Source organism: Lethenteron reissneri, chromosome 9, assembly GCF_015708825.2.
Source record: "Lethenteron reissneri isolate LAM-NWPU_2019-01 chromosome 9, ASM1570882v1, whole genome shotgun sequence".
Taxonomy (NCBI): domain Eukaryota; kingdom Metazoa; phylum Chordata; class Hyperoartia; order Petromyzontiformes; family Petromyzontidae; genus Lethenteron; species Lethenteron reissneri.
Window position 1 is genome coordinate 4,336,299 of NC_083787.1, and position 144,179 is coordinate 4,480,477.

Sequence of the window (144,179 nt, forward strand, 5' to 3'; positions counted from 1 at the left end):
AATCAAACAGGAGGAATTAACGGTGGAACGCGACTCATCTACTAAATATCTGCAGGCAATAGGATTGTCATCGATTGATCCTGGTCATAACTAACAATGAAGATGAGAGAGCAGTTTCACTCTATTATGCAAACCGTGATGACAAATACAGGACATAAGTCGTCGTGTAGGCAGTTTGAGCAGCTTTGGATACGACGTATGATCCTGCCCATACGCGAGCATAGAGTGCAGCATTCGCTTGTTCAGCTCTTCTGCGCATTCGTCCTCGCTGCTGCTGCGCTGGGACACCACGTGACAACAGAACGATCCGCACCACGTGGGTCGCGGCGTTTATGTGCGCGGTGGGACAGAGTCGTCAAAAATAAATAAGCTAATTACGATGTTGACTTCCGTTTACTCGGGACTCCGGAGTGTCCCGCCATAAGGTTCATTTGTTAATTGCGTGCACCTCCCATTCGCACGGTTGGCTGTCTACGGTGCGAAGGAGGTTCAACATACATACTTTAATCTCAGAATCAGAATATGTAGTTATACTGGAGGATGTCCAGTAGGGGCGGGGAAAGAACGTTACAACTAGAAACAGCACAAAAACATCTTGACTTAAAGCTTTCGTGACTGCAGGAATTCATATTCTTTGTGTCTTTCGGTAAAGTCACGTGACTTCACGACACAAAGAACACGATAGCAGTGCAACGTACAAGAAACGTTAACACATCACTCACACACATCACAAATACAACTACACTTCCAAGTCACGCTATTCTAGCTCCATGGCCCACGCATTTCCAAAGCGTATGGTATCTGTTTACATTGTTTGTGTGTTCAGGGCGTGGAGAGCAGTTGCCACACCGTTCTACAAAGCCAGCAGCTAGAGTTCGATTCCTGGCCATGGATAACAACAGCGGCCAAGTCTATTAGGACTTTTCTGTAGGTCACCAAGAGCCTTAAATGAGTACCTGGTGTGGTGGGTTTACATCAGCTGCGGTGTGAGTAAAACCACCTGTTCGTGTGCCGTGTCAGTCTTCACAGGAACCAACCAACTGCACTTGGACCCAACCGTCTACAAGGCTATACTGGGGGATCTTCATCTTACGATTTTCACAGTGTATAGAGTATATATATAAAAAAACCTTGCAGAAAAATATATCTAAATTGTTTCGTGCGAGAGAAAAAAAAATGCCACTGGGATTCAGAGAGAGACCGTGTTTACACGGTCTCCATAGACGAACGGCGATAAATCATCGAATGCAGTTCATGGGCTGGCGAAAAATGGAATGCAATTCCAAAAGATCAAAGGCACAACACGCCAAGAGCCACTCGATACATAACGGCTTTCAAGGCAAGCGGGTCAAACGTCGTCGTTGTTGTTGTTGCCTGTTGTAAATAAGACTGCTTAATCTTTTACATGGCAGTGCATTCCGGGGGAGATGGTGCTCTGTATGCAAATTATGGGGAGCCCTCGCTTCACTCAATTCTGCACCTTGGGGGATTCGTGTTTAATTTCCGAGCGGGCTTGTCAGCTGCGGGGGTAAGCGCAAGTGGTCAGTGCTTTCGCAGCCGGTCCTATTTGCCTTGAATCAAGAGGTTGAATTCGCGTAGCCGCTCAGTAAGTTTAAAGGATCTTTAAATCACGGCTGAGTGTGGGTGCTTCACGTTGCTTATGAAATTCCTGGTTCGTGTAAAAGAGTAGAGCAAACGCCTTTCTAGAGGAGCTGTTTAGAGACAGCAGTGGCATGAACCTTTGATTTATGGTGCTTTTTGACCCTACAAATGACCATAGTTTACAATGAAACTGTGGAATTTAAATAAAAAAAATAATGCATTTTCCTTCCGTAGTTAGCCAGGTCTTCACTGCAACAATACTAATCTGTCTAATGTCCAATATGTATAACATCCAATAGCGTTGGGCCTTCAAGGTAAGGTTCAGAGGTCATCCGTTTATGCTGTTCATGCCACCACAAGATATCGTGACCACTCCCTTCATTTTTTTGCTGGACTCCGTAATTGTGAAGTCAACAATCAGCCACCATGGAGAATGGTCTTCGCCTGATTAAAATGAATTATTTAACTAATTTTGTGATTGATTAGTTGATATATTTCCCTCCCCAAAGGGTTAGCAGCAAACATTAAATATCTGATATGAGCGCAATTAATCCAGGCAATGAAAGTAAACTGATGATATATTATTTTAAGTGAAAGATTTGGCTTGGAATGAGGGACACAGGTGTGAGCTTTACTAACCTATCCGTGCAATTCTTTCTGCAAACCAATTACTTTAACCGTAGTCTGGCCAAGAGGAAACTGTTCTCACTTGGTGCAACGGGCTTCTTGCAATCCGGAAAGCCATAAGGTGGCAGAGAAAAAAGGATCGTGACTTTTTTTTTCAACGCGTGGTTAACATCCCATATTGTAATAAAAGATAACCAAGATCTATTAGGCACTCGAGAAGGCTTTCTACGGAAAGTTGGGCCAGGGTGCAGACTTGACAATTCGTTGGCTGTGTTCAGTTGTAAACACTGCACCTCGAGGAACATTGAATGGCTTTTGAGTACAAAAGGGCCCCAGCTCCGTATTAATCTTAGAGGTGAGTTTGTTCATGCTAGCAGTAAAGTTGTATTGACTACAGCAAAAGCAGCTGGGCAATGCTTAAAGCTAACACTTTCAAGCACATAAAAAGCAGAAATGGGAGGTAGTTTTCCGTTGAAGTTTTACACCAAATGACAGAGTAGTGGTTTTGTTACACAACACAATGCGCCCAGCAAATCACACATTTACAAAAAAAAATCAAATCAAAAGCTTATTTGAAGGAAGCTCAAAAAGCCGTGCTTTCAACATCGAGGCAGGTTTGTCGCCGGAATAGGAAGTGGTAATGTTGTATCCACCTACACATTTTTCTAAGCCTCGAGCATTATACCGCATCATTAGCAAACACGGGCAACAGGGCAGAGTAAAGTAAGGAGTGAAGCATTAAAGTGACACACTCTAACTGAATAAGAACAGCACCGTAGCATTCTAAGCCCGGGTAAACAACACTGGCAGCACACAATGGAAACGCTTTAATGGTGTGTTTTGCCTGCGTTGAATTTTTGTTGTTGAATATTTTTTGTCAGTAGCCGTTGCCATCATTTTCATCGCAGTTTTTGGCCCATGTGTGTCCAATCTTGTATTTCAAGTCCCCGCTCCACATCATAACTTCACAAGAAACCACATCCAAACACTCTCAGATCCAATGGGCTTTCTCCGTAACGGAGAGATTACTCTACAATACAATTCCTTTGTTGAGGAGCAGGGCCAAACCCCTATGAGACCAAAAGGTTATTTGTCAATGAAGACCTCGGTCAAGATAACGACATCATAACGGCGAACGGGTTCGAATGCTGCACACTTAAATCACAATAGTAAACATTGTGACCGTAAGAGGTTCTAAAGTGCAACATAATTAGCGAGATTAATACGCGTGCCAGGCACTCCACTAAGTCTGCTCAGAGAGCCCTTTCACAGATATTTAACCTCAACTTGTTCTGGCCAAAATGTTCCTTGTCGCCTTTTCTCTCGCTCTCTCTTTATACCTCTCCCGGTCTGGCGTCTCGGCAACAGTGCATGCTTCTTACCATCACACGAGAAGGTGGACATTACCAAATATAACACTCATTGCTTCACTTAATGAAAGTAAAAATTGTGCTGCATTAGGAATGCATCGATTTGTCAATTAAACTCAGATAGGTGTCTAACAATGCTGCCATCGATTTATTGACGAAAATGTATGCAAATGTTGCCTTCACGTTGAATAAAGCAAGCGAGACAAAATTAGCAACAGAGAGAATATACGACAAAGGCAACACTAGACGTTCAAACAGGTGAAAATAAATCAATTCCTCAATGAAAGGGTGACCCCTCTCCAAAAAAAATATAATGAAAATGCAATGAATGGCACGTGGAGGATGAGTTTTTCAATTGCCTGTCCATCATCTCACCATCAGAAAACCTCTGTTTTAATCACTGTCATGAAAACCACTGTGCCACTCAAACACCAAACTGGCTACCTCCTCAGTGCATACAACGTCTCTGTGAACTCACTCGAGACATGGACACTGCATCTTAAATTCCTTTTACACAATAACCCCATGACCAGAGTTGACCCTTCCCAGAACTTAACCGCAGTCTTTAAACAAACGTATTCCATTGGGACGTGATATTTGTGAGTACAGTATTATACAGTTTTCAAATCTGCATTCAACTTTATTTGTTCGAGTATGTGTGTGTGTTTATATTCCTGTAAATATGTGTATCATTTTCTTGGTTCTTTCGGTAAAGTCACGTAGAAGGGAAATAGTAATATTTTTATTATTGTATTATTTCCTTTTTACGTGACTTTACCGAAAGAACCAAGAAGATGAATCCCTGCAGGCACGAAAGCTTTAAATCGAAATGTGTATCATTATTATGGTGAATTTGCTACAAAAGTCAAGTCAAATCAGCTTTATTGATCACATACCCATGCATACATGAGGTATATGGCAGTGAGATTCTTTGTTTCTGTGTCGCTCTATCTCAGCTTGTGCAATACAGGTTGAGTAAGAATTTAGACAAACGGCGTTAATATTGTCAATGAGTGCTTCCGTTCAAAAGGATGGGGTCCAATTTTTTACGAAACGTCAAAAAAAACTATATATATATTCCTTATTGTACTTGTTCTTTTGTAGGTCGGAGCATCTACTGCGTTGCATGTGAATCATTTCCTGGCAGGCTCGAATGCTCTCCCTACACGGCAATACATGAATATGTTTGGATGAAAAGGGCTTCCAAATAAGGAGGTAAAGGGCACGTAGATTGGGGAAAATGGCCCTTAACTGGGGAGAAGGGGTTGGGGAAAGGGCACCCTATGTGGGCCCAAAGGGCTCTGGGCACGTCATGTGTAGGTTGTTCACGGTTGTGCTGTATATCTCCGTGATATATGTTTTTAGGGTTTTTGCGTACGTTTTCGGCACGATGTCCGACATTTCGCCCAGCGTGCCTGAAGGCGACTGTGCTATGCCCATGGCAAGCTGCTCCATATGGACACCCCGTAATATGTACACAAGTTACCAAGGCTATTTGCCTGCTGTGTATTTCAACTAATTTCTCCTGGAATCATAGCAGAAATGTTTATATTTTAGTTATTTCTGTAAAGTCACGTAGAAGGGAAAAATGTAAAATAATAAAAATAAAACAATAACATTCTCACAACGTTTCGATTGCAACACAAGCAATCGTCATCGGGTGTGAAAACCACAGCAAGAAAATGTTTATGCCTCTGCATATCCACAATTCGAAAGCAAAGTGAAACGGTTAGATCGCACTAAAATTTTTTTTTTACTCCGTCATGTATTTGCTTGTAAAAATAATTAGTTACAATGAGGCACCTTCGGAGTTGACAAGTCGTAAGGACAACGCTCGCACGCACGAGCGAGCGTGCATGCGTGCTCGCGAGGGTTCATGCGTGTTCGCGAGAGTGCACTAAAAACATTTTTAACTCCGTCATGTATTTGTTTGTAAAAATAATTAACTACAATGAGGCACCTTCGGAGTTGACAAGTCGTAAGGACAACGCTCGCACGCCCGAGCGAGCGTGCGTGCGTGTTCACGAAGGTGCATGCGTGCTCGCGAGGGTGCACGCGTGCTCGCGAGGGTGCATGCGTGTTCGCGAGGGTGCACTGTTCGGGGTTTGTTAGCGCGATAACAAGACGGACAACTAAATGCAGCACACCCAACACGTTGTGGCCTAGGAGGGTATTGACAGACGCAGTGTGTCCCACGTTACTTGTGCTTTTTTTAGGTTTGCTCCGCTCGTTGAGCACGTCCCCGTTGTCAACGGCGTTGTCTGGCTTTTTGTGGCGCAGGCAACGACAGCCCCACTCATTTTAATTCGGTGAAGGGGGGGGACGTCTTATACACTGCAGATGTTACGGGAAACTCACTTGTGGGATTTCCCATCTTTTTTCGTGATAAAAAAAATACATGTAATAATGGTAATGAATGCTTTTAGAGAGGCAGAGGACAAGTAAAAACAAAAATCCTATTGCAGAAAACCTACAAAATGTTTTCCTGTGAGGCATAAGCGATGTGACATGTCTCATTTTCTAATGCTGTCTTCGCTGTGATGTAAGGTCACACAGTTTAAGCAAGGACTAAACAATACATATTCAGTGCATATTAAATCACCTATATTCAAATGAAATTGCACAGTAAATACCTTCTTTTTCTCGGGCAACAATACGTAACTCATTACGGATGCAGGGGCATTTTCGGCTCACGAATGACAAAGCCTTGGCAGCACAAAATGATTTCTAATGAAGAAATTGCAATTCTGTCGGCTAAATCTCCACATGTGTTGTTTAGCAGCACGTCATGCCGCAATGGGCAGTCACGGCAAATAGCTGCTTCCCTTTCCAAATGAGAGCACTTTTCGAAAATCTTGCCCGAGGTGAAAGAAGAAGAAGCGGCAGAAGAAGAAAGATTGGGGCCCTCACTATGAGACATCTCCTTTACCAGTGGCAAAATATAGTAGTTGGTTTTTACCCTTTAAACTGGTACAAAACTGACACATTTATACAAGGCATCATGTTTGCAATAACCACAACACAAGCAGTCAAAATGCAAACAAGCAGAAACAACTCTGATGATGATAATGATGATAAAGGACAGTGCATATCATTATCATCTGGTCCATCTGGTCCAACCCATGTGAGGCTAGGCTCTAAGGAAAGCTGTCTCGGGTGTGGACCAATCAACTTCAAGGACAGTGCACATACATTATCAGAGTTATGTTTTTTGTTTGCATTATGGCTGCAGGTATTGTGGTCTATGCAAACATGACTCCTCGTAAAAAAGGTGTCAGTTTTGTTACCAGATAAAAGGGTAAAAAAAAACAATTATCATCTTATTTCTTTTTGTTTGCATTTTGACTGCTCGTGTTGTGGTTATTGCAAACATGATGCCTTGTATAAAGGTGTCAGTTTGGGCCCTCGTTCGGGCTCCAATCCGCCGTTCCGCGCACGAGGCTGTGGCAATGCGCAGACTCAGGTCAGGCCTCTGCTGCGACGCGGTGAACAGGCGGCGAGTCCTCTGATTGTAATTGCAAGGCACTTGCTCGTCGTGCAATCACACGCGGCTCGCTCGTAGCCAGCCGACTTGCGCTGCGGCTTTGGGCACGGGTGCCAGAAATCGCGTTGCCATCACACGCGGGGAGAGTGGACAGGCTGGGGGTGGCGGCGGCGGGGTGGGTATCTGCATTGTTGGGTGTCTTTTTTTGTGAAGAGGTCCCCGCGCTGAGGATTTCCAGCGCCTGCTTTTCGCCGCAAGTGTAAGCAAATTGGCCGCTTGCAAGTGCGGTCGTCCGGGTTAGGCTGCTGTGCATTGAGCGTTGCTTCTATCATAGCGGATACAAACCCGAAGAACACGATGTGCATTCATGAGTGGCTGCGAAAACATACGTGCCGAATTTTGTTGTGTGTGTTGGCTTGGAAATTTATATTTTAAAAAAATGTCACGGATATTTCTGCTGAAAGTTGTGTAGATAAAGCGCAAGGTGCCTGTTTATGGCGACGCCAGATTTTATGGTGCTTTATCTCCTCAGGTTCGAACGTATAAAGGTATAAAGAGCTAAAGGGCCAATTGCACTGCAGGAATTACCCATATGCGCACACAGCTGCGTGCAAGCTTAGTATAGTGTTGAAGTTATTAAATGTCTCTGAAATATATGCGTGCAGAATTCCATAACAGATGACATTTCCCCAATATTTTTTGAGTTGTTGTTCACGGGCAAGACTGATCCCAAATATAAATCTGAAAGGCACCTAATAATGTGCAAACAAACAGAATATATAATACGTATAAATGAAAGGAGAATAATAAAACATTTAAATAAATGCCCTCCGTGAAAATAAAGCGAAGCTTGTAAACGGACGAGCCAGATGCCATCTCAGTTTTTGATGAGTTTATCCTGCAGAAAATGAGACCCTGTGAAAAACCGACGATGATGGCAGATGCGACAGCTATGAAATGGTGATTCATTGCGGCAGTGAATTACTTCATTGGTTCACAGCTTTTCCGTTTTAATTAAAGTTAAATCGAGCTTTCGCAAATTTACGTACAGAAAAAAAACAACACGCAGTACGTGTACACACAAGGAAACATCACAGTATACGCATACAATCCACGTACAAATCATTTTCTTGTAATTGTTTGGCCAATGGCATAGCATTTGCATGTCGGCAGCATAGGGCTCCCTGCTTTGCCAAATGAATAATGAAGCCAAGATTAATATCTTTTTTCTCATTTAATGGAGGCAATTTTTTCATCTGGAACTTGCAGCACAGTATCAGGAGCAAGGGCTGTTAGCGAGCACCTATGAAGGCCGGCACGGCACACGAGGGGGTGGATGGCCAGCACCACGCCCGACCGCCTTTGTCTCCGTAGTGGCGATGTTTGCACACTGCACCAGGTACTCATTTGAGGCTGAGTCGACCTAGGGGAGGCCCAAGACCCTTTTGGTTAAGGCACCCTTAATTCTTGGGCCGTACCCATCACTAATCTGGCCTGGAAGACTCATAGGTTTACTCAACCTAAAATGAGCATATGCTAAGGGGTATTAACATCCAACACTGGAAAGACAAAGGTGGTTAGGTGTTGATCATACTCGTCTGCTTGTTTGTTATTCTAACCTCAATAGGTGCTCACTAATGCTTATTTGTTTCAACAGTTTATACAGATTTATGTGTGTTTTTGGTTTTTGCCGTACAGTAGATATAAATATATGAACAATACTGTCCTAATACAGCAAACTAAAAAAGTTCGCAGATTTTGGGTGCATTACAAACTATGTAACTCTTTTTGGTACAATCTCTTGAAAAAAGAGATGAAATGATAAAACAGCCGTGTCTAAAAAATATTAATATAAACAAATAAGCACATTTAATTGTAAAGCAATAAACCTGTTGGCTCGGTATTTATGAGCCGCGTATTTGATTTCATGCATTTTGTTACGAGTTTTGTAACCTCATTAGCGGGCCAATTGTATTTTTTTTTATGATTTATCTATTTTGAGTGTCTTCTTGGTTCTTTCGGTAAAGTCACGTAGAAGGGAAGTAATAAAATAATAAAAATAAAACATAATAAAACAATTCTCACGACGTTTCGGCCACAACGCAAGCAGCCGTCCTCAGGTGAAAACCAGGTCCGTCGAGGCGACAGAGTCTGAATGAAACAGCACACGAGCTTGGAGCATATATATAAGCTGGGCGCATTGACAAAGGAATTTGCATATCAAAAGGAATTTAGCATATTTATGGGAAATGCAGGAATGTGATTAGTACTGCATATGCATGTGTTAATCCTGCATAATGCACATGCATATGCAGTACTAATCACATTCCTGCATTTCCCATAAATATGCTAAATTCCTTTTGATATGCAAATTCCTTTGTCAATGCGCCCAGCTTATATATATGCTCCAAGCTCGTGTGCTGTTTCATTCAGACTCTGTCGCCTCGACGGACCTGGTTTTCACCTGAGGACGGCTGCTTGCGTTGTGGCCGAAACGTCGTGAGAATTGTTTTATTATGTTTTATTTTTATTATTTTATTACTTCCCTTCTACGTGACTTTACCGAAAGAACCAAGAAGATGAATCCCTGCAGTCACGAAAGCTTTAAATCGAAATATTTTGAGTGTGTTTTGTTTATTTACAGCACGCAACAAAGCTGAGATGTGTGTCAAACATCCAGCTCTGTTAATGGGACAAGAACACATTTCCACACGGACGGGGTTAGGGTTGAGTGTGCCCCATGAATGAAGACGTCCTCGTAATGACACTGAAAGTGAATGTTCACAGAGCCGCAGGGGGGCGCGCCCTCTAAGGAGACGCTGTCAGTGAATCCGATCATGCAAAACATTTGCTGCCACCGCCGCACAAAACGCCCTCATCTTTCATGCGCGCCAATCCACTCTGACTTTCACGAAAGTTTCACAAAAAGGGGTGCTCCGGTGACAGGCCACGGCTAAACGGGGATGCTGATACGCAACGGCCAACAGGGGTTTGTCGCGTAAGCAACACACGCAGTCTCTTCTCTTGGAGCGGTGAAAACTCGTTACCTCGGTTTTGAAATCACAGAATTCGTGCGATAATTCCGCAAATTTGATGTTAAAACTGTGGGCATCAGAGCAACCGTGAAAATAATTGTTTTTTTGTGGGACGTGTTATTAACGGCATGGGTGGAAAAACCCCGATTTTTACAGCGGCAGGCATCGGGTTTTTTCTTTAATACAATTAAACCCGATTTCGGGGAATTAAAACCTGGTTTAATGAATACGAAGCTCTGATCCAAGGCTTAGGCTGCTTCCTCGTCGGTGCTGCTATCGTACTCGGGGGAGGGGCGTGGGGCACGGGGTAGTCGTAGAATGCGGCGGGCAGGTTGGTCTTGATGAACACGAGCTTCTCCTCCACAATCGTGGGCGCCAGTGAGTTCCTTCGCTTGGAATGGATGAAGCCCATCGTTGAGAAGTTGTCGAAGTGCGGTTCTGCAATTAGAACCAATTAAACCGGATTTCTCCCAATCTCAGATGATCGGGTTAAATATAAAAAGACAATTAAACCCGATTGTAAAAAAACCCGATTGTGCCACCCTTGATTAACGGCGGTGTCAAACGTTGCTGAAGAAAGAAATGTTGCAGTCTTGTGTTTTTTTTCTCTCTCTCTCTCTCACATATTAAAGAGGTAATGGAAACATGATTTTTGAGATGAGAAGATACGTGATTAAAGGTGAGATTGTGAGCGCCGAGCGAGCCTGTGTGTACAAACGTTGACATTTTGTAGCTCGGGAAAATTGGTAAAGATGTTAGTTGTGGTATCTGTCTTGTGGCTGCCTTTAGAGATTAAAATGTATTTTAAAAAAGCCTCCTTGGAAATCCCTACACCTGCGGTCAAATGGAGATGTGTCACGTGACATCGACTAAAGTAAAAGCATCTTTCTTCTTGGTTCTTTCGGTAAAGTCACGTAGAAGGGAAGTAATAAAATAATAATAATAATAAAACATAATAAAATAATTCTCACGACGTTTCGGCCACAACGCAAGCAGCCGTCCTCAGGTGAAAACCAGGTCTGTCGGGGAGACAGCGTCTCATTCAGACGCTGTCTCCCCGACAGACCTGGTCTTCTGCTTGCGTTGTGGCCGAAACGTCGTGAGAATTATTTTATTATGTTTTATTTTTAGTATTTTATTATTTCCCTTCTACGTGACTTTACCGAAAGAACCAAGAAGATAAAATGTATTATTTTATTTATACCCACGTGACTTTACCGAAAGAAACCAAAGAGTATGGATTCCTGCAGTCACGAAAGCTTCAAATGAAGAATGTATGAAATGAATTTATATATTTTTTTCTAATTCTGGTAAAACATTATTTCATTTAAATATATATTTTTTACTTGGCTCCACAAGTGGGGGGGGGGGGGGGCGGGACCCTCTAGCTCCTCTGCAGGTCTTCTTGACCTGGCAAGAGAGTAAAACTGGAGCACTGACATGCAATTACCGCAATTGGAGAAATGTTTTGGTGTCTCGAGATTTAATAACCAGCGCGAAGGTTATTTCTCTCTCTCGGATGGATTCACGCAAGGCCTTTGACGAGCTCTTTAACATCCAGTTTAAACGTGGACAGTGTTTTTTTTGGACTGCCACACAGCGGTATTCGCGAGCTGGGGTGGTCTTTGAAGCGCTGAGACCTGTCGATCTGCTGCCTCGGCGGGGAAACGCCCTTGCCGCGAACTTAGCAGCAACTTAAGCGCGCCAACCTTGCGATGGGAAGCCGCCGTTGAGATGTTAGCCTGGGGGCTGTTTCAGAGATGCTGTTGCTTAAATACCATTCGACCTCCCTTCCCAACGCATTTGCATCGGCGGAGAACGGTACTGATCAATCTTGGGGTTCAAAGTAATGCGTTGATGCTGAATTTCAATGCGTGGTCTTAAGACCTTTTCAACCAAGCTCCCGTGAGAACCATGAGTGTCCTGCGGCGAGGTCTGGAAATGTCCTCTTTGTTATAAAAGGTGATATGGTTCATGGTGAATCGCGTGACCTTTACCCCACCGAAAATAAATATATAATGCACGTGTTTCATCATCATATAATCACTCACTCCAAATTGCCTCGCTAGAATTTCCCCCAGGATTGTATGTATTTATTGCTATTACAGGCACTTAAGGAAATAACAAATTGCTCTGGGTGAAGATTTTAACGGCGCAGTGTTTTAAAGCCACCGGGCCCAAAAGCCTGAACTCTGATCCAGACCACAGCACGACAAGACAGGCTTTAATAGAAATAAACACAATCTTTACTTCGCCCCTTATTGCCGTGCAATAACGAAAGTTTAGCCGCAAAGTTTTGCTCAGGGGAATTTGTTTCTTTCTCAAATTATTTCTTTTCCCGCAAAATATATATTTTTTGTACCCAATTTCAGATTTTTTTACTCCTGGCCAGTTGAGCTTTAAGCATGCCATTAATGCGGAACCTATAACTTTAACGGTCAACCCTACTGAGGCCAGCTATCTCCTCGAGTGCTGGCAAGTGACTCAGAGACATTTCGCGAAAGAGCTGTGCCCACCAAAGCCCTGGCTCTGGACCGCACCATTTCGGTACAGTAAATCCCTTAATTTATTACATCTTTTGCCCCCTTGACATATACCACTCATTGATTTTTCGACCCCGCCGGCCCTGTGAAAACTAAAATTTACTGCCGCTATCCAAGTCCTGCGTTAATCCGGGATACATAAAGAGACTTCACAGTCCCTGCCTATTTTTCAATTTTCAACAGCATCGATATTACAGTATTAACTTGTCCCTTCCCGGGCATCCGAGGCTTCATCCCCCCCAATTCTGGCTACCAGCCGCCCCCTGTACCTCCCTGAGCTGCAGCCTCTCTCTCTCTGCCAGAATCAACCCTGGCTGGAAAGATTCGCTGGAGCGTTGCCGACGCAAGATAAAAAAATATATATACTTCCCTCCGACGTCCAAGTTTGAACTGGAGTCTAAATAATGGCATGCATAAATATAATTGTTTTCCAAGCGTAATTTTATGCATTGATTTATCGATCGAGTGTTTGCGAAGTTCACCCATTTGCCGATGCTGCTGCTGCCGCTACGAAGATTGGCATGCTGAAGGATGTTAACTATCGCCCATGTTGGGTGCGTTTGATATCTTCTGCATATTCAAATGGAACATGCGTGGAATTTAATTTTGAAACGGGAATAATTTCAAGTTGATGTTGAAACAGCAGCGTTGCAGTCGTTAGCATACGCTCACTATGAACGTGCCGGCCTGAGTTCAATTCCCCGGCGATGGCTGAGAGCAGTGGGAAGTGCTGTCTGAAACGGTCCTAGCCACCTGCTCACACACTGGCCCTAACCAGCGTGGTGAAGTATGGTCAAACGAACCTCAGCATCGGGAGGCCTTAATCCAGCAGTGGATTGACAAAGGGCTGTACGGTGTTATTACTTTTTATTAATATTGTGTCCGAATCATTTCCTGCCCACCTGGACATAAGCACTGATCTTCTCTTAACACATCCATCCTGAACACATGGACATCATACCTAACGCCGTGATCCAACTGTGGTGGTCATCTGTATTCGTGGTCACGACTCGGTGCTGGTAATTCCACATCGCTATGGTCGTGATTATCTTTTTTTTTGGATGTTTGTTGTTGTTGCTGCACAAATGATGTTTATTTCCCACCAAGTGCAAAGCCTCAGGGAGGCAGTGCTCATTTTGCCAGCAAAGCCCTGGCCAGGATTCAAACTTGAACGTCGAGAGGTTAGCTGGCCGTTAACTCACCTGGGCTGAGTATTGGCCCGTGTATAATTACGTTTCAGGACTATGCCCAAATCACTCGGATTGCGCCCGATCTCATCAGATCTCGAGAGCTAAGCCTGGATAGTACTTTGATGGGTAACCGCCATGTATAGAACAGGTGCTATAGGCTGCTGCTGCTGTTACTGCTGTACTACATTTAAAGCAGAGGCCAGCACAGAATTGTTGATTGTTGTACAGCAATGAACTCCAGCATATGTGATCTCTGCCTTTGCCGACCCAGCCTGAACAGAATGGTGAAGTATGGTCATCAACCCCCATGACCCTCACATAATGGGGAGGCTCTCATCCAGTAGTGAATTGCAAAAAAGGGGCCGTATATGTACATAAATATGTTGCTGTTTGATATATAGATGTCCTGCATTTTTTTAATGAGGCGGTAATAATCATTATGCTGAAAGACATGTATGCACGAATCTCCATCTCATATATGAACGCTACACGGTCTTTCCTGCTGGATAACATTTGCACAGTACTGTATATCAAGAAAATGAAATCATTGATTATTTCAATGCCATGTTTTTAATCAGGTGGGCTATATTACACGTAATTTAATGTTGTACACGATGGTATATGTCACGTATATAGTCAATTATATGTTTTATTACCACTATTTTTTTCCCAGCATACGTAGGTCACAGTAGGTTACAAACATGGAAACCGCGTTTGTAAAAACAAGAGTGACAAATACTTAGGTGCGGTGGTAACCCGTCCGCATGTTAAACAGAAGCTCATTGCAAATTGAGAAGCATTACATGGGAGGTCGCAAGACAAACAACACAGTTAAAAGGGAATGCAATTTGCATCTGCTTGTTGTTTTAAAGGTGACGGAGCATTTGCTGCTGTGTGTGTGTGTCTATAGCTGGACGACTATGGTGTCTTTTCTTTCTTCTTTAATTTCCTCCCAAATTTGATTACGGATCGCTATGGGCATCATGCCCGTTGGATGAGGTATTGGAGCGCTCGCAGGGCAGTGCAACCTTTCGTTGTTAGAGAACGGAGCCCACAGAGCTACCTCTGAGAAGCCTTCAATTGACCTCTGACCTGCAACACGGAAGAGGGCAGCACTCTCAATGAGAGCGAAGTTCGTCGCGTAACCTCGGCGGATTTCATTCAGCCAAATCGGGTGCGGGACCAAATGCGATTTGAGCTAATTTTCTTTTCAGTGCACTCATCGGTGACCGATCTGAGAACATCAACTCCCTACACTTTGAGGACCCCGATTTAATCACAGGCAGTTGCCTGCAAATCGAACACATGACCTCAGCGGTGCCAGCGTAGCACTCTGGTGCCTAAATAGGTCAATCAACTGCCCTCATCACGGACACATTCGTGTGGACTTCAGCCATCAACTACCTCGTCCAAACCAGCACTCACCCCTCGGCGTGGCAGCAATGTTCTACGCCACCCGCTGCGACGAGCATCCTCTTTCGGTGGAGCCGTACCGCGTGGCCGCAGTCGTCTTCGATGCGTGCGACCGTTCCCGTGACGTTTGTGTGTGTATGGCGCGCTGCCTAAACACTCCTTAATGGAGGCGCAATGGATCGTGCGGCAGTGACCGCTGGGGAAATTCGCGGTGACCTGGCGACGGTAAACGGCAATCTGTATCACGCCTTCCTGGGGCGTGTGTGAGAGAGCGCGTGGCAGCGAGACCGCCCCACCGATGATTGCGCGTGGGCTCGACGTGACGCTCCGTCTTGACATATCGACTCAGAAGGGCGACCGAACAATTCTGCCGAGCGTCTTCATTTCTCTTATCTCGGTTGCGTTGTCGGCTGCTTTTTTGGGGGCTTTTTTTATTCGTGATCCTTGCCGTTGATATTTTTGCTGCATGCAGCGTTTTTTTGTTTTGTGGATGGCCGCGGCATGCAGCTGAGCATTGCGTAGGTAATGCAATGATGATAATAATAATAATTTAGGGGTGGGCAAAGACATGCAGGAGACATAAGGGTGGGTTGGTGTAATTGATTTGGATGCTCATTCCCGAGGTTGGCTATTCACTTGAGCACATGTTAAGGTTAATCTGTGCACTGAGCCAGGATATGTTGAGCGAGCCAGCCTTGGCCATGCTACGAAGACCCGAATCCATCCACTAGACCAGATGGGCACATAGGTAGCTGTCCGCTCACTTGAAGGTCACTTCGCCGGGCTCGGAAAGGTGCGATTCACGAGGGTCTCTGTCTGGTTTCATCGCAAGCAAGCGGTGCCGTGCGGTGCCGTGCGGTACCGTGCGGTACCGTGCGGCGACGCTTGCAGTTGTGCCGCTACGCCTCCGCTGTAGAGCACCATCTAGATTTGAAGCTTTCGTGACTGCAAGTATTCATATTCTTAGGTTCTTTCGGTAAAGTCACGTAGGCTAGCCGTAGTGTCAAGCCGCACCTTACCATAATAAAGGCTCAGTCCTTTGTTATGTAGACTAGCCGTAGTCTCAAGCCGCACCTTACCATAATAATAAAAGTGAGCCGGTCTTGGCCCATCCCCCTCCCCTCAACCAGTATATATACGGGGTAGTATCCCTTGGAATCTTTCATTTACTTGATTACAGCAAGCGTGCTGTGACGGTTCCACCTGAAGACGGAAGCTTGTGTTGCCTCCGAAACGTCGTGATTTTTATTTTATTTTTATTTTACTTTTATTAATTTAGATTTTTTACCTACGTGACTTTACCGAAAAAACCTAAGAATATAGAGCACCATCGTTCAGCGTAAAGCAGGCGGGTTGTTTGTTGATCCGGTACTCACCGATTCTCTATAGTCATTCTAGATTTGAAGTTTTCGTGACTGCAAGGATCCATACTTTTTGGGGGTTTTTCGGTAAAGTTACGTAGGTAAAAAATTAAATACATTAAAATGAAAACAACTAAATTAAATTCATTCACTAAAGTAATTTTGCTGTGGCGGTTCCACCTGAAGATGTCGGCTTGTGTTGCTTCTGAAACGTCGTGATTTAATTTAGTTGTTTTAATTTTAATTTATACTCTTAGGTTTTTTTCGGTAAAGTCACGTAGGTAAAAATAAATAAAAATAAATAATAACAATAATAAAATAATAAATCACGACGTTTTATTATTATTTATTTTTACCTACGTGACTTTACCGAAAAAACCTAAGAGTATGAATCCTTGCAGTCACGAAAGCTTCAAATCTAGAATTCATTTTAATTTATTTTATGTTTTACCTACGTGACTTTACCGAAAAAACCAAAAAGAATCTCTATAGTCACTCACTCATCGGCGGTCAGTCACCTCCTCATTGAATGTCTTATTATTTCGATTTAAAGCTTTCGTGACTGCAGGGATTCATCTTCTTGGTTCTTTCGGTAAAGTCACGTAGAAGGGAAATAATAAAATAATAAAAAATAAAACATAATAAAATTATATTTTACCGAAAAAACCAAGAAGATGTCTTATTATTGCTACCACCACGGTGGTTTATTGTCTCCAAAGAACTTCACTAGTTGATATTCTTAGGTTTTTTCGGTAAAGTCACGTAGGTAAAAACATTAAAAAGTAAAATAAAATAAAAATCACGACGTTTCGGAGGCAACACAAGCTTCCGTCTTCAGGTGGTACCGTCACAGCCACGACAGCTGCATCAAGTAAATGAGAGATTGCAGGAGCTACTTTACTTGATGCAGTTGTCGTGGCTGTGACGGTACCACCTGAAGACGGAAGCTTGTGTTGCCTCCGAAACGTCGTAATTTTTATTTTATTTTACTTTTTAATGTTTTTACCTACGTGACTTTACCGAAAAAACCTAAGAATATGAATCATTGCAGTCACGAAAGCTTCAAATCTAGAATTCACTAGTTGATTCATTCATCCTGCCCGTGTTGATGGCTCGGTCGACCAGACTGGCCGTTCCGTCCCGTTCGCACTGCGTGGTCAATCGCCAACACACCACAGGTCACGGCGAGACGTCTCGTTCCGCATCATTCCTCGCACAGCTGGATCGTGCAATTCCCTCCCATCCTCTCCTCCGCCGAGTTTTTGAAACCTCGATTCAAAACGTTTCAGAACGTGGTAACCCCCGATCTATTTGCACATTCACGAGTGCTGTTTTTTGCTGGCCCTCTGGCGTTTTGGGCCTCTGAGCCTGTGGCTCGGCAACAGTGGAGTACGAAAAAAAACCCTAAAGATTGTCTGCAGCAGAGGCCAATAGAGAGCTGTCTGTGTGTGAGAACACAGGCGTTGCCACGGGCAGTGCAGGCAATGCCTTCACTCAGCCACCCCCTAACAGAGATTTCGATTAAATGTAACAATTTGGCGTCACGATTTAATTCAACCATCGGTTGTATTAGAATTTTTTGCGGTTGCATAACATATAAATAATAGATTCCCACGTGTGATCTTGGATGCATGTACCACGAGCATGCATATTTATCTTCATATTTCCATTATTATTAATATCTTAATGATCTTAATATCACCATTTTTACATCTCTGCCCTCATTTAAACTGACTATTAAAATCAGTAAAGTGCAAGCGTGAATGTGATTTTACAACATAATTGCTATTATTAAGCTTTTTTGTTTAATCTGTAATTGTGAAATGCCTTGATAATGTCTGCCGGCCGAGAAGCCTTTGATAAAGATCTTCTTAGCCCAGCAGGACTTTACTCGGTGGGAAATACTCGGGATTCTGAATTGAAATTATCCATCGTTGCTCGCCGAGTGAGCAAATCAACAAATAGGGCCGCCAATAAGTGAGGGCTTCTATATCCAGGATGGAATTTCCTTCAGGTGGCCGAGTGGCTCAAACGGTCAGAGAACTGTTCTGACACCACTGAGGTCCTGGGGTCCGAATCCTGACAGCCACTCATCATTAAACGGTGTTCTCAAGTCTCATGAGCAGATGAGATTCGGGCCAATCGCCCAAAACAAAATAACTTTTCACGTAAAATCTGATTTTGTACTAAATTGATTAAATTCTAGCTCTGAGAATTTAAATTGTTGGCTTGGCTCTCATGAGACATCAACTTTATAGCAGAGCACACAGGAAAATGTGAACCCCTACTGAGAAAAAAATAACTTGAAGGATGTCTCAGAAGTCCTTTGAAATAACTCTTCTGCAGACATCCCCTGATACACGACTGTTCTGTGAGATTTCCAAATGGATTACTCATCTCATTACATGATGCCAATAGCACACATTGAACACATATTCTTTGGGTTTTTCAGTAAACTCACGTAGATGGTTCAAAGAAAATAACAAAAAAAACTACGACGTTTCGATCACAACACAGTGATGACGACTGTTGGTGTTGTGATCGAAACGTCGTAGTTTTTTTTGTTATTTTCTTTGAACCATCTACGTGGCTTTACCAAAAAAACCCAAAGAATATGAATTCCTGCAGTCACGAAAGCTTTAAGTCGATATTTTCAAATTGAACAGATTGGTATAAAACACCAACATGTTCAAATATTTACATTCATTTTGTCAGAGACAAACAACCGTTTCACACAATCATTGGCTACATTTACACGTAGGCTCTCACAACCAATATGATTTATAATTAGTTTTTATTTGGAGGTGGGTGGGGGGGGGGTATAATGCCAATTCTAAGTTATATCCCTTGACATCTTACAGGCAAATATGCCAAGAGATTTAGATCAATAAACCGGGATGTTGAAAAGCAATGCAAAACATTGAGAATGTTGTGCTGGAGATTACAACCAGCATCATCAGGCGTTCACAAAGCTCAGCTCTTATGCTGGAGGTGAGCTGTTGCCCACGTGACGACTTGATTTAATCGGCTGCATCCGGTGGTGGAGGGTTCAAGTCAAACATATTTATGACATAATCATATCATGATATAACCCAAAAGAAACGAATTGTGAATCGTCATCATTGGCTATCCCACACGTCTCTCACGCACATCTAACACGTTTCACCGATATTCTGTTGCTGCTGTATCTTCACGCAGTTCAGCATGACTCGTCGGAGAGCTATACAGCAACACTGCCCAAAGTTACGCAGTGGTGTGTCTGTAATGACTATTTATAGTCTTGGGTTTTTTCGGTAAAGTCACGTAGGTAAAAATAAATAATAATAAAAATAAATATTAAAATAATTGAAAAAATTATATAAATAAAATAATAAATCACGACGTTTCGGGCGCAACTCAAGCGTCCGTCATCAGGTGGGACAACCACAGCAAGAAACAATTGCTGAAGTGGGCAAAAGAGCTGCTGTAACAAAGGGCTATTATATTTCTAGATTTGAAGCTTTCGTGACTGCAAGGATTCATATTCTTAGGTTTTTTCGGTAAAGTCACGTAGGTAAAACATTACAATTAATAAAAGTAAAATAAAATAAAAATCACGACGTTTCGGAGGCAACACAAGCTTCCGTCTTCAGGTGGAACCGTCACAGCCACGACAGCTGTATCAAGTAAATGAGAGATTGCAGGAGCTACCACTCCGTTTATTTATTTTATTGTACTTTTATTAATTTTACGTGACTTTACCGAAAAAACCTAAGAACAGGGCTATTATAGGTAAGAGGGGGGGAGGAGCCAGGGAGGAGAGGTAGAGGAGGTGGGGGGGGAGTGGGCGGGACTGGGAGTGACTTTACCGAAAAAACCTCAGAGTATGAATCCTTGCAGTCACGAAAGCTTCAAATCTAGAACTATTTATAGGTTGTGGTTGGTGGAGCACCGATTGATGGGGAGACTACACTGGCGCCAATGGATCTACTCTGGTTACCCCCCTGTGAAAGTGAAATAATTGGCAGTGCGTTGCGCTTTGCTGAGACACGCGGTTGTGTGGATTCAGCAAATCTGTCGAATTACAAGAAGGGGGGGGGGGGGTAAAGGCGAAATGAGTTACGTAATATATGTTTCTTGGTTTTTAATTCGGCTTCAAAGATTACATCAAACGTAAGTGTTGCGTTCAAATGCATTTTAATGGCACGCATTAGGGCATGGCAATGCGATTCTGCACAAATCTCTCTTTACCCTCCACGAATAATGAATGTGACAGCTTATCTGTACTCTGCTGGCTTTATTAATTGTGTACATGACAGCAAATAATCAAATAATGTAAGCCCTGCGCTTTGTAAATCAGATGCAGAGTTCAGTGAATGGAAGTTGACTGCATAGCGCTTTGTGAATTAGAATAATAATTGGGTTTTTTATTTCAACATTGATTTCTCAGAGGACACGCAACGTTTTTTTTGCGTTAAAAGCCATCAATGGACCGATTATGGATCAAAGAGATGGTAAAAAGAACTACAAATATTTTTCCGAGTGGAAACCTGTCTTTACCCTGATGTGTTCCAACACGTGTATTTTGGGGCGCCACGGTGGCGAGATGTTAATTACCTCGCCTTACATGCAGGAGGTCGTGGATTCGATCGCGACCCTGACGCCTGCTGTATATTTGGAGTTTGAGTGTCTCTCTCCCCGTGATTGCGTGGATGTTTTGCTGGGTCCTCCGATTTTTTTTCCCCTCCACATTTTGTAACTTGCGTTTAGAGTTATTTTACTGCTAGAAAATGTCACGTGATAAGCCACTTTTGTTGAGCTATCATTTGTGACCATGTCGCTTATGAAGAAGAGCTATATATTGCTCAGTGGGCCTTACCTGGTAAAATAAAAAATGTGTCGTTTTCCAAATTAATGAAAAGTTGACTTTAATGGTTTATAATTTACATGAGCTCTCTTTCTTTCTCCCTGCCTATTGACATCGTATCGACTCTCAAGCAAAGTGTGCTTGGGAAGGGCAAGCGTTTCGAAACTAACCGTGGAAGAGAGGCAATGCGCCCGGCAGGCACGTCCACCGAGGAGATGGAGCGATGAGATCGGCAAGATAGATTGTGACACCCCTAGACCGTAGCAGGTGGTGACGGCTTTCGGGAGGCCTTCATCAAAGAAGTGTGGCTAGATCGTGGATGATGATGATGATGATGAATCTGTACAATATTGTAACAAAATAATTCCCATCTGCTGCTAGATGTTGCTACTAATGTTATTTACGAGGTGCCAAAGAGGTTTAGAGGTCAGAGGACTGTGCTGGCAAAACTGAGATCTGGATTCGAATCCTGTTAACCGCCGTCATTGACCGTCCTCTGACGAGCGTGACTTAATTATCACTTTGGATTTCGTGACAACGGAACTTGATAATGGAAGCGATTTGTGTGTGTGTCTCCCACCGCACGGTTGTGCCTGCTGAGTTACGGCCTGCTCCGAGTGTTCCAGTGACCGTGGCTGTTTGTCAACGCGACTGGTTAGCAAGGGTCTTAAGAGAGCCAAACGCCGCAGCGAGCGAGGTTTGGTAGGGGGGGGGGGGCTTTATTCGCTTCATACACGCACACTCGGGTACTGCACGTCTGTGATCGTTAAACATTTGGAAGTGTGAAGTGTTCAGTTGTGCCGTGGCGTATGGAGAGAAATAAAAGTTTAGACTGGAACGACGATCAGATGTTTTGTCTCTTCGCCGTCTTCTTAGAAGTCCTTTGATTCGTTTGAAAAAAAAATGAGCGTGTGATCAGGACCACCGATGCATGATTGCACAAACCTTTGGATTGGGCTCTAAAGGAACCGACTGACAGTGTTTCATGTCTAAAGATTTGGCTTGGAACAGTCGACGGAATTTTTTTTTAATGTTGATTTTTTTTCACCCTCTTTTTTAATTGATTTCAAATGAAACTCAAGGTGTGATGCGCTGCAGAGCAGAGAATGTAGGAAGGGAATAGTGTTGAACAACTTCTGAGTTCTCCTCAAATAGCCCTTTCTTTTCCATCCACTCAGAGAAACATTCATTGCATTGGCAAGCGATAAACAAAGTTTTATTCGAGTATATGTTTGCGTGTACTTATTGGTGACCGGGCTGACATCGTCAAATCGGACTTCAACTCAGGGGTCTAAGCGGTGCCAAGCTCGGTGCTGTGACCCCTGAGTCATCTGAACATCTTAGACGTCACGTAACTTTACCGTTACATTTCAATTGAAGGCAACGTTTACTATGCGAAGCAAAATAACTCTTTTGGCGAGATTTAGATCTGCTTGACTTTCAGTGAAGGCCATGGTGGTTCACGATGATTGCTCGAGCAATTAAAATGTTTATCAACCGTTGTGACTTATTCCTGCCCAATATGTGATATTACGTACCAAATCCCACATATACAACAATATGTATCTTTGCCAAATGCTTTGTAAATGCGTAATACTGTATGAGCATGTGGATATGACAGGTCTAACAGATTCGATCAGGGCTTTATTTATCACTAAATGTTCTCTGAGTGGAGTAGGCACATGTCTCGGAACAACGGCCTTCGCAAATGTGGTGTGCTGGGGTGCGGCTACGTACCGTGCGAAAGACGTTCAACACGCTTACATACAGACTGGGGTAGGCACATGACTAAGAGCCATAGTCGTGGCAAGACGTATACTGGATGTGGTGCGCTGGGAGAGGAAATATGTCCTGGCTTTCCGACCGAGACATTCCCAGCTGAACTCAAACCCTGGCTTTCAAGTAACGAGCTCTTATTCTTGGTTCTTTCGGTAAAGTCACGTAGAAAGAAAATAATAAAATAATAATAATATTGTTTTATATAAATATAAAAAATATGTTTATTATTTTATTATTTCCCTTCTACGTAGAAGGGAAATAATAAAATAATAAAATAATGTATATAAATATAATGAAAAATGTTGTTTTATATAAATATAAAACAATATTTATATTATTTTATTATTTCCCTTCTACGTGACTTTACCGAAAGAACCAAGAATATGAATCCCTGCAGTCACGAAAGCTTTAAATCAAAATTTAACGAGCTCTTGTTCCGTAACGCATTCAGCTGATTTGCTAAGTGACCCCGTTGCCTATGTCCAGAGAGGCTGTTAGCCACCATCTTGTCGGCTCAGGGTAATAACCTCCTCATTTCACAAATGCCGTTTACAATCTCTTTTAGATTATCTAAATTGTGGGTGGTTTGTGAACCAACATTTGCTGACCGATCTATCCACAGTGCGCTAGGAATGAGTGTCGAAGCAAGGCCCCTCTGTTATTTATTTTACCTTTGCAGCTCCATCTCGTGCGCCTCTTGATTGTAACAGAGAGGACGATTTAGGCAGCACGCTTCGAATGCCATAAAGAGCAGTTGTTGATTGTTCTGGGCTGCTTTTATTCGAGTTTCATTGGGTGTGCTTGCAATAAAGCGTGTTCGATGATCAAAACAGCCAATACGCAACTTGCCGCTGACTGCTGATGAGAAGGCACGCCTTGCACACCATGCTCCGATGTGCGATAGCTTTTGCAACGTCTCTGGGCGGTAATCATTAACAAGTGGGTTCTACATATGTATGCGATTTTAACCAACTTGTAGCTTGATGCTTTGCACCTCCGATTAACGCGGATGGCTACGTACGGTGCTAAAGAAGCTCAACATGCAGACATTACAGCGTGTCGTTGACTTACTGCTGTACGAAGGCCTCCGTCATGTCCACGGGGATTGTTGACCATACTTCACCACGCAGTGGTCAGTGTGTTGCTGTGTGGAGTAAGCTCAGGACTGGTTTAGATATCGCTCGCCAGCGATTTTGGTCGAGGCCAGTGCATCGGGGTTCAATGTTCACAGGTGCCATACTCCGCTACTGCGCCACCGCATCTGCAACAGGCGATAATTTATTTTTTGAGTGAAGTGAAATGCTAATAAAATTGGAATGGAATTTTTAAAGGATTTTTTTTGGGCCCTGCATAATTACATTACTTTGCACATTAAAAATGCACAATGTTTGCATGGCACATGTGTTCGCGCACACAATATTTGATGTGTGGCATGCGCCGCAGCACACGTGGACAATTTATCTTCATACGACGGAGAGCGGAGTGGCTCGTAAGGTCACCTTAGGCATTCTGCACCTCTGTCAGTGCGTCACAGCTGCTCGTATCCACGCACGAAACAAATTCCTCTCCACCCCCGGCATCCACGACAGGGCTGTGAGCTCTCTAACCGAGCCGGCTCTCATCACTTCGCGCTTTACACCTCCTGGATAAAACTCGCAGTCCATAATAGAGGGGTTTTTTTGGGGGGTTAGATCGCGTAAATATATATAAATGTGTCGTTAAAACCCGCCACCACCCGACGAGCCAACTAGTAAGGTTTGTCACGTAAACGGAACGTGCCAATTCGTCACTAGTACAGCTGCATTATTGAGCATTGTGGGGAGGGGGGGGATTAATGACCCATTAATCCCCCCGCAGAAGTGTGGTCACCACATCTACGCCTCTATATAAGGAACGAAGCAGGTGGACTTCTCCACAAATCTGGCTGTCGCCTGATGAAGCTAGTTGTAATTACTGGTGAAACGTCGTACTCAAGATTGTAAATGTTGTGGCTTGGCTCTCCAACACACCGGTGTGCTGTACTAGTACACGACACTTTACACTACACTATACACTACACTACTATACACTACACTATACACTACACACTAGTGCTATACTAGTGACGAATTGGCCACGTTCTCTTTACGTGACAACCCTTACTAGTTAGCTGTGTCGGGTGGTGGCGGGTTTTAACGACACATTTATATATTTACGCGACCTAACCCTCTATTATACCTCTGGATTGCAAGTCCAGTGCCGGCAACCATTACAACCACGGCAGCGGCCATGAACGCGTAAATTAATTGTTCCTTTCCCTATTTTATATTCGGCTTCATAATTATTTCTCGCTGTCTTTCTCTGCTTTGGGCTCTCGTTATTTCTCTCTGTCTCTTTCTCTCCAGCTGCCTCCACCAATGTAGCCTCAGCTCCCCCCCACACACACACTCGCTTGCCGCTCAAGTCAAATCCAAGATTGGTCGCTGTCGGTAAATGTCAGCCCCAAAGCGCCGGGGGCTCGCAGAGAGCCTCTCAGATCGTTTTCGAAAGTTGGGCTGGCCTTTCCGCCTCGCTCCGAAAGGCCATGACAAAACTGCAGATAAATAAATGATGCGCGCGCACAGGACTCGGGTTCGAAATCTGACGGGGCCCAAAAACCGGCACCTCTCATCTCTCGAGCGATTGGGGTTTATAGGAATTGCAACGTTCAATTGGGGACCGAGAAGATTAACTTGGCCCTCCTACCCCCCCCCCCCCTCTCGTCCCCACCGAATCTTCAGACCTGCCGCGGGCTCAACAATTTGTTCCATTATTTGTGGTTACAACAGGGCGGTGTTTTTTGTTTGTTTTGTTTCAGCCTTTGTGTCTGATATTTCAAGATAATTTGGTCGCAGATTCGCCGATTAAACATCAAATAGCAGTCTTGGTGTGTCTGAGGTCTGAGCAGGACTTACAAACGCTGGAGTGAACATGAACACATTAAAAAGCAACGCAACGCCTATGGAACACTTTCATATACATTTTAATATTTTGTAGACACTATAATGTTACCTTTGTATCTTACTGTTATTTCTCATGCTGTTGTTTGCTTTATTGTTCACCGTAGTTTAAATTGAGCTGTCCATGCAACTTCCCAACAGGAATACAAACTGACCAATCAGTAGAACCCACATGCCTGGATGGTGAGTGGTCAGCTTTACCCTGTTGGGAGGAGCTTAATGATCAATTTAGGTTGCTTCAGTGTGTTCTGTGGTCGTGGGTTGGCGTTGATCTGGGATAGAATTATGGAACCTTCCTTGCTTTTTCCACGATGTAGTTAATCGCATGGTCTTTTTTGCCGTGTGCAACCCTCTGCTACATCCCCACCCAATCTCTCATGTGAAACAGGGTTTCTGTCTCGCGTCATTCACGGTGGCATCATAAGATCATTTTATAATTTCTTATGAAAATCATATCTGTGTGCGGCGTCCTCTGTCCAAATTACAACACATCTTTTTAACCACTCTGATGACGCTAAATTAATCTCACGTCTCTTCTTGCGAAATATGTTGCAAAGAGCGTTTAATTCAACCGCCGTACAGCAGGTTCTGGAAATGTGTTCACGTAACAAAACACATCAAACTTGAAACTCTTGTATATAGCGCATGTGCTCAAAATGGTTTCGAGGATCGTGTTGTGAATATTTCAATTTGGAGGAATGTTCCACGGATTTGAAAACAAATATTTAAAAAATATATACAAAGCGCCAGGAAGTCCTGTGTTAAATCACTTTGGAGGCGGCACGCATTCATAAACGTGTCGTGGATTGGCGAGAAGTGAATGTTTTTGTTTAAGGTTACGCACACATGGCGTGTGTCGTGTTGGCGACGTGGGAGTGCGCGGGTGGCAATAAGCAAGGGAAAATGTCAATAATAACAAAATTACAGAAGTGAAATTTTTAATGAAAAATTGAAAATGCACTTCAGGGCAGTGCATGAAAAATTCAATTATTCTTTTAATTGTGACAAATTAGTTTGCTAAGAACACTGTCTAAAATCAATGGCTACTGTGACCTTTGACTATTCATTGGTAAAAAAATGGCAAATACAAATTGTCTCTATAAAACCATGCATTACCATGCCCTTCAGAAAACTACTATAGATTTTTGCTAAGGGGAGAAGATGGAAAATTGTGTAGATTTATTGACTGGTTTAACCTGCTAAACCACTGTTGAGATATGTACTCTACATTCGAAATCGTGTTTGATCCATTCTCATAATGCAAGTTTTCATTTTATGAGATTTTGAGCAATGGATTTGGCTGACATTTCAGAAGATATTAGAGACCGTTTAGAAATCGTCGCCCCCCCCCCTCCTCTGCCCCCCACCATCGTCCACAATTCACACAAATAATTCGCTTTCGTGCATCGCATTTGGACACAGCTTCTTTGAAGCTGTAAAAAAAAAAATTACATTTTTGCGGACACGTGATTACCGATTATGGCAGCAGGCATCGCCGTTGTTTTTTTTCTTTATTTTCTTGCCAAGAGCTGCTAAGCCACGCGCCCGACCACCCGCCCGCTCTCTCGTACGCTCGCTCGCGCGCGCACTCACTCGCTCGCTCGTACGCTCGTGTCGACACGTGGAACACCGCCGCCGCCACCGCCGCCACCTTTGTATTCAACGGGGGTGCATAGCTTTGTGATCCGATTATATTCAACTGCGCTTGGTACAACAGACTTCATGATATACAGAGGAACAATATACAATAAAGCAGCACCCCCCGAGCCCTCGCCGTGATGGATCTCACGCGGACCCCGTGGGGATTTAGGAAAGCCACGGCACAGACCCGATAGCTGACATATCCGTCGCTACGCGCGTCTCATCCATCCGTGTTTTGCCGGGCCACGCTAGCCGCCCTCTTGCCATATGTTTTGTCCACTGTTGTCACAAAATCAATGGCTTGTCTCACCACAGAGACGGATAGAGTCTCGTTTTGCAGCCAAGGGGAGGGAGCCACGGTGGAGCCAGACCCTTATTCTTGGCGAATATCTCTCTCTCTCTCTCCCTATCTCACGCTTGCTCTCTCCAACATTTCTCCGCTTTGCCCACTCTTTTTAACATATTCATTTCTTGTTTTCACAAACAGTTATGGTGGGTTTTTTTTGTCACTCATCAATGCTCCCCATCACCCACCCACCCACCCCCCTCCGCCTCTCCCTGTTGTGTTGTCTCTATATCTTTGGCTCCCTCGATTAATCTCTCGTGTTATTATCTCTGGAGGTCACAATGGGTTGAGAAACGGAAAAAAAATACGTGCGATTTCAATGTGTGACTTGCCTGCAGGGCATGTCACCCAGTTCGTTTGTACCAAACAAAGACAAAGATTCCCCGTATAGCCTCTGTATGCTGTTGGGGCAAGTGCTGTTAGCGAGTACCTATGAAGGCCGGAATGGCACACGAATGGGTGGGTGACCTGCACCCCTCCCGGCCGCCTTTGTCTCCCCGATGACTATGTTTACACACCTCACCAGGTACTCTTTTTTAGGCTAAGTCGACCTAGGGCAGGTCTAGGACCGGTTCAGATCCTCATCACTGGTGTTGGCCGTGAGCGGGAATCAAACTCGGGGCACTGAATGAAAAGCGCAGTGCGCTAATCGCTACACTACCGCTCACACACACACACACGAAGAGGTGTCAGGACAAAACTTAAATTTCTCTTGTTAATCTCGTCACCTTAAAATAACACTAATGGTAAAATAACAGTACGATAATTAATAAAAAATGAAATTAGCAATGTTCTGTGACAATTCGTAATGTATCTTAGAAGGTGAACTATATTAAAACATCAATTGCACTGTTGACACTGCAGCGTATCGACTTGTGCCTCCAATTATATGTGCAGGGTTACAGTGGATTTTTTTTCTAATTTAAAAAAATAATGCTACGATCATCAGATCGTCATTTCATCATTCCAACCATTCTCAATCTGCTGTTGGATGAAGGCCTCCCCTTACGCTGACACCACCGTCAGCATTTCTCTGCAGCTTGCACTCCGCACTTTTCCATCTCCACGTGGTTTCTCTTTTTTTGCCCAATTCTCCATCAATGCTCACGTTATTTAGCCGTCATGAATGTGCTAAAGAATTATGGCCCATGTACTTTTCCATCCTCGTGTGTGGTGTGACGTTTCGGACTTTGCTGTCTAATTTCTCCGCATGTCCCCTCTGCGTTATCTTCACGGACTTTCACTTTGTCGCTGGGGGAAAAAAATTAAATGTACACTGTGATGTTGTCTGTAATGATGGTGACGGTGATGATGGCAATAGTGGTGGTGGCGATGAATATATGGAATCGATGTCACATCCTTAGAATTCTGTTTGTGGCAACAGAGTCTTTTTTTTACACGTAAGCTTTCGCGACCACAGGTATTCGTACTAAATGTTTTTTTGGGTGAGATCGCGTAAATATTAATGTGTCATTAACCCACCATCACCCGACACGTGGCCAATTCGTAAGGTTTGTCACCTGAACAATACGATGTGCTGAATAGCGAATTGGCATGCTTTGTTCACGTGACCAACCTTACTAATTGGCTGTGTCGGGTGGAATGTATGCACGTTGAACTTCTTTCGCACCGTACGTATCCAATCGTGCTAATCAGAGGGTGGTGGTGGGTGAACGACACAGTTATATTTACGCGAGCCAACCCCAAAAACCGGTATTATGAATTATGGCACGGAGACCTTTGAGTGGCTATGCCCCGAAATTAGGAATTGCCCAATCCTTCTCCATATTGCTAACCGCTGCATGTTAAGCCTGATGGGGTGGAGGGGTGCACGCTGTGGTGGCGCTGGCCACAAGCAAATCACATGCTTAGGGCCTCGAGCAGGCTCAATGACCCTCGGGTTCACAAGAAATGTATCGGTGGAAAAAATATAAACTTGGATTCAGATATACGAAGAAGCGTAAAAAGCCGGTCAAATTAAATATTAACGACTGAATACCTCTCCTCTCTATATTGTGTGCAGCAGCTCTCTTGTCTCGTCTCACTCCATCTCCGTCTCTTGTGCACATCTCTCTCATTTCACTTAATTTCTGTCTCATCTGTATCTCGTCTCAGATCTCATTACACGCCTATCTTTTTCCACATTTCTCAAAGCTCCGCCACATTGTCTCCCTTGTCTATATCTCCTTTATCATTGAACTAGGCGATTATAAATTGAAGAGGTGGATGGCCCTGAAAAAAGTAATTTCTCTGTAGCCGCCTTCCCCCAATGAGCCGACACTGTATGTTGAACTTCGTTTGCACCGTACGTAGCCAACCCTGCTAATCGGAGCCATGGGGGAAGTACACCACACTAAAGACAAAAAAAAGCAGTTCTGAAGAAATTCGCTTGTCAATTTAGACGATTCAAAAGCGCACGGCTCCAGTGGCTTCGAACGGAAGAACATTCTGGACGGCCACAGAAGCGCACCTGACTCGTCATGCCAACTGCGGGGTGGACGGGCGGGTGGCGGGGGAGCATGGAGAGTCGTCAGGTGGCCCCAGAGTGTGAGCGAGAAAGAGACCACGTGGCGCCGTGTCCGTGCCGGGGGGCCCTCCGCTTGTCGGAGAGTGGCAGCGCCTGGACACGTTGGTGACTTGGCCGCTCCGCTCTCTGAGGCTCGAGCACCGGGAGCTTGCTGCCACACAGGAAGTACACCCTCAGCATGCGGTGCGGTGCCACCTGCAATGGTATAGGAGCCGGGGAAACGCGCGCGCGTGTTTGTCGATGTGCACGCACGGTGACCCTTCGGTCGAAATCCACCGCTACCGGTCGAGGGCCTCTCCCCATGCGGTGCGGGTGGCGGGGGACGGAGGGGTTACGTGACCGTACTTCGCCACGCTGGTCAGTGCGGTTTTGTGAAGGAGGGGAGGCACAGACGTGGGAGCATTAGAAGCACAGTACAACATTGGAGTTTGCTGCACTGCCCTCTTCTTGCACGCAACGTAGCACAGCCGTGGAGCTGCCCGTGACAACCTGGCGTGCTTGCTGGTCACCCATCCTAGGACTATCTAGGCCCAAGCCTTGCTTATCCTGTGAGTGATTTGCGCATAATATGTATTACGTTTGTTGAACTTCCGTTGGATCGTGCGTAGCCAACCGTGATCATCGGATGTGCGGGGCAGGGACAACAAACTAACCACAAAAAGCAGTTCTATAGAAATCAGTTTCCAATCTAGTATTTAAAAGTGCATAGCTCCAGTGGCTTCCTAATATCGGAAAGAATAGCGGATGGCTGCAGAAGCGCATCTGAAAGCGCTCTGCGGTGGATCGACCTGTGTTCGATGGTTGGCCAAAAGCTGCTGCTGCTGCTGCTCCGAGGATGATCGGAGTTTTGCGCGATGGTTTACAAATACACCCAATCAAACTCTGATAAAAGTAGCCGATACAAATCAACCGCCGCTCTTTATTATTTTCGACGCATGCCGTCTAATCCGAAGCGCCCGCTCTGCAAAATCAAGCGCACATTAGAATTTGCGTGTCATCCTTGCGCAGGGGCCATGCTAATCTTCTCTGTATCGTTCCAATTTTAGTATATGTACTGCCGGATCAAGTACTTTAGAGGGAGTTTCAATAGCTAAATAAATAACCAAGAGGCCACTTTAGCTCTCAGTCCGAGTCCACTGTGGATTGATTGGTCAGCAAATGAGGTTCACATTACACCCACAATTAAATACACTAAGAGAGCTTGTTAACAGCATCTGTGAAACGACACTTTATTACCTTTGGCCAACAAAATGGCGAGTAAAAGCCCCTCAAATGCAGCCGATGTCGTAACTTAGCAAATCCGCTGAATGCTTGAAGGAACAAGAGCTCGTTACGCACGAGGGTTCTAGATTTGAAGCTTTCGTGACTGCAAGGATTCATACTCTTAAGTCACGTAGGTAAAAATAAATAATAAAAGTAAAAATAATAGAAATAATAATAGAAATAAAATTCGAAATCACGACGTTTCGGAGGCAACGCAAGTCTCCGTCATCAGGTGGGACCGTCACAGCCAGATTTACTGTATCAAGCGAGGCCCCGAAACGTCATGATTTATTATTTTATTTCTATGATTATTTATATTATTTTCACTTTTATTATTTATTTTTACCTACGTGACTTTACCGAAAAAACCTAAGAGTACGCACGAGAGTTGTTCCGTTAAACCCAGGGTTTAATATCAGCTGGTGTGTGTGTGCCCAGGTCAGGGACCCAGACAATATGTCCGCACCTGGCACACCACATCCAGAATAGCTCTTGCCATGCCTCTGTGTCTATCAGTCACGTGACTGCTCCTGTGACATTTTACGTAAGCAATTAATTTCTGCCTTCGAAGCACGTTAAGTTATAGGGTGAGTTGACACGAATCTGAATTTAAACTCACATTTTGGTAACCACAATCACATTTCTCTTCCGAGTATGCCTGTCCCCAGCCGTCTGAGAATGATTCAGAAACACCGCTGGCATCACTGGCTGTTTTAAAAAGTAAAAAAAAAACTAACTTTAAACGGGACGGGGTAAATATCTAAGCATGTCAACGATTGACGCTGCTGTCAAATGTCCTGCATATATTCACTGCACTGCCTTCCACCGCCTTCCATCAGCTCTCTTTAATCCTCTGCTTTGCCTTTTTCTTTTGTCGTTTCATATGCCATTGTTCGAATTCCCAATGGACCCATCCATTACCAGAGTACCCTTTAACCAGATATGTTTAACCAACCCTACCTTGCATAGCTCTAAAGGGATGTATGAAAAATGTATTTATTTATTTCCACCTTTTATTAGCTTTCAGGCTTGCACAGCTGCCTTTTAGAATTCATATCCCGCAATGGATTTTTTTCCCACGGCATCACAATGTGCAGGAAAGCCAATTTGTGGCTGTTAAACGCGGTTGAATATTCTGCAGACTGGGTCGCAGTGGCCCGAGGCTTAGGATGGCCCCGTCTCCGCCGTTCAATGTTTAAGCTGGATTGTGCGAAATGTCGTTTCCTTAATGTAAAAAAAAGTAAAAGTGCTTTATTCAAGAAAGATCCTGGCTTTGGCCTATAAATGAATGGGACCAGGGTTTTTAAGCAAGCACCTATAAAAGCCATTTTTTTTCTCATGATGGGAAAAATCTGGCCAATGCTCTTGCGTAATTGCCTTTGTCTCCCCAGTGTTTATGCTCTAAAAAAAGAAAATTTCAAGCAATCATTTAAGACGGAGTCAATCTAAGAGATTCCCAAGCCACGTGTTGAGAAACGCAACTGCCCTTGGTGCTACGGGACCCTTTTTGGGAGTATTAAGATGATAATAAAAGCAAAGAAATGTTTTTACCCTTTCCGGCAATGATATAGATAACTTAACCTGAGCTAATCATTCTTTGGCGTTTTGCATCGTCCTTGCGCTGTTTGCCTTTTGACGTTTTTTGGTCTCCAATGAGACAAATGATAATAATGCAATTTATAACGCGCGCAAATTTGCGGACGTAACGACCGCAACTAGAGGTGCGGAGCCAAGCTCAGAGTCGCTCGAAAGCGTGGTTACAGAGGTGAGTTTTTAAGTCCCTCTTGAAGGAGGCGATTGAGGTGATGCTGCGAATGTGCAGAGGGATATCGTTCCAGACTGTTGCGGGTGCCACCGAGAAGCGGCGCATAGACACGATGACCATCCTGGATCTTGGTATCAAGAGGAGGTCGTGAGTAGTCGCGCTGCGCAGGCATCTGCCGTGTGCTGAGCTGCAAGTTGTCAATAATGAAGAGAGGTACGAAGGCGCAGGCGGATACGAAGGCATTGTGGCAGAGGCAGGCGATCTTGTATAAGCCATACAAGAGGCCGTCTGCTGGCTGGAGGCCGATCAGTTTCAAGGACAATGCGTCCATTATTGAAGCGTATTTGCGTGCATGTTACACCACACGCATGTGCAGTTGCCGCAGACTTGATGCCTTGTCGTCGGTTTGTCTATTTGGTGTTCGGACATCTTAACACCTCCCCGCATTATTGTCGGAAAGGTTGAAAGTCTTTTCTTCTCAATAATAATAATAATAAAAAATGAAGCATTATTTGCCACCACACACCATAGCCACAGGCCTCGGGGTTGCACAGCGTGGGTCATTTCATCACCGACACGCTGATTGGATGTTGTAAAAAAAAACTAAAAATACAAACCTCAACGGCTCCGATCCAAATCCACTTCTTCTACGAATTGGTTTTTTTGATTCAACATTGAGTCGCTAGGATCGCAATTCATACATTTCACTCTGATATATTGCACTACGTTGTTATGAAATGCATTATTTTTATTTAAACCAAAATATTATGCTGGAAACCTCCCTCGGAGCCATTGAATCTCAACAGGCTTTCCACCAGTAATCTACATAGGCAGTATATGTTCAATCAATCGGCAGTGTGAGGACATGACATAATCAAGTTAAAAGGGACGCTTTGCTGCTGCTTATTGAAGTAAGCTATCTCCTGTGATGCATTGCTGCAGTGTCAAGTAGCTACGTATTTTTCTATTGAAATCAGATTATGTATTAATCTTTTGATCTTTCTGGGGTTTGTTTGCAACTCAGTGGCTGCCTTTGTACAACTGTTCATGTTCATGCGCCAATTCGAAATTGTTCATGCTTCCTCCAAAATGTTCATTTTCACAAAACTGTAGAGTGCAATCTTCAACTTGAATTCAGTCACATTATTTGATCTCTCTCTCGTCTGAAAAAAAAGTTCATCGTTGCGAAAAATAAACCCGGTTCGGTCAGGAAGCTCATTTGCATGATAAGCCGGATGTAATCGCCAGTATTCCTCCAGTTTTCATTAAACATCTAATTATTTGGCATATTTGCCCACGTAAAAAGATGCTTTTATTGGCCCTGTAAGGTGGCGAAGGGTATAGCTGAGCATTGGTATGAAACCTACACGATCTAACCAGAGATTAACTAACGACGAACCAAGAGATGCCATTCTCATCAAGGCATCGTTACTGACTGTTCGGCTGGATGGCTCAGCTGCAAGAGTAAGCAACTCGCAAGCGGAAAATTGTAACATACTCTTTGGTTCTTTCGGTAAAGTCACGTAGATGAAAAATAAAAAAAATGTAAATAAACTAAATTAAATCACGACGTTTCGGAGGCAACACAAGCTTCCGTCATCAGGTCATCAGGTGGAACAGCCACAGCAAAATTACTGTGAGTACTCACTCACTGCAAAATTACTGTGAGTGCTCACTACAGTAATTTTGCTGTGGCCGTTCCACCTGATGACGGAAGCTTGTGTTGCCTCCGAAACGTCGTGATTTAATTTAGTTATTTTAATTTTATTTTTATTATTATTCTTTTTATTTTTCATCTACGTCACTTTACCGAAAGAACCAAAGAGTATGGATCCTTGCGGTCACGAAAACTTCAGACCTGGAAGGTTGTAAGTTCAACTCCTGGCTGGGGGTTGACGCATCCCATTAACCCTCAACGTTGTGGGGAAGTCAACAGTGTTTGTTGATGATGATGATGACGACGATGCTTGTGCGATGGGTAGACCCGTGCCCACCCTAGGAATGTGGAATGTCCACCACTGGCTCATGGATGTCAACAGGAGATGAACGCTGCCCCAACGCTCATTTGAGCAGAAAAGCACTTTGACTTTGACAGTGATGATTGTCGGTAGTGCATACTATGATTTGTTGTCGCCTCGACAGACCTGGTTTTCACCTGAGGGTGGCTGCTTGCGTTGTGGCCGAAACGTTGTGAGAATTATTTTATTATGTTTTATTATTTATTATTTTATTACTTCCCTTCTACGTGACTTTACCGAAAGAACCAATAAGATGAATCCCTGCAGTCACGAAAGCTTTAAATCGAAATTTAAATCGAAATGTATGATTTGTTATTGTGCATTATTGCTAACGGAGCCTATTTCATTTTACTCGCTCAACAATTCGCCAACTCTATAAATTAGCACGTTAAAGTCGCTTCGCGTTGTGCCCCGCTGACGCTTGTTTTACTCCGCGATCAGCGAACACCGGACACACCGCTCCCGTCGCCACAAGGGCACGCGTATTGGGCCGCTCTTGTGGGACGGCTGTCGCGAAAGGGCCTTCGAACGGACGGACCCCCCGGCGCTCAGCCTTTGTGGAGATGCCCCGGGCACCGGGGGCCAAGAGAGCGAGAGCAGGGAGCAAAGCGGAGAGCCTTGTGCAAGGTGGCAACGCTGCCTCCCTCCCTGTCGTCTCGAACCCGCCTGCCCGTTCTCGAGCGCGTTCGGAGGTCACGGGCTGCCACGCGGCGTTTTTTCCTTGGTTTGAAAAGCTGCAACCCTGAGGCTACACAGAGGAGCAATTAAGCAACTGTGTTTTGGTGTAATTGAGCCGGGTGCGGGTGACGCACGCGCACGCGATCCGACGCGCAGTGTGGGACCTCGTGGGCTGTTGAGGTGGGTGGGAGGTGGCGGTAATGCAAGCGTGTTGAATCCATCTGTGCGGAGCCTCGAGTGTTATTTGCTCGTATGCTTGGGTTTTCTTTGGATATTTGGGATGCATTTTTGAATGCACCTGCGCAGAGTTTGAGGTGCTAACTCGTCGTATGTATGTGTGTGTGTGTGTGTTTTTTATTCGGGTGTTCAGTTTCCTACACCATGCAAACACTCGTGAATGGAATTTGCCAAAACATCGTCATGCAAAACCCTCTTGCAAGAAAGTTCTGAAACTCAAAGAGTCTCTTCTACCTAATTAATAGCCCTGTAACGATGCATAAATTCACCAATTAACATTGATTCTTAAATGCGTGCGCGATACATGCATATAATCGCGCGTGTGATCATTGATTATTTAGCGTTTGTGTAAATTGTATGCCAATATTACAGGCAGGTTAACGGAGCTAGCAACCCTGCACAAATTAGAAATAGAGAGAAATATGAGAAAAAAATACAAAAAGGAAGGTATAAAACGACACTAAAAAGAATCAGTTTTTGAATCAAATCGCAACCTTGAATCGTGATAATTCACTATGTAGCACGATTTTTGTTCATGGGTAGTAAGTGTTATTTTCTAATTGCTTATGCCTCAAACGTATAAAAAATGGCTTTTATTCTCCACAAACTTTGCTTTTGTGACCAGGACTTTACGTGAAGGAAGGACACAAATGCACACCACGTTTTCTCATTGAAAATAGGTACATTTCAACATATCACTGTCCTGGTCACAAAACCAAAGTTTGTGGGGAATAATAGCAATTTTCTGTACTTTTGAGGCATAGGCAATTATGAAATAACACTTACTACCCAGGAACTATTTTTTTGTTACACAGTGATCCAATTATGGGGGAGAGAAGGATGTGAGAGTTGAACAGGAGTGAGTGTGGGTGGAGTGCTGAATTGTTATACACCTGATCAATAAATTACATTTCATGCCATCACACAATTTCTTCCTGCTAACTCAAAAAATTGATGTGGTGGGGTATTATTATTATTATTTTTGCACGGTGGGTGCAGCACTAACCCGGGGGTTAGCAAAGCAAAAGAACAGCAGCAACAGTCAGCCGCTACAAATATTCGCGTCTTTCACGTGCGCCTGTGCGTGACGATATGGCGTGAAAACGTGGGGGTGGGGTGGGGTGAGCCCTTGGCCAGGGTGGTGGCCGCTGGCGCCACGATGGCGACTCCAGGTGATGTACAGGTGCCGCCTCCAGATTGCCTTTGGCAGCGACGCGCCGCTTTGAGCCACGGCTGACCGCAGCAAGGCCCGGGCGTCACGGTGAAAGCACCGGATACACGAGGCCCAGTTGCACGGGTATCGATTTCGCATTGGACACTTGAACACATGCTGCCCGATGCAAAATGCCAACGGGGAGTGCGACTCGTTCTAATATAGCCGCTCTTGATGCATTCGGTAATCGGTCTTGCTCGGACTTTGTTTGCAAGCACGTGGACTCTTTGGTACAGGCTGCGCCCGTCTCTCTCCCCTTTTCACGGCGGCTGCAGCCTGAGGATAAATCGACGTTTCCCAGCCGCATCTACTTATATCCAATGTACAAAGCACACTGGCTCAGCCCATGACTGAGTAGAAGGGAAGAAAATTGGTTTAAATATTTTCTTAAAGAGATGATGATGATGATGATACACGGCGCATTGGAGCTCACGCCTTTTCTCGGTCTTGCCCCCGAGTATCCCTCAAAATCCTCGCGAAAATTACTTGTGGCAGCGAGCAATATTGCCGCTTTGCAATCGCCCCGCGCGCAAAGCGCGCAACAATTGAAACCAAAAAAGAGCTGTTGAGAGCAATAACGTTCAACTTCTCCCAATTAATGAATTCGCGAACAGAAGATGCGAACGGGCGAATGAATAATTTATTGAATTAATTACCTCGTTAGACGGTTGAATGAACGTGTTGAATAATTCAAAGGCCCCGTCCGCAATTTGCCGGCACTTCCTCATTCCAGCGCACCACCTCCCCCCCTCGTGCCACCTCATCTCATCATCCTTGCCGCCCGTGGTTACCTGTACCGCTGCTTTGAGCTCCCTCGATTTGAGCCTTGCCCCCTGCCGCTCGGCGAGTCGGGAGGCCTGGCACGTGGCGGCGTGCGTGCTCGCTGCTGCTGCTGCTGCTGCTGGGGGAGCCCCTGGGAAGTGACTCCAATCCCCTGGCTGGCGTCTGGCGAATCCTGGCACGTGCGTGCCCTCCGTAGCCTGCGCTCGCTCGCACACACGGGAGGAAGCCCATGAAAACATTACTCATCTGCAGCGTTTGTACAAAAAAAATATATATATAGCGTTTAAAATATATTCATTGCAAAGGTCAATGGCTCAATACATTTCTTTGCAAAGGTTCCTTGCGTTCAATTTTTCATTGGGAGAAAACGTACAATTATATTGTTTTTTTAAAAAGTCACAATTTTGGTGTGTATTGATCCAATAGGGCATTGTGGCAATGCTGGACGTGTTGATGTGTTTTTTTGCGATGCGGTTACGTTACGTTATCGGTCAATTACTTGGACATGTTAATTGCTGTAGTTGATGGCAATGAACATGCAGTTTCTGTAATCATTAAGCAGATGGGTGGGGAAATAACACCACCTTGAATTGGCCAAAAAAAATGTTATAGACAGCATTTCGGTAAACACGTTTTCCCACAATTTACTGCTGTCTTCTTTTGTAGCTTATGATTAAATGATATACGCATGGGGGGGAATGCTAATATTTTAAAGTTCAGGAATGATTTATACATGTGGAAAGATAATTTGTACTCGGATATTGAGTTATCATTTCCATGAAGTACAGTGAATATCCTTGTTCAAAAGACTTAGCCATCATCTTAATAAATGCCTCTCCTCCATCAGGGGCCATCCTTCAAGTAGAGGTTATTCTACATATGCCTGGTGGTTACCTGTTAAAAAGATTTTTGTCTGGACACATGCTGTGAAGAGACTCGGATAAGGACTGATGTGTTATTTAATGAATTAGGTTACTATTCAAACTGCATAAGATACTTTTTTTCCCTTGAAGTGCACTATTTGCAAGTACAGAGAAGTAATTTTCTCCATGAATATATATTACATTTAAAGCCCTCTGATGTGACTTGCGACTTGGTTTTGGTTTAGAGTGCTGTGGCTGAAGGTTAATAAGCACTTGACATCAAATACAATGGAAGAGCCTTTTGTGCAAGTGCTTAATTGATAACTCAATGTAATGAACATTGTATTTCCTGCTGGTGCTAAGTTCAGTCGAGCCCAGGGTTGTGCTAAGCCCCTTGTGGTCACTTGCATATTTTTTTTTTACTTTTATCAGATTCACAGCTTTTTTTTTAATTCGCTTTGCTCTTTAATCTTTGGCTCTCGTCTCTCTTACGAAAGTAACACCGCAGGACAGGTCTTGCCCGCCGGCAAAAAAAAACCGAATCCCTCTGGATAGTAAGGCCCTGCAGGGCGCGCACCCACACACACACGGGCACACTCAATTCGCTGAAGTCGCAATCGTTTCCTGGCCGTGGACCAGGTGGTGGTAGGGGGTCCCTCCATCAGTCGCGGCCCCAACTGAGCGCCAATAAAATCATCAAATCACTCCCGGTGCTGCCTCAGCTCTTCTCCCTCCTTAATGGTGGACCGGCCAGGTAGGGGTTGCTTCTTTTTTTTACTAAAAACCGGCTGTGTTCGAGATGGAATGTCTTCATGGCGTTACATAAAAATGTCGATCTACACTCAGGAGAGGGGTGGAGGGGGTGGGGTAATGCATCGTGGCCTGCCGTCAGACTAAGCGTCGTGTTAGCGGAGCCAGGATTTTCAGGTAGGGGAGGGCAACCCAAATGATAGAGGAGTTGTTAGCAAGTAAGGACTTATTATTTGGTTCTTTCGGTTAAGTCACGTCTAATGATAAAATAATAAATTAAATTAAATAATAGCATACGACGTTTCGATTGCAACACAAGCAATCATCATGAGGTATAATGAAATAGCGACATAAAATCTCACCAGAAAACTATAGACAGACATATTAGTAGACAGATATCACCAAGATACATAGAGAGAGCAACACAGGTAACAGAGAGGGGTGATCGTCTCTGTGGGGTGGCCTTAAATAGACAGAGAGAGGACTTGTCCCTTGCTTTTTATTCGACGCGTGTGCGGCGATGGCGCAGCCACCGATCGAGGGTCGAATTCGAACCGCGTTGTGTGATCGGCATCGCGCTCGCTGAAGGTGAATGCCTTCAGGGAAGTCGTGTGGACTGTATACGCAACTGCGCACAATTCTGTGAGTCACTTATAACTGCTTTTCCGTTACTTATTACCAATTATGGACTCAGACTATTGTCCTATCATCTCATAGAGTCCCTGGCACGTAATAATATGCTACACAGTGGCAGTGGGGGTCACAAAATGCCGATTTATTACTAATAAACCCGAATGATCCGATCGAAATTAGGGATTTCGTTCGGATCATTGGGGGGGCACGTACCCCCCCCCCCTCACTGGCTCTGCCAGTGGTCGTGTACCCATCCATACTGCTGGGTGGACAGAGGCCGAGGAGATTCGAGAAACTTGTGCGTTGTTTCGACTGCCCTACTGGGGGGTGGGGGGTCGTGACGAACCGGTAACCTTTGGATTGCGCGCTAAACTAAACTTTTGATTTTTATTTTACCAGGTAAGGTGCACTTGGCTATGTAGCCCCTTTTCAGGAGCGACCTGTCTACCACAAATGATAGCTCAACGAAGTGGCTCATCGTGTCCAAAAATGAATAGCGGCCAATTACTATAAACGCGTGTGGATTGTAAATGTGGGGGGAGGTGGATGGGGGGGGGGGAAACCGGAGGACCCGGAGAAAAATCCACGCGACCACGGGGAGAACATCCAAACTCCGAAATATAAAGCAGGCGTCAAGGTCAGGATCGAACCCACGACCTCCCGTAGACCATGCGAGGCAGTTAACATCTCGCACCCGTGGCGCTCCATGCAAGTCCGGTGTGATGACAATTATACCGTGCCAAGATTAAACAATACACGTGACAGGACCCTTCATGAGGATGCTTTGGCGCAAAAAGGAGATGGGCAAAAAAAATAATAAGAGGGGAGGGTTCGTCAGTTTAATGTGCGCCCCTTGCCCATATCGGTACAATCGACGTTACGTGAGCAGTTTTTTTTCCTCTTCCCATGTGTAATTAACGGCCTTAATCAGCTCGCGGACAGATCCAGGTTAGAGCGCTTGGGACGCCCTCCTTGAATGGCAGCCCCTGCTGTGTGTGAACGTCACAAAATAATTTAATAAGTTGACAAATAAATAACGATCGGCCCTCGGAGTTGCCGATTAACTCATAAAACAGGTGGCCGTACGGCCTGCCTTCCAAACGCCTTTAACCTTCCGTTCTGCAAACGCGCCGCTGTATTTTAATCAGGAACAAGGATACTTTAAGTGTGTTCCCCTTGCCGGGATTGTATAAACACTGCCCGTGACCTTGAAAGTGTAACAAAGTGTTGCCTTGAAGTGCTCTAAGTAGACAGGGCTGTTTCACACACACACACAAACGTCCCTTTATTTGTTCTATTGAGAGAACTTAAATATGATAACTTTCATGGCTATCAAACGAGCAACATAATTGTTTTAATGTAATGCTTCACAATTCACGTTTAAAGTGTTTACGCACTATCTCCATCCATCCCTAAGGGGGAAAGGGGGGAGGGGAAGTTAGGAGGTGGGGCTAAACAAAAACTCTTGTTCTTAGGTTTTTTCGGTAACGTCAAGTAGGTAAAAAATTAAAATTAATAAAAGTAAAATAAAAATAAAATTAAAATCACGACGTTTCGGAGGCAACACAAGCTTCCGTCTTCTGTGTTGCCTCCGAAACGTCGTGATTTTTATTTTATTTTTATTTTACTTTTATTAATTTTAATTTTTTACCTACGTGACTTTACCGAAAAAACCTAAGAATATGAATCCTTGCAGTCACGAAAGCTTCAAATTTAGAAAAACTCTTGTAACTTGTTTCGCCAGCCGTGAGTCGCCAGCCGTGCTAATCGGATGTGCGGGGATGGTTGGGACCCCACTATAGAAGCGCCACATAAACGAGCGATACGGATGAGAGTGGAAAAACGTTAGGCAAGCCTAGTACATTGTCAATAGCAAGTAATAATCACGTAAAAAAATTTCTACATAATAGCACCAAATTATACGTAACATTTTTACTTCACTTTTAGGCACGCATTCTACCTATAGCTGACAGCTTTAAACTGATTTGGTTTTAAAAAAAAAACCCATCCCGCTATATAACGATGAAAATATATTCAAGTTATGTCGTATGCAGAAATTTAGCTGTGTGCAAGATATGCTGTAAATTATTTACGATATTGCATCCGCGCGTACCTGAGTAGTAATTATATGGAGCAGAAATGTGGTAGGCGTTATTTAAGTATCACAATTTAATTGGGACAACGACAACTAGGACAGCACTATAGCTATTAAAAGGAGTACAGTAATCCCTTGCCACTTCGTGGTTCAAGTTTCGCGGTCTCAGAGCATCGCGGATTTTTCGAACTGATTTAAAGGCCTCATTATACCTGTGCAGTAACACCACCATCATCATCATCATTCATCATCACATTCATCGAACTGCACAGGTCTGTCATCGTCGTCATTGTCATCGTCATTGTCGTCATCGTCGTCGTCATTACTGGAGTCAAGTCTCAAGATACTACTGTCATTGGTGAGTGGAGAACACCATAATACGTATCGTATGAGAGAGAGAGAGAGTGAATGTATAATATTAAGGTTTTATAATTAAATAGATTTAAGTAAAATATATATAAAGTATAAATATACATATACGTATCGTATGAGAGAGAGAGTGAATGTATAATATTAAGGTTTTATAATTAAATAGATTTAAGTAATATATATAAAGTATAAATATACATATTTTAAACATTCTGGTACCCACACACACATATACGGAAATTCCTAGGGGGCCAATCCTACTTCGCGGATTTTCACCTATCACGAGGGGTTCCGGTCCCCACTAACCGCGATAAACGAGGGATCACTGTGAATCCAATAGGATAACAACCGCAAGTTGAGTTCGAGAGCCATCACCCCTATCCATCTAGTTCACGGTTGCAGCAATTTCTCTGGGTGTGTAAAATAGCGGGTAGTGTAATTGAAAAGTGTTGCCGGCTTTATCGCAGTGCTTGCTCGTGTGTGTGTGTGTGGGGAGAGCGACGCGTTGTGTGGGTGCTGCATTCTTTTTGTTCGTGTCCACAGTTGCGGGGCGTGTGCGAGAAATTTTGGTCGGCGGAACGATTTCGGCTTTCGTGGAGAATTCAATGAAATACAACCGGGGTTTGCCTGCGAAGGCCTTTTTTAATCCTTTATATTAAGTTCACTTGCTTGCTTACGACCGTGCAAATCTTTCGGGCGTTTTTTAACCCACTTCCCGTGATCCAATCGAGCTGACATTTTGCACACAGACTCGTTGTGCGTGACAATTAATTTTTGTGAAAATTTTTTTCCAAAATGTTACACTGTTTAGGGAAAAATAAATAAATATTTATTTACCAATTGCTTAATGGTGGCAGATAATCATCTGACCCATAGGTGGCAGCCATCTCAAGCCAGAGGACGAGAGGACTCTAGCCGCCACGCATATAAAGGATTTAAAGTGAAAAACTTTGTTTTTACGGGTTAATTTTTTTTTATAATCTGGTGGCTGGAAAATTTATATGGCCGGGAACCATTGTATTGTCTTATCACTGACCTCCCAGAAGCTGTTCAGCTTGGAAAGCTTCCAAAACGGCATCGCGTATTGGTAGATTGAATGTATATACATGTACAATTGTTCATCTGTACGTACGCATGCATGCATGTATGCAGTCTACACGCACAGGACTGGGATAAAGCGCAGTTCATAGGGCAGCTGGGCATAGAATGATTATTAGGTTGTGAGTTTAAATTGTGGCTACGGTCACCACTGCCCTGCATCGGCGTCCACAGCTGCAGTGTTCCTCGTGGTGGTGGATGAGAAAATAAGCACCACACATCATTCAACACTGATTGTCATTATCGGCCATGGTCAATCCACTGCTGGATGATATGGATGTCATGGCTATTACATGACAATGTGGAATATTCACAACCAGCTCAGTACCACTCGCAAGACTCTCATAGAATCGTTGTCGAATTATAAGTGTCCATATGTATGATTTTTTTCTTCTTGGTTCTTTCGGTAAAGTCACTTAGAAGGGAAGTAATAAAATAATAATAAAATACAATTCTCACGACGTTTCGGCCACAACGCAAGCAGCCATCCTCAGGTGAAGAACAGGGCTGTTGGAAAGATAGCGTCCGAATGGCTTTCCGACAGCCCTGTTCTTCACCTGAGGACGGCTGCTTGCGTTGTGGCCGAAACGTCGTGAGCATTGTATTTTATTATGTTTTATTTTTATTATTTTATTATTTCCCTTCTACGTGACTTTACCGAAAGAACCAAGAAGATGAATCCCTGCAGTCACGAAAACTTTAAATCGAAATTTAAGATTTTTTTGTTATGTAAGATAGGGGTGCATTTTTACTTTCACCCGATATATGTGACTTTGTCTATCTTCTGTGGCAGTCACTTCATTTGCATTAAGAAGTAGGAGAAATTACTTTTTCGAATCAAATCTGCTCTGATATTTTTCAAGTAAGTTTCATTACTTACCGTTTTCCAAACACAAAATTATGTCTCTTTAATAGCCAAAGCTGGCATCATGTGCTATGATATACACATTGTATTTACGGTAGCGTCCTAATTATAACTATCTTTAATTGGATGGAATCCGTGACATGACTTAAAACACATATCCACCACATCCTACGTACATTTATTCACCAAAGAGAAAGCACACACTGGATTGTTTTACCCTATTACCAGTCGAATAAGCACTTATGGAGGATATCGAAATATATATATCCAATTTCGATTTAAAGCTTTCGTGACTGCAGGGATTCATCTTCTTGGTTCTTTCGGTAAAGTCACGTAGAATGGCAATAATAAAATAGACAGAGACTCTGTCTTCTCGACAGACCTGTTCTCCACCTGAGGACGGCTGCTTGCGTTGTGGCCGAAACGTCGTGAGAATAATTTTATTATGTTTTATTTTTATAATTTTATTATTTCCATTCTACGTGACTTTACCGAAAGAACCAAGAAGATATATACATCCATCAATGTTCCAAACTCGTGCAACTAAAAGAGTGAATTGGAAATCCAACAACTAACGGTCTCACCAGGGTGCTGTGGCACAGACGTGAAGCGGTGGTGGCAGCGGTGGCGATGGTGGCAGGAGGCCAGTGGCCGGCGTGCTCCCGTGCCACGCGGTTGTGCATGCGCGCACGCAGCGCGAACCCCATTCCGTTGGGTGACCCAAAGGAGTTGGCAGCGCGTGACCTCACGATGTTGCTTTCATCCACAAGCCAGGCTCGCTGGAGAGGACACACAAAGATAAAGATCCCCCGTATAGCCTGTAGGGGCAAGTGCTGTTAGCGAGCACCTATGAAGGCCGGAACGGTACACGAACGAGGGGGTGGGTGGCAAGCACCACGCCCGACCGCCTTTGTCTCCCCAGTTGCGATGTTTACACACCGCACCAGGTACTCATTTCAGGCTGAGTCGACCTAGGGGAGGCCCAGAACCGGTTCAGATAATCGAACCCGGGTCGCCAGGTTCATAGCGCAGCGCAGTAACCGCTACACTACCGCTCCCCATTCACATACACACACACATACACACCCGTATATCCTTTAACAGACTGTTGGGGAGGGTGCTGTGACTGAGCACAACACACGAGCGGGTTTGTGGCCAACAATAGGCCCGGGCTGCCTTTGTCTCCCCAGTGCTGATATTTACACACTGCGCCAGGTAGTCATGTAATGCTTTGTTGACATAGATGAGGCTTACACCCGGTTTATATGCTCATCACTGATGTTAACTGTGATGTTTTTTAATGCTGGAGACGACAAAGACAAAGATCCCCCGTATAGCCTTAACAGACAGTTGGGGCAAGTGCTGTTAGTGAGCACGTATGAAGGCTGGCACGGAACACGAGGGGGTGGGTGGTCAACACCACGCCCGGCCGTCTTTGTCTCCCCAGTGGCGATGTCACGCACCACACCAGGTACTCATTTGAAGCTGAGTCGATCATCGTCACCGATGTTGGCCGTGAGCAGTAATCGAACCCGGGTCGCCAGGTTCATAGCACAGCGCGCTAACCGCTACACTACCGCTCCCCACCACACACACACACACACGTACTCTTATAAACGTGCATGTGCACACATGCACGAGCTTGTGTGCTGCAGCAGGGTTATACAAACAGCCCTGGATCCATATCTCAGGCTTATTTGTGTTGACTGCCCCTGTGGTTTGTGTGTGTTGGCTTATCATGTTAATTGCTTATACATTTCTTAATTAAGATATCAAATATTGTTTGGTGGCATTTGCTCTATCGTATTGTTTATTCGATTATTTACTATTAGCTAAAAGCAAGATAACTAGCTATTGAAGGACTAATTATAGTATTGGTGATTTGGTGTTTTTTTATATATATATGAATCTTACATATTTCTCATATTTCCACATTCCTTTCTAGGTATTTAATTATTATTTATATTTCCAATCATTTAAAACAAATATTATTATTCCCACTTAATATTCAACATATTCACGAAGCATCTTTTTGTTTGTCTTATTATACATTTGGACAAAAGTCAACGTGCTATTTTCAGCTGAAGATGTGCCATTCTAAACTTTATTTTTCAGAAGAAATTTTTATTTGCTTCTTGAAGGATAATTGGCATTTGGGCTGGAATACAGCCCCACTTATATTGTAGTTGTAACCTTTCTGCCAAAGCGCTGAGTCATATGAAACCTGCTTTGGGATCTGCGATTGGAGACAGCTCTATGGGCTAAATGACATGAATCTTTATTCCATAACTTTATTATCTTTACATTTCACATTTGCCATTGCATAATTATAATAATTTAAAAAGTTTGTAAAGGCATGTTTACCAAACATCACGGTAACATTATGATCATTTAATGTTGACTGGTCCGATCATATAAATATTTCCTCTGTAAATGTTTAATTGCTAATACGGTGCAGACATTAAGAATGCCACTTATTAATGGTAAGCGTCACTGTTTTATTCAACGGCATATCATGTTTAACAGTCATGTAATTAATTGCTGTGTAGTTTTTTTTTATCAGGTGTAAGTGTTAATTAGTGGTCTGTTGTTAGGACTGGCCTGCCTGTTTGTGTTTTTTTTTACCATGCGTGTGAGTGCACATTCATTGTGATGTGTATCAACACAGGGTCTGAGTGTTGACCTCTAATGCATTGCAAATGCTGGTCCATTAAAAAAAAATTGGTAATTAAATTACAATTGCATATGCATGCTTGCCACCACCAGATTATCATGTCCACCAGTATTATTTCCCACATTTTGCTGAATATATCCATGCCTTATTTCAATGCTCAAGGTCTATGCACCGCATTTTTTACACTTAAAAGTACGGTAACATTGAAATAAATTAATAATGTTCTAATAATTACATTTAATTGATTATAACACCGGTAATAAGTGGTATTTAAAACAAATCGGCTGGTATTTTAAAATGTGCTGTCGATGAAACGCGAAACCTTTAAGGCTAATCATGATAAGAAGAAACTGCCTACAAAAGTAGACCTTTCCACAATTAAAAAATGTCAGAAGGAACCTCTGCTCAACTTTGAGGAGTGCCCTCCTATTTCTCCGTGTATGTGGGGCTATCGACAAGGAGCAGGTGTATATGTGAGATCTCATTTCTTTGCAAGAATAGATCACATCCACGGTTCCCTCACTTGACGCTGAGCTGATCTGATGGAGGCCATCACCTGCCACTCATCCTCGAGGTTGAATCAACTTATAGATGGGGCTTCCCCAGGTGCATGAACTGGAATGGATGTCAGAGTAAGAGAAAAGGGCATGAGGACAATCATTGTCTGTCTGCCCAGCTTGTGCAACAGCATCAATAAAACTGCTGATACACATTGAGTCATTGTATTAAAATTTCAGGGATTGCATTTGAGGCTCTGCAGAAACACACGTTGATAATACGCTTAATATAGTTGTCATTAACCAACATTTCCTTTGTAGGAAAGCTATATTTATAATAGCATCATCTTTTAGGCAAAAGGCCCTTCATCAGAACTGGGAGAAGAAAAGGTAGACAAAAATTGCGACTCATGGTCGGACTCAGCATTTTACAATGTTGTACCCTGAAGAGACTGTGGTATGAATACTCTACAATGTACAGCTCTTTGTCAATCCGCTGCTGGATATAAACCTCCTTCCGGCCCTTGGTGCAATGGATTCGTGGGCCCGGGACTAGTTTATACATCACTGACCACTGATGTAAGCTATGGCTGGCAATAGATCTCCGGTCAATAGGTTCAGGGCACAGTGTGCTTAACTCCACTGCTCTTTCCACGGAGACTACGATGTCAGAATTTGACGCAAAATTGCAATCAAATTGCTATTCTTAGTTTTTTTTGTATAAAGTCACGTAGGTAAAAAATTTAAATTAATCAAAGTAAAATAAAAAATAAAATAAAAATCACGACGTTTCACTTGATACAGAAATCGTGCTGTGACGGTTCCACCTGCAGACGGAAGCTTGTGTTGCCTCCGAAACGTCGTGATTTATTATTTTATTTTTATTTTACTTTTATTAATTTTAATTTTTTACCTACGTGACTTTACCGAAACAACCTAGGAAAATGAATCCTTGCAGTCACGAAAGCTTCAAATCTAGAATCAAATTGCTCTTGCGAAAGCCTTCGCCGAGAATCAAGTGGCGGCGGAAGGTGTGACACTGAGCACGAAATGTTTTAGAAGATATGATAAAAAAAATTCCAAGACCTTAATGGCTGATTAATTAATTAGGCACCGAGCACTGATGGGGAAAAAGAATCACCTCCAGCTCCTCGTTGGCAGCGGCAGGGCCGCTCGTCTCGAGTGAAGAGGCCGTCTCGTCGCTCAGCCGCCTCCGTGACGGCTGATTCGGGGTGCACGTAGGCAGGTGACTCTCTCCGTCCTCACTCCTCACACCCACACCTCATCAGCAGCAGGGGCACGCGACGGGCAGAATCAAAGCCAAGGGGACAGCTATGGTGATTTAAAACCCGCCAACTCATGGCCGTTGTCGGCATCGTCAGCATCGCAACGATTGTCATCGCTGTGGTTTTTTGTTTGCCGTCAAAATGTGGAATTTGTTATTTGGGGAAAACACCCTTCGCAGGTTAATTATTTTTCAGCTTCGTTTTGGACATTGTGTCGACCCGCAGAGCATTTGCGTGGATATTTACGTGCAGATGTTGTCGTGATGGTTAGGACGCTAGACTTGGAATTCAAAATTCGCCGATTCAATCTCCCAGTGGGGCATGTGTCCATCCTAGCAGCATAAATGACTACGCCACGCGCGTGATCGGCTACAGTGTGGCTATGCTCCCACCATTTTCCGCGATGTCTGGCCGACTTGGAAGAGTAGGACCAAATTCTGTATGCCTCCTTTTAGTCGAGGCCCTTCCTTACGCCAGCAATGGCGTGATCAAGAAATTGCAGGGCTGAAAATCTTGACCCTTTGACACGGGCCCCACCGAGCACACGCGCATGGTACGCACAGCGGCCTGATCGAGCCGCACGGCTGAAAGAATCGCGCTGGCGAAGCTGTTTTTCAGCTGGCAGGGGATGTTGGCAAATGATTAAACCCCCAAAAATTCCCAGCATTGAAATGCATTTTCATGAAAATATATATTTCCCATTTCCATCATTGTTGTGAAAAACTATAAGAACGCTTTGCTCATTAGAATTGTTTTTATTATTATTACCGAAGCAAATGCATAGTAATATGATGCAAATGAAATCACACGTTCAAATAGTATTTTTTCGAATGAGCAATATTCATGAGTGTCAGTGATTGTGATATCCAGCTAATGCACAAAGCATGTAATTGCACAGTTATATATGGTTACATAATAAATGCATAAGACTTGGGCTTTACTGTAATAATACATATATATATAAATGTGAAAATCGAGGGTATGCGGAAAGATAATGACTTGCAGGCAGCAAACTTGATTACTTACTAAAGTGATTATAATTGTTTACGATGTTGAATGGGCTGTAAGTAAAATAAAATTACTGCCGGATTTTCCGTCTGAAAGCAAAATGAGATTAAAATCTGCTGCGCTTGACTACACAGACGGCAGCAGCCAAAGAGGAAGAGTTCGCTGGTGCTGCATTGTGTGGAGCCGTGCGTGAAATTCAGAGTTCCATGCTGAGCAGGCGCGCTTGGCTCCAGGAGAGAGATTGTGGGAAAGAATACGGAAAGTTGAATCCGTGTTGGTGCGGAGGGAAGAAAAAAACCTCGCCAACTTGGGGGAGTCTGCCATCTCTTGGGATCTGAATTCCGTTTTGAGGCGACACACGGCTTTTGACAACGTGTCAATCCAGAGGCAGATGTTGCAGGTGATGCGGTCACGTGCAGCGCCACGCGAAATTAAGCAAATCATTTCCAATCATTTCATGAATTTCAATCGAGGGGAGTATTGTGCAATCCTGGTAATGTACACAATGCCCGTAAAGATGTGTAGCCGTTGCTTTTTGGTTTTACTGATTTAAATAATTGAGGAGCACCAGTTTTTTCATTCGTGTTTGTCACAAAATACTGCCACCAATATCTTCTTCATCTAGAATCCAATGTTCGGGAATTGGTTCGCCTTCTGAATATTTGTGTTCACATATTTTTGAAGCAGAGCTCTTTGTCCGCACACTTCTACGTGCATGCATTTTCAACTAAAAACCCCTTAAATTTCGATTTAAAGCTTTCGTGACTGCAGGGATTCATATTCTTGGTTCTTTCAGTAAAGTCACGTAGAAGGGAAATAAATAAATAAAACATTTTTAATAAAACATCAGAAAATAAAATGATCGCGACGTTTCGGCCACAACACAAGCAGCCATCCTCAGGTGAAGAACAGAGCTGTCGGAAAGACAGAATTTTATTTTATTATGTTTTTTGTTATTATTATTTCCCTTCTACGTGACTTTACCGAAAGAATCAAGAATATACAAACCTTTACTTTTAAGACCACTTTCCAATCTTATTTTTCACACAATCCCTTCATTTGTTTTCAGTGTAGTTTTGCTTTTTCAATACCACCTGCTTGGACCTGCCTTTTTTTGCTTTTCAATCAATGTCGTGCATAACCCCCTTAACCCCTAACTCTAACCAGGGGTACAAATAAGAAAGGGGTAACTTTCGTTCGCTGGTTGGAACGGATATTTGTTTCCCTAGGGTACAACTATATTTGGGAGAGAAAAAAACGGAATGCATTTATACCGGCACTGCTCAAATCCTGGGTCTGAATCCATGTATGCATGTTGGACTTCTTTCGCACTATACGTAGCCAACCGTGCTAATTGGAGGTGTTCTTCGGAGGTGGGAATCCAGGCAGTCCCCAATGATTTAAATCTATTGCCAAGTGTAGTGAGTCAGTGGCCTAAGTCGACGGTGTGAGCAAGCAGTTGCATGGCTGCAGCTTTACCTCCTCACATCGTCATCATCATCGTCGTCGTCGTAATGCTCGCACTCTGATTTGCTCTCAAAGTAAAGATGAGAGCATGTAGGAGTGCTCTTGGAAAACACAAATTTAGCACTTGATACTATTATAAGACAGCTTAGCGCTCTGTATATATATACACACACACACACGTACACATGTAAGTTACTCGATAATTATACTGGGCATTGTGCGCCGGTCCTCTCTCTTTGTGTTCATGCGCTCATTAGGGGCATGCAATGCTTCCGTTTGAAACATCTATAAGCACCGCGGGCTTGACAGATTCCATTGTGTGTTTGCCCGTGGACATCAGCCAAATTGTGTCACCGTCACATAATTAAGCTCCCTTTGACACTTGAATGGCCACGGACGCACTCTGCCTTCAAGGGACGAGCGCGGCGGCTGCGAATTGGGCAAAGTCTGTAGCCTCGGATCCATAGTTAGAACCGGCAGAGGGCCTTAACCCAGCAAAGGGCTGGCAATATTCACATAAAATAAGTATAACCCGTAAAAACAAAGTTTTTCACTCTAAATCCTTTATATGCGTGGCGGCTAGAGTCCTCTCGTCCTCTGGCTTGAGATGGCTGCCACCTATGGGTCAGATGATTGTCTGCAGTATTAAACAATTGGTAATTAAATATTCTATTTGTTTTCCCTAAACAGTGTAACATTTTGGAATTTTTTTTCACGAACATTAATTGTCTCGCACAACGAGTCTGTGTGCAAAATGTCAGCTCGATTGGATCACGGGAAGTGAGTTAAAAAACGACCGAAAGGTTTGCACGGTCGTAAGCAAGCAAGCAAGCACGCAAGCACGCAAGCAAGCAAGCAAGCGAACTTAATATAAAGGATTTAATAAGTAAACCCGTAAAAAACAAAGTTTTTCACTATAAATCCTTTATATGCGTGGCAGCGAACTTAATATAAAGGATTTAAAAATATATTCGCCTGTGGAGGACGCGGGGATCGATCCCGCGACCTTTGGCATGGGAAGCGAGGGCGCTACCAACTGCGCTACTCCGCCACGGCCTGTGGAGGGGTTACGCTCTGGGCTCTTATACTGTGACGTTCAGCCAAAGCCAAGAATGAGTTATTTTGAATATATGTAAAATATTTTTTTTTTTGCCTAAAAAGTGTAAAATTTTGGGAATTTTTTTTTTCACGAACATTAATTGTCTGGCACAACGAGTCTGTGTGGAAAATGTCAGCTCGATTGGATCACGGGAAGTGGGTTAAAAAACGACCGAAAGATTTGCACGGTCGTAAGCAAGCAAGCAAGCACGCAAGCACGCAAGCAAGCAAGCAAGCATGCGAACTTAATATAAAGGATTTAAAAAATACTTACTCTCTCTTTTGCTTGTTCTTCAATTGATAATTGTACGCCATGCACATGAGTGCATGTGTATGTCCCTGTTGTAACTCCATGGCAAGATGAGAGGCTCCCCATGCCTTGGTGGTCCTTGGGGGCCATTCATCCATACCTCATCACACTGGTCAGTACAGGTTGATAGTGAGAAATTCGAGTTTCGAAGCGTAACATACCGGCGGATTATCCTGGACTTTCCGTTACTGACCACCGCCTGGCGAAGTCGTCCGTTACACCCCGGGGTGCACGGTCGATGCTCAGTCATGCTCTAACACGCGGGCTTAATCCTGCTCGCCTCCTGAGATGTCACAAGATTGGGCTCATTGCAGGTGAGTTGGCTGTCGGAGGGAATGGTTTGTTTTTTAAATCCTTTATATTAAGTTCGCTTGCGTGCTTGCGTGCTTGCTTACGACCGTGCAAATCTTTCGGTCGTTTTTTAACCCACTTCCCGTGATCCAATCGAGCTGACATTTTGCACACAGACTCGTTGTGCCAGACAATTAATGTTCGTGAAATTTTTTTCTCCAAAATTTTACACTGTTTAGGGAAAACAAATTAAATATTTAATTACCAATTGCTTAATACTGGCAGACAATCATCTGACCCATAGGTGGCAGCCATCTCAAGCCAGAGGACGAGAGGACTCTAGCCGCCACGCATATAAAGGATTTAGAGTGAAAAACTTTGTTTTTACGGGTTATACTTGTTTGTCAGAATAGTATGCAGCATCGAATGGCGGCCTCGTGGGTGGACTGTAGACGGTGCGTTTTGCAGTGGTGCACTGGTCACCTATTCCCTCGGTTTTCTTTGCTGAATTATGTCACTGTTCATGATGTTTCGTTTTCTTCAGCGTCGTTCGTGCAAATTGCATCTCACGTTTTGCGAAGGAATCACAGACGAGCTGGAAGGCAGCAGCCAGGCAGTGAACTGTTGGCAACAACAATTGCCCAAGCTCTGCAGTCCTCTATAACATACTCTTTTGTCGACCAATTAAGTGTTATAGACGTGGGAGGAAACTGGAGCACTTGGAAAAAAAAACACGTGCGAGGGGGCAACGCTCTATCCCGTGCGGATGGGACGGGTGGTGTTCGTTCACAGTTTGCTGTATCGCCTTCTCCTGACGCGCCAGGGTGTCGTATCCCCCGACGGCCACAGGAAGAGAGTTTCACAACGTCTGTGCGATCCGCAAACCTTCATCTTCACAGGTGCAGAATTTCCGGCGTGCCTCGCCACCACCGCCCGGCTGTATGCAGTCGATGACATCTCAAAGAGATGCTTTTTAATGCCCGTATCTGTGATTTATTCAACATGCAAATAACTGCCCAGACCGACAGCTTATTACTTAAATACATAAAATAATGTTTTATAATGTATCTCTTCAGTTTGACTACTGGGGTATGTTACTAGACCATGCACGCAGGCGAACGCTCTGTACAGAACAAAGCAAATGCATCCGCGGACCTGGCTGGTATGATTATTCACAGCACAGGCAGGGAAGGTGTTATGTTGTCATATTTCCTCTTGCCCTTTCTTCCCCATTGTTAATCTCGTATTGTTGCACGGTCCATTGTCTCGACGGTATTGTGTCTCTCTCCATCATGTCCCCGTGTCCCATTGTCTCTCTGTGTCCTTTGTATCCCCCTAACCTGCCTGTGTCTCCGTGTTCCTGTGTCTCTGTGTGAGTCCCCCCCCCCCCCCCATGTATGTTACGTAATTTATATATTTTAAAAACCCCATGCAATGAACCATTGTTAGATCGATACATGAATGTGTACATTTGTATTTGATGACGGTGAGTGTGCAGCAATCCACTGGAGATGCACGCGTCTCATTTGCAAGGACATCAAGCCTCCGAAGAGATGGACTTAATTTCTTCAAATTAGCCACCGAGGGATAATTCAGCTGGACCAGAGATGCTATTGACATGTTGGTGGGATTTTAGCCAGCACCCTCGGGTTAGCATCCCTGATCGTTATTGAGGACTGTGACATTGTCTTTAATGTCCACAGCAGATTGGACTTGGAATTAAATTCTCACGGTGAAAATATGTTTACATGGTCCAACGGGAGAATTCGTCATATGAATTGTTGTGCAAATTTAAGCTGGCTTCATTTTATTATCGACCACTGAAAATGATATTGCCTATATGTATCATATTTTTTTTTGCATTCCACGTGGCAACGTTTGAAGAAAAACTCCATAAAAACGTTCCGCTTGAAAATGCTGGCTTCGCGGGGCACCCGTAGCCAGAGATAGAACGGGAGTCTCATCATTTAAACATAGGACGCAGCTCAAGCATGCCTCTTTCCGCATGATGAATAAGCAAATAAACAATTAAGAGGAATTAAATTGCATTGTGGGAGGTGGGGGGGGGGGGTGAGGGAGTGGGGGACACAGGACGGCTGGAGGGTTTCCAATGAGGGGTAGAAGGGTTCGGGAGAGGTACAGCGAAGGCCGCAGGGAAGAAGCGACAGGACGCGAAGGGAGCCCGGCATCTCTGGCAGAATGAACTTAATGAGGATCTCAAACGAGATGGGCGAGCGTATAACAAATGGGGAGCTTGAGTCAAGGAATTAATCTGAGGCTGAAAATACCCCATCGCCGCGTGGTACAATGCGCGCTATAAAACATTTATTAGACGCGATTACAGACGAGGGTGGTGATCCAGATAGGAAGACATGCTCCTCCGACCTTTGCCTGTCCTCCGCTAACTTTTTTTTTTCCATCTGCACAACAATTACAGTGCCGCGTGTGTGGCCTTTCCCTTTTTCTTATTTCGCCAGAGGAATTCAATTTGCTTCTTTTTCCTTCTGAGCTAGGCAGCAGGCTTGGGCTCGCAAGGTGCTTTTTTACTGGTGGATTGGGATTTCAGTCACAATGTCCTCGGATTCCAACCTGGAACCACGTGCTGACGGGTGTGGCAATTGGAAGATGACCAACGTCAGTTATTTACTAAATATCTTTGCTCATCCCGGAAATCCTCAATGAGTGCCGATAATTATTTTGAGGTTGTCCTAATTGAGATGCTTGCTCAGTTTCTGTTACTGATTTAAATGCAATCCTTTAATGTTCGTTGGAAGAAACTGCAGTGGCTGGAGAAAACTCACATGCTGGGAGAGAACGCTCAAGTTTGCTGGCTGCGGTGTCTCCTACAGACACGCTGTTGCCCTGCTGGTGGAGGTCTCATGCACAAGCACGTGACACACTCACTTGATGAGCTTATCTTTGCGTGATGCACCAACCCCACCTCAAAGTTGCTGGATGGAGAATCGCCAAAGCTTGCCTTCTAGTGATGATCCTGGAAATTGGCACTAGAATCTCATTTTCAATGGAGAGCCAGAATCTCCGTGAAAATTAATGGGAATTATGTGGGAACGTTAATTGAAATATAGATTCCTGCACCTTAATTATTCATAGAATCACAATTCACTTCGAGAAAATTTTCTGCGTCGTCATTCAAATTAATGTGATTCTAGTGGCAATTCCCAGCATCGCAATTCGGTGACAATGTTTTGTAAAAAAAATAATTTTTTGAACAATTCTGCCAATTAGAATGGTTGCACGAGCCCATTAGGAATCGTGTTAGCATCCAAGATTCACATACCTATCATGGCGATATGGCTCATAGGAATCACCCAGTACTGATGTTTGTTACATAAAAAAATGATACGAACATGTTTTGAATACAATAAATGACACCAGTGGCATGTAATTTGCACACTTAGTGGGAGTCAATGTAAACTCGTAAACACTTTGATGCCCTAGGTACCACAGGAAGTCCCAGTACTGGTTAAATAAAACAGGCGGTGATTTTTTTTGTCACATGTGAGAATTAGGGTTCATTTAAAAAAAAAAACATTAGAACGGCAACAGCGACAACAAAATATCACCCCGTCCAGATTTATATTTTAATTTTCAACATCGAGCTTGCCACCACAGAATGTCTAATTGAGTAGCTCTTCGACGGATGAAATATAAAGCGAAGACATTGATTCTGTCGAATGAAAAATAGCCAATGCCATTTGCGGTGCAACAGCTGAACTCATCTAATACGAGATGTCTGTTTTTTTTTTTTAAATGACATTTACCCACGTAACCATTTGGATTAAAGTCATTTTAATGCCACGTTCATTTATTGTCATGCTCTTTTGAGGTCCCAAGTGGATGTGATTAGGTAGGTGTCGATGTACATACATAACATGGCACACACCCCCCGTGAAATATTCCATCTCTTTAGCATTATTTTTTCATTTTAAATGAAATGGCATCATGTGCATTTGTTGCAGATATGGGAAGGATAAAAATTGATGGCTTCATGAAAAAATAATACGTGTGTGAACGTCATTGTAGCAAACACTGATGCAATAAATGTTCGCTCATAACCAATTTAAATAAGCTTTTGTGTTGTGTATGTGTAGACATGAATATTTCGAACTTCTTTCGCACTGTACGTAGCCAACCGCATTAATATAATGGTTATAAAACAAGTTTGTATTATACTCTTAAAGTATGAATACACATTAATATATATTAGGGCCAAATCAAAAGTCAAAAAATGTACATTTAAAAATATTGTTCGGATTTTATTGCTGGACACAATTGAATAATCAAGTTTGAATTCTACTAAGGTGTAGCCTTAAAATAAAAATAGGTACAAGTATTTTTCTCACGAATGCAATAATGGATATTAGTATTAATAACAGCAATTATTGAAACATTTCGCTTAATAGTGTGAGCCAATGTATTCTTTTGAATTTCTTTAAAAGTGCCGGTAAGTGTGTGCGCGGGGGGGGGGGGGCAGAGTCGGTGTCAGTGTCAGACCAGTAATCACTCACCACTGATCTCAGTCATCACTCACCACTGATCTCAGTCATCACTCACCACCGATGTCAGCTGTGATCAGGAGTCAAACTCAGGCCGCGTCAGATTCATAGCGCAGTGCACGAGCCACTGCACGACTGCTCCGTACCGTTACAACTATACCAACACTGTTACGCACGTTGCAAGTGCATTTACATGTAAATACGAAGAAGTATTGTGTAAGCATGGTAGTGTATCAGACTGGGTACCATGCGAAGAGTATATCAGGCGTTTATATAAGGGTCCGTCCATAAATGACGTCACGTACCTAGCGGGGGGAGGGGGGTTTGAGAGATGTGACGTCACATCAAAATGGGCAACTTTAAATAAATATAGACAACACGTTCTACTTCATTAAATAGACTTTTTAATAAATGTTTTCTCCGACAACATCAGAGTGCAGCGCCACATTAAATACGCACTACAATAACAATAGTTTAAAGCGATTTGAAGCATCTTTTATTTTCAAAATGGAAATATGATTTTGGGGGGTTAGCAGAGCTTTGTGACGTCATATTTGAGGGGTGGTCTGACTTTTAGTGACGCCGTGTGACGAGGGGGGGGGGGGGTTCTGAAATCGTCCAAAATCGCGTGACGTCATTTATTGACAGGCCCCTAACACACCGCACATGTGCTTGGAGTCACCGTGTGCCTAATCTCGCGTGTTGCCAGGTGGTCACGCGTGTTGTTCGGCACCGTGTCTCGACGTTTCGCTTCGCAGCACGTGCAGCGAAACGTCGGACGTCGTGCCGAGCCATGGGGCACGACCGCGGAAGCCTCTGCAGCAGAGGTCGCAAACGGGTTTTGATTCCTTACCCGTACCCGTACCCGGCCGCACCAGGGTCGCAAACGGGTACGGGTATCGGGTACCTGATTGCAACCTCTGGGATGAAGCCATGTTGCAGGCGCGTGTGGGTTGATTCTAGGAACTTGAATTGTGAGAAGAGACAAGACGTTGGGTAATGAGTGACAAACGGTGACTCACCAGTTACTCACGGCCTACCCGTACCTGTACTCGGCCGCACCAGGGTCGCAAACGGGTACGGGTATTGGGTACCTGATTGCGACCTCTGGGATGAAGCCATGTTGCAGGCGCGTGTGGGTTGATTCTAGGAACTTGAATTGTGAGAAGAGACAAGACGTTGGGTAATGAGTGACAAACGGTGACTCACCAGTTACTCACGGCCTACCCGTACCCGTACTCGGCCGCACCAGGGTCGCAAACGGGTACCCGTACCCGTACCAGGCCAGGTACGGGTAGCCGGGTATCGGGTCGGGTACGGGTATCGGGTACCCGGTTGCGACCTCTGCTCTGCAGTGCTACCACCTGCCTGTTGTCTGAGCTGTAAACAACAACAACAACTTACATTTGTAATGCACTCCTAAGTCATCAGACGTTCCATGCCACAGTAAATCGAGTTTTTCTGCACCCCAAACTGCGTAAAGGTAATTTTTGGAACATTGCAAATGCAATGTTCATTCTTTTGTACATGTTTTGAAGGAGGCAGCTGCCGACTTGTTTGACAGACAGCAACCTATGGGCCCTCGCAAAGCAGTGGGGCTCATAGACGGCAATTCAGCAGCTGGATTTGAATGCAATGGGCAGGTAACCAGGTGGCTTTTTGAAAGCAGATGTGATGGGTTTGGCGGGCTCTCCTGCAGTGCCTATGACAAGGACATGGAACAGGGCTATCTGCCTTAATAATAATGAGCACACCGCCGGCGCCGAGAGATATGACTGCTGAAGAGCACTACACTGCTTAATAAAGGAATAAAAAAAAATTGAATCTGACCACTGCTCATCTGATGCTTGATATGAAAAGAAAAGGCAGATAGAAATGTCATATCAAACGCTGTACGCGTGTGTGCACGGCTGTATATGGGCACTTCTCTCTGTATTTGTCTTGCTGCTTCCATTTCTTTGTGACACCATAGACTCGCATGTGGGCATACTCTCTGTGTGTGGGCATGCTCTCTGCGTGTCTGCATCCACACAAGCTTGTGTCTGTGAGTGTAGGGGAGCGGTGGTGTAGCGGTTAGCGCTGCACACGTTCACAAGAGCAACGAGCAAATTCAAGCTGAGAGTTGGTGTGCATATGCACAGCTAAATGTTTTTCTTATTTATCTCAAAAATGCCTAAACCTCTGTGGTCTGTTGCCACAATCCATCTTGGCACTGGCTCGCAAATCACCGCTTAGCATGAACCGTTAACCCTTCCATTGCAAGGCCCTTTGGCACGCGAAAAATAACCGACCAATAACTTGATTCCCCCTCCGACCGCGCTGTGATTCACGCTCAGACAACACAAAGACACCGAGCTGTGGCATCGTCTGCTCAAAATGTGCCGAACGTGCTTTTCACTGGTGGGGTTTGTGAATCGTTCACAGTAAAATACCAAGCTTTATGCTCAGTCAGGTAAAGATTTGCGTGGGGCATTCGTAAAGGTTATGGCGTTTTGTTTCACTTAAGATGTAAACGCGTGGCAATCTCCCAAGAGATGGCGGTATTTTCTCTAGCAATAAAGTTACGTGTGTGTGCGTGCGAACGCAATTAACTGCACACAAATGCTGTCAGCAGAAAAATGTTGATGACGTTTTCCCAAGTTCGGTAATGTACATTAATGCAACAAAATTAACCAAAGTACATTTTATGCCTCGTCTGCACACTGTCATGAAAAATGCTTCATGCTGGCTAGTTTCGTTCATAATTATAACTGTCGGGGTATTTGCCGAGATGGTTTTGAATAATTTCGACAAATATCTGTGCCCATCAGGACAGCGTTGAAATTTTTTTTTGGATCAATGAATCATTTTCACAAGGTTGCCGAATAAAACACATCTGGCTTTAAATTTCGATTTAAATTTCGATTTCAAGCTTTCGTGACTGCAGGGATTCATCTTCTTGGTTCTTTCGGTAAAGTCACGTATTTCACAAGTAGCACTAGTCGCATTCCTGCATTTCCCATAAATATGCTAAATTCCTCTTGATATGTAGATTATTTTGTCAAGGCGCATTTCCCCCCCCCCCTTCCAACCCAGCTTAAATAGACGTTCCAAGCGTGGTGGTGTTTCATTTAGACGCTGTCGCCTCGACAGACCTGGTCTTCACCTGAGGACAGCTGCTTGTGTTGTGGCCGAAACGTCGTGAGAATTATTTTATTATGTTTTATTTTTATTATTTTATTACTTCCATTCTACGTGACTTTACCGAAAAAACCAAGAAGAAGACATCTGGCTTTGTCATTACAGTGCCTCGGGTCGTGATCGTTAAGGTCTCGAATTGATAACAACGCACAATGCAGTTGTTAAATTTTGATGCACAGTGCATGATACAATTGCCTCTGTGTTCATACTCTTAGGTTTTTTCGGTAAAGTCACGTAGGTAAAAATAATAATAATAAAATTATAATAAATGAAAATAACTCAATTAAATCACGACGTTTCGGAAGCAACACAAGCCTCAGTCATCAGGTGTAACTACTAAAGTTAAATTACTGTAGCGTGTTTTAATTTTACTGGAGCAATTACACCTGATGACGGAGGCTTGTGTTGCTTCCGAAACGTCGTGAGTTAATTTAGTTATTTTCATTCATTATTATTTTATTTTAATTATTTTAATTTACCTACGTGACTTTACCAAAAAAACCTAAGAGTATGAATCCCTGCAGTCACGAAAGCTTTAAATCCATAATTAATGCCTCTGTGTTACAACGTATCGGATCAATTTAACATGACAATGGCCCATATTGAATCAATTCAAGGATCATTTACGGGAGTGTAGCGCGAGAGACATTTACAATGAATTTTGTCTTTGGCAATTCTGGAGTTGTAAACTGGTCACAGAGGGGCAATTATATTTCACACTTTAGCTTATTAAACCTATTTATATATCCATAGCTACGTTTTGTTTATGCCTGCACTAAAATACAGTACCATCACGCCAGGGTACTTATATTACTTTGAAATAATCTAATCGTTGTCCATGCCACATACAAGTACGGAATACAGTGGCCAGTCTTGTACAATGCCATATCATCTGGATGAATACAAATGATTTTTTTTCTAACACGATCACTCCCACCAAACATACACAAAGTTAGATATATACAAACATCAATATGCAGATTTGCCTATTAACACAATAAGTAGCACTACAATTGGATGTTTGAGCTGCTGTGTTTTTAAAAAAAAATCTATGGTTGTTACAGTAATTATGAGGTTTGACACGGACACACAGACACGAACTGCACATTACCCCATTTACAAATGAGCACGTGTAGCGGTCCTGTCTGCTGTACTTAGATTGCTGCAAAACTCACATAATGGAACTGATGCGCGCACACACACATAGGCACGCTACCATGCACACCAATTGCATCTCTTTACATAATTTAAAATGCATGGAGTTAGACGCACAATGGCCATTAAAAGACACAGTTTGGTGAATGTGCTTTGCTTAAAATTGCCTGTACACACATATTTACACAGATTGCATTGTCAGGTTTTTTTGTTAAGGTTTCTCAACAATGAGTATAATACGTTTATCTTCTGAACGTACAAAGCAATCACGGCATTTTTTTTGGAGAATAAATGCATCATTCAAACAAAAATCTGAAAAAAGACCCCCCCCCCTTCACCTCTCTCCAATCCCAAAGAAGACTCACCATAATCATTCCATACATTTCCCCCATTGCTCTGCACGTTTTGTCCATGGCCAAATGCCGCATGCATAAACATTTTTTGTGTAATTATTTTGATTGCAATGTTTACGAGCAACACGCCGTGTTGCAATTCATTCTGGGGTCCATTGCAAACAACTTGTAAATGCCACGTGCATAAATCAGACCACCCATTGTCCGTAAGACCCTGCCAAGCCATTCCCCATAACAAAGGGGGTCTTCACTGCTCGGTAAGAGATCAGAACATATGAAAAACTATTTTAAGCTACTAAACTCTTTTATATTTGAGCAGGTAGGGCCCGCTGAGCTAGAAAGCTCTTTTTCAAATGAAGGCACAACGAAGTGGCTTATCACGTGGACATTTTTGGCAACCAAATACTGTAAACCAATGGTTCTTAATCTTGACTGCAACCTGCACCCCCCTTGCTTCTCAGAAAGGGCACATTGCACCCCCAGAGAATGCGTGCACCCCAGGTTAAGAACCACTGCTCTAAACGCATGTTTCTAAACGTGGAGGGAAAAACCGGAGGACCTGGAGAACAATCCATGCGACCATGGGGAGAACACGAAAACTACAATTATACAGCAGCAGGCGTCAGGGTTGGGATCGAAGCCACGACCTCCTGCATACCAGGCGAGGGAGTTAACATCTCGCTATCACGGCGCTTAAATGCTTCGTGTCATGACGCCCAGGGTTCAAATCATTGGAAAATGACATTGATGTTAAACACATTATAGATGCGACCACGAGGTGTACACCAATCATGCGATACTCTTGAATTATGAGAAAAGGTTTTCCCCTTTTTTCCGTCAACAAAACAGATGTTAAGATCTTAAAACACCAAACTGAAATATTTTACAAGGAATCGTGTCTGCATTAGCCACAATACTTGTGGTCAGAATGCAAACAAAATACATACTCTGATAATATATGCATTGTCCTTGAAACTGATTGGTCCACACCAGAGACAGCTTTCTTTTGAGCCTCGTCTCAAAGCGGTGTTAGACCAGAGGACGCCAAAAGGTGAACAGCACAAAGACCAAGCACTAGCAGAGTAATGAGAGCTCGGGGTGAGCAGCTACATCATGGGACCTCCTTTGCCAGTATCAAAAAATGAGAATAGGTTTTCCCATTCTTTCTGGCAGATTATATCTCGTATACGATCATCACGATAATCATGATCATTGTCAATCACTTTACAGTCTCGATGCTTGCAGCCACTCTTGGTAGATCACCATCATCATCATCACCATCGGACACCAATAATATTTAAGTCATTACAACTAAGGCCACTCACAGTGAAACAGGGCCGCTGGACAATGAGGCAAATAATGACTTTACCGTGCACTCAGCCCAACTTAAATAGTTTTTTTCTTTTTTTTGTGCAACCGATTAAGGTTAACATTTGAGTTTGGCACGGCGCTATGGTCTAGCTCCGGGCCCACTTACTAGGATGTGCCCGGTTGCCCGCTGGTCCAATCAAACACCGTGGCCACCTAAGACGAGCAGCGCTTACGTGTGCCTCTCGTTCTAAAAGCACAATTTGTGGATCGTTTATGTGCCGTCGTGTGATGGACTTACAATACAAAGTTCAACAGTTCAATTTCCTGGCGCCGTAGTTGAAAGAACGAGCTGGTTTATTCAATCCCTTTGCTTCTGTCCACCGAGCAGTACAAATGGGTATAACCACATAAAGTCTATTGGCAGGCTCCACGTGGTGTGATGGTATAGTGTGATTACTCCTCGACTTGCCAATCACTGGTACCAGCGGTGTCAAGATCGGCCTCTGTGGAGGAGGCTCGTGAAGGACGCTGCTGCTGATGCTGGGCAGTTGGAGGCAGTCGCCCTCCAGCAACAACGGAAAGTAGAGGAGCGACGCTCACAACAACGAGCAGAGCGTCGGGCAGATAAAACACTGGGTTGGAATAATAGGGGGCACAGGTGGTGCATCAGTCAGTCATCTCCTGCCAGCAGGCGTTCGACACTTTACGTGGCCTTAAAGTGCACATTGCCTGGCACAAGTGAGGTGGTGATGTCACCACCACTTAGTGGCGAATGGAGGTTGTTGTTGAGGGACTATCTAAAGATACCTTCCTCTAGTCGAGGCCCGTCCACCTGTAGTGGCCTGAGCAGGCACTTGCAGGGTTGCACCTTAACCTTTTTCATGTTTTCCTCGCACAGAAAGCAACCGGTGAACTATGGAAAGCTGCACCATCTATAAACAAATCTATTGGAACTGCGTGGGACTATTTCTGCGTGTATAGTACGTATAGGTTGCAAGAAAATGCTCTTACAGCAATTCAAATCGTTGCACTGAAACTACCTGAATATGTCACGGTGGGATAACGGCATCCACATCGCGATCTGCCTGGCTTGCGATTCCCCGGCCATCCAGCTGATTGACGTGGCCTTGGCAGTTTTGCTATCGGGCCCACTTTTTTTTGAGCAACACAAAAGGCCCCAACATATTTGCTCTCTTTATGAATTATAATACAGGGTGGTGTGAGCTCGGATCTATTGCTGCGCCAATCATCCGATACAAGGCACTGACATTTGACTTTAAGGCTCCCGCAAACATGGCACATTTCAAAAGCGTTTAATTCTTATTCTTAACCTTTACAAATTGCTCGCACGCCTCTGCAATACCTCCCCGTTGATAAGGATATTGAGATATTTTTTACAGCATTTTTTTTTACAACTTATTATATCAGTTAAAGAGCGTTACCAAGAGATAGATAATAAGTTTACAGTTTTCAATATTTATCTTTTCAATAAAAGGTATTCTATGAAACCATATGTTTGTAAATGCCTTGGAACATTTATATGAACATTCCATGCATAATGTTGTAATGATAGAGGTTTTGTTTGGCATTTAGCTTTTCACAATAGCCACCTGATTCAAGCTGCGCTCTGATCTGATCTTATTTTAGAGTTATATTTGAAATTATTCTAGCACTTTTGAGGCAAGTGATGATGGATGATGTATTCGGTAAGTCCTCCCTTAAAGCATTTGAACATAACTAGTTTTCGCTATCACACTTATCGTACAACTTGGATCGTGCCCGTTATAGCACCGAACACGCACCGTTGTAATGTGGAACGTGCTGCTCGTTATAACGCGGTTTTTGAGCGGTCAACAACAAACTACTTTCCTGAGCTGCGCAGCTGAGCTGTACCCGGCCGCACCAGGGTCGCAAATGGGTACCCGTACCCGTACCCGACCTGGTACGGGTACCCGTTCCCTACCCATACCCGTAGCCTACCCGAAATGAGTGACAAACGGTTACTCACCAGTGACTCACGGCCTACCCGTACCCGTACCCGGCCGCACCAGGGTCGCAAACGGGTACCCATACCCGTACCCTACCCGAAATGAGTGACAAACGGTTACTCACCAGTGACTCACGGCCTGCCCGTACCCGTACCCGGCCGCACCAGGGTCGCAAACGGGTACCCGTACCCGTACCTGGCCGGGTACGGGTAGCCAGGTATCGGGTAGGGTACGGGTATCGGGTACCCGGTTGCGACCTCTGCTGTACGATACAGTAAGCGCAATGAGATAGTACCTGGCGTACCCTCATCTCAGTTCTTTGTCCCACCACGGGATGACTGCAGACTGATTTTATAGTGCCAATGTGATTCAGTGCGCTAATTCTTCGCCAAGTGTGGTCTTAGCTTAACACAGCACTTGTCAGGAACGCATCTAACCGCATTTGTGAAACTCTGAAAAATGGGCTGACGTGGCCACGTGATGGCAGTGCATCAGTGGGCTCAGGAACCCGCCTGTGTGGACCTTGAGATTGCTCTCCACTTTCGTGGGAGGACAAACATCAAACATCCCAGTTCGTGACCGTCATAATAGTCTTGAGAATCGGTGAAGCCTTCTTGGATGAACAAATGGCATTACATGGGGGAGCTGGGGTAGCGCACAGTTTATCCCAGCACAAGCAATGCACTCACATATTCACGGTATTCTACTCAGTGGATGTACGCAGGCAACAGATGGTTTGCGTGCCCAAATATATTAACTCGTGTCGAACCAGGATTTTAATTCAGTCACTTCATACCCCATCCAGTGTGATAGATATCACGCCATAGTAAGTCTGAACATGGTATGCAAATTTGCACTCCGGATTTAAGACGCGGAGCGGTCTGAAGGGTTTTGAGCCTCTGGGAATGTCTGTATGTTGTTTGCATGTTGTATGTATGCATGTTGATCTTGTATTGCAGCGTACGTAGCCAACCGTGCTAATCGATGTGCGGGGGAAGGACAACAAACTAAAAACAAAAAGCAGTTATAAAGAAATGAGTTTTCAATCTAGATTGTGGCTTTCTAATATCGGAAGGAGGGTTCCAGACGGCCGCAGAAGCGCATCTGAAAGTGCGCGATGTGGTGACCACCGTCTTTGTTCGACGGTTAGTCAAAAGCCGCTGCTGCGAGGATGGACCGGAGTTCACGTGATGCTGGTTTACGCTCCTTGACGAGAGCAGCAGCAAGGTTCATTTGCGACAAGCACGTTGGGGGTAATGAGCGCAATCTGATCATGTATTCGTTCGGCATTATCCACTGATGTAGCCTGGATGGTCACCCAAGGGACCCCCATGCAGGGGTAAAAACACGAGGCAGACCGTTCAAGTACGATTTTAAAGCAAAGCGTTTCTTCTTGACGCCGGAACTCGGCTCACGTTCTTTGCCTCCCGCTGCTCTGCCTTGAAATCGTGGGACATAATGCGGGGCGAAATTCGCGTTAAAAAATGCAACGCTCCACAGTGTGCCTGCAACAGGGCGGTGAGCAGTGCGGAGCCGTCCCTGTGGGCACGAGCGCGCATTGAGAGCGCGAATAAGCCGTCGGAGCGATTCCACGTTATTCGAGGAGAAGACTTGTCTGCGGATGTGCAACAGGCCATGGTCTAATTAGACGACGCTTTGTGTTCCAAAAGCGAACACGGGATGCTAACACGTGCTGTATGTTAACACACTTGGGGGAAGGGGGGGGGGGTCTCTGTAAGCCAATCAAAAAGATCGGTCATCGCAGCACGATGTGCGACCATCTGTCCGGGCCTACGGTACTTTTTGTTCATCCATCAACTCCGTGAGACCACGTGCACTTTTTTTGTGATTGGCTGCACGCTCTGATCATACATATATAATGACAGGGTTCCATCTGTTGACCAGAAGGGGTAATCACGAGTATGGGTGCCTTATATAATAACCAACTAGAAGAGGGGCGAAACTGGGTTAAAGGTTAAGGGCGTGGTCAGTCGGCAAGCTTCGGGAACTTGCTCGAAGGTTCTAGAAGTGGGCGTGACCGGAGGCGGGGCCTGAGCCACGCTGAGGAGTATATAAGGGGGACGTGACCGAAGATTCGGGGCTGTCGTGGGATCCGGGTCCTGGCTGCCGCCACTGTGTTCACCATCATCTCTCTTCGTCGTCCGGCCGCGTGGCCGGTCATCGGCACGGCTCCCGTCGTCGTCGTCGCTATATTAGTCAGCCAGCTGTGTAGTGAGACGCCGACGATGGGGCTGTGTAGATGGGTCGGCGATGCGTAGCCGTGTATGTCTATATGTCACCCAGTGATTGTGCCTGGAGTGTGATGAATGAATAAGAAGCCCTCTGCACGTTGCGTCTTTTCAGAAGTGGCTCACTACACACACACATACCCGGTTATAATTCTAGGATGAGTGCATGTCCGTATGTGGGTTCGTGTGAATGGAAGTGTTGGGATTTCTCAAGTTGGAGGGGGCGGCGAGGGAGGTGCATGAGAGGAGTGGGGACATGGGGAGCTGTGTTGAAGGGAACGGCCACAGATGCTAGGAATTATTTCGATGATTTGGCTGCTATCAATGTCCACACAATAAGGCAATTTGTTGAGCTATCATTTGTAGGTCAGTGGGCTTTACCTGGTAAAATAAAATTGTTGGGTTTTAGTTGTATTTTTTGTGCGATTTCTTACCCTTTCCTATGCTTTGGACTCGCATCGTGTTTTGTTTTGTTGTGACGTTCTGACCTGCCTCTTGCTGGACATCTATGATAAAGAGCTGTATAGCTCATGGGATTCATCCAGTGTAAATAAATATTCTGATGCTGTTAAGTCGGAAGGAAGTTAAATGCTGTAGCCGATGGGGATGGGACATGAGGTTCGGGTGAGATGAACATGCGGACAACACGGGTTCAAACCCTCACGTCCGACTGTACATTGGTTTTGTTTGACTCGCCAATCGGCCACGGCATCTATCCACTCAGCGATGCTGTTTGTAACTCGAGTAATGACGTAGAAGTCCTCCTGCTGTGTTTGTTTCACACCTGATGACGGTTGCTTGTGTTGCGATCGAAACGTCGTGATCTATTATTTTTTCTTCCTACGTGACTTTACCGCAACAATCAAAGAGTATGGATTCCTGCACTCACGAAAGCTTCAAATCATATATTTTAAATGTCACGATTACCTAAATTGGCTCTTACCTCCCTCTCGAATGGGCTAAATGTTTTTTGGTCATGTCCCCCCCCCCCCCCAAGCCCGCCGCCACCTCCAAGTCTGCCAATGTGGGGAGCGCAACAGCCGCTTGCGCACCCTGGCATCACCAGACACGTGGGCGGAGTGCCCCCCCCCCCCCCCATCGACGACACAACGCGAGTGGGGCACCGCCCGCAGAACGATGTGATGATGGGTGTGATATTTTTCTTTTTTGTTAACCCGGTTGACGTCGACATTTGCAGAAGGAATCTGCCGCTGGCGGTTTAGCTCAAAGATGAATACATTTCCGTTGAACGGAGGCAAGAGGGCCATTGTGGCCAAGAGATGTACATAAGAGATAAATTACATCATCGCTCACGCGCTTACAGAGGGCTCCGGTGCACAGTGAAGGGAAATCAAGAAATGTCTTTGAGCGACGTGTTTTATTATATTCCTCGCCTCCCTTTATCACGTCGCATCACGCCAGGTGTCAACTTTTGTGAATGTTTCCTCTAAAACTACAAGCAAAAGAGTCTGACTGAAAATGACATTTCACCCCCAAGACCAGTTCGATGAGATCATGGATTTGGATGTGGTCAGTTTTTTTTTTTTACCCAGAATTCCTTGGCATGTGATGAAGTTAGAGCAAAAAAACACGAATGCTTTTCCAGAAATGAGTTGCAAAAAAATTGCATCATGCGTCTGTTAGCTGTAGTTCTTGAGGACGTGCAGAGATTTGGTTGATGGTTAAAGCAGTGCAAAGAGTTAATTTAATTTTCAGAAGTTTTCAGCTTCATCCAAGGATGAAAACATGAAGAATTTAAATTCAAATTCTAAGATATTTCCCCATGAATATAAAACGCATTCGTTCATGAGTTCCAATTATTGTTTTATGTTGAATGACATAAATTGGTGTCGTTTTTATTTATATTTTTGGGGGGATTGGTGGCACAATAATGAGTGCACTGCATTATCAACCTTGCGACCTAAGTTAAACTCGTTGTCCACGAATAACATGATATCTGAACCGGTCCTGGGACTCTCTTCACAAACCCACACTGACCAATCTGGTGAAGTGGCAAATTAAACTATTTTTTTTATTTTTCCAGAGTGAGATATGTAGCTCTTTTTCAGAAGCGACCTGGCCACAAATGATAGCTCATGGAAGTGGCTTATCAAGTACAAATGTATAGCAGCCAAAATCCTCTAAACGCATGTTTCTAACTGTGGAGGGAAAACCGGAAGACGCGGATGAAAAATCCACGCGATCACGAGGGCAACATGCAAACTCCAAATATACAACAGGCGTCAGGGTCGGGATCGAACCCACGACCTCTTAATTCTGGATTTGAAGCTTTCGTAACTGCAAGGATTCATACTCTTGGGGGTTTTTTCGGTAAAGTCACGTAGGAAAAAAATAAATAATAATAAATAATAAATAGTAATATAAGAAATAATATAAATAAAATAATAAGTCACAACGTTTCAGAGGCAACCCAAGCTTCCCGTCTTCAGGTGGAACCGTCACAGCACAATTGCTGTATCAAGTAAAGAGAAATCCCAAGAGACCCGACCTTGTATATATACTGGTTGAGTCTCTTGGGATTCCTTGTGTTGCCTCCGAAACGTCCTGATTTATAATTTTATTTATATTATTTATTTTTTAACCACGACCTCTTGCCTGCCAGGCGTGGGTGTTAGCATCTCGCCACCGCCAGACAGTCCCCATGGCAGACATAGCATGGGTAAGGCCTTCATTCTTGCAATGGATTGACAAAACACTGAAACTCATTGCCTTTCACGCATCATTTATCCATAGCCATTGCAATGGAGTGAGGTCACGTGCAAGTGAACCGCAATATTTCTCACAACGTGGCCAGGCGGGCTGGCTGCAAAGAGTAGCGGTGATGTGGGGGGGGAGACACGCGAAACCACGTGACGAAGAGGGAAGGCAACAATCTGACCGGATGTCAGACTATATTCTTAGGTTTTTTCGGTAAAGTCACGTAGGTAAAAAATGTAATTAATAAAAGTAAAATTAAAAATAAAATAAAAATCACGACGTTTCGGAGGCAACACAAGCTTCCGTCTTCAGGTGGAACCGTCCTAACAGCGTGCTTCAGCCGCACCGAACCTCACAAAAATAATATTCAGGACCTACCTTGGCTCCTCCCACCCTCAACCAGTATATATACAAGAACTGTTTTCTTGTAATTTCTCTTACTTGATACAGCTATCGTGCTGTGACGGTTCCACCTGAAGACAGAAGCTTGTGTTGCCTCCGAAACGTCGTGATTTTATTTTTATTTTACTTTTATTAATTAAATTTTTTTACCTACGTGACTTTACCGAACAAACCTAAGAATATGAATCCTTGCAGTCACGAAAGCTTCAAATCTAGAACGGATGTCAGACATCAAAACATTGTACGGGGAGGAAGCTCTCTCAATTGAAAGATGCAGCAATGGGGTGGGCAGAAGCGAAAAAGGCCACTTCAAGGGTACACTGGCGATGGATATTGCAGGAGAAGAAATACAATTGAGCAGCGACACATATTTGTTGAATGCATACCAGTTTAAGTTGTGGTACTGTACTGTCATTAATGTTGTGCAATGTACTCACTCACATTTGAATACACATTGTAAGACGCCCTATTGCCGTCTGTTTTCATGAAGAGAGTAGTATTCATGACGAAGGTATTCGGTCAGTCAGGCAAGATTCCAGCACACAAACAACTCACATCAGCAACGGTGCATCAGACTCCGCAATGAATGTGAAAAATTCGACAATACAGGACAATTGACTTCATCTCCCTTTTAAAAGATCACACACCGAATAGGTTTGTCCATTAATTCACTACTTTGTACTCTTGTCAAACGACATAGGGATTTAATCATACTGGTAGGAACCTCCTGGTTCCACCAGCCCACAGGGGATTATTGTGTCCGTCCGTCGTGCATCCAAAAATGGGAGGGGTGGGGCTGGGTGGAGAGGGGAGGGGCTGGGTGGAGAGGGTGGGGAGGGGCTGGGTGGGGAGGGTGAGGCTGGGTGGGGGTGGGAGGGGTGGGGCTGGGTGGGGCTGGGTGGGGAGGGGCTGCTCACCCCGTGGTGCCCTTATAAAACTCAACGTTTAACCTACTCACACCGGCTTATGCCCGCCCTCACAGTCGGGCATATTTGCGGAATACACCACGCCGCCGTTGACCCTGGCCATTGACCGAGCAACCCAACGTTCCTACCAGCTCCCTCCGCAGGAATGTGTTTAATAGCCATGATCTATCCATTTCAAGATGGAGGCTTCCCCAAATTGTTTCCCTTTCTCATGTTTATGCGGGGAAAATTACAACTTACTCCAGCGATAATGATTAAATTACAATCGCCACGGAAATTATCTCCAACAATCATTTAAATACTGTAGAAGCTTCCACGTACCTCCGATTAGCGCGGTTGGCTACGTACGGTGTGAAAGAAGTTCAACGTGCGTTCAGTGCAATCTTTAATAATAATAATAAAATGTTCTAAATATTGCTTGCTGAGACTATCAAACTATCGATAGGGACTTTCACACCATCAATATTCTGGATGGGCCAAGAGATCAACCTCTGAGGACACTCTCACTGCCGCGATCACGACCACCCGGGGTGACTTAACCCCATTCAACAACAAAAAAATCACTAACTCAATTCTCACTTGACAGCTCAAAGAAAAAAGAAAGGCTCAAAATCAAAATAAGTTTGGGCAGCTCTTGAAACCGTTATTTATTCATTTTTCATTCAATAACACATTTTGAAATATGGTATACTTGTTTTCATGTCTCCTGCAACTGAATAAATTGTAGAAAGCTGTAAAACAAAAGCGCAATGTTTTGGACGCATGGCTCTACCGCAGAGGTCACAACCGGGTACCCGATACCCGTACCCTACCCGATACCCGGAAGGGTACGGGTACCCGTTTGCGACCCTGGTGTGGCCGGGTACGGGTAGACCGTGAGTCACTGGTGAATAACCGTTTGTCACTCATTTCCCAACGTCTTGTCTCTTCTCACAATTCAAGTTCCTAGAATCAACCCACCCGCGCCTGCAACATGGCTTCATCCCATAGGTACGGGTACGGCCGGGTACGGATACCCGTTTGCGACCCTGGTGCGGCCGGGTACGGGTAAGGAATCAAAACCCGTTTGCGACCTCTGCTCTGCCAACTTCAGCTTGGATAGTTGGAACCTGACCCTGTTGGTGGTTCCATGGCAGGGTGAAAAAATATATATATTTTATGATTTTTATCATTTATATTATTACTTTCCTTTCCTCCCAGGCTCCTGCGTTCCGTTTCCCCCGGAGATGTATCCGGATTGACTTGGGCGTCTTGCGGTTGTGCCCCGCTTTGCTTGCTAAAAATGCTCCGGTCAAATCACACAGATTCACCCACGCACCCCCCCATATAGTGCGACAGATGTGTGGGTGCCGCGCTCGCGAGGCTACGGAAGGATGCAGTGAGCAGCAAGGCGTTTGTTTGTATTGGTGGGTCAGCGGGCAGACAGAGGTGGAGCTTGGGGTCTTCAGACAGGCTTTAGCAGGCAAGATAGGCCAGCTAGAAGAAGTGATGCACTCCAAGGCCGTAGCCAAGGAGTCAACATTGGGGGGACCACATCTTCCAGGGGGTCTGGGATCCCCCCCTCCAGAAAAAAAAATCTAAATTTGAAAACGAATTTCCTGCCTAAAATATAAAAAAATCACTAACACATGGGATGGACTTTTATTTATTTTTTACAATAATGTCTAATAGTGTATTGTATTACATTGCTCTGTTGTATGCAATGCAGAGATTATGGATTAATATAGTACAACCATAACCACAATCATATAAACAAAAATCTATTTTATAGCAATATATTGGGGAGGGACATTTTGAGCATATTTGAATATTGTGGGGATGTGTCCCCCCAAATATATATTGTAATTAAGGCCTTGATGCACTTTCAAGTTCTATATACTTACCGTATGCAAGGCTTAATTTGTCACTAATTTCGTTTTCTTTTTCGGGATCGCTACGAGGCTGGCTTCGAGTAGAAAATATCGGCGTTGGGAATAGAATAATATGGAGAGAGAAAAAACGTGAGCGCTGGATTTTAGGACTGGGTTTAAACCATCGGCCGCACCATTTTGAGTCAGATTTTTGGAAAACACAAATTAATCTCAAATAGCCATTATGGGTGGCCTTTGTCAATGGGGATGACATTTAGCTCCGTGGAAATTAACGCCATCATCCAAGCTCTCCCAAAGCGAGGCCTTAATGAAAGAAATATGTAAAAATTATATTATATATCAGCATTTACAAGTAAAAAATAACTACACTGGTAAATTTTTTACTTAAACTATCGTGACTGCAGGAATTCATATTCTTTGGTTATTTCGGTAAAGTCATGTAGATAGAAAAATTAATAATAAAAAGAAAGTAAATAAAATAAACATAATAAAAACAAAAACCACTAATGTAGACTCAGTTTAATAATAACCATTACTATAGTCTACAGTGTAGCCTGTCAGTACACTCACCCAGCTTAATAACCAGGCTACAGTCTACATTATAGACTGCCAGTACACTCACCCAGCTTAAAACCATTGCGACAGTCTACATTATAGACTGCCAGTACACTCACCAAACTTAAGAACCAGGCTACAGTCTGCATTATAGACTGCCAGTACACTCACTCCGATTAAGAACCAGGCTACAGTCTACATTATAGACTGCCAGTACACTCACTCAGATTAAGAACCAGACTACAGTCTACATCAGTGTTTTGTGTTTTTATTATTTATTTATTTATCTTCGTGACTTTACCGAAAGAATAACAGAATATGAACAACACTGGTATAAAACGTATAACAACTAATGGAAATTGACTACAGCTGCGAGAAATCGTTGAAGAACATTAACACAGGCGGCGAATTTTGGTCTTAAGATAGCGCACACGTTCGCGTCATCGTTTGTGTATCTTAGCGTAGGCAACATTGGATAAAGCCGCTCCTTACGAGTTACACGACAGACAACGCATTCCATCGCTCGACACTGCGGGCAGCCGTGCAGACAGCTGGCCGGTAGGATGGCCGACAGATGGAAAAGCTGGCGATTCTACAGGCACGCTGGATGATGGGACGTGCCAACAGACAAGACAGCCGGGTGGCGTACGTGCACGTTGACTGTCAGACAGGGTAGGGCCCGGCGTTTGTGTTGATCGGCAGCCAGACAGACAGGCAGGCGGGTGGTCTGATATGCTGGTGCACAACACAAACCAATATTTATTTACACGTGCGCGCGTGTGTACGGCTGTGGTCGGTCTTTCACGCTGCGGCTCATTGTTTCAGAGGTGGACTGTGGCACACGTGCTGATTGCGAAAGGGTCGTACACTGGAACAGAAGCAGCCAAAACGATACGAATGGTGTACAACGTGCCTGACTGGAAATGACAAGCTGTGTTTAAAATGCTATTGTTGGGATTATAAAAAAAAAAACACTATTAACTTTCCTTCCCTTTATTAATGCTAACCCTACTCCCTCCCTTAGATGCTGCTAATCCTGCATAATGCACGGGCATAATATGACTTTGAAACCCCCCGGCCACCTCCTACGCATTCCACAAGTAGTGGCTAATCCCATATCTGCATTTCCCATAAATATGCTAAATTCTTCTTGATATGCAAATTCCTTTGTCAAGGCGCTCTTCCCCCTCAAAACCCAGCTTAAATATACGCTGCCAAGCCTGGTGGTGTTCATTCAGACGCTGTCTTTCCGACAGACCTGTTCTTCACCTGAGGACGGCTGCTTGCGTTGTGGCCGAAAACGTCATGAGAATTATTTTTATTATGTTTTATTTTTATTATTTTATTATTCCCCTTCTACGTGACTTTACCGAAAGAACCAAGAAGATGAATCCCTGCAGTCACGAAAGCGTTAAATCGATACTATCATACATTTAACGCGAAAGCACTCGCGGTTTTAAGTGAGACAATTTCGTCGCTTCAAAATAAACCTCAAGAATATGTCACGTGACTTATATTAGTATGCCGTTCTTAAAATGTTTAGATTGTCGCTTGCTGAGAAATTACATGCGCAGTTCTCTTCTGAAACGTTGCGCATGGTCAGAGTGATTGTGCTCTTTGAGATGCACAGTGACTAAGTGGCAATAACCAACGGTCATTGTAAGTCCAGGTTTATTGCGTGTCTCCTAAGCGTTTTCAAATTAATGAGAAATGTGGATGACGAAAACAAATGAATGAATCTCAATAGACTTTCACCTGGACGTTGGAAGTCAAATGTCGTATGAAGATTAGCAACTGTTCTGGGAGCGCTGGTATACTCCAGTGAGACACCTTTGGGAAATGCTCAAATAGGTGACCTATAACCCGCCTCTGGAGAATTCTGGAAATGAAGTTTGTTTTGTGAAACTTTTTTTGAAAGCAGCAAATTACACAGTACAACACAGCTACCATATGCGAACCACATACGAACCACACACATCAATCACACTTCAACCACACACCAACCACACTTCAACAACACACCAACCACACACCACACGCACACACCACACACACACAGTTTCACGAGCGTGCCATGCATGGCAAGTCCCACCACATCTGATGACGGACAAGCACATCGTACACAGCATGCACAAATGTATTCACGTTTACGAATAAACTTCGAGCACAATTATTAAAAACCTTTCAAGTTAATTGGTTCCAAAAGGATAGTCTAAATACCAAACACTCGCACGTTTTTTCATTATTCAGTTGCTTTACATGAAAATCCAAATGCAACGGTCGTATGCTCACAGCTATGAGGGAAACCTTTGAGTTTCACACACACAGCGTGAAGACGTGACATTTTAAACATTATTTTCAAAAGCCCCCCATATAGTTGCGATACAAAGTGAAACCACGTTCCAGCCGAGCGCTAATGTGCGCCGGTGTGTAAAGCTTAAAAAAAATATATTTCCATTTATGAAGAAGAAAAAAAATATATATAGTATTTTTGGTTCAATTTCGATTTGAAGCTTTCGTGACTGCAGGGATTCATCTTCTTGGTTCTTTCGGTAAAGTCACGTAGAATGGAAACAATAAAAATAATAAAATAAAACATAATAAAATAATTCTAACGACGTTTCGGCCACAACGCAAGCAGCCGTCATCAGGTGAAGACCAGGTCTGTCGGACGCTGTGTCCCCGACAGACCTGGTCTTCACGGCTGCTTGCGTTGTGGCCGAAACGTCGTGAGAATTATTTATATTATGTTTTATTTTAAAATTTTTATTGTTTCCATTCTACGTGACTTTACTGAAAGAACCAAGAAGATATTCTTGGTTCTTTCGGTAAAGTCACGTAGAACGGAAATAATAAAATAAAACATTTTACTATATATATTTTTTCTAAAATAAAATGTTTTATTTTATTATTTTATTATTTACCTTCTACGTAACTTTACCGAAAGAAACAACAATATGAATCCTTGCAGTCACGAAAGCTTTAAATCGAAATTTATATATATATAGTGTCTCTCTAATCGCGGAGCGCCTCTGTTAAGCAAGTAAGACGAGCCCGCTTGTCAGCAGGAGCAGAAAAAAAAATTAACCCGTAAAAACAAAGTTTTTCACGGCTAGAGTCCTCTCGTCCTCTGGCTTGAGATGGCTGCCACCTATGGGTCAGATGATTGTCTGCCACCATTAAGCAATTGGTAATTAAGTTTTTAATTATTTTTCCCTAAACAGTGTAAAATGTTGGATTTTTTTCACGAAAATTAATTGTCACGCACAACGAGTCTGTGTGCAAAATGTCAGCTCGATTGGATCACGGGAAGTGGGTTAAAAAACGACCGAAAGATTTGCACGGTCGTAAGCAAGCAAGCAAGCACGCAAGCAAGCAAGCGAACTTAATATAAAGGATTTAAAATAAGTATAACCAGTAAAAACAAAGTTTTTCACTCTAAATCCTGTATATGCGTGGCGGCTCTCGTCCTCTGGCTTGAGATGGCTGCCACCTATGAGTCAGATGATTGTCTGCCAGTATTAAGCAATTGGTAATTAAATATTTAATTTGTTTTCCCTAAACAGTGTAAAATTTTGGAAAAAAAATTTCACGAACATTAATTGTCACGCACAACGAGTCTGTGTGCAAAATGTCAGCTCGATTGGATCACGGGAAGTGGATTAAAAAACGACCGAAAGATTTGCACGGTCGTAAGCAAGCATGCACGCAAGCACGCAAGCGAACTTAATATAAAGGATTTAAAAAAGGATTTAAAAAAACAAATCTCGTTCCGTGTCCCAGTTAACCAAACGATGTTCTTGTGCATCTCCCCCCCCCCCCCCCCCTCTCTCTTTCAAATGTGCGCCCGCCGTAGGATTGAGCGAACTTATTAGAGGAGTGGAGTTGCTGCTCACGTTTAAACTGTTGCCGTGTCGTTCCCCGCAAGATAACATTGCAGCGCCGACAGATAGGGGCGTAGCGATACTCTGGATCCCCGTTGACTTATTGAACTCATTGCACGGTTTCTCCGCGCTGATAGGTTTACCTTTTGAGCGGTGTCTACCCGCCCCCCCCCGCCCCCCCCCCGCCCCCCCCGAATCTGTCCTTTTAACTGCAGACATTCAACATGGCCCATACAAAAGCCTTAACGTCTGGCTTCTAAGGCCGATATTGTCATTGCTGTGATAAGAGTTACATTAAAAATGTCTTTTGAATAAAAGAACGGTAACTCGAGACTGCCGAGAATGAAATGACTCTGCGTGCGTGTGGGCGTGTGCGTAAGTGCGTACAGTGCGCGAGCAAAAGAAAACCTCGTCTTAAAATGTGCACTTAGTGGGAAAATGTAGGATTGATGTTTTCTCCCCGGTGGCATTAATCAGCATAAGGTTAACGTATGCGACGGCGATGTATTTCCACCCCCCTGATGTAGATGGGGGATATATTTGACGCAGACGTTTCACGTGAATACTTTTTTTTTAATCCTTTATATTAAGTTCGATTGCGTGCTTGCTTGCTTAGGACCGTGCAAATCTTTCGGTCGTTTTTTAACCCACTTTCCGTGATCCAATCGACCTGACATTTTCCACACAGACTCGTTGTGCGTGACAATTAATGTTCGTGAAAAAAAATTCCTAAATTTTACACTTTTTAGGACAAAAATATTATATTTAATTACCAATTGCTTAATGGTACAATGCAATCATCTGACCCATAGGTGGCAGCCATCTCAAGCCAGAGGACGAGAGGACTCTAGCCGCCACGCATATAAAGGATTTATAGTGAAAAACTTTGTTTTTACTGGTTATACTTATTCTTGTTTTTACGTGTCACAAACGCCACTGAGTTCCCGTGTGTCAAAGGAACGCGTCACCGGGTGCGAAGACTTTTGATCGGTGAGGGTCCTGCGGACAGACTGTGTTTTGGGCCAATTCCGTGACTGAGCATTTGTCTTCTTGGGTTTTTTTCGGTAAAGTCACGTAGGTGACTACGTGGCTCGGTCCCATTAGCAGCAGTTGCACTTTAACAACTCTGGCACCCCCCCCCCCTCCTCTAATCCAGTCTACATAACAAAGGCTCAGTCCTTTGTTATGTAGACTAATCGTAGTTTCAGCCGCACCAACTTTACCATAATAATAAAAAGGGGGCCTGTACTGGCTCCTCCCCCTTCAACCAGTATATATACGGGGTTGGATTTCTTGGAATTTCTCATTTACTTGATACAGCAATCGTGCTGTGACGGTTCCACCTGAAGACGGAAGCTTGTGTTGCCTCCGAAACGTCGTGATTTTTATTTTATTTATTTTACTGTTATTAATTTTTATTTTTATTTTTTACCTACCTGCTGCTCTATATAAGAGCGGGAGACACAGCAGAGCCTCACCATTCTGGCGAATTGCCCGATGATGCTGGATGCAATTACCAGCGAAACGTCGTACTCAAATTGTAAATGTTGTGGTTTCGCGCTTCAACACACCGGTGGGCTAAAGCAGTGAACTAATTTGTCTTTTGTCAACGTGACACTTTTTTACTGATTGGCCGTGTCGGGTGGTGGAGGGTTACGACACATTTATAAATAACGCGATCTAAACCCAAAAACGTTGATTATGAATATTACCTACGTGACTTTACCGAAAAAACCCAAGAATATGAATCCTTGCAGTCACGAAAGCTTCAAATCTAGAATGAGCATTTGTCATTCGGGAAGAAGCCAAAGCGTGGCCCGCAGATATCCCACGCGCGTGACAGGGTGACACTGTGAGCTCCGCAACGATAGATTCATGAATCCATCGGTGTGCTGTCCTTTCTTTTTGACCGCTTCACAGCACGACATAGACGTGTCAAAAATATACCACCGTGTCGTAAACACAAGATATACGATACGACATAAATGTAGTCAACAGTACGTGTCGATGAAGTGGTTGAGGTTGGTGTGCAGGAATATTTATAATATTTATATTTATATATTAGCTGTGCGCTGTTGAACGTTGTCAGTGCATTGCTCATCATCGCAGGCACGGTCAAGCGATTCAACGCTGATACAAGCATGTCTACTCACTTTGGGCGTTATATCAATACGCATTGTGAGCTCGTGTTCATTGAACGTACAACAGATATTGAGCACGCGGACAAGAACAACTCTGTACAGCACGGCATCAACAGCTCTCTTCTTCAGATATGTTGCTGTTTTCTGTTGCGTGATCTGCACAGGTCCCATTGGTGAAAGAACATTTAAATGAAATAATATGCCAATGTATGTTACGGTACACTAACAGCAGTTAACTTTAATTCACTCCCCTGGAAGCATGAGTTACCGAACAATAACTGGCAGTCGCATGCCAGTTATTGTATGTGAGTTGTCATAGAACACAACACCTGGTCAGACTTCATCTTTTCAAATAGGATGTCACAGTGAGATTTGAATTTAATAGGGGAGTTTTTAATGGGGTTTCTGTAATTTAACATTGTTGTTGTTTATCTTCTTGGTTCTTTCGGTAAAGTCACGTAGAAGGGACATAATCAAATAATAATAATAAAACATAATAAAATACAATTGTATTATATTATGTTTTATTTTTATTATTTTATTATTTACCTTCTACGTAACTTTACCGAAAGAACCAAGAAGATGAATCCCTGCAGTCACGAAAGCTTCAAATCGAAATTATTGTTGTTTGTATATAAAAGCACCTGCTTTAAAGCCATTTTGTCAGTAAGGTGGCTCACGAAATGCGCTCTACTTGCATGTTAGATATTCCAACCGGTTGGTTTGATCTTCATACAAATCATCATCCTCAGCTATGAGGTTGATAATGGCGGGCACAATCGCTGGCTTGCGCCAATATAATTCTCACCATCAGGGGAAGTTTGAATACATGTTTTACCCTTACATACGTCAATTTACTCTTGGCATTCCAGTATCACTGCCACGTGGACAAATACTCATCATCATCATCAGCCGTAATATGTCCACTGCTGGATTATAGCCCTCACCAAGTTGTCACCATCTCCTACAGTCCTCCGATGTACCGATCTACCGAGTACCTGCACATGAGCCAATTTCATTATCCTGCTCCACAGTGCATGTCATCTCAGACGCGTTGTCTCCCTTAACTCCCCACTTTGTTGCTTAGTCTCAATCGCCAGCAACCATTCTTCTCGTAATTCGCCTTTCCCGAGCGGTCAATACGATGTCTTTAACCTCTGCGCGTGTTCTAATCCACCTCGACCCTCCTTCTGCCTCTCAGCGTCTCACCGAGCCACGCATCTCTCCGTGCAAAATAATTAGCGAGCGAAATGCGTTGCCTCCTAAACGCCCAATAGCCGCCTGCGAATTCAAAACAGGCATTCGTTTGCAGCGTTTGCCAAATGTTCATTTTTGGCGAAGCTGTCACGTTGACACATTTTTAGCCTTCGCTTGGAGAAAAAGTTTGAGAGAACCGAGAAGGTGTGACATAGTCATCTGTCACAATATTCCACGCGAAGAAGGACCGTCCTCCAAATGTTGAGCTAATTTAGATGTGTGTCCCCCCCCCCCCCAGCTATAAGGCGGCGTGTGTAATTAACGACGGCGACGGTAAACATCTTTCTGTCAGTATTTATGTAATGCACCGCCAAGGTTTATTTTTAATCCGCACCTCTCGCCTTCGCTGTTGAGAGTCACGCCGAGGCTGTTAGATTTTCTGTGTTTGTTTGTTTGTGCGTTCGCTCGTTCTTTCTCCCCGTCAGCTAATTATTGGCCGTCACGGGCGAGAAGGCAATTGCGCTCGCCGGTACACGGATTAAGCGAGGGGTGCGTGAGTTGTTAATGGCTGTAAACGCCGGGGTGATAATTGCTTTGCGGGGCGCAGCTGCGACTTTACGTGCGGACGTAATAACAACGGCGACTGTGATCATACTAATGATGACAATCGTGAAGAGGAAGACGCCACGCCCGTCACGCACTGCCGATGCGCTTGTTTGGCTTCGCGCTCACGGCCGCAGACAATTAAGCAAGAGGGTTGTGTGTGTGGGTGGGGGGTATCGAGAAGGCGTCGGAGAGGCACGAACGCACGACTTGCGTTTGTGCGACTGCGATGAGCGCGACGTTACGCTTCACGAACGCGGCGACCCGAGTTCCATTCCCCGCTCACGGGCCACCAACGCCAGCGACGAAAATGTGAACTGGTCCTGGGCCTCCACTAAGTCGACTCGGCCTCAAATGAGTAGCTGTGTGTGATCGTCGTCACTGGGGAGACAAAGGCGGCCTGGCGTGGTTGCTGGACCACCCCCTCGTGCGCCGTGCCGGTTATTATTGGTGCTCGCTAACAGCACTTGCCCCAACAGTCTGTTAAGGCTATACAGGGGATTCATATACTTAGGTTTCTTCGGTAAAGTCACGTAGGTAAAACATAAAAATTAATAAAAGTATTTTATTCTTATCTTACTTTTATTCATTTTTATTTTTTACCTACGTGACTTTACCGAAAAAACCTAAGAATATTAATCATTGCAGTCACGAAAGCTTCAAATCTAGAATTATACAGGGGATCTTTGTGTTAGATCGGTGCTCGCTGACAGCAGCATGCCAATGCAGTGCATTGGCTATGGCGAAACAACGTTTGTCTTTGGCGAGATCGCAGCCCACCCGATTTGTATCGAACATTGGCCTGCGACTTCCTGAGGTTGACTTCATCATCTCAGCTGAGCACCTGGTGTGGTGCTGTGGTGTTCAGTTGCGAGCAGCGGCATAGACAATGTTGGCGGCCACTCACCAAACCACTCCCGCATGTAGTTACGTAACATATACAATGTTCAAACATTGTCAAAGTGGGTGGTTTTTGTGTGTGTGTGTGTGTGTCTTGGCAGTCAGCGCACTGTGCATTAACCTCATTGATCCAGATGGAGGTAAAAAGTGTACCCGTACCCACACACAGACAGACAGAGAGAGACGGACAGACACGCATCTGGGCGTAGGTGGACTCGTCTTTGAACTCGGCACTCGGCTCGGGAAAGCGCCGACACTGCGGGCACAAATCCTCGGACGGTGGCGTGACACGTGGCACCAGCACCAGCACTCGATCCACCGTGGCCCCAGGAACCCCACCCCCCCCCCCCCCATTTACCCCCCTCCCTTTGTTTAACCCAAATGTAGTCGGCTTATTTGGTGCGATGGCGATGAGGGCACGGCGCGACCATCTCGACAAAGCCCTTAAACTGTCAATTTGTTTAGCCCGTGACCTCATCGCTTCGTTATGGCCGAGTTAGTACGGAGTTAGTACGCGTGCGCGCGCGCGTGTGTGTGTGTCTGTGTGTGTGTGGGGAGCGGTAGTGTAGCGGTCAGCGCGCTGCGCTGCGAACCCGCAACCCGAGTTCGATGCCCGCTCACGGCCACCTACACCAATGACGATTATCTAAAGCGTTTCTGGGCCTCTCCTAGGTCGACTCAGCCTTAAACGAGTACCTGGTGCGATTCAGCCTTAAATGAGTTCCTGGTGCGGTGTGTAGTGAACATCGCCACTCGGGAGACAAAGGCGGCCGGGCGTGGTGCTGTCCACCCACACCGCCTCGTGTGGTGCTCGCCAACAGCACTTGCCCAAACAGTCTGTTACAGGCTATACGGGAGACCTTTGTCTTTGGTGGTGGAGAGCGGGAGGGTAACGGTGAGCATGGAGCCAGAGGAACCCGGCGACCCGAGTTCAAGTCCCGGTCGCGGCCGCTAACACCGGTGACGATTGTCTGAAGCGGTCGTGCCCCCCCCCCCCCTTGGGTTAACTCAGCCTCGAATAAGCATCGTGACTGGGGAGACAAAGGCGGTCGGGCGTGGTGTTATTGTCCACCCACCCCTTCGTGTGCCACAGTGCCGGCCTTCATAGGTGCTACTCGGGAACAGCACTTGCCCCCAAAACAAAACAATATTCTAAAGGCTATACGGGATATCTTTGTACGCGTTCTAAATACATTACGCATAGAGGCATTAGGGGCATTTTGGCCAAACTGCTGGAAAACACTACTTGGAAAATGGATAAATCATGTTGGCGAGTATAATACTCTATGATGGCGACGATATGTAGAGTAGTCTCTCGTGATAAATTGTTGCTGGATACGCGCGAATATTGTCCGCCGTGTACCGTATATCACATTGACCGCAAATCGCAAATTCCGCATGTATAAAACTGCAATTTACCAGATTGCATACCGTGACTACACAATATCAGATTGCGCACGGAGACTCGAATGCTGGCTCCAAATTGCCGTCATCCGTTCCATTTCCACCGAACGGGCGGGTTTGCTTTGGCTCCTGACCCGTCTGACCCGAGCTCGAACAATGCTGAACGCCGCGTGTTCACGCGAGCACAAGGGTGGCGGTTCACCTACGTTCACGTGTCAACGTGTCCACGTGTCCACGTGTCCACGTGTCAACGTGTCCACGTGTCAACGTGTCCACGTGTCCACGTGTCCACGTGTCAACGCCCTGCAGAACGCATGCCGTTCGCACACAAGACGAGACAAAGATTGCCCCCCCCCCCCATACCGCTTCGACAGACTGTTGGGGCAAGTGCTGTTAGCGAGCACCTATGAAGGCCGGCACGACACACGAGGGGGTGGGTGTGGCCAGCACCACGCCCGGCCGCCTTTGTCTCCCCAGTGGCGATGTTGACACACCTCACGAGGTGCTCATTTGAGGCTGAGTCGACCTAGGGGAGGCTCATGACCGGTTCAGGTAATCGTCACGGGGTGTTTGCCGTAAGCGGGAATCGAACTCGGGTCGAGGGGTTTGTAGCGCAGCGTGCTAACCACTACACCACCGCTCCCCACACGCGCACACATGCGCGCACACGTATCGTGCAGGATATATGTATACTGAGGGTATTTTTAATGTAAGAATCTATTCAAGCAGTGGCATTGTGTTTCAAATTGGTATCGATTGACAAAAATTAACGACCACATTTGTCTTAAATGGGCTGTGCATTGCCGGCATGCTCAAGCGTATCTATATATGCAATTCCATGTGTGTACTTACGAGATCAGGCACGAACGCACATCACACACATATATATATAAAACACAAATAATTTGGTGATGTTGCGATTGGCAGTGGTGTATAAGCACAGTTAACAAAACAACTCGTCACATTTCAACAGTTGCCGCCTTGTACATCATACCGAGTGCGTTCTGTATTTCCAGTTCACCTTATTTTACTGCAGTGGTTCTTCTTAACCTGGGGTGCACGCACCCCGGGGTGCGAGATGCCCTTTCTGGGGTTTGCGAGACATCCCAGATGTTTTTAGAAGGTAAATAATCAAAAACACAAATTAAATTCTGGATTTGAAGCTTTCGTGACTGCAATGATTCATATTCTTAGGTTTTTTCGGTAAAGTCACCAGGTAGGTAAAAACATTAAAAAGTAAAATAAAATAAAAATCACAACGTTTCGGAGGCAACACAAGCTTCCGTCTTCAGGTGGTACCGTCACAGCCACGACAGCTGTATCAAGTAAATGAGAGATTGCAGGAGCTACCACTCCGTTTATATAATGGTTGGAGAAGGTGGTGGGGCAAGGGCCGCATACTTATTATTAATATGGTAAGGTGAGGCTTAAGACGAATTAAGCACGTAGAGTACGTACAACTACTTTGTTTCATCAAACCCTGCGTGCGTATTAAGATTGCACGTGTGTTTGTTACGATTGAGAACCAAAGGCGGTGAAAGGCTGTAGCAAAGGTCGAGAACCACTGTTTTATAGAAAAGTGTTCGAGGGTAATTGCCAAGAAACGTGCAATCCATAACGTAGAGCCGTGCAGCCGGTGCAACGCTCACGCCCAAGTGGGGCACGTGACCTCGCCGTGACAGCCTCACTGCACGCGCCATGCGGTGCGCAATACACACACACATACCCACGTCGCCATCCTCACGTACGATTCGTGAGCTTTGCTTGGTCATGCGCTCGTTGGTGTGCGGTCTTCTTGGGTGGACACACAATTGCAGCGATCCCTCCGCAATGTCGTTGGCCCCGTTTTGGTCAACTTTGCGCTGAGATACATTTTTTCCACTGAATGATGGCGCATTGAGTTATAATGTTCGGTAATAAATCAATGATGCATTACGACTGTGAGCTTATAAATGTGTAAAAGTGTTTGCGGGTGAGCATAATTTTGGGAATTTAAGGAAGACTTCATCGAAAACGGCACGATACTTTGCGCGTACGTGTACGTTTTTTATATATATAGTGGTAAACAATGGATGTAGACTTCAAAAATCAATGTTTTCAATAAATGTCTCGGTTTTTTATGACTCGGTTGTATATATTGCTAAAATAAAGTTCCAGGTAATTGAAATTTCTCCACCCGAGATTTTGATAAATACGAACCCTGTCACGTTGTATTGAATTTTACCGCTCTTTGTAATCCCGCTGTTGTGAAGCGGCACATGGTGGTTTTATCTAGATAAAGACACTTTGGGGGGCAAAAAAAATCCCGCTTTTTTTTTCTTCCCAAAGCACTCACTCCAAAAAAGCATTTTCGCCGGCAATTTTCCAAACAGAGGAATGACACAAACTGATGGTGTGTATGACAGGCTGGCCCCGTGCGTGGTATTGTTTTTTTTCTTTCCTGCCAGCAATGGTGGGTTGGGTCCGTGATTACGAAGATACCGCCAGCGGAATCAAGGCAATTGCGCCATTGACACAATTGGAGAATGGAAATAGAGGGCAGCCTTCACGCCATATCCCTGTATCCTCCTTGCTGAATGTCTCACTACGCAGTAACCCGTGCCCAATAACCCCCTCTTCCCTATAAGAATCCACCCTGCCCAAAAATTCCCAAGGCAGTTTCCCCTCCGTTTTGCAATGAGGGCTCATTGCAGGAACCTGTAAATTAATCCAATTTCATTTTCCTCGAGTTGGCCACTGAGGGCGATAGGCCTGTGTCTGTCCGCAGCGTGTCTGTGCGTGTGTGCGGCGAAGAGCTTTCGTGTTGCATCGGGGGAATTAAATATTCTAACACTGATCAGGAAGTTTTTTGTGGAAATTCCTCTGAACCACTGGGAATGTAATTACCATCACCTTAACAGCAGGTGCAGGTCAAGTGCCTATATTTTCAATTGTGTTCACAAAAGCCTCGTATGTAGCATTATATGAACACTGCGGGTAAATAAAATGATACGAACGTGGGATCTAAAATTTTCTTTCAAATTTTATTCAAGATTCCTGGAAATATTTTGTTTGTAGCTGGTTTACTGTGCTTTAGGATTCATAATTTGTCTGTTGAATGCCATAAAAGAAATGGACACTAACCATGTGTACATATTTGTTATCGCATGGGGTTTCTATGCGAGTCATCTGGGTATGCTCAGCCAATCTGGGATTAAATAAGAATGTGAGATCTTTTCAGCTCAATGTTGCTTTTTCAGAATTTCATGAAACATTTATCAGAGGATATTTCCTGCCCACTATTCCTCTTACAGAAGTGTGACATCCTCAACATCTGTTCTTGCTATTTTTTATTACGCTTGTTTACCCAGGAAACATCTGTGACTAAAACATGAATATTAAAAAGAATGCGAAGTTTTACAGACATGAGTTTTAGAAGCGGCATGGGAATGTGCGGAATGTAATTGTTGACAGCGCTGTGAAACAGCACTCGATGAAGGCCTCCCACAACCCCTGTGTCATTCACGAGGGCTGTTTGACCATGCTTCACCATGCGGGTCAATGTGGCTTGATGAAGTAATGGGGGACGTGGAGGAAAGAGGGCTGGTTTAGTTACCACTCACCTCTGGTGAGAACCATGGGCGACTGGATGAACTCAGGTCGCCACGTTCATAGCATGGTGAATTAAACCAGTGCAAACATAATTGTACCATTTGTATGTGTTTTAGATATATATAAGAATTATACAGTTTTACTTTTTATAAATTTTTAAAATATCGAACATTAATAATTATACTTGGGCATTTGTGACTTTTCATAATTAAGCATGCTATTTCTGTGTATAGGTGTATGTGTGTGTGTGTATATGGGAAGGGGAGCGGTAGTGTCGTGGTTAGCATGCTGCACTACGAACCCGGCGCCCCGAGTTCGATTCCTGCCAACATCGGTGACGATTATCTGAACCAGTCCTGGGCCACCCAAAGGTCGACTCAGCCTCAAATGAGTACCTGGTGCGGTGTGTAAACATTGTAACTGGGGCGACAAAGGCGTGGTGCTAGCCACCCACCCTCTCGTGTGCCGTGTGCCAGCCTTGCCCCAACAGTCTATTAAGGCGATGTGGACGATATTTGTCTTTGTATGGGATGGCAGTTGGGGATTGGGCATCAGTTAAAGGGATAGCAATATTGGCTGGGAATCGAAGTGAACCTGTCCAGTAGCAAATGGCAGGTGGACCTTGCCAGCGTGATTCTGGCCAAATGTTTATCCTCTTGTGCTGCCTTGGCTGCACCTCTAATTAGCACGATTGGTTACGTACGGTGCGAAAGAAGTTCAACATACGTACGTCTGACATGTGTACTCATAAACAAGACTTGCCCAAACAGTGTACTGTGCAGGGCTCCATGGGGCGGCCTATATTGTCTGTTTGTGTATGTATAAATTACTTTAAAATTCTACAAAAAAAAGATTTCTATAATAATCAACACATGTCTTACATACTGACTTATCTAATGATTATTAATGTATTATTCATACAATACAGGACATTTAGTGGGTTCTAGACGAATAATTATGGCACTAATTGCCGTCAAAATGTACTAGTTCTCTGTAAATGTCAGCCTCCAAGTTGCATGCTGTTGCTATCTCATTAAATGTCCCCTCTCACCGCCAAACGCCACCACCACATCTCATTCTCCCCACTTTCTCCCTCCACCTCCTCCATCTCTCTCCGCCTTCCCCTCCCCATCTCCCAACCTAAACTCCGTCTCCCAATTTCTCTCTCTCACTGCAATTTCCTTTTAACCCTCCACCATGCAGTCACTATCTCTCCGTCTCAGTTTACCCACCTCTCCTCTCGTTCTTCTCACATCTTTATAAAACCTGTATCACTTCACGAATGATTTAAAGCTTTCGTGACTGCAGGGATTCATCTTCTTGGTTCTTTCGGTAAAGTCACGTAGAAGGGAAGTAATAAAATAATACAAATAAAACATAATAAAATAATACAAATAAAAAATAATAATTCTCGCGACGTTTCGGCCACAACGCAAGCAGCCATCCTCAGGTGAAGACCGACAGACCTGGTCTGAGGAAGACCAACAGACCTGGTCTTCACCTGAGGACGGCTGCTTGCGTTGTGGCCGAAACGTCGTGAGAATTATTTTATTATGTTTTATTTTTATTATTTTATTACTTCCCTTCTACGTGACTTTACCGAAAGAACCAAGAAGAAGACTTCACGAATGCTCTCTTATTTTCTCCGTCACCTTCTAGGTCTCCCTCCATCTCAGCCCTCTGTCCTCCAACGTATTCGTTTATTACCACGACTCACATTTCTTACCACCTCATACACCCTCTTTCACTCTCTCTCTCTATCTCTCTGCTGACCTCCGATTCTCTCTGCAACCTCTCTCCCTTCTCCTTGTTTTACGATCAGTGGAAACAAGAATATGCTCGGTGTATTCGGCACTTTGTTTCGTTTATCATTACGTAATTTATTTTTTTTAACTGGGCTTTATGTAACCCTCGCTTGCTCTCTCTCTCTCTCACTCGTTCTGTCGCTCATTCTCTCTCTCACTCTCTCGTTCTGTACGCCGCCCCCCTCTTTTCTCCATCTCCCCTTTCCTGAGCCCTCCACTGCCCTCCCGCTCTCTTCCCATCCTCTCTCCTTCACCCAACCCACCACTATCTCCTTTCCTCTACCCCCCTCCCCCCATCTCCTGCACCTTCACCTCCTCGATCTCTCTCCCGCTTCCTCTCTCCGCGGCTGTCACCCACTGCCTTTCCCTCGTTCCATCCCCAGCCCCCCCCCCCCCTTGCCTCCACCCCTCTGCGTTTGCCATGCACGTCATGGGCACCCAGATGCTGCGTAAGACAGATGGTGAAAGGAGGAAGTAGCGCTTCCCAGGGGGGGGCGTGGGGGAGGGGGGGCCGGGCCTTGGGTGTGTTTCGGTGCCGGGCTGGGGGCCCCGCGCCCCCCCCCCCCTCCTCCTCATAGACACGCCGAGTTTGTATTTATAGCGAGAATGGTACGAAGACGGCTGTGCCTTGAATTACACATTCACTCTCTCCAGACTCTCTACCATCTCACAACGAGAGAAAGACACATTCACTCTCTCTAGACTCTCTACCATCTCACAACGAGAGAGAGAGACACACATTCACTCTCTCCACACTCTCTACCATCTCGCAACGAGAGAGAGACATTCACTCTCTCCACACTCTCTACCATCTCACAACGAAAGAGAGAGACACACATTCACTCTCTCCACACTCTCTACCATCTCACAACGAGAGAGAGAGACACACACATTCACTCTCTACACATTCTCTACCATCTCACAACGAGAGAGAGAGACACACATTCACTCTCTCCACACTCTCTACCATCTCACAACGAGAGAGACACACATTCACTCTCTCCACACTCTCTACCATCTCACAACGAGAGAGAGACACACATTCACTCTCTCCACACTCTCTACCATCTCACAACGAGACAGAGAGACACATTCACTCTCTCCAGACTCTCTACCATCTCGCAACGAGATAGAGAGACACATTCACTCTCTACAGACTCTCTACCATCTCACAACGAGAGAGAGACACACATTCACTCTCTACACATTCTCTACCATCTCACAACGAGAGAGAGAGACACACATTCACTCTCTCCACACTCTCTACCATCTCACGAGAGAGAGACACACATTCACTCTCTCCACACTCTCTACCATCTCACAACGAGAGAGAGAGACACACATTCACTCTCTCCACACTCTCTACCATCTCACAACGAGAGAGAGAGAGACACACATTCACTCTCTCCACACTCTCTACCATCTCACAACGAGAGAGAGAGAGAGACATTCACTCTCTCCACACTCTCTACCATCTCACAACGAGAGAGAAAGACATTCACTCTCTACACACTCTCTACCATCTCACAACGAGAGAGAGACACACATTCACTCTCTCCACACTCTCTACCATCTCGCAACGAGAGAGAGAGAGACACATTCACTCTCTCCACACTCTCTACCATCTCACAATGAGAGAGAGAGACACACATTCACTCTCTCCACACTCTCTACCATCTCACAACGAGAGAGAGACATTCACTCTCTCCACACTCTCTACCATCTCACAAGGAGAGAGAGAGAGACACACATTCACTCTCTCCACACTCTCTACCATCTCACAACGAGAGAGAGAGAGACACACATTCACTCTCTCCACACTCTCTACCATCTCACAACGAGAGAGACACACATTCACTCTCTACACACTCTCTACCATCTCACAACGAGAGAGAGAGAGACATTCACTCTCTCCACACTCTCTACCATCTCACAACGAGAGACACACATTCACTCTCTCCACACTCTCTACCATCTCACAACGAGAGAGAGACACACATTCACTCTCTCCACACTCTCTACCATCTCACAACGAGAGAGAGAGACACATTCACTCTCTCCACACTCTCTACCATCTCACAACGAGAGAGAAAGACACATTCACTCTCTCCACACTCTCTACCATCTCACAACGAGAGAGAGAGACACATTCACTCTCTCCACACTCTCTACCATCTCACAACGAGAGAGACACATTCACTCTCTCCACACTCTCTACCATCTCACAACGAGAGACACACATTCACTCTCTCCACACTCTCTACCATCTCACAACGAGAGAGAGACACACATTCACTCTCTCCACACTCTCTACCATCTCACAACGAGAGAGACACATTCACTCTCTCCACACTCTCTACCATCTCACAACGAGAGAGAGAGAGACACACATTCACTCTCTACACACTCTCTACCATCTCACAACGAGAGAGAGAGACACATTCACTCTCTCCACACTCTCTATCATCTCACAACGAGAGAGAGACACACATTCACTCTCTCCACACTCTCTACCATCTCACAACGAGAGAGACACATTCACTCTCTCCACACTCTCTACCATCTCACAACGAGAGACACACATTCACTCTCTCCACACTCTCTACCATCTCACAACGAGAGAGAGACACACATTCACTCTCTCCACACTCTCTACCATCTCACAACGAGAGAGACACATTCACTCTCTCCACACTCTCTACCATCTCACAACGAGAGAGAAAAACAACTTTCACTCTCTCCACACTCTCTACCATCTCACAACGAGAGAGAGACACACATTCACTCTCTCCACACTCTCTACCATCTCACAACGAGAGAGAGAGAGACATTCACTCTCTCCACACTCTCTACCATCTCACAACGAGAGAGAGAGACACACATTCACTCTCTCCACACTCTCTACCATCTCACAACGAGAGAGACACACATTCACTCTCTCCACACTCTCTACCATCTCACAACGAGAGAGAGACACACATTCACTCTCTCCACACTCTCTACCATCTCACAACGAGAGAGAGACACACATTCACTCTCTCCACACTCTCTACCATCTCACAACGAGAGAGAGAGAGAGACATTCACTCTCTCCACACTCTCTACCATCTCACAACGAGAGAGAGAGACACACATTCACTCTCTCCACACTCTCTACCATCTCACAACGAGAGAGAGAGACACATTCACTCTCTCCACACTCTCTACCATCTCACAACGAGAGAGAGAGACACACATTCACTCTCTACACACTCTCTACCATCTCACAACGAGAGAGAGAGAGAGACACACATTCACTCTCTACACATTCTCTACCATCTCACAACGAGAGAGAGAGACACACATTCACTCTCTCCACACTCTCTACCATCTCACAACGAGAGAGAGACACACATTCACTCTCTCCACACTCTCTACCATCTCACAACGAGAGAGAGAGACACACATTCACTCTCTCCACACTCTCTACCATCTCACAACGAGAGAGAGACACACATTCACTCTCTCCACACTCTCTACCATCTCACAACGAGAGAGAGAGACATTCACTCTCTGCACACTCTCTACCATCTCACAACGAGAGAGAGACACACATTCACTCTCTCCACACTCTCTACCATCTCACAACGAGAGAGAGAGACACACATTCACTCTCTACACACTCTCTACAATCTCACAACGAGAGAGAGAGACACACATTCACTCTCTCCACACTCTCTACCATCTCACAACGAGAGAGAGAGACACATTCACTCTCTCCACACTCTCTACCATCTCACGAGAGAGAGACACACATTCACTCTCTCCAGACTCTCTACCATCTCACAACGAGAGAGAGACACACATTCACTCTCTCCACACTCTCTACCATCTCGCAACGAGAGAGAGACACATTCACTCTCTCCACACTCTCTACCATCTCGCAACGAGAGAGAGAGAGACACAAAAAGAGAAACAAACATCAACACTTGAATTCGAGAAGCACTCGTACAATTCAGAGGACGCTTTTTTAGCGCTTAACCATTCCAGCGGTGGTAAACAATTACTGATCAGGCGTCGAGCAAGTGAATATTATATACGTTCAACGATTGCTAATTGAATTCGGTTTAAAACATTTTAGATTTACAAAAGATACGTCAACACGTGGCAACACACAATGTGTTTCTATAAATGCTTTTACAATCGCTATTTAATTACTATTACTTCGACTACAATGTACACACACCACACACACTTGCCGTAACCTCATTCTTTCATGGAGTAGTCATTTCTCAAACAGAACATTTGAATGATATTGCACAGTGTCTGGAGCGAAAGTGTAACATTACCTGATGATATCCGACGCTTTGAACGCTGCTTTTCAGCCTCCATTTGATCCCATTACTCCGAGACACGTGTCAGTCCGATGAGTGGAGCAAAGATTGCAATTTCCCAGCTACGAAGCGTTAAGTTGCGAAGGACAGGCCGCACGGAGCCATGCCTGTGATCTCTGGACTACTCTTGGGTTAAAAACGAAGTCGAGCATTCTGCTAATATTCTGTAAATTGGTTTTGACTTGTGCGCACATTTTTTTTTTGCATATTGCGAAACCTGCGCCCCCCCCCCCCAAAAAAATAACAGCAAGCCGCGACAAATGATTGCATTGTACGCTGCAAACTTTGCATAACATTAAAGCATTAAATATTTAAGCAACACACGTGCTGCGATTTGCATTTAGGACCCAACGATGCATTATTTATCAAACCGTGTTTATTAAAATGTATAATACCGCGTAAAGAAATCCAGCAGTACACAATTGAACAAACACGGCTTCCTTATAAGCAGTGGCCAGGATTAGGAGTCTTCGAAGATCTATATTTCAAAGCGCAAAGAATTATGCACAGATGCTTCGAGCCACGCGTATACTTTCGAACTGTTTCTTTTTCAATTTGCGTAAAACGCACATTGGGAGTGAAATGGGTATAGTCATTCCGCTAAACATTTCCTTTGCGTTTGTTCGGCGAACATTTATCGTCGATTCGCTTAAAGTGAAAATGCGCATCGTTTGTCTAAGTGTGTCGCGTAATTTCCGCAACAAACAATCACATCCGTGTCGACAAGTGGAACAGCGCGCATCTGCACATTCTGTTTTGCTCACACATGGCAGCCCCGCAGAGTCACAGCGTCGGCACGGGCTAAGCCCCCCCCCCCCACCCTCCCCCCAAAGCTGAATTAATGTACCAAACTTAAACGTATATATTGCTACAATATTTCACGCCAGTGGTCGTTTTATCTTCACAGTTTGCCGGTGCAACACACAGCCTTAACCGTCCATGTTTACCGTTCCGTCATGCCCACAGGGGTTGAGAGCCGGAGCAAAATCGCGTCAATGCCACCACCACCCCAGCAGCAAGCAAGTCCACTCAGAATAGGACTGGAAACAGGAAGACTTCTTCACAATTCTGGAAAATCGCCTGATGAAGCTGGTTGCAATCACCGGCGAAACGTCGCGCTCGAATTGTGAATGCTGTGGGTTTATTCCGCAACACACTGGTGTGTGTGCTGGAGTAGTAACTAACTGGCACGTTTCGATTTCAAGCTTTCGTGACTGCAGGGATTCATCTTCTTGGCTCTTTCGGCAAAGTCACGTAGAAGGGAAATAATAAAAGAATAAAAATAAAACATAATAAAATAATTAAATTTCTATTTAAAGCTTTCGTGACTGCAGGGATTCATCTTCTTGGTTCTTTCGGTAAAGTCACGTAGAAGGGAAATAATAAAATAATAAAAATAAAACATAATAATATAATAGAATAAAATAAAATAATAAAATAATATCATAAACTAATATCATAAAATAATATTATACTATTATTATGTTTTATTTTTATTATTTTATTACTTCCCTTCTACGTGACTTTACCGAAAGAACCAAGAAGATATCTGGCACGTGTTGCTTACGCGACAACCCTTACTGATTAGGCCGTGTCAAGGTGGTGGTGGTGGGTAAACGACACATTTATATTCACGCGATTTAACCCCCAAAAAAAACTATTGTGAATTATTTTGCTCGCGAAAGCCCACCACGTGTTGAACAAACAAGTACCATACCACAGATATGGAACACGTCGACGTTTAACCGGCCCTCTCAATGGTACGGAGTCCTCCCTGGTGAAAGTTCCCCCCTCCCCCCCGACTTGTACTGTGGCTGTGTCCTCGGTGGACCAGCAATTATCGCTGAGCACCCACTGAGCGTGTCGCCTAAGCATCTCATTGGGCTCAGCGGTGGTGCTGGCCCATTTGGGGCCCTTAGCAGAAGAGACAGAGGCAAAAGACAGGCGTGCAGTGAGATCATAGAAATATAGAAAAGATTTAGAGGTGTAATGAGAATAAATATGTAGAGTATGGACATGATAAAGATGAAACGTATAGCAACTTTATGTTAATTGATTTATAATATTTATTCGAAATCGAGCTCATATTCGGAGTGCCTAGATATTGTTTTCCCATGAATCTGGCACCCCTTGAGCTGCTGGGGACACTGCGGATTTGCTTTACTTTACTTGTGCCTCTTACGCAACTTCCAATTCCAGTGCTACTGTTTTATTGCACTAGGTAAGGCCCACGGAGCTGTGTAGCTCTTTTTCAGAAGTCACCTGGCCACAGATGATAGCTCAACGACGTGGTCTGGAGATAAATCCATGCGACCACGGGGAGAACATGCTAACTCCAAATATACAGGCGTCAGGTTTAGGATCGAGCACAAGACCTCCTGCATACGAGGTGAGGTAGTTAGCATCTCGCCACTGTCGGCCATGAACTCAGAGCGGCATCCATGAGTGGGGGGTGCAAGGCTGCCTTGACACGTGACGTTTGGGGTTTTGTTCGTGGCGATGCAATTAGCGAACGCTTTTTGTAAATTAATTTGCAATCCTGTCACTCCCGATTAACGTGTCGGCATGGTATTTAATCGGGGTCTTGTTTTTGCTTTGTGGATGAGAATTTGATCGAAATCAACTGTGCCATTTGGGAAAGAAAATGAAATGGACAAAAAAAATCTAGAATAAAAAGCCTCTTAAGCGTATCAGACGAGTACTTATATAACACCTTCTGGAAGAAAAAAAAAACTAATGTGAGTAACTCAGTGATTGAGAACGTGTTTCATTATAATGGGTGATATAATGAGCTGATTTTTATTTTACATACTTTGGATAAGTCAACTGCTGAAATCGTATTTGATGTCAACGGAAAATGCAGCCAGGCTTTACCTTAGACATCAATCACACTCGCATATCTGTTGAGCCATCTGTATTTTGCACAAACACTGAAATGTTCCAGTCATTCCAGTCAATGCTACAAAATTGCAACACGGCCTGATTGATATAGTGCTGACAACTTAATGTCTTAATCGCTTTCAATTTTTCGAGGAACGCTTCAATTTTTGATGCCACGACTAAATGACACAGCACGAATACGCCACGGAGTGCATGTGCATGACTAGCTTTTGGTGGAAGGGAAGCAGTGCCTACAAGTAAAATTAAATAGCAACGCCTCTGCCAAAATACATCACAAAAAACGCTTTACTGAAAAACGCAACTTCCCAATATTTGCTTGCATGCTAAACCATGCAGCAGGGCATTTAGCTGATTAGTGGCCAGAGTGAATACCACCCTGCATCAGCAATGCGTTCGGGAGTAAATAATCGCTTGGCAGCTGCAAAATTACTTAGACTAGTGGATTAAATGTGCATTGGGTCATTCCATTTCTCGTTGAATCCGCCCAAACAGCATTTATGAATGTACCAACCGCACTGCCACTCCTGGACCGACCGCCCTCCCCAACACCCCCAAAACCATCTCCCGTAATCCGCCATCCGCATTGTCTTAGCTTGCAGCACTCCACTCCTCCTACCCCACACCCCCACCCTCTTTATCTCTCCTCCCTGGCTCCCCCCCCCCTCTTACCTATATAGGCCTCTTGTTACAGCAGCTCTTTTGCCCACTTCAGCAATTGTTTCTTGCTACGGTTGTCCCACCTGATGACGGACGCTTGTGTTGCGCCCGAAACGTCGTGATGATTCTTTTTTTTTACCTACGTGACTTTACCGAAAGAACCAAAGAGTATGTGCATATCGTGTTGTGCGATTGTGCTAAGCAGCTCCCGGTGTCACAGATTGAGAGCCGCACACCACAGGTGTGATTCTTCCTTTTTGAGCTAATTCACACGAAGGTCAGGTGCTGACTGTTTTTTTGTTTGTTACTATTTGTAAAGGAAGTTCATTGAAGGAGCGTCCAGGTTTGTTTTTTCCCGAGGAAGTTGGTCATGCAACATAACACATGTGCACGTGGAGACGAGCAAAAAAACCCCACCACCAACGACGCAGTAGACATGCCAACGTTGAGGTAACGTTGGCATGTCTACTGGGTAGAGACGCACTTGGTGGGTGCACGGAGTTTCACTCGGTGCTCGCGATCTAATGCACGTAAGCTCGCTGGTACACAACGGGACAACTTTATTTTAATCATACATTTTAATAGAAACAATATTTATATCATAATTGTTTTTTACCCTTTTATCTGGCAACAAAACTGACACCTGGTCCAACCCATGTGAGACTAGGCTCTAAGGAAAGCTGTCACGGATGTGGACCAATCATCTTCAAGGACAGTGCACACATTATCAGAGTTGTGTTTTTTGTTTGCATTATGACTGCAGGTATTGTGGTCTATGCAAACATGACTCCTCGTAAAAAAGTGTCAGTTTTGTTGCCAGAAAAACGGGTAAAAAAAAATATCATATTTTTTACTGGCAAATGATGTACCAATGGTGAATATTTATATTGTCAATCTTGCCCCTGTACGTATAATACACATAGATATATATATATAAGATGCGTGGAATGTAGCACAGAGATTGTTTGTGTGGTTTTGTAGTTTTCATGACAAACATGACCACTGTTCTCGAGCAGACGGACAAACGGACAGACAATATTTTCCGAAACTTGTAATAAGTAACCTATCAATGAATAAAGAAAGTAAAGTCGGAAGTGATTGAACCAGTGATACACAAGTACATGCTACAACGCACTGACACCATTTTTACCTCACACATTTCGCATTAGGACGCCACGATCAGTTCTAACAGTTATTAGCCAAAGGTGTGAATTATATACGTTAATTGATCCATTTATTATACATGAGACTTGCACTGATCCAGGCTAATTAAGAACCAGTCGTGGATTAATTAAAAGTCATGTAGAAAATCCACGTCGAACACCCAGCAAAAAAGGGCACTTGGCAGCTGCATTTATTTGTGCATACAACACACAAGCAAAGGTTAAAATGACGAGCCACCATATTGCCTTACAGAACTGCATTTACTCTCTGGGTAAATCTGTTTTTATTTTCAATTAAACACGTGGTCCCTGTCTGGCACAAAGCTGCCACTGTCGGAGCAAGTGCTGTTAGCGAGCACCTATTAAGGCCGGTGTGGCACACTATGGGTTGGTGTGGCTATCGCCATGCCAAATTGTTCCTGTCTCTGGAGGGCTGTCGTTCACACGCCACCACAACCGGCATTCGTTTGAGGCCGAGTCAAATCAAGGGGAGGCCCAGGGCTGATTGCAGACATTAAAGGCTCAGTCCTTTGTTATGTAGACTAGCCGTAGTCTCAAGCCGCACCAACCTTACCATAATAATAAAAGTGGGTCGGTCCTGGCCCATCCCCCCCCCTCAACCAGTATATATACGGGGTAGTATCCCTTGGAATCTCTCATTTACTTGATACAGCAAGCGTGCTGTGACGGTTCCACCTGAAGACGGACGCTTGTGTTGCCTCCGAAACGTCGTGATTTTTATTTTATTTTTATTTAACTTTTATTCATTTTTTTTTTTTACCTACGTGACTTTACCGAAAAAACCTAAGAATGTGAATACTTGCAGTCACGAAAGCTTCAAATCTAGAACTGATTGCAGACATTGTTTGCCACTGATGTCAGCCGTGCCTAGGAATCGAACTCAGGCAAACAGGTTCAGACCGCAGTGCCGTGAAACCGCACTCCCAGCGCCCACGCACACACACACAAAGATCCCCCGTATAGCCCGAACAGGCTGTTGGGATAAGTGCTGTTAGCAAGCAGCACCCATAAACGCACGCGAGGGGGTGGGTAGCCAACACCACGGCCGGCCTCGTGGCGATGTTTACACATCGCACCGGGTACTCATTTGCGGCCGAGTCGACCTAGGGGAGGGCCCAGGACCGGTTCATATAAGCGTCACCGGTGTTGGCCGTGAGCGGGAATCGAACGCGGGTCGCCGTGTTCGTAGCGCAGCACGCTAACCCCCCACACCCCTCATGTGCCAGACCCTGATGCAACCCCATTTTCAATGTGTTTATTTTGTGGTGCAAATGTGAGATGCAGTGGGTGACCCGTACCTCCGGCACAGGATATTGTTGGGCATGGCCAGAATTGCGCCACGATGCAGTGCAACCACGGGGTCTACCTATCACTCACAAAAGACCATGTGCTGTTGCTGTTGTTGTTGGTACCACAGAGTTTACTCAATCCATGCGTTTGTCTTCTTGGTTCTTTCGGTAAAGTCACGTAGAAGGGAAATAAAAAAAAAATAACATAATAATAATTTTATAATTTTATTTTATTATGCTTTATTTTTTGTATTTTATTATTTCCCTTCTACGTGACTTTACCGAAAGAACCAAGAAGATGAATCCCTGCAGTCACGAAAGCTTTAAATCGAAAAATCCATGCGTTTGTGTTTCTTACTCCCTCTAATCGATGTTATTTTATCAACGTCGTGATTGAAACAGGCAGGCGGGGATAGGGTGCAGGGAAACTATATACGAATGAAATATCTCTAAAAGTGCGCCTCAATGTGAATACGAGCACAAGCCACGCAATGAGTCCTCTCAACAAGTGAAGACATCCGTTGGATGGACACAACCGGAGACCACAGGGAGTTTGTTTAGTATCAAGCCGCTCGTTGTAGAATCACGCCGGCTTTATACGACGTCGGCACCACGTGATTTCAACTTAATGTGCAGTAGTTTCGTCACGTCTGCGCCTTCTTAATCGCATCAGAGTATGCACAGCAATGTCGAGAAGGCCGCCTGTCGAAGGAGCAAAGCGTAGTATATACAATAAAAGTGTTAGACCAGAGCAGAGCGGGTTGGAGCGCTTTTTTAAAAGATTGATCATTAAAAGCACCATTCCTGTCAGCGGTGAGTGATAGGAAAGTTCTAACTTGGTGTATATTAGCCGCAACGACGTGGAGGTACAAAACACATTGACGTTTCTATTTAAAGCTTTCGTGACTGCAGGGATTCATCTTCTTGGTTCTTTCGACAGACCTGGTCTTCACCTGAGGACGGCTGCTTGCGTTGTGGCCGAAACGTCGTGAGAATTATTTTATTATGTTTTATTTTTTTTATGATTTCCCTTCTCCGTGACTTTACCGAAAGAACCAAGAAGACACATTGACGTTGACAGAGAAAACACCCAAGAGGAGACGCCCATTGCAAACATGAAGCGATGAGGTGAGCTCATGGCGAGGTGAAACAGTGCGATGAGCGAATGGCAAAGGCTGCGATTTTTTTGCGATTTGAGAAGTTCTTTTACTTTCTTATTGGAAGTGTTTTATTTTAAATTATTAAAACCATATTTACTTAACTTAACAATTGTTCTATGTTTGATTGTTCTATTTCAATTAAAACATTTTAATTAATACACGTTGGAAGCAATTAATATGTTTTAAGTTTCCATCCTGGCATTAGAATATATAGAGCAGTTCATACTGGTAGGAACCGACTGGTTCCACCAGCCCACAGGGGATTATTGTGTCCGTCCGTCGTGCAGGGAGGGACTGGGTGGGGAGAGAGGGGCTGGGTGGGGAGGGTGGGGAGGGGCCGGGTGGGGAGGGGCTGGGTGGGGAGGGTGGGGAGGGGCTGGGTGGGGAGGGTAGAGAGGGGCTGGGTGGGGAGGGTGGGGCTGGGTGGGGAGGGGAGGTTGGGGAGGGGCTGGGTGGGGAGGGGAGGGGCTGGGTGAGGAGGGTGGGGCTGGGTGGGGGGTGGGAGGGGTGGGGCTGGATGGGGAGGGGCTGGTCACTTTATGGTGCCCTTATAAAACTCAACGTTTAACCTACTCACGCCGGCTTATGCCCGCCCTCACAGTCGGGCATATTTGCGGAATACACCACGCCGCCGTTGACCCTGGCCATTGACCGAGCAACCCAACGTTCCTACCAGCTCCCTCCGCAGGAATGTGTTATTTTGATGGTATCATGTGGTAATGCTCCATCACATGTTTTAAATCTATACACAGTGAATATTGAACTGAAGCTTAACTTTTAAAAAAATGTAATCGCAAATCAAATCGCAATCGCAATATCTGCCAGAAAAATCGCAATTAGATCTTTCCCCCAAATCAGGGGTCGGCAACCTACGGCTCCGGAGCCGCATGCGGCTCTTTACGGGCTGCTTCTTGACGATATGTACGTGAGTACAGTATGTACTCAGATGCATTGCGGCTCTTTAAATACTGAATTTTGTACTGAATTGGAAAGAAATGGCTCTTCGTGTTATTTTGGTTGCCGACCCCTGCCCCAAATCGTTCAGCCCTAACACACACAGATGCACGACACACACACACACACACAGATCCATCACACACACAGATGCACCACACACACACAGATCCACGACACACACGCACACGAATGCACCACACACACACAGATGCACCACACACACAGATCCACAACACACACACAGATGCACCACACACACACAGATGCATTACACACACACAGATGCACCACACACACACAGATGCACCACACACACACAGATGCACCACACACACACGGATCCACGACACACACACATAGACACACACACACAGATGCACCACACACACACACAGATGCACCACACACACACAGATCCACGACACACAGACACAGATGCACCACACACACACAGATGCACGACACACACACACAGAGATACACGACACACACAAATGCATCACACACATACAGATACACGACAGACACACACAGATGCACCACACCCACAGAGATCCACCACACACACACAGATGCACCACACCCACAGAGATGCACGACACACACACAGATGCACCACACACACACAGATGCATCACACACACACAGATCCACCACACACACACAGATGCACCACACACACACACAGATACACGACACACACACACAGATGCACCACACACACACACATCCACGACACACACAGATGCACCACACACACACACAGATACACGACACACACACACAGATGCACCACACACACAGATCCACCACACACACAGACACACAGATGCACCACACACACAGATGCACCACACACACACAGATGCACCACACACACACATATGCATCACACACACACACGGATCCACGACACACACACATAGACACACACACACAGATGCACCACACACACACACACAGATGCACCACACACACACACAGATCCACGACACACAGACACAGATGCACCACACACACACACAGATGCACCACACACACACAGATGCACGACACACACACATACACAGATACACGACACACACAAATGCATCACACACACACACACACAGATGCACCACACCCACAGAGATGCACGACACACACACAGATGCATCACACACACACACACAGATCCACCACACACACACAGATGCACCACACACACACATACACAGATCCACCACACACACACAGATGCACCACACACACACATACACAGATACACGACACACACACACAGATGCACACACACACACCCAGATGCACGACACACACACATACACAGATAGACGACACACACAAATGCACCACACACACACAGATACACGACAGACACACACAGATGCACCACACCCACAGAGATGCACCACACACACACAGATGCATCACACACACACAGATGCACCACACACACACACACAGAGATACACGACACACACACACATAGACACACACACACAGATGCATCACACACACACAGATATGCACCACACACACACAGCACACCGAAGGCACCGTTCATGAGCCACCGCTGCTGCTTCACCCTGAAGCACCACGTCACCTCCGAGCCGAGACCCGCAGGGCCGCGTGGTGTGCATGGCGACGTGACGGCCTTAGAACGTTATTTTAGAAGTCTCTAATCGGTCGCCATCTGTTGTAGTTGTTGCTGTTGTAGTTGTTGTTTCCGAGCTGTGTGGCACTTTCCCTTCGGTTGGCGCTGCTTTGCACCTACGGCCGCATGTATTTCTCACATCCTGCCCCAGTTCTTCCACCGCAAGTCAGATCCGTGCACTCTCCAAGGCGGTTTCGTGGACAGGGTCACACAGCGTGCGGCGCCCACCTCCATCTGACTACTTACATGCTTTATGTTTTTTAGTTTCGGTGACCCCACGCAGACAGCACCACGTGACCACCCTCACCTCTCCATCCTCATCAACCCCAGGTTCCGTGACCCCGTTTCAATGCTGGGGATAATGTCGTCACAAAAAATGAGCCGTTACCACCCACATCCCTGCCCCATCCACTCCACGCACTCGACTCACTCTCTCTCTCTCGACCACACACATGTTGGTGATGTGCGCGTCTTTTTCGAACGCTGGGGAGCCGGAAAGGCCCTCTCTGCACCAGCGTGGACGGCACCCTCGTGTTCACCTTCTGAAGCGCTCGCTCGTCACCGTGGCGTGCGCGATGACCACCACCACCACCACGTGACTTTTCTTTTGTATTGTGCGCGGTGCTTTCAGCGCCACAGCGCGTCGATTTGTAGCGTTTGTTTTCTTTTGTTTGCTGGTGATTGTGTAATTCATATTGAGATCGCCTCCAGTGCTTTTGCTGCTGGCGGCAATAAAAGTTGTTTAGAAGTCAAGTCTCTCGCCCTCTCTCAACTTAGCGGGACTCCCCTGTGAGTACAAGACCTTTGAAAGATGACTGCGTTCTGTTGCTTCCGCCTAGCACATTGTCCAAGCCTTGGCACGACCGTCATTCAAAACCCCGAGCGAGCGAGTGAGCTACGTGGCTGACCGGTGGTGCACACTCCTCACAGCCTAATTGTGCGTCGAGAGTGACTTTGGCCATCCGAATCCCAGGTAGTTAAGCTCACCAAGGTCACGTTAAATCAGCACATCGGCGGAAGGCGTCCTGCGAGTGGAAGCTGTATACACATAGACAAAAAAAGATCATCGAAATTTTTGCCGTGCTGAACTAGGACGATACCAGGATATCCTCATTGTCCAGAGAGATGATCTATAAGCTTGCCTCGTGTGCCTGATGTAGCCTCAGCTGAGAAATATATTTTGCCTGTTTTAGATCCTGACCAAGAAATGCATTTTACCCCAAATGTAGATGCATTGCCCCCATTCATACATAAATAAATATGCATTCGTTTGTACGTTTGTCTGTGCACGAGTAGTCTGGCAAAATAAATAAAAACAACCCCCACCTCCTCGCTGGGTGTCAGACGACAACAGTGCGTGGTATGTTGTGAGCAGTGGCATTGGAGGGAAGGCTCAAAGGCTGATGTTAATTAGCTGTTACCCACATGGTGTGCTCGCAAGCCACCACAGTGGCCCACGTGGCCTCTGGACGAGTGCGAGAGGGAGCCCCTCAACCGCCAATTAAATTACCCCACAAAATCCATAAGTATATAAAAAAAATATATAAAAAGCTTGTGCCAGAGGCCCGAGCAGAGGGGACGGGACAGGCATCTATGACGTCTTCTGGTCGAAACCCGTTTGGCAGAGCACTGAGGCTGAACTGCTCTCCTTGGCGTTTCTCCAGAAGCAGGAGGAAGTCACCCCGGCTGGCTAAGTGGGGATGTCCGAATGGCCACTGCGGAGGAGAGCTGCCATATTCAGAGCTGGACCGGCACCTACAGGAGGTCCGGTGGGACTGGTTTTGGCCGAGGCTGAGAGCAAGAGTTCGATTCCGCTCATGCGCAACATTGGTGGCGAATATCTGAAACTGGCCCTTGGATTCTCGTGGATCCGCTTAGCTTTAGGTGGGGAACGTCTGGCCCGCGGGCCGTTTAAGGCTCGCGAAATCATTTGGCAGTTCCAGCCATCACATTAGGGGTGAGTTAATTAAATGTTTGACCAAATATAATAGGCTAATCTTTAAGTTGATACTTTTGTATGGCCCGCGAATGATGTTATTAATGTCCAAATGACCCTTGGCAGAAAAAAGGTTCCCCACCCCTGCAAGTTTAAATGAATACCTGGTGCTGTGTGTGAATATCAGCACTGGGGTGGAAGGGGGGGGGGGGAAGACGGACAGGACGTGATCCTGGCCATACTACCCCCCTTGTGCACCGTGCCGGCACTTGATGGCTAACAGCACTTGCCCCAACAGCCTAAAAAGGCAATATGTGGGGCATTTGTCTTTGCGTCTGCGCATCCCTGAAATGAGTTATCATGCCCCTTGGCATGGTCAACTGTGGCACTGGGGAGACGAACAGGCTAACATTTGAACATTGTCCCGGCCAGAATTGATTGTTTTTTTTCTTCTTTATATGGATCCTTAGGACAACTGGCTGTGAGAATGCACAATATAAGCTCGCGATTACATCTGACATAGTTCCTCTCCTGCGCTCTGCCAGCGTTAATAGGTGCTCGCTAACACGACTTTGTTTAGACAGTCGACGAGGCACAATGCAAGACGTTTCCCGATCTTTCTGCCCGAGTGGAAAATTGCGAACGGAAACATCAGGAGTTGGGGGGGAGGGGTTGTTCTAAACCTAAGGAGCAAATCATGATGTAAGTAATGCTTTTGGATAGCACTTCACGTTTTTAACGTGCCATCATGTTCCTGATTAATAACGAACATTTAGGGAAAATGCCGAGTTTTAATTTAAGGGAAAAAAATGTAATTAAACGTACCAAACGAAATGGCTTGCATGCAGCCGTGGTTAACTTGACATGGTAATGGGGTAATGGTGATGGCAGTGCTGATGGCATCGATAATCATATTTAATGATAATGATTACGTCCGCAATAAAAAAATAAATGGGTTTTTTAAACAAACTTTCTGAGAAGTCAAGCCGTTTACTGTGTGTATGTATGTTGTGTGTATGCATGTTGAGCTTCTTTTGCACCGTACGTAGCCAGCCGTCCTTATCGGAGATCCGAGGGAAGGACAACAAACTAAACACAAAACGTTCTAAAAGAATTAGTTTTCAAATCTATTTGATTTAAAAGTTGCACAGCCTCAGTGGCTTCCTAATATCGGTAGGAAGAGCGTTCCAGACGGCCGCAGGAGCACATCTGAAACCGCGCGTTGCGGTGGTTAGAATACGTGTTGGGTACGTGTGATTGTATGTGTTAAGGTAAGCATGTGTTCACTCAGCCTTAAATGAGTACCTCGTGCAGTTTGCTAACATCAGCACTGGGGAGACAAAGGCGGTCGGGCGTGGTATTGGCCACCCCATCCCCTTGTGTGCCGTTCCGGCCTTAATAGGTGCTCGCTAACGGCACTTTCCGCAACAGTGTGCTACTGGAGAAGAGGAGAGGGGGGGCTTTGTCTTTTGTGTACGTGTGTGTGTATTAGGTATGTGACAATTCCATATGATTGTTGAGTCTATGAATTGTCGAATATTGTGTTCATTGATTGCCTGAAAAATAGTTTTTATTTTATTTTGCCATTTGCAGAGAATGCGACGTCCAGCGGCTCGCAGGGTTTACGTGATCCGATGGCGTACAACAACGAGTAAATTTAGATTGAAAGCTTTCGTGACTGCAGGTATTCATATTCTTGGTTCTTTCGGTAAAGTCACATAGAAGGGAAATAATAAAAATAAAACAATAAAATTATCACGACGTTTCGATTGCAACACAAGCAATCATCATCAGGTGTGAAAACCACAGCAAGACATTTTGAAAATAGTGGCGGTTTTTCAAATTAAAAAAACTGGCTTTTTTTCTAATTTTCTTACTGCGGTTTTCACACCTGATGATGATTGCTTGTGTTGCAATCGAAACGTCGTGAGAATTGTATTGTTTAATATTTGTATTATTTTATTATTTCCCTTCTACGTGACTTTACCGAAAGACCAAGAATAAAAACAAACGAGTACTGTATACGAATCGATTAGCGTGGTTCAGAGCATGTATTTGAATTGACGAATCGATTAAAATGGCATGCCTCGTATGTGTTTATACATGCATGTTGTATGTATGAGATAAGAGGATTATGTACAGAGTTCCAAGATATCAATTGCCACCTAATTATGGCCAAAATGAGCAAAACGAAGTGAAATTTGGCCTCTGCTAGGGTGACCCTAAATCAAATACCTGGTGTGGTGTTTTATTAAAAATCAATCCACTGCTGGGTGAAGGCCTCCCCACACGGGGGTCGTTTGACCATACCTCACCTGTCTAGTCAGTGTGGCTTGATGAAGGAGATGGGGAGGGGCAGGGTCCGGGACCAGTCCAGATATCACCTAATCTAAGTTGTCTTGTGGTTGTTGTCGGTTGTTTGACTTGCATCCCACTGGGATTTGTGCACACAACGTTGGTGTACGGTGTTTTTTCTGCAATATTTTGCTGTCTTTTCTTGGATTTTCTGTTTGCACTCAGTCACATATTCACTATAAGATGTTTTTTGTTTGTGTTCATGTTTTTTGTTTGTTGCGGTTGCACCCGATTCAAGAGCCGAATGGCTCACCGGGCTATACCTAAAAAATGAACTTGAACTTGAACTCGCCACTGGTGCTAGCTTCTAGCCTGATATCGAACACAATTTGCCAGGCTCAGAGCGCAGTCTACTCACCACCACGGCACCCAATGTGCTGGTACTGGGAGATAAATATGGCCATGTGTGGTTCTGCTGCTACCAACCCCCTCGTGTGCTGTCCCGGCTTCAGGAGCCGCTTGCTATAACACTTGCCCTGACATTTATAACATAGAAATGGCGGCTCTTACTCGTTCTGTTTGGCATAGATCTTTCATTGTCAATCTACTAAATATATATTTTTAAATGATTTCTAGTTTGTGCTTTAGCAAACATAAAGTCGGCAGCATTGTGTTGTTCCGGCTTCAGGAGCCGCTTGCTATAACACTTGCCCTGACATTTCAAACATCGAAATGGCGGCTCTTAATCGCTTTGTTTGGATGAGATCTTTAATTGTCAATCTACTAAATGTATATATTTTAAAACTGTATGTATACGTTTGTGCTTTAGCAAACATTAATTCGGCAGCATTCTAAGAGAAAATGGGTCGCGCTATGATTATACAGACTGGAATTATAAACTATACGAAGAGCTCCTGTAGCCATACGTGTTTTTTTTCCCACACTGTCTTCATATATGGTTCGCATTATATAATATACCATTGTGGACATCCCCCAAGGCTCTGTAAGCCGAATCCCTGTTTGCCACATCACTCATTTCCTTAACCCTGCCACCCCTTGCCATTATTCCATTCCCTTTGCTGTCATCCACAGACTGCCAAAAATCATTTTGAGAGATCACTGCACATTAATTAGCAGCTGCCATTTGCATAAGCATTCGGCTTGCCCTCCACAGCCACAAACTTGCGCAAAATGATTGTTTCCATCTCACGTGGCATGCGTGTCTTCCACAAAATGCTATTTTTATACATTACAAAAACGGTAAGGCAAAGGTAGACCCCACTGGCCAAATGTCTTAGGAAGATGACCGTCTAACACATTTGTACCGCTGGGTGAAGTGAGACAGGAGGATTTAAAATAAAGCCACTTGCCCATTGTTTCGACTGCCACGCCATGAGATGGAACAGATTGCAAGTCCCAGTGCGCTATCCATTATACAACAATAGCATCCACACAAACGATACTTATCGTCCCATGTAGCAAGCTCTTCAAATTATCGGGACTAGTGCTTCTATGGATAATAATGACTGTTCTTATTTTAGCATCTTGTAAATAATTTTTTTTTCATTTTTTAAAAATGTTTGTTGTATATGTGTAAAGTCAGCCACGTGTAGTTAAAAAGAGTGTTCCAATTTGTACAATTTTCACCTGGACTAGATGTTTAGTGCTTGCGTGTGGCTATTGACAAGCTGTCACAAGGCACTTCCCGGTGTCCTGTGGATGGTGACGACTGTGTATACACAGAGGCCACCCTGCACTGGCTCGTCCATGCTAAGGTGGAACATGTTGTGTCTTCCACCTTTTTGACCCGTTTGCAAACACACGGAACAACTCCATGACCAGGTGAGAGGTCATTGAGACGACACGTCAAGAGAAACGTGTATTTACACACACAGGTAAACAATACGATATTGAAAACCGCCAAAATGTATCACTTTGCCGCAAGTACATTTTTTTGTTTGAATCATGACATCACCACGACAGGTATTCATGCAAATCAGAAGATAAAAACAAATCAAGACTGGAAGAGGCGGAAGGCAATGATCGCTAACATTTGCAGGATCAATGACCGTATGTTAGTGGATTTGATATACGTAAATTAATAATTATGAAGTGAGTGTTATAAACTGACATCATAGCACAATACTTAGACAGAACAGCATTGGCAAGCAGATATGCTCAAGAATTATAAAACAATAAATTGTCTAATTATAAATCAAATTTAATTAACAAAAAAATGATTTAGCGCACGCTCGCTGATGTGGTCGTATGATTCCTCATCAGCAACCAGGGATTCATCTTCTTGCTTCTTTCAATAAAGTCACGTAGAATGGAAATAATAAAATAATAAAAATAAAACATAATAAAATAATTCTCACGACGTTTCGGCCACAACGCAAGCAGCCGTCCTCAGGTGGAGAGCAGGTCTGTCGAGGAGACAGATTCTGAATGTCTGTCTCCTCGACAGACATGCTCTCCACCTGAAGACTGCTGCTTGCGTTGTGGCCGAAACGTCGTGAGAATTATTTTATTGTGTTTTAGTTTTATTATTTTATTATTTACATTCTACGTGACTTTACCGAAAGAACCAAGAAGATGAATCCCTGCAGCCACGAAAGCTAAAATCGAAAAGCAACCGAGCTGTTTAAGCCCCATCAATTGGCAATTATATAACGCTCTTAAACCATAATAAGTATAACCCGTAAAAACAAAGTTTTTCACTATAAATCCTTTATATGCGTGGCGGCTAGAGTCCTCTCGTCCTCTGGCTTGAGATGGCTGCCACCTATGGGTCAGATGATTGTCTGCCAGTATTAAGCAATTGGTAATTAAATATTTAATTTGTTTTCCCTAAACAGTGTAAAATTTTGGGGAAAAAAATTTCACGAAAATAAATTGTCTCGCACAACGAGTTTGTGTGCAAAATGTCAGCTCGATTGGATCACGGGAAGTGGGTTAAAAAACGACCGAAATATTTGCACGGTCGTAAGCAAGCAAGCAAGCAAGTGAACTTAATATAAAGGATTTAAAAATGTAACCTTTTAGGCTGCCGGTTACTTTTTTAATCCCCGTAATAACATTTTCTTCTGTATCGACTTCATGACGCACTAACTTTCGATGAAAAGATAGAGAGCTATGTTTTTGGGCAGAATGTCTTACGAATTTTCTCCGCTAGATTATTCACTGTTCAGGTCATAATGAGTTGTGTTATGCTAAGCACCCACAAAATTACCATGTATGCCAATTATTCGCAATTAAAAAACACACAGCCTATCACTTCCAAAACTTTATACGTAATTAAAACTGGCGATTGGGCACTTTGATTAACCAACTTGCATGAAATTCCGAGCCTCCAACTTTTCCATCAAAAGTATTCATTTTTTTAGCTGCCTTGATGGGTTTTTTTTTTACGTATCGTAGTTTTGATACATTTTGTGCTCTGCCAAAAAACACACACACACATACACACACAAACACTTGCACACATGCCTCGTAATCATTGGGTAAATCTGTTAACATCGGTAATTATATCAAGTTGCCGCACCCAAGTGAACCTCTCGGTCACCTGCCGGCAGTGGGGCTGGGTGTTCACGTGAGCTCGACAGAGCGACACGGGGAGAGACGGCGCTTGACGCATTGGATGCAGTGACACTCGGCACCTCCAACTAAGTGACCCGGGTTTCTTTGAAAGTCCTCCGAATCCCGCCCAGCGTGACGGTGCGATCCGAATCACCTGCGCACAGTTGCTCGAGGGTTTGAGTCAGGGATGTTGCTGAGCTTACGCATTCAAATGACAGCTCGATGCACGAATAAGGTTTTTGTTATAATATTACCAATAAAAAAACATTTTCTGAAGAAGGCTAATAGGTTAAAACATCTTCATTTCCTCCCAGTGGTAGTTAAAAATACCTATTATATTGATCATTATTTGTGGTATCAATCTGTAATTTAATTACAATCAGCTTAGAATATGTTTCGATCAACAACAACAAAACATCCATGGCTTAAATTTTAAAGATGAGGAAGGGACAGCCTTGACATGAATGCTGCCCTGAGTGAGCAAACGTGTTGCGTGCCTGGGGTCACTTGCGGGAAGTATGGTGTTGGTCTCAGTCTCTCGCTCTCTCTCTGTCTCTTCTGTGTCTCTGTGTTTCACTGCTTGTCCGTGCCCCTTTAAAGCCCTGTGCCGTGTACAGCCACCCCTTAAGGCCGGGCCTGCGATTATATCTTTGTATTTGTGTGTACATATGTGTAATGACACAAGAGGATGTGGGGCTGAGTGGACTTGCCGATGACCGGTACCAGCGGTGTCAAGATCGGCCTCTGTGGAGGAGGCTCGTGAAGGACGCTGCTACTGGGCAGTTGGAGGCAGTCGCCCTCCAGCAACAACGGAGGGCAGAGGAGCGATGCTCACAACAACGAGCGTAGCGCCAGGTGGCGAAAGCACAGCAAGTTGGCACAGTAGGGGGCACGGGTGGTGCATCTGCCAGTCATCTCAGTCGACCCATGGCACATGGGTCTGTCTCGTGACCTCCTGTCAGTGGGCGCCGTGGTGAAGTCACGGCCACTTAGTGGAGAATGGCGGTTGTTGTTTTAGTGACACTTAGAGCTGAAGACATATTGTCCAATTGCCATATGTTATTCGAAAATCACGTGAACTCGGCCGCTGTTGTCGGCAATGCCCAGCAATCTCTGCGCTGTCTTTTCATCGCCCCGGCAGAAAGAGAGAGAGAGAAAAACCCACCAAAATACATCGTAGAGAGGTGCGGCTCGAAGCTCTTATGCTGTGGCACTACAAAGCAGACACTCAGCCAAGTAAGTGCTTGCTACGCCTGTGTATATGATAATGACTGCTTTGCAAAGCCCTTATGTTAAAAGGGTTAAGTATTTTCCTACTGCCTGTTTTTTTTTTTTGTCGTGGCGATGAGAGCCATTCCTTTTCATATGTTTACAAGCTTCATGTTTAGCCATGTAAATTAAAGCCCTGCCCGCGACCGTGGCTATCTGTCACCTTAGGCAGCCAGAGAGGGCCTCGTTCAGCCGCAGGGGTCATTGCTCCACTTACATTTAGGTCACATTAAAGGACCTGGCGTGCAGCCATCCGCTTTATGAATTAATCAGCAACTTCAAAGAGTAATTCTTGTATATAAATGTATTTTTTATGAGGCACGCACGCACGCACACACACGGAGGCCAACTGCCACTCACATTACATCCCAAGTGCTGCAACCTGAATCTGTCGCCTGTTTGATAAAGGCCTTAAAATGTGCGCGGCTGAATTGCATGTCTGATACTCGATCAACATCGCTGACGCTACGATGCTTGGCACCCTGAGGTCGAGCATCCATCCTCGGCTGTGTGGCCACGGGAGCAAATTTCGTCACATCCTCCTCTTCCTCTCGTAATGCACAGCGCGGCCTTTTAGAGTTACGAATATCATAGGAATCGGAAGAAAAAAACCGCATGGAAATCATTCTTTGGTTTTTTCGGTAAAGTCACGTATAAAAATAAAATAAAATAATTAAATAATAGCATACGACATTTCGATTGCAACACAATCGAAACGTCGTATGCTATTATTTAATTATATTATTTTATCTTTATACGTGACTTTACCGAAAAAACCAAAGAATAATTCCTGCAGTCACGAAAGCTCCAAAATTAAGATTGAACCGCATGGAAATCGTTTTTTTTTTCTGCCGCTCGTCGCAGTGATCACACAACATTTGAGAGGGTGTGCCGTCCGTACCCGCATCCCGCACAGGCCTTGCCTTCTTCTTCGTCAGCAGCGGCTTGGAGAGCCTTTGTGGCGTTCGAAAGAGCTCGCAGACAAACGCACTTGCTTGTCAAAGACCCAACGCAGAAGATCCCCTAGGACTTGATCTGCCACGAAGCTCATGGTCCCACCCTCAATCGCATCCACTGCACAAAGCGCTGCAGATGCGGATGCCTGATGCACAAATGGAAAATGTTAATCTCTCCGGTAGCGTGCGACTGTTGTCGTCCAGAACAGAGACCGTACAACGCGTGACATCGCAGCGATACCACTCGGCTGCATCCTGACGCGATGATCTGGCTTAACCACCTGAATGTGGCATTGTAAGTTGTTGCTCTGCGTCTACATCAGCCGTACGAAAGAAGAATAAGAAGATGATGAAGCAGCAGCTAAACGAGACTCCCTCTTGCCCCAGCCACTCTTCCTCCCCACTCTGGCATTGCAACAGCCGTCACCTGTACACGTGAAACGACGGGTGTGTCTCGAATTGCCTTGAGAGGGAGTATCACGCAAGCGACACTCTCCCCTGCATCTGCTCAAGTTCAGTGCCTTTCTTTTACAAACCCATGATATTCCATCAGCCACAGAGGGTCTAAACTGTCCTATTTTTATTTTTATTCAACTATAAACTCAACTTTTCATTTTTACCAGGTAAGGCCCACTGAGCTATATGGATCTTTTTCAGAAGCGACCTGGCCACAAATGATAGCTCAAAGAAGTGGCTTATCATGATAATTGGCTTTTTACCCTTCTATCTGGCAACAAAACTGACACCTTTTTTTACAAGGAGTCATGTGGCTTATCGTGTGGAAATGCATATCAGACAAATACTGTAAACGCACGTGTTTAAATGTGGAGGAGAAACCCCAGAGAACCTGCAGAAGAATCCACGCAATCACGGGGAGAACGTGCAAACTCCAAATATATAAGCGTCAGGATCGGGATCGAACTCACGACCTCCTGCATACCAGGCGAGGTGGTCAACATCTCCTGGCCACCGTGGGTCTGCTCCCAAAACCGCTCCAAACAATTCCCACTCGACGGCAGGTCGCCTCTCCGTCTCTGCTTCCTCAATCGAACCCCGAAGCCCAAGCAAGGGTTGCCCACTAAGCCACTTATAAATATCATCATTTTTTTCTACGACAAATTAAACTCAATCAATTTCATATTTTGCTAATTACGTGACCGGGGGGAGGGGGGGGGGTCAGTGGATGGTTGGAGTAGCGAATGCCATGATAATCAAACGCGATGGTTCCTGACAGCGCAACGCTGCCAAATGCAGTGTGTGTTACCGGTGGAACGGCGACACAACATAGGTGAAACGCCCCGATGTGGCACGACACATTTGCAAGCATCTTGCAACTCGCTGGCAATTACTCGCACCTCGCTGAAACAACGACCCCCCCCCCCCTTTCCTCTCCCCTTCTCTCTCTTGGGTTTCGAGCGAGGGCGATTTTTCCACCGTTTAAATGTCAAATGAAATGAACCGGCCGTGCCATTTTCATCTCCGTGCCCGCTGCTTCCCTGAGTTGCTCTTATTGTTGTGTGCATAGCCTCGGGAAGGAGTCTGAAATTTTCGTAAAAAAAAAGAGATAAACAAACACACACGCGCGAGCAAAATCTCGCTCCTACGTACGTACAAATGCACACGCAAGCAATTTATTTGTAAATGTAGGATGTATGCTTCTGCTAATGTTATTTGTCAATGCAGGCAGCATTGTAATGATTTTAAAGTGTTTTCCTTCTTTGTTGTCGAATTTTACCATAATAATAATGTAATGCTTTGCAATGATCAATTGATCGCTTGTTTATGTATTGATTTATGTCCCTATTAGTTCAACACAAAATAAATGTGCGCACCTAAACGGGGCATACAAAAGTAATGCAATTAAATAACAGCCCTATGGCGAGTGGGCCTATTCCACCGCGCAGACACTAATCTCTTCCTCTTAAAGATACATAAGATAATCTCGCCTCCTCCTCTGTTCGTAAAGGCTGCTCCCACAGTGTTACGGTTGATGCTGTGCACGTGGGCCTGACGTCACACCGGCTGGCACACCACGGGGGCCATCTCAGAGCGCGTGCAGTGTTCCACACGGGATCGTGAAACACACGGGAAGCTGTCGTGAGTTAAAAAAAAAAATGTGGCCGCTATTCTCACAAGCGCTCGCGAAGCGCCATTCAACCTCGGGTGCTAACATTATCCATTGCCTCGACTCATCTTGCGCACGCCTCTGCATCCAGAGAGACACGTACACAAGATGTTTCAATACGTGCACCTTTAATCCGTGCTACTGTCTTCTTGGTTCTTTCGGTAAAGTCACGTAGAAGGGAAGTAATAAAATAATAAAAATAAAACATAATAAAATAATTCTCACGACGTTTCGGCTACAACGCAAGCAGCCGTCTTCAGGTGAAACATGTGCATATTCCTCTTGATATGCACATTCTTTTGTTAAGGCGCTCTTCTTCCACCTCCAACCCAGCTTATATATAAGCTCCAAGCTTGGCAGTGTCTCATTCTTCACCTGAAGACGGCTGCTTGCGTTGTAGCCGAAACGTCGTGAGAATTATTTTATTATGTTTTATTTTTATTATTTTATTACTTCCCTTCTACGTGACTTTACCGAAAGAACCAAGAAGATGAATCCCTGCAGTCACGAAAGGTTTAAATCGAAATTTATCCGTGCTACTGGTCAAGGCAAAGGTGCAGCCCTGCAATTACCTGCTCACGCCGTTGCTGGCGTAAGGACCTCGACCAAAGTGGGGCGCTAGAGGGCTCCACTAAAATCTTCGTATGTGTGTGTGTGTGTCGGACTTCTTTCGCACCGTACCTAGGCAACCGTGCCGATCGGAGGTGCGGGGAAATGTATTTTGTATTCTTAGGGTTTTTTCGGTAAAGTCACGTAAGTAAAAAATTAAAAATAATAAAAGTAAAATAAAATAAAAATCACGACGTTTCGGAGGCAACACAAGCTTCCGTCTTCAGGTGTTGCCTCCGAAACGTCGTGATTTTTATTTTATTTTACTTTTATTAATTTTAATTTTTTACTTACGTGACTTTACCGAAATAACCTAAGAATATGAATCCTTGCAGTCACGAAAGCTTCAAATCTAGAATAAATGTATTTTGCTCTGCTCTTCCATGCTGGCCAAATGTCTGAGAAGAGGTTGGGACTACCCACACTTTACCCCAACACATGTGACCCGCCAATAGACAAACTTGTGGTTGTACCCGTGTATATTGCCGGATGGACAGAGGCAGGGGAATGTATGAAAAGTGCCCATTATCTTCACTGCCATGCCGAGACATCGAACTGGCAACCGGTGGATTGGGAGTCCAGTTTGCTCACCGTTGCACCGTGGCAGCGTGCGTAGTTTTGTGGAGGAGAATGTTTGTTGTTGTAATCTGCGCGGTATAAATTCTCCCGCAATTCACCGCGGTTGCGCGCCCGCCTGTTATTCTGTTCGAATATCGGATGAACAAATGAGCTTAGGGGAAGAAAAAAAAGAAGTCACTTGTAAAAACATCAACAGACGGACTCGCGCTCGTCAACAATGATCCATCCGCATCCATCTCTTGTTCTCCAGCTCCCCTTGCTGCCCGGGGAAAATCCATGGTGCACGCGGTTTCCTTCGATAAAAAAAAACAGTTTGAGCAATCGGGGCCATCGATCGGGCCAACATCATCAACTGGCTTCAGCGACAGCCGAGCGATTTGCGCTGCAGGGGAAGGCGAGCGACGGACACGAGACACGCGAGGCAGAGGGCCGAGTCGCCTCTCTCTTTAGAGCGACGTTTGGCCTGGGACTTGATCTGCCACGAAGCTGATGGTCCACCCTCAAGTTCAAGTTCATTTATTAGGTATAGCCCTGTGAGCCATTCGGCTCTTGAATCGGGTGCAACCGCAACAAACAAAAAACAAAAAAAAATGTAAAAAAACATCTTAAAGTGAATGTGTGACTGAGTGCAAACATAAAATCCAAGAAAAGGAAGCAAAATATTGCAGAATAAAAACATTAACCCGTAAAAACAAAGTTTTTCACTATAAATCCTTTATATGCGTGGCGGCTAGAGTCCTCTCGTCCTCTGGCTTGAGATGGCTGCCACCTATGGGTCAGATGAATGGCTGCCACCATTAAGCAATTGGTAATTAAATATAATTTATTTTTTCCTAAAAAGTGTAAAATTTTGGAAAAAAAATTCACGAAAATAAAGTGTCACGCACAACGAGTCTGTGTGCAAAATGTCAGCTCGATTGGATCACGGGAAGTGGGTTAAAAACGACCGAAAGATTTGCACGGTCCTAAGCAAGCAAGCGAACTTAATATAAATGATTTTAAAAAACACCGTGTACACCAACGCTGTGTGCAAAAATCCCAGTGGGATGCAAGTCAAACAACCAACAAGAATCGCATCCACTGCACAAAGCGCGACAGATGCGGATGCCTGATGCACAAATGGAAAATGAAAATCTGTCCGGTAGCGTGCGACTGTTGTCGTCCAGAACAGAGGCCGGCAGCCGCATGGATGGGGAGGACAGGGGTGCCCACGCTTTACCGCACCGTAGCCGATGCGGTTATGTAATATTAATGTTGCGCTGACATGATGATGATGATCCATATTTGTTTCGTGGGTTTAGGCCACGTGGTCGTTTTTATGGCAAAATGCGTGTCATTAAACCTCCACCGCCCGACAATATTGTGTCACGTTTACAAAGTTGTGATGTATTACATGCCGATGTATTGATCACATTCTGGCCGATAAAGCTCCTCGGCAGTCTCTCAAATTGCTTTAAGCTTCATCAGGTAATGAACTCGGAAATTATGATGTTTAATCATGTCTACTAATAATAATGTAGAGAAGTTCCCACGGACGTACTCGAAGACGGAGGTGAGTTAAGGGCTTTCGCCGAGGGTTTATTAAAGGTGGACAATAACACACAGCAGGGTACACAACTCCCAGGGGCTAGGGGTCCTACTCTGAGTCCGCGTCCCTGCCGGCTAGCTCCGGTCTCTCTCTCTCTCGTGTCGGATCGTGGACTCTGCCGACTCCACCGAGCGGAGAGAGAAGCACCTCTACGGCTACCACCGGCTTCTCCCCAGACTCACTATTCGATCCCTCTCTCTACCCCAGCGGTGGGGAACCTATGGCTCGCGAGCCATATATGGCTCTTCCAGTGACGGCATATGGCTCCCAGACAATTTTTGAGTTGAAAAAAAAATCAGTTTGGAACTGATTTTAAAATACTTGTGATATTGCTTAATAATACCGTGTCATTTTAAAGTAAACAGAAATTAGTTTTGAAGATAAATTTCACGGGTCACGCCTGCACGAAGCTCAACCTCACCAAGTCGTATGAACCAGACTACAAGGCCATCAGCAAAACCATGCAGCACCAGAAGTCGCATTAAAAGTAAGACATATTTAATTTATTATACGTTAAAAATTACTATATCGCTCTCAATGAAATATATTTAGAAATATTGGGCTTTTTTGGCTCTCCCAGTCAAAAAGGTTCCCGACCCTTGCTCTACCACTGGTTCCCTCTTCGCCCTGCTTACTCTACCCGTCCACACAGTGACCCCGCTTACGTCACGGGGTCTCCCTTAAGTACCATAGGAGACGTGACGTCATCGCACTGAACGGCACACCTGACGTCACGTCCCCATTTTACTCCTCTACAATAACAACAACAACATTCTTTCCAACATTATGCAGTCTACTGCCCTTGTATCAATCCACTGCGTCCATATGCTGTGTTGGTCGTGTTGGTTTGTTTGATGAATTACTTCACGCGGATCAGGTGGGTGAAGGAGGCAACACAGTGTGTGCTAGTTCACATATCACTCGTCATTGTTGTTAGCCGTGGCAGGGACTCGAAATTAGAGTTTCACGGTTCATAACGCCGTGTGCTAAACACTGCACCAACACTCCATCCTCAATGGTGTAGATATTAATGGAAATTGAGGCTTCAAATGTCTACATTCAGATGTGTTTGGATAAAATGATGCACGCGAAAAGTTATTTTGTTCATCCAGAAAATATTGTAGATGGAGCGATTATAGTACCGCTATGATTGCAATTAAAGAGAGAAAGTGAGGCTTGAGCAATGATGTCTTGTGGCCAAGACTAATATCGAACTGGCAGGCAAAGGAGGGCATGGACCAAAGAGACTAAGCGGTGACTTCGGATCCTGTGTGCAGGCCCTAAATGGATTGCTATTTTGCAAAAAACGTTAAAAAGGTTGTGAAATCTTGATAAGGCCGTCATCCAGCAGTGGGTAGATCATGGCTGACAATGATGTAGATGAGTATTTGTGGCCAGATCCTGGACTACCCACACAAAAAATCGATATATGAGGTGGGGAAACAAAAATACATTCAAACTTTCTCTCAAGGTAGGTGTCTCGTGAAAATGAAATCAACACAATCCAGCAAAAATCATGCCTCTGAATCGCTAGATTACAGGTTAGAACTATCATTCCCAGCCAAATAATAATAATACACGGAATACATTCAGCGTATTTGCCTTTTATAAAAAGCAGTGGCTGGTGTAACTGAAGGGCTCTCTTTTATTTACTTATAGAACAGCGCTGCGCTGAGAGGGGGATGACCGGTGCAAGAAAACGTATCCTTCTAAAATAACTTAAAAGAAATATAAAAACTGGATAAGCCCTGATAAAATACAGATGGATTTTAGGCTGTCAGCAGAGAAAGCGATTTAACATTGCGGCCGCGTAAACGAAAACAGCGGTTGTGAATGGCAGCGCGCTTAAAATTATAGTCATAAGATGAGGGGGGGAAACTGTTTCACGTGGTTCAGCCGCAGTATCCCAATGAAATGAGTATTGACGGAGGACGTCTCGTCACCCCTGGTTCGTGGAAGCAGGGTCGATAATGCAAGACGTGTGACAGCGCCGATGACAAATAGACCCCTTTGCTGCAACCCCCCTCGTAAATGAGTCTAATTGCATCATTACACTTGCGTGCACTCCACTCCTGTCTGTATGAACAAAATATAAAGTGAACTGATCTGCCTGCCGATGTGTGGGGAGGGGTAGTGTAGCGGTTAGCGCGCTGCACTACGAACCTGGCGACCCGGGTTCGATTCCCGCTCACGGCAAACACCAGTGACGCTTATTTGAACCGGTCCTGGGCCTCCCCTAGGTCGACTCAACCTCAAATGAGTACCTGGTGCGGTGTGTAAACATCGCCGCTAGGGAAACAAAGGCGGTCGGGCGTGGTGCTGGCCACCCACCACCTCGTGTACCGTTCTGGCCTTCATAGGTGCTCGCTAACAGCACTTGCCCCTACAGTCTGTTAAGGCTATACGGGGGATCTTTGTCTTTGTATTCGTAGGTTCACTTGGGCAAGCGGTGGCGCGTAGCAGTTAGCGGACTGCCCTCTAAACCCCAGCCATCCGAGTTCGATTCCTGGCCATGGTTGACGTGATTGGAGGGCAATATCTGAACTGGTCGTGGGCAGCCCTTAGGTCGACTCAACCTTGAATGGGTGCGGGTTAATGTGCTGTGTAAGGCACAGGGGCAGCTGGGCGTAGTTCTGACCATGCCACCCCCTCTCGTGAGTCACGCTGGCCTGACCGGCTCTTGCCCGGACGGTCTATGAAGGCGAGGAAGACTAGGAGGAGGATCCGTGTCTTCGTTTTATGTGCAGTATGTTGAACCTCTTTCGCACAGTACGTAGGCAACCGTTGTAATTGGAGGTGCTGGGGGGCAGGACAATAAACTAAACGCAAAAAAGGCGTTCTTAAGAAATGAGGTTTCAATTTAGATTTAAAAGTGCAGAGCTCCAGTGGCATCCTAATACAGGTAGTCCCCGACTTACGATGGTGATGCGTTACGACGACCCCATCGTAAGTCGCAAATATCGTAAGTCGAAAATGGCCTATAGCCTACCCAGGAGTCTTAAAGAATGGTGATCATTTAGCAAAACAGAGCAATTTACAGTTCCGTATTGTATAAACTGTATGCGTACAGTACATCCCGGCAGCGTCCCAACGTACAGTACCGTACAATTTTGTCATATCGCTATCGCCATTGTAAGATCGAAATATCGTAAGTCGGACCATCATAAGTCTGGAAGAGCGTTCCAGACGGCCGCAGAGGCGGCGCGATGCAGTGCCCGTCTTTGTTCGATGGCCAGGATGACCGGAGTGTCGCCTGATGGTTCATGCTCCTTGCGGCAAGCACTTTGTGTGTAATGGGTGCGACCTTGTGTAATGTATTTGTTGGGCAAATTAATGGACTGACATCACTGACCACTCGATCTCACTTTACCAAGACTGCTTAAGATTCTCTCTGGTAAACTTCAATATCTCCTGGCGAGAAGTACAGTCGGCCAAAACATTGAGAGCTACCGTTCCTCTCAATGACTGTCAAAAATCCTGTTGTTATTTTGTATTACGGTAAACTGTTGTTCTTCCTTTAGGTTCACGGAAGCAGCAACTTAATAGTTGTTATATATCTACAGTATTTACTTATCTATATACATAAAAGGGAAATTTGTGAATGTGTGTCTGTTCGAAACGTTTAGCGTACCTCCCAACATGCAACAAACTTTAAATTTGGCATGTGGGTAGCTTTCAGACTGTACACAATGCAAAAAAGTCTAAAAATAGACTTTTGTATTTGGGGGGGAGGGGGGGGGGCGCAATAATGGATATATTCTTCTTCTTGGTTCTTTCGGTAAAGTCACGTAGAAGGGAAGTAATAAAATAATACAAATAAAACATGACTTTACCGAAAGAACCAAGAAGATGAATCCCTGCAGTCACGAAAGCTTTAAGTCGAAATTTAATGGATATATTTTGCACGGCAAGTGAGCGGTGACGTCACATCTGTGACAAGAATCCAAGTCCCGGGCGAAGCCGGCTAGTCAAGCTGGTAACTGATAAATGGATTTTGCCCGCTTGCTATTTGCTTTAGTGTCATTCTTCATGGATGGCATAAATTACTCGGGTCATTGATGGTTGAGGCAATATTTTGAAAGTGATTAACATGAGAATTAAAGCAATTCATATATATATATTTTTAAAACTTCAGCTGAGCCTACCCCATAAGTGAAACCATGAGTCATTGGGATATAATTTTTTTGGGTCCAAATTAGAAGTTTTGAACATTGGACTATTTTAGTTAGGAGAATAGACGTAACCGTATAAGTGCCAAATTTGATCACTTATCCATCCTAAAACATAATAAAAATGTACATAAGATTGTCACTCATAATTGACGATGCATTTATGTATATACAGCATGTGTTTATGTAGGTATATATGTGTGTATTATGTATACGTGTCAAAGAATTGATTTATGTAAAATTACCAAGACAGTTAATGCAGCCGACTCAATTTCCAACGTGAACTGCCTGAACGAGCTCAAAGCCGTTTGAGCTAAACCCACCGCATGCCGATGTTGAAGTCAGTCACGGAAATTCTTAAGCCGTAGGCGAGGAGCTTTATTGCACGGAATTAGATCGATAACAAACGACACGTTTGCGAACGCGACAATCTTGTCGGCTAGTGGAGCGTTAATGACAAGATTGTTTCCTCGCTACAAAACTGCTACGTGGCCTCTAACTCAAAAGCAAATGTGGATCGGGTATCTGGGTTCATAGCTGGCTCGGCCCCCCACGCTGCCATGCGCTTGACTGAACAGCATGCAAACTTGAACACTGGGGAGACAAAGGCGGCCCGTACATGATGCAGGGAAGACGCGCAGATAAATGCGGATAATAGGACATGATTTCTGGCACTTTTGGGTTGCCCATTTGCTTAACCCACATTTAAGCACGAAGGATAGGATGGCTTTGCCACAACTTGTAGGTTACTATTCTTATCTGTGCAAAAGTGTCCTTAATAGGTAGCATAGGTACGCGTCTAAGGGTAAGGTCCATGGATCGTTACAGGGCATGGATAGTGTCAATGTCAGGTAATAGGAAGACATATACGACAGCCTATGTATACAGACTACGTAACGTTACAGCATAAAGAGGAAACTCGCCCAATAGGGAAACTACTCTGGAGATGGAGCGCTGAAATCAGTTCACGTGCGGAAGTGAAATTAATGATAGCGACAGCACTGGATCGTGAGGAATGGTGACATTGTGGAGAGGCCTTCATCTAGTAGCGGATAGGCGGTGGCAGATGATGATGTAGTAGTAGTAATCGTACATATCCATTGTCTCCTGTGCACGTGCTCTGTTACGTAATCCTGCGTTTGTCTATGCGCTCATATATAATGCAAGAAGTGCAACGTTTTAATATTGAATGATATTGAGCCTCAGCCATCGTTTATTAAATTAAAAATGTAAAAAAATGTTTTCTTGCACTCTTGCGTTAATTGTAATGGCTAAGTTGTGCGGCTGTTAATGACAATCATCTTTATCCGCCGCTAAATGACGGATCCTCGCCCTTTAATGCACGACGAGCTGCAGCAAACCGGCGCGTCCATGCGTTATGCTGGTCTCGATCCATACACCAGCCACTAAGCAGGCAGAGATGCCCGGGGCAAAGTAGAAATCTGCAGAATCAATGGCTTGCTTACAAATCGTACGGCATATGCACGCATTGATAAGAGACGAAATGTCACTATGGCTAACGACAGTGATGATGACGATTAGATTGGTTATCGTCCAGGACATTTCCTGTAGAGTGCAGTTTGTTTTTTTTGGGATTATTTTGCTCGTGTGTTGTTTTTTTTGTTGTAACCTGGCCCCAATCGAAAATGAGTATTTATTTCCCAATGAATTTTATTTGTGCCCAAATAAACCTAGTCGAAGCTGTTAAGTCGTCACGAGATTTGTTTTTAAAGGATTCTACTCACCATTATGGTCATGGCGATTATTTTGATACTGTCTTAATGTCATCAAACTCTCCACATTTAAAGCCCGCATAAGCATTACCGTTCACTAAAGCCGGTCGGCTACGGGGTTTTTTTAAAGCCATTTTTGCCTCCTCTGGATCTTGAACGCAAAAAAGTGTCACCTCTTTTTCTCCAAATGTATAAAGCAGTATTAATATCGTTCAACATCTGTGTGTGCTCTCGAGATTTCAAGAAATGACCAACTTAATGCTTTTATTCGGTGGGGCTTGGATTTTTTTATTGCAAATAAGTTTCAAAATTAAGGTTTGGCCAATGACTCCCAACACGAAATTATCTACTCCTCAAAGTGATGCCACGGGATCACTCGCTTCCACTTTGCAGCGGCAACTGAAATTCCCGATTGACACAATCGAGGCAGCAGAGGGCAATTGAACCGTCGCTTGAAAAATGAAACGGGAACTTCCGTCGATTTCCATCTTCGCCGGTTATGGGCCCCCACGCGAACACGCTCGCAGGCCTGTGATGCGTGCCGCGAGCAGCTTCCACGGTGTAACCACTCATCCACCCAGCAGACAAGGTCGTCCTTACACCACAAAGCTTGACACGTGTGTAATGGTGCATAGCCTATATGGCCATCGCGATGCATTAGAGGGCAAGAGGGTGGTTGTTGGGTTGGGGGGCGGGGGGGGAGTGTGTTTTTGTGGCGCACAATTGGGTCCGAATTGCAGCGTTTCGATTCGATTTGCGTGTCGCCGTTTTATATATGAGAATTTACACACGCACATACACGCACACACACAAACTGCACTGCAGAGAATGCTTAAAACAAACTTAAGGACGGGGGGAAGGGGGGGAATTCGGTGTGAATGATATCATATGTTTCAATAAAGCCAATTATGTAAATTGTAAATTTACATTGCATTTTAATTAAGTCATTATGAAAATGGAACAAATTCCATCGTGGTCGTGTTTTTCAACTGCAGGTTTCAATTGTGAGAGTACATACACACACGCATACAGTATATACACACAGTATATATATACACACACATTTACAGTATGTTCGCGTACACTATATGTATGTATGGGTAATATTGTAGACGTTTAAATGCGTGCACCGTCTCTATGAAATGCATCTGTAGACCTCAACACACCAGACGTATCAATGCACCGCGTATTTTATTTGATTGCCGAAATGCCGGGGTCCGTACGCGTGCTGATATGTTTGTTCAAAGTTGTTTTTTGGAGAGGAGAGAGAGAACCCCCCCCCCCCCACTTTCCGCGTGCATCTCCCCATGGGATGCACGAAGCCCCCCCCACCCCCCCAATAATGCACCGTTTTGTTTCACGGCGAACACTGCCAAGAAACAAACGCAGCCCCACGTGGAAGTCGCGTGCCACTGGGAGCCTGATGGGCAGGGACACCGCGGGTGCTCACAGCTCACGCCGCCACGATTTTCCCATATCACGTTCACCACCCCCTCCCGCAGGTAACAAAGACAAAGATCCCCCGTGTAGCCTTGACAGACTGTTAGGGGCAAGTGCTGTTAGCGAGCACCTATAAAAGGCCGGCACGGCACACTAATGGGGTGGGTTGGCCAACATCACGCCCGGCCGCCTTTGTCTCCCCACATCGCACCAGGTGCTCATTTTGAGGCTGAGTCGCGACCTAGGGGAGGGCCCAGGACCGGTTCAGATAATCGTCACCGGGTGTTGGCCGTGAGCGGGAATCGAACCCGGGTCGCCGGGTTCGTTGCGCAGCGCGCTACCCGCTACACTACCACACAAAGACAAAGATCCCCCGTATAGCCTTAACAGACTGTAGGGGCAAGTGCTGTTAGCGAGCACCTATGAAGGCCGGCACGGCACACTAAGGGGGTGGGTTGGCCAACATCACAACCAGCCGCCTTTGTCTCCCTAGTAGCGATGTTTACACACCGTACCAGGTACTCATTTGAGGCTGAGTCGACCTAGGTGAGGGCCCAGGACCGGTTCAGATATTCGTCACTGGGTGTTGGCCGTGAACGGGAACGGAACCCGGGTAGCCGAGTTCGTAGTGCAGCGCGCGACCCGCTACACTACCACACAGACGCACGCACCTGCCTGCCCCCAGCCCTGCTTTCCAAGGTCATTCACGCAGACTTTAAATCCGTAATACTGGTAGGAACCTCCTGGTTCCACCAGCCCACAGGGAATTATTGTGTCCGTCCGTCGTGCATCCAAAAATGGGAGGGGTGGGGCTGGGTGGAGAGGGGAGGGTGGGGAGGGGCTGGGTGAGGAGGGTGGGGAGGGGCTGGGTGGGGGGTGGGAGGGGTGGGGCTGGATGGGGAGGGGTTGGTCACCCCGTGGTGCCCTTATAAAACTCAACGTTTAACCTACTCACGCCGGCTTGTGCCCGCCCTCACAGTCGGGCATATTTGCGGAATACACCACACCGCCGTTGACCCTGGCCATTGACCGAGCAACCCAACGTTCCTACCAGCTCCCTCCGCAGGAATGTGTTAAAGGTTTTTTTCTGGGTTAGATCGTGTAAATATCAACGTGTCGTTAACCCACCACGACCACCAGCCATCGAGGTTTGTCACGTGAACCAAACGTGCCAATTTAGTGAATCACTACTCCAGCACATCGGTGTGTTGCAGAGTAGACCCACAACATCCCCCCCCCCCAAAACACATTCCTATAGTGTATAGTAGTGTATAGTGTAGTAGTGTATAATGTAGTACTGTATAGTAGTGTATAGTGTAGTAGTGTATAGAGAGTAGTGTATAGTGTAGTATATAGTGTAGTAGTGTATAGTAGTGTATAGTGTAGTAGTGTATAGAGAGTAGTGTATAATGTAGTAGTGTATAGTAGTGTATAGTGTAGTAGTGTATAGAGTAGTGTATAATGTAGTACTGTATAGTAGTGTATAGTGTAGTAGTGTATAGAGAGTAGTGTATAGTGTAGTAGTGTAATGTGTAGTATATAGTGTAGTAGTGTATAGTAGTGTATAGTGTAGTAGTGTATAGAGTAGTGTATAATGTAGTAGTGTATAGTAGTGTATAGTGTAGTGTGTAGTAGTGTATAGTGTAGTAGTGTATAGTAGTGTATAGTGTAGTAGTGTATAGACTAGTGTATAATGTAGTAGTGTATAGTGTAGTAGTGTAGTGTGTAGTAGTGTATAGAGAGTAGTGTATAATGTAGTAGTGTATAGTAGTGTATAGTGTAGTAGTGTATAGACTAGTGTATAATGTAGTAGTGTATAGTAGTGTATAGTGTAGTGTGTAGTAGTGTATAGACTAGTGTATAATGTAGTAGTGCTGGAGTCCATCGCCAAAGAAAGGGAGTTATGGACTGAGAAACGAACGAACGACATCTTGGAGGCTCTGAGCTCTGCGGTCGGCCAGATGGACGCAACAAAGTTTGAACCCGCGCGATGCTCAAATTTTTAAAAAAGTGAATTCGTAAAAAAAAATAACAGGCAAACAGGGGAATGCATGCAATCCTTGTTAACTGTTAATTTCTCAAATGAACCCGATTTTAACCGCAGTGGAGCACGCAGTGTGGACGTACATGCTTGCAGAGTTAACTTTACTGGCCAATGGGGCATTGATGTTGAGTTCATTAAAACAACCTCGAATTTTAATTCCAGTGATTAATGGGTGGGTGCAGTGTGGGTTTGCGCGTGGTTCTGTGAACGTAATTAAGGATCATAAGCCCAATAAGCATTCATATTTTAAATGCACAACTATAAAGCCAATTATGTGGCTGCTTATTTTCCATCAATATGGAAATAAAATTAACATGCATGTACAACCAAGTACTATACAGTAATGGGTCTATTAAAAAAACACACACACGAAAATAAATTTAAAAAAATGCATCATAAAATGGGATTATTAATTACATTCGCACGTATTGAATTACATTTTCCAAATGAAACGAGTACAGATTTGCGTGGGAAATGTGTGTACGTGTGTGGCAAGGTTCATACGCTGTGCTGCAATCCTATTGTGCAAGGGTTCAATTCTCTTTGGGTTTTTTCGGTAAAGTCACGTAGGTAAAAAATTTAAATAAATTAACTCACGACGTTTGAGAAGCAGCACAAGCATCCGTCATCAGGTGTAACTGCTCCAGTAAAAATTGCTGTGGCGTATGTACATTCTTACTGGAGCAGTTACACCTGATGACGGAGGCTTGTGTTGCTTCCGAAACGTCGTGAGTTAATTTATTTAATTTTTTTACCTACGTGACTTTACCGAAAAACCCAAAGAGTATGAATCCTTGCAGTCACGAAAACTTCAAATCAAGGGTTCAATTGCTGGCCACACACAACCAAGGCAAATAGTTATCTGAACCTGTTCTGACCCTTCTCTGGCTCTGACAACACAGATATTGATACAGCGTTGGCAGTGGTGCACAAGGACATATCACGCTAACTCGACACATTCTTCAATAACAATTCCCTAAAGATGAACAGTTATAGAACAGGAGACATGTCTGGCCATTTGCCCGCGTTCTTCCCTCTGCTTATGAAGGAGGTCTGCTACCCGAGATGTAGATTATTTAGCTCCTTCTCGGTCAACTCAGCCCTGTGCAGGACCCTTCCCTTAATCGCTGTGTAATGGCCCGCTGACACTACGAGTCTGCTTTTCAAGAGGACACTTGAGAACATAATGTAAAGTCAACTTCTGCGCGAGTGTTTTATATTGCCAAACTATTTCACGACGTCCCGTCCATTTACTGCGATGATATAACCACGAAATAGCCCTTGTAGCGGAGACGGCACGTTGTAAAGAGGCGAGATGCTATTGCCCCGAGTGAGCAACTTGCTCTTCAAACTTGGCATCGTCCGTCCAATGTGTTTTATTGCTCCGCTGGTGCTGAGAGCGCCCGGCGCTAATTGCAGGCTGAGCTGACCTGGGTGTGAAGCCCTGAGTGGAGGCATGTCAGGATGGGCTGACCTGGAAGACGGTATCCCTGTACTCAAAGCCAAGCCCATTTAAGCCTGTTAGGTAGCCAAATAGATAACCAGACAATGCATCGTCTTCTCCGTATATTTGTCTCCACGTAAAAAAAAAAATGTATATTTTATTCAAGCATCAGCCCCATGGTCATCATTTTACATACATACAAAATAAAATAGTGTGTGTGTGTATAATAATTTAAATCCCTTTGTCAATCCACTGCTGGATGAAGGCCTTTTCCATGCTGGGGGTTGTTTGATTTCACTTTTCTTCACGAGTCAGGTGAAAGGGGAAGGGTGCAGTGGCCACGATGGTTCAGATTTCACTCGCGACGAACGCTCGAGCCATGGCCAGCTATTAAACTCGTGTCTCTGAGTGTATCGGCCAATACTCTGGACCACTGACCCACCGCTTCCCAACAACGGCGTGTCCGTTTACATTTCTACGCACGTATATATATTTACCAGTCATTGTCATATCTATAAATATATCTGCCTTCATTTTATGACGCGTGGTGCATCTTGCACTTATTAAAACGAATTATGCACGTGACTACTGCGATCGGCGTTTAATAATAAAGAGAAGCGGTCGCAGCGTAACTACCGCGCGTTAAAGATTCGCCGGAATAATGAAGAGTGGCGGGCGAGAGAGGGCGGCTTGAGCGCTGCCAAAGCAGTCGAGCGGGCCGGGCGCTCCTCAATCAAACTCCATCAGCCGCGAAACGGTCACGCACGGCGCTCGTATGCGCACCATCTCGTGGACAATCAGTGTCACGCATAATTTCCCATTATTTTTACATGGCTCCCCACCCACCACCCACCTACCTACCTACCCACCTTCTTCTTCTTCTTTACCCAGTCGGTGCGGTGAGGGTTTTTTTTCTCATATTAAAAAAGAAAAATTGAATTCGTTTTGTGTGCGTGCGTGCGTGCGTGCGGAGAGTGGGCACTGCAGTTAGTTTTGATACAGCTCAATATGACACAGCCTGACCACCGAAAACAACGGGGGGTTTTTTCATGAAAAAAATAATAGAATTAGTTTTGTCTGGTGTAGCCTTAACAGATTGTCGGGGCAAGTGCTGTTAGCGAGCACCTACGAAGACCCGCACGGTACACGAGGAGGGGGGGGGGGGTGGGTCGGCCAGCACCACGCCCGCCCGCCTTTGTCTCCCCAGTGGCGATGTTTGCACACCGCACCAGGTGGTCATGTGAGGCTGAGTCGACCTAGGGGAGGAAGCCCAGGACCGGTTCGGATCATCTTCACTGGTGTTGGCCGTGAGCGGGAATCGAACACGGGTCGCCGGGTTCGTAGCGCTAACCGGGAGGTGGAGTGTGGTTATCACCCTTCAGGTGCAGTTGTGATACGGCTCAATAAGACCAGGTCTGACCACCACCTCCCACGCCACAAAAATTCACCCTCCCACCACTGAAAACAACATACCGTATCGATTTCAATACTTGATCTAGCACTGATACTGAGACATCTCAACAAACCCTTTCCCCCAGAGTGAACTATATGTGCAGGTTTGTACGTTTGTGTGTGATATATGAACCGATTCTGGGCCTCCCTTAGACTGACTCAGCCTTAAATAAGTACCTCGTGCAGTGCATAAGCATCAGCACTGGGAATAAGTGTGGAGCAGTAACATAGTGGCGAGTGGACAGCACTACACACTTGGAAACCTGAGTTCGATTTCCTGCCATGGTTAAGAATCAGCGGGAAAATATTTTAACTGAACCTTGGCCCTCCCTTAGGTCGACACGGCCTTAAATCAGTACCTGGTGCAGTGTGTAAATATCAGCATTGGTGGCGATGGGGGGAAAGTGGCTGGGCATGGTGTTAACCATACCACCCCTCATGATTCGGGCCATCCTTCATTCATGAACGGTACTTGCTAACAGCGCTGGACTCAAACAGCTCAAATAAGTTTCATGGAAGATGTTTGTCCTCGGTCGTTGGGAGCATGGCTTCAGTTGTTATCAGTGTAAATCATGATGATGTGGGATGTCCACGCGTGTCTTACCATCACTGGTCAGGATCTATCTACAGTTGAATGAAAGCTGCCTAAAAACTGTCGCCATCCATCGTAGTTTTGTGATGCGCCGATCCATCATCCACATGGGTTGATGCCATCACTCCATCTCTGCAGAGTGGATGTCCTCGTCGGGGGTGTGCTCCTTCACCTTCGGCTGCCAATCCCATTGATGCTCTCTCTGCCTCCGCCCCCCTCTGTCTATTTAAGGCCTCGCTACAGAGACAATCTCCCTCTCTGTGCCTGTGTTACTCTCTCTCTCTCTATGTATCTTGGTGATATCTGTCTGCTTATATGTCTGTCTATAGTTTTCTGGTTCGATTTTTGTTGCTATTTCATTTATACCTGATGACGATTGCTTGTGTTGCAATCGAAACGTCGTATGTTATTATTTAATTTATTATTTTATCTTTATACGTGACTTTACCGAAAGAACCAAAGAGTAACCCATTGATGCTCTTGGCCACCCATCCATCCCTTTGAGTGACGTGTCCTGCCCAAACATTCTTGAGACTTGACCGACATTGTATTCTTAGGTTTTTTTTCGGTAAAGTCACGTAGGTAAAAAAATTTAATTAACAAAAGTAAAATAAAAAATAACAGCGTGCTTCAGCCGCACCGAACCTCACAACAATATTATTCAGGGCCTACCTTGGCTCTTCCCACCCTCAACCAGTATATATACAAATACTGTGTTCTTGGAATTTCTCTCACTTGATACAGCTATCGTGCTGTGACGGTTCCACCTGAAGACGGAAGCTTGTGTTGCCTCCGAAACGTCGTGATTTTTTAAAATTTAATTAATTAAAAAAATTTTACCTACGTGACTTTACCAAAAAAAAACCTAAGAATATGAATCCTTGCAGTCACGAAAGCTTCACATCTAGGATTGACCGACATTGCGTTACTCGGGTGAGTTTGTTGGTGGACACCGGCGGTGGAAAGGCAGTGCATGTCGAGTTTTAACGACACTTTTGTATATTTACGCGATCTAACCCAAAAAAAAACCTCTATTATGAATGGCATTGGTCGCGAAATCCTACTACGTGTTAAGGTTGCATATTGTAGGATAAGGTGTGGCTACTTCCACCTTTGCCAAGATGTCTCGCCAGTGTGGAAGAGTAGGCCCAAAACCCTCTAGAGGTGCCCTCTACGCCTTTAGCGGAGGCCCTTCCCCCAGCAAGCAAATGCAGGGCTCCACCACTACATCAGAATAATCACTGTGTACAATCTTGGGCAGCGCTCGCTAGACGAGAAAACACTCGATTCCAGCAACGTTAAATAAGTATGTTTCAACAGGCTTCCTGTTGTAACGTACAAATCGAACGGGATTTCTGCAAGATGAAAGACTGACTTATGTTGGTATCATAAGAGACATGTTTTGATGTGATCTGGTGCGTGCACTCACGCACACCGCCATGAGGACCCGCGTGGCAGCGTTGCCCTATTCAAGGCACGTTCCCCATCAGGCGCGTGCTGTAGGTATAGTACATCAAAGTCAATCCCATTCCCAGGTGGGGGGTCTTTAGATCGCTGTGCAGCTCTAGTCCAGCCCCCCCCCCCCCTACGCCTTAGACACAACCTCCCCCCTCCTTACCCTCTCGTGCTTCTTGCCACAAATACGAAGGCCCCCCCCCCCCCCCCTAGATATCCTTGGCAGACTGTTGGGGCAAGTGCTGTTAGCGGGCACCTGTGAAGGTCGGCACGGCACACGAGCGGGTGGGTGGCCAGCAACACACGCCCGTCCGTCTTTGTCTGCCCAGTGCTGATATTTACACACTCGCACCAGCTACCCCATTTAAGGCTGAGTCGACCTAGGGGAGGCCTATTCGTCACTGATGTTGGCACATGAGCCGTGATCGAATTCCGGTCGCCGGGGTTTACGGCACAGCGCTGTGACCGCTACAACCACCGCATGTGCACGCGCGCTCGCACGCGTACACACACACGCACGCGCGCACACACACGCGCACGCACACGCACGCACGCGCGCACACACGCCCGCACACGCACAAGCGCACGCACGCACACACACACACACGTACACACACACACACGCGCGCACACACGCGCGCGCCCGCACACGCGTGCGGGCGCGCATAAAAACGCGCGCACGCAGATGTGCGCGCGCACTACGAGGCACATAAAAACGGAGAGAAATAAGAACTGCACTCGTAAAATATCAGTCGGACTTTCGGTCGGCGGAGTAAGGATTAATTTATCATCACAGCGTGAGCGAATGAATAAAGACGGACATAAAGCATCTTGGGATCGCTCAGAGTGTGAGAGGCTTTTGCATATCCATCAGCCGGCACTGTGCATAGCCACCCAGGCCAGGCATTTTCTTTCCTTCAAACACACAACCCGGAGCATTTGGCAACTTTAACGCTTATTTCAACACATTTATTCAGCCACAAAAAATAAAATGTATATTTAACCGTGGAATGCTCGATGTGTGCGCGTGTGTTTAAGTTTTTTTCTTTTCTTGCTTTGTTTTTATTTGGTGTTTCATTTTATCTGATAGTAATTGCTGCACCTGATATGTTTGTGACTTTTCGTTTTGAGTCCCACAATTTTTCAGAAGTCATGAATACGAATGCTTTCATGCAGACTCTCAAATGACTACAGAAGAAAACAATTGCTGTCGTATTTTTATATATATGTGTATATCAAAGTATTTTTTCTGATGTATATGTAAGTACATATGTTGGTGTATGTGTATCAGTGTATGTGTGTGTGGTTAGCGCGCTGCACCATGAACCTAGCCACCAGAGTTCGATTCCCGCTCACGGCCAACACCAGTGACGATTATCCGAACCGGTCCCGGGCCTCCCCTATGTCGACTCAGCCTCAAATGAGTACCTGGTGCGGTGTGTAAACATTGCCACTAGGGAGACAAAGGCGGTCGGGCGTGGTGCTGGCCACCCACCCCCTCGTGTATCGTTCGGGCCTTCATAGGTGCTCGCTAACAGCACTTGTCCCTACAGTCTGTTAAGGCTATATGGGGGATTTTTGTGGTTAGCGCGCTGCACCATGAACCCAAGGAACCGAGTTCCATTCCCGCTCACGGCCAACACCAGTGATGATTATCTGAACCGATCCTGGGCTTCCCCTAGGTCGATTCAGCCTCAAAAGAGTACCTGGAGCGGTGTGTAGTGAACATCGCCACGAGGGAGACAAAGGCGGTCGGGCGTAGTGCTGGCCACCCACCCCCTCGTGTGCCGTGGCGGCCTTCATAGGTGCTCGCTAACAGCACTTGCCCCAACAGCCTGTTAAGGCTATGAGGAGGGGATACACGGAGGATCTCTGTCTTTGTGTGCAAAGGATAGCTTCCTACTGGTCAACCTCGTGATGTATGCCGATGACCTCGTGAATACTGCTCACTCTGAGAAGGAGTTGCAGACTCTCGCGCTGAAGCTGAAGCATGTCACTAGCAGATGGGGCCTTACCATTAGCCCCACCAAAACAAAGCGCCTCCCTGGTTAATGTGTATCTCATAAAACACTCGACTTGCTCAATTACTTACCAGTCATGGGGAGGTTTTTAGAGACAGAGGGGTTTACATACCCAAGTAGTGTTGCTCATGATTACCTAATCTTTGCTTCTGTGATAGTATGGTCTAACACAGGGGTCGGCAACCTACGGCTCCGGAGCAGCATGCGGCTCTTTACGGGCTGCTTCTTGACGATATGTACGTATGTACTCATCGTCAAGAAGCAGCCCGTAAAGAGCCGCATGCTCATCCGCATGTAGCTCTATCGAATGGGCATGATGTTAGACCAGGGGTCGGCAACCAAAATAACAAGAAGAGCCATTTCTTTCCAATTCGGTACAAAATTCAGTATTTCAAGAGCCGCAATGCATCTGAGTACGTACTCAGATGCATTGCGGCTCTTGAAATACTGAATTTTGTACCGAATTGGAAAGAAATGGCTCTTCTTGTTATTTTGGTTGCCGACCCCTGGTCTAACATCATGCCCATTCGATAGAGCTACACGTGGTGGTTTAAAGAGACGCATGCGACTCGGGACACACCGGTTGGTCTAGAACAGAGGTGGGGAACGTCCGGCCCGCGGGCCGTGTAAGGCCCGCGAAATCATTTGGGTCTGGCCCTGCCAAGGCAACCGCAGGCGGGACTCGAAATTCAATCAATCTCGGAGCAAACCTGGAAAAGCAGTTGCGAGTAGCAGAAACATCATCAATACCGGCTAACATCGCACGCCTCGCCAAAGAGAAGCAGTTCCAGCCATCGCATTAGGGGCGAGTTAATTAAATGTTTGACCAAATATAACGGGCTCATTTTTAAGTTGATAATTTTGTATGGCCCGCGAATGATGTTACACATATCCAAATGGCCCTTGGCAGAAAAAAGTTTCCCCACCTCTGATCTAGAGAATAGATGGGCTGATGGGATGCACGAGACATTGAAGCTGATTGCAATTGCTGACGATTTGTGCCAGCAGTGCGAAGATCGTTCTTTAGCAACCACGAAGGGGTGGAGGAGCAACGCTCACAACGAACGGGCAGATCACCGGTGGGGCGGCCAGACACACAGCAAAGGTAGTAACGCAGTAGGGGAGCACAGGCCGTGCATCTGTCAGTCGTCTCAGTCAGGCTCGCACGTAACCCCTGGGTCTGTCTCATGAACTTCTGCCAGGGAGCCTCCGATGCCTCCTGGAGCCCAAAGTGCACCGAGCTCGCCACAAGGGTCTCCCATCGGTCGATTCGGCCTTACGTGTGGACCTGGCGTGGCGTGTAAATGTCAACAGTCACGGTGCTGGTCACACCACATCCTCGTAAGCATTAATAGGTGCTCACTCACCATACTTGCCCCAAAAGTCTCGACTTTATGGGGGAGGGGACTTTGTTTGTGCGCGTGTGTGTTCGTGTGTGTTCGTGTGTGTTCGTGTGTGTTCGTGTGTGTGTACACATGCGGTAGTGTAGCCGTTAGCACGCCCCGGGTTCGATTCCCGCTCACGGCCAACACCAGTGACGATTATCTGAACCGGTCCTGGGCCTCCCCTAGGTCGACTCAGCCTCAAATGAGTACCCGGTGCGGTGTGTAAACATCGCCACTGGGGAGACAAAGGCGGTCGGGCGTGGTGCTGGCCACCCACCCCCTCGTGTACCGTTCCGGCCTTCATAGGTGCTCGCTAACAGCACTTGCCCCTACAGTCTGTTAAGGCTATACGGGGGATCTTTGTCTTTGTACACATGCAGGGGAGCGGTAGTGTAGCGGTTAGCGCGCTGCGCTATGAACCCGGCATCCCAGTTCGATTCCCGTTCACGGCCTACACCAGTGACAATTATCAGAACCGATCCTGGGCGTCCCCTGGGTCGACTCGGCCTAAAATGAGTACCCGGTGTGATGTGTAGACTTCGCCTCTCGGGAGACAAAGGCGGTCGGGCGTAGTGCTGGCCACCCACCACCTCGTGTGCCGTTCCAGCCTTCATAGGTGCTCGCTAACAGCACTTGCCCCCAAAAGTCTGTTAAGGCTACACGGGGGGTCTTTGTCTTTGTACACATGAGAAGTGTGCGCACGCAATACATGAAAACGTAATTGGACGCTGGCAACCTAATGGTTAACTTTTAGCATATTCCCTGATACTGATACTTCAATGCACATTTACCCGGAAGCCTGCAGTTAGAGCGACAGGGGTTGAACATCAACACATTGTAATTTTCCTTTACGCTTACCCTTTTTATTTTATTTGACTAAAATATTTTTAAAAACCCTGCCGCACTTTGTGAATATAATTGAGTCAGCAGGGTCCCTTGCCCATGCGGTGGGATTACTGAAAGCAAGTCCTGTGTGACTGCCAAGGATAGAAGATCGCTGGTTACCACTCCCGCTTTGTCCGCTTGATTTGCATTATTGCAAACAGGCGAAAGGGCAAATATGTGAACGTGTCTATATTTTTTTGCATGAGATACAAGTGAAAGTCGAAACATACACTCAGTGCCAAAAGCGTCGCCAATGGACTACAGTAATGTCATGATTAGAATGTTTTTGTTTGTAGTTGTACTAGTGTCAGGCACTGAGGACAACCCCTGCAACATGATTCTACAACAAAACCAGATGTGACTTACCGCCAAATCACAACCAAACCGTGCATCCAATCTCGTCGGATTTCCGAAGCTAAGCAGTGTTGTGCCTGGTTGACACACCGGATGGCCGACTGCCTGAGAATAAGCCACGCTACAGGCCTGGTTCTGCAATGTGGCCAGGAGGAGAGGACGGTGCTGTCAACAGACTCGTGGCTCTATTCGTGCTGAGCGAAGACTATTACCCCTCTGTACGCGTGAGAGTTTTCTCCAAGTCGTCCGCTTTTCATCCCAAACGCGCATTCACGCAAGCGGCCAAACATTCCAATGCCAACACTCCCGAGAAAGAGGATTGAGGCTGCGGGGCTTTCCAGGGTACAACATCATTGTTATGGTATCATCATTATACTCCCAGAGTCACTACGAGTGTACTCCCCTACTTAACGGTAGATGTTGCTCCGTCATACTCGGGAGATATCGCTTCAGGGTACAATCGGGTCCGGGTCTGCTTCACACTATATCCCGCAAAGTTGAACGGGGACAATTTTAATTATGTGCTTTTTTTCGTTTGGGGGGGGGGGGGGGTATGAAATAGTGACCGGGCTCAGATGATGAACTTGCTACACTTGACAATAGTGAGTTCATAAAGGCAAACTTGCTCCTATCAAAACGCCACGATTTCGGCAGTGGGGTCCGCATGCTCCGTCGAAAGTGATTCAGAAGCGAGATCTTGAAGTAACAATCTTGGCGGTGTTACGCAACATCAATAACATTTATGAACGCAAGAAACGGAAGTATACGGACGAACGCGAGACTGCGCGAACTATTAACATAGCCCCGCGTCGGTGTTTCCAACAGCGACGTCTCTTATTTATTTGGGTCTTTCGGTAAAGTCACGTAGATAAGGATCAAATAAATGAACAACATAAAGAAATTGGTATTTTCTTTGAACCTACTTTTTGTCATTTCAACTACCTTTTATTATTTTCTTTGAACCTATCTACGTGCCTTTACCGAAAGGCCCAAACAATATGAATTCCCGCAGTCACGAAAGCTTCAAGTCAAGATGTAGCGACGTCTCTGTGTGCACCGGGAAGCGTTGCCGAGGAGGGCATTAGCTTGCGGTGTACAGCCAAATTCCGGTTTTTATTTTCCTTTGTCGAGCGCGTCGATCCGAGATGTCTTCGTTTCTCATTGACGCGACGGGGTGCGAGCGTTGCGATGGGCGCTTCGAGGCGAATGCTCGCCGCCCGTGTTTTTTTTTCTTCTTCTTCATTTTTTAACCTTTTATTTTTTATTACGTTCGCGTCTCGAGCAACGATGGCGTAGCACGTGCGCCCTGGTAGACTCGGTGCTTTGACGGAGCAAAAAAATTCGATTTAAAGCTTTCGTGACTGCAGAGATTCATCTTCTTGGTTCTTTCGGTAAAGTCACGTAGAAGGGAAATAATAAAATAACAAAAATTTAAAAAATAAAATTCTCACGACGTTTCGGCCACAACGCAAGCAGCCGTCCTCAGGTGAAGAACAGGTCTGTCGGAAAGACAGCGTCTGAATGAAACACCACCAGGCTTGGTAGTGTATATTTAAGCTGGGTTGGAGGGGGAAGAGCGCCTTGACAAAAGAATTTGCATATCCAACCCAGCTTAAATATACGCTCCAAGCATGGTGGTGTTTCATTCAGATGCTGTCTTTCCGACAGACCTGTTCTTTACCTGAGGACGGCTGCTTGCGTTGTGGCCGAAACGTCGTGAGATTTATTTTATCATGTTTTATTTGTATTATTTTATTATTTCCCTTCTACATGACTTTACCGAAAGAACCAAGAAGATGGAGCAAAAAATGTTACGCCGAGGCAGCGTTTGTCGTAGTAGTCCTCTCTCTCCCAGCCCCGAGCTTCCGCGGCTACATACATGCTGCAGCCTTCCCCTTGTCGCAGGGTTGGCACCTCTGAGGTCCACAACACAAACAAAAATTAACTCGTAAAAACAAAGTTTTTCACTATAAATCCTGTATATGCGTGGCATCGGTTTAATTTTATTATTCATTTCTGTTTTTGTTGAGTAAGAGTTTCATTTTTATCACATTGGTATTTTAAATTAAATATTAATTTTTTTTTTCCTAACAAGTGGAAATTTTTGGGAAAAAAATTAAATTTCACGAAAATAAATTGTCACGCACAACGAGTCTGTGTGCAAAATGTCAGCTCCATTGGATCACGGGAAGTGGGTTAAAAAACGACCGAAAGATTTGCACGGTCGTAAGCACGCAAGCAAGCAAGCAAGTGAACTTAATATAAAGGATTTAATAAGAACCCGCCGCGCCACGCTTCCCCCCATGGGGATATCATGGGGGGGAGAGGAATATCTCACAAAACGGGAGGACAGGAGGACTGCGCGCTAATGCAACGTCTGTATGAGCGCTGCGTTTTTACGCAGCTGGAAAAAAAACAAAAAACCCGGGGACTTTGAATGCCCCAGGAAGACTCACAGATTTCCTGGGACAGCGGCTACCTCGACACGAGGACGATTCAAAACCACAACTCGACACATCCGTCGACGACAACGGCCCTGAAAGCAGTAAAAATCAAATTGACGACGTTTCAGGCACTACAATATCTCTGTGTTGTATATGTTTTCATCGTAAGGCAATGTTATTGACGAAATGTGTTTATTTTTGCTTTGTTATTGGTATTTGTGCATCACTGCCAATGCAGCACCTCAGAAAAATTGTTTTTGTGTAACAATGCAAACCAGGACAGGTAGTAATCCCGACCTCCTCCTCGGCCCCAGTGAGACGCAGCGCATAGCCTCACAATTCAGCCTCTCACCTTCAACCCCTCCACCCAATACCTCAAAAATGCACTCCCCCAGCAGCCCTCCTGGCAGGGGTCAGCAGCCCGAGGCTTTGGGAATTTTGTGAGGCCTGAAGCTATTTATCATTTCATTTCGTGCTCGCTTGCCCAAAAGCGAGCAGCGGTCCCCCTTCGGCATTGATCACGTGGGATGATTCAACGTCAACATTTCAAGGGAACGTGAAAGCAGAGAGAGAGCTCTGGGCGTGGGCGCGTACCGATTTGGGTGATCTGAAACGGGCGTCAAAAATCATTTCGCAACAGGTGTCGGTTGCACCGACAATGACATCGATGAATACGCACCTGAAAGAACGTCCGCCACGAAGATGGGCAACCTGAGATCGGCTCGAGGTGGATTGCGAGAGGTGGCAGCGGATTGGTCACGGCTGATGGTGGTAACATTGCAGACCGGAAATTAACGAGGCTGCATCACTTCAGCCACTGACCCCCACCAGTGTCGAAACGATGTTTCTGCCGGTGCCAATGATCAATGCTGCCGGGTTTTTGAAGGAAGCTACAGAATTCCTCCTCCTTGTACCGTCATGTGATGCTACTGACCTCGTTCCAATTCAATGCTCTCTCCTCTCCTCCATCCGCCCAGTCCTCCATTCTCTGACCCTAAGCCGTCTTCTGTCACCCCACAGCATCCTCGCCCCGAAATCCCAGTTCCTCCTCGCACCCCTTGTCACCTGCTCGCTCATCCTCATTCACCCCCATCCGGCCCCCACCGCCCCAACCCAAAATACACCCATTCCCCCCCCCCCTCACACAACGCCGCTCTCTCCCTCTCCGTGACATTCCCACCCCCGACCCCCCTCGGGCGTGTGTGACAGGCGGTACCGCTAATTGGGACGCGAGACTTGCTCTCAGCTCAGCGCCTGGCCCACACTCCTTCCGAGACCCAACCCCGGAGCCTGCCAACACCTCCAAATTAATACAACCAGCCCCCACTCACCCTCCACCCACCGCTCACCCAGATCGTTGGGTATCTCACCCCTGCATTCATTCCGATTTCCTTCGCTGTGCGGAGCATTTTCATTTTTTCTCTTTTTTTTAGGACACTTTTTTTTCTTGGGTTCGAACGTTCGTGCAAAGGGGGTTGTGTGACTGCGAAATGCTCAGAGCACCGCGCCGCGATGCACCTGGCTTACCTGCGATTGACTTCCGGTCACGGCGAACATCAGTGGCGAAGGACTACCCTGACGGGTCCAGCCCCCCACTGACGGCTGTGGTGAAGTATGGTAAAAAAATCCAACATCACCGACACTGCATGGGGAGGCTTTCGTACTGCGCTCGATTAAGAAAGGGCCAGCCGTAATTTGCTCTACATATATATTTTTGTTCGTTGTAAGCTGGCATAATTACCAGCCTTGATTGGTAGTGTGGCAGTGTCGGGGAGGTGTGGTGGCTTGAACGGCAAAGGCCAGATGGCCTTTGACCTCTTCACCTTGAATACAAGGGTGATACTGACACTTAACGCGCACTTACTCTGGGCTAAGTTGTCACGGGCCAGTATCGCAATTAGCATGAGGATGATGGATGAACATACAGTACTAATAGGGGTAAGAAAATGGCGGGGGGGGGAGAAGAAAAGAATAACAAAAGGCACGTTACATAATGAAGATGTCAAACGTGCCATGTTTTTCTTACTCACGCTGTCTCACATTTCCATACAAACACCTCACTCAGCGTATGCAACTTTTCCTATTGTTTCAACTATCGCGCCAGCGCGAGATCGAATTTATAACCTCGAATATTGCAAGTCCGGTGCGCTCACCATTACACCACGGCGGCATCGGACAAGGAATAAATCATTGGGTTCTTGTTATATCCCATTTTGTTTGTCTTTACACACGCAGGATCACGTTACCGGCACTGTGCGTCAGCTCGCCTTGCTCTTCCCCCCTGAACGCGTGCGCCCTGGCTCCCAGAGTGTCGGAGACGGGTCAGCGGTGCCCGCAGCTGTCGTGATTAGCGACTGCGCTACCCTTCGAATGGAGCTCTATCCACGCCTCCGCAGGGAAGGCCCATTTAGTCATTTGAAGGCCTCGTCTCTCCCTTCCTAACGCCCCCTCTCGCTCGCTCGCTCGCTCCCTCGCGATTTCGCGAGACCGTCGGTTCGTGAGTTGCGGCCATGAAAAAGACATCGCTGCGGTGAAAAGCTCGCGAAGGCGGCAACTGTATCGTGAAAGGCCAACATTTCGTGGGTGCATCCCTCAAGCCTCATCCCACAATGTATTCATGAGCAGCGAAGGCGTTGTGCTTTTTGGAAAAGGAGGTCACGGTGGTCATGGAAATTGTGAAATTTAATGAAGGCCGTTAAATGTGGGAGGAAATGGCTGTGAGAAACACGGGGTTAGGTGTTGCCTTCATTTCCTTTTCAAAAGTGCCGCACGAAATGCACTAAAACACAAATCTGCATTTTCACTGAGAATAATTAACGTGATGTGGTTGTCATTGCAGCTGTGGGTGTTTATTTGATTTTCTCCGAATTGACTCGAAATGCAAAAAAAGGTGAGGA

At 45.1% G+C, this 144,179-nt stretch overlaps 1 protein-coding gene and 1 non-coding gene across 2 annotated transcripts; both read right to left on the reverse strand.

Moving 5' to 3' along the window:
• Positions 1-20,610: 20,610 nt before the first annotated feature.
• LOC133340327 (uncharacterized) lies at positions 20,611-95,143 on the reverse strand. The gene is made up of 5 exons (XM_061548467.1): positions 95,082-95,143; positions 49,685-49,824; positions 45,957-46,151; positions 38,708-38,896; positions 20,611-20,678 (listed from the first exon to the last, which is right to left on the reverse strand). Exons 1-5 carry the CDS (start codon positions 95,122-95,124, stop codon positions 20,670-20,672), a joined length of 576 nt encoding a protein of 191 aa, XP_061404451.1. The 5' UTR covers positions 95,125-95,143; the 3' UTR covers positions 20,611-20,669.
• On the reverse strand, positions 31,707-31,812 carry LOC133340506 (U6 spliceosomal RNA). The gene has a single exon (XR_009754907.1). It is a non-coding gene; the product is annotated as a U6 spliceosomal RNA (small nuclear RNA).
• Positions 95,144-144,179: the final 49,036 nt, after the last annotated feature.

Coding starts and splice junctions, on each gene's coding strand:
- LOC133340327 (XM_061548467.1), bottom strand. CDS start 95,124: ATGGAGGCTGAAAAGCAGCGTTCAAAGCGTCGGATATCATCAG. Junction 49,825..95,081: donor AAAGCGTCGGATATCATCAG/GTAATGTTACAC, acceptor GCTGCTGATGAG/GTGTGGGTGTGAGGAGTGAG. Junction 46,152..49,684: donor CTGCCAACGAGGAGCTGGAG/GTGATTCTTTTT, acceptor TGTCCTCTCCAG/CGAGCCTGGCTTGTGGATGA.